General features: G+C 44.1%; 4 protein-coding genes and 2 long non-coding RNA genes across 9 annotated transcripts; 2 read left to right on the forward strand and 4 right to left on the reverse strand.

Moving 5' to 3' along the window:
* Positions 1-32,903: 32,903 nt before the first annotated feature.
* LOC136478021 (putative F-box/LRR-repeat protein At3g49150) lies at positions 32,904-35,414 on the forward strand. Its single transcript, XM_066476345.1, has 3 exons — positions 32,904-33,976; positions 34,082-34,201; positions 34,667-35,414. The coding sequence occupies exons 1-3, from the start codon at positions 33,164-33,166 to the stop codon at positions 35,009-35,011; spliced, it is 1,278 nt and encodes a 425-aa protein (XP_066332442.1). The 5' UTR covers positions 32,904-33,163; the 3' UTR covers positions 35,012-35,414.
* Positions 35,415-59,671: 24,257 nt separating this feature from the next.
* Positions 59,672-60,599, reverse strand: LOC136478031 (uncharacterized). Its single transcript, XM_066476353.1, has one exon. It carries the CDS (start codon positions 60,513-60,515, stop codon positions 59,883-59,885), a length of 633 nt encoding a protein of 210 aa, XP_066332450.1. The 5' UTR covers positions 60,516-60,599; the 3' UTR covers positions 59,672-59,882.
* Positions 60,600-60,993: 394 nt separating this feature from the next.
* LOC136454279 (uncharacterized) lies at positions 60,994-61,488 on the forward strand. Its single transcript, XM_066454754.1, has one exon. It carries the CDS (start codon positions 60,994-60,996, stop codon positions 61,486-61,488), a length of 495 nt encoding a protein of 164 aa, XP_066310851.1.
* A 10,485-nt stretch (positions 61,489-71,973) lies between these two features.
* On the reverse strand, positions 71,974-72,865 carry LOC136478054 (uncharacterized). The gene is made up of 3 exons (XR_010764170.1): positions 72,744-72,865; positions 72,484-72,631; positions 71,974-72,401 (listed from the first exon to the last, which is right to left on the reverse strand). It is a non-coding gene; the product is annotated as an uncharacterized lncRNA (long non-coding RNA).
* Positions 72,866-79,613: 6,748 nt separating this feature from the next.
* On the reverse strand, positions 79,614-82,164 carry LOC136478040 (uncharacterized). Of its 4 annotated transcripts, XR_010764165.1 has the most exons (5): positions 81,910-82,164; positions 81,544-81,638; positions 81,357-81,458; positions 81,161-81,220; positions 79,823-79,885 (listed from the first exon to the last, which is right to left on the reverse strand). It is a non-coding gene; the product is annotated as an uncharacterized lncRNA (long non-coding RNA). The 4 variants fall into 4 exon arrangements; XR_010764167.1 differs by lacking the exons at positions 79,823-79,885; positions 81,161-81,220 and adding an exon at positions 79,614-79,650; XR_010764169.1 differs by lacking the exon at positions 81,161-81,220 and having other exon boundaries at positions 79,834-79,885.
* Positions 82,165-104,740: 22,576 nt separating this feature from the next.
* LOC136454289 (uncharacterized) lies at positions 104,741-109,583 on the reverse strand. The gene is made up of 6 exons (XM_066454760.1): positions 107,265-109,583; positions 106,866-107,003; positions 106,703-106,757; positions 105,401-105,694; positions 104,864-105,301; positions 104,741-104,760 (listed from the first exon to the last, which is right to left on the reverse strand). The coding sequence occupies exons 1-6, from the start codon at positions 109,581-109,583 to the stop codon at positions 104,741-104,743; spliced, it is 3,264 nt and encodes a 1,087-aa protein (XP_066310857.1).
* Positions 109,584-144,179: the final 34,596 nt, after the last annotated feature.

Raw genomic sequence — 144,179 nt, forward strand, 5'->3', positions numbered from 1 at the left:
TGTAAAGCCGGCAAATAAGTTGGAAACACCCATTCTAAGAAAAGCATGATGTGCACTAGTAAAGTATTTGAGTTATTGCATATGGATTTGTTTGGGCCAACACAATACACTAGTATTGGTGGAAACAAATATGGATTTGTGATAGTGGGTGACTACACTAGATACACATGGGTATTCTTTCTAGTGGACAAAAGTGATGTGTTTGCAACATTCAAATCATTTGTCAAGGGCATTCACAATGAGTTTGAAACAACCATCAAGAGAGTTAAAAGTGACAATGGTAGTGAGTTCAAGAATACTAGAATTGATGAGTTATGCAATGAATTTAGAATTAGACATCAATTCTTGGCCAAATACACTCCACAATCAAATGGCCTTGTTGAGAGGAAGAATAGAACACTTATTGATATGACAAGGTCTATGCTTAGTGAGTACAATGTGAGTCAATCTTTTTGGGCCAAAGCTATCAACACGGCTTGCTATTGTAGCAACCGTCTCTATTGTCACCGATTAAAAGAGAAGACACCATATGAGCTCTTGAATGGTAGAAAGTCTAATATTGCATATTTTTGGGTCTTTGGTTGCAAATGCTATATCTTGAAGAAAGGCACTAGATTGGGCAAGTTTGACAAGAAATATGATGAAGGATTTCTACTTGGCTATTCCACTATAAGCAAAGCATATAGAGTTTGGAATTTGGATAGTGGTACTCTTAAGGAAGTTTATGATTTTGAATTTGATGAAACCAAGGGTTCACAAGTAGAGAATGAGAACTTGGAAGATGTTAGAGGCATTCAACTTTCAAATACCATGAAGAACATGGATATTGGTGAATTGAGGCCTAGGCAAGTGAATGATGATGAAAATGATCAAGTACAAGTGCTCTCCAACTCAAATGTGCAAGATGATACAAATCAAGCTAGTACAAGTGGATCTCATGACAATGAACAAGATCAAGTGGCTAGTACATCATCTCAACCCAATGATCAAGCAAGTGCAAGCAATCAAGTTCCAATCCTCCAACCAACCAATGTTGCAAGAGATCATCCATTGGACTCTATCATTGGTGATATTTCAAGAGGTGTGCAAACTAGATCAAGATTGGCTTCATTTTGTGAGCATTTCTTATTTGTATCATCCATTGAACCAAAGAAGATAGATGAAGCATTGAAGGATGTTGATTGGGTAAATGCTATGCATGAAAAATTAAATAACTTCACAAGAAATCAAGTATGGGAGTTGGTAGAAAGACCAAAGGGACACAATGTGATTGGAACCAAATGGGTCTTCAGAAACAAGTAAGATCAAGATGGGATAGTAGTAAGGAACAAAGCAAGATTAGTAGCACAAGGCTATATACAAGTTGAAGGTCTTGACTTTGGAGAAACATATGCCCTGGTTGCTATATTGGAAGCAATTAGAATCTTGCTAGCCTATGCTTGTGCCCACAACATTAAGCTCTATTAAATGGATGTTAAGAGTGCATTTCTCAATGGTTACATCAATGGAAAAGTATATGTTAAGCAACCTCTTGGTTTTGAAGATGATAAGAAGCCCAACCATGTGTACAAGTTGAAGAAGGCATTGTATGGATTGAAATAAGCACCTAGAGCATGGTATGAAAGATTGAGGGACTTCCTCCTCTCTAAAGGATTCACAATGGGCAAGGTTGACACCACTCTTTTCATCAAGAAGATTGGAAAAGATCTATTTGTATTGCAAATCTATGTTGATGATATCATATTTGGATCAACCAATCAAGACTTTTGTGATGAGTTTGGAAAGATAATGGCTAATGAGTTTGAGATGTCCATGATTGGAGAATTGAGTTACTTCCTTGGTCTTCAAATCAAGCAATTGAAGAATGGTACATTTGTAAGTCAAGACAAGTACATCAAGAACATGATCAAGAAGTTTGGCATGAGTGATAGCAAAGTCATTAGCACACCAATGGGAACCAATGGCAACTTGGATAGTGATGCAAGTGGAAATATGGTGGATCAAAAGTTGTATCGGTCTATGATTGGAAGCCTACTCTATGTGACCGCATCAAGGCCAGATGTCATGTTTAGTGTATGCATGTGTGCAAGATTTCAAGCCTCACCAAGAGAAAGTCATTTGAAAGCTACAAAGAGGATATTGAGGTACTTGAAGCATACGCCGAATGTTGGTTTGTGGTATCCCAAAGGAGCAAAGTTTGAGCTAGTTGGTTACTCTGACTCGGATTATGTGGATGCAAAGTTGAAAGGAAGAGCACCTCGGGCACATGTCAATTGTTGGGAAGATCACTTGTTTCATGGTCATCAAAGAAGCAAAATAGTGTTGTATTATCAACCGCCGAAGCCGAATACATATCCGCCGATAGTTGTTGTGCACAAATACTTTGGATGAAGGTCACTTTGAGTGACTTTGGAATCAAGTTCAAGAAAGTGCCATTGCTATGTGACAATGAGAGTGTAATCAAGCTAACCAACAATCTGGTTCAACATACAAGAACTAAGCACATAGATGTCCGCCACCATTTCATAAGAGATCACCAACAAAAAGGGGACATTTACATTGAGAGTGTAGGCACCGAAGATCAACTTGCCGACATATTCACCAAGCCATTGGATGAGAAAAGGTTTTGCAAGCTAAGGAATGAGTTGAACATATTGTATTTCTCAAATATGTGTTGATGCACCCCCACTTATATAACATGCCTCTCCTTCGAGCAATCCAAGGTAAAAGTTGATTGGCATGACATACATCTTTGCTAAGGACATGGTTAGTGCATCTAGTCACATTCTCAATCTTATTAGGACCTTTCAAGTGGTTCTATGTTATTAGGCTCATTCATGAAAATCAAATGATTTTGATGTCTATATGGTATCACTATTGCTTCTATGCTTGACTTGATCTAGTGATAGCATATGACATGTTTATGGGCTTGTAAACCTAGTGTTTAATCTAGAAAATGAGCTATAAGTGTTTAACTCAACATGGTACAAGATAACCCTTATTTGGAGGTGTGAAGAAGCTTGTCCTTGGATCAAACCGAGTTAAAAATCTTTGGTAAATAATCTAGATTGGACCAAATTTGGGAAAATCCTCCTCACCCCATTGATTGACATTGATAATCTCGACCCTACAAGTAATACTATCTATATTTTGAACCTTTGTGGTCATTGATGACAAAAGGGGAGAGAAACAAAGATAGTAGTAACAATAGTGAAAAAGGGGAAGAAATATCATAAAGGGAGAGAAACATAAAGATATACTTGATATATGACATAGGGAGAGAAAAGTGAAAAGGGAAAGGGATCAATTAAAATTTTGAGCACACAAGTAGGAGGAGCAAGCTTATGAACTTGTATGGTGCATTTGAATATGCATTTCATATGTTTGCTTGCATGGTATACATTCTAAATTTAAAATATCCATGCTTGTGTGATGTATGCTAGTTGTTAGATTGAATGATGAAATGAAATCACTAGATAACTTTCACTTCCAAATATTTCTAAGTGGTATTGAGCTATCCATGATGCTAAGGATGGTATATTGGTGCATTCCGATTGGTATCACACTTCAAAGGTCTATCTTTTATACCTTAGGATCATATGGTAGACATTGACTCCTATATTTCCTATCTAAGCATATGTGCAAGCTTCAATCCAAACTCTTAGCACATAGGTAGGGGGAGCAATTGCTACCATTTGGGGTTCATGAAACTTGTCCATATCCTTTTACACATGGTAAATATGCTTGGAAAGCAACATGGATTCAATTGAATTTTAATTCATATCTTTGTATAAGGGTTGTCATCAATTACCAAAAAGGAGGAGATTGAAAGCTCTAGTTTGGTTTTGGTGAATTGATGAAACCCTAAGTGCTAACCTAGTTTATCAAGTGATCATGAGATAGGTAGCATACTTCAAGTGGAGAAGCCAATAAAGATCATAGCATGACAATGGTGATGGCATGGTGATGATCAAGGGCTTAAACTTGAAAAGAAGAAAGAGAAAAATAAAAAGCTCAAGGCAAAGGTATAATTTGTTGGAGCTATTTTGTTTTGGTGATCAAGACACTTAGAGAGTGTGATCACATTTAGGATTGATAGCCGTACTATTAAGAGGAGTGAAACTCGTATCAGAATGCGATTATCAAAGTGCCACTAGATGCTCTAACTCATTGCATATGCATTTAGGATCTAATGGAATGCTAACACCCTTGAAAATGTTTGTGAAAATATGCTAACACATGTGCACAAGGTGATACACTTAGTGGTTGGCACATTTGAGCAAGGGTGGAGAAGTTAGAAGTGAAATGGAGTTGGTCGCAATGATGCTGGCATCAGTCAACTGACCGGATGCTGGGTCGCTCTGCGATCGGACGCTAAAGGGTTGCATCCGATTGTGTTGTCGGTCGGCACAGTAATTAGGGCTAAGCACCAGACGCTGGGCTGTGTCCGGTCAGGCTTGACCGGACACGTCCGGTCAGCAAAAACTTGTTTTGGACCCTTACTATAAACGATCGGACGCTGAGGGTTTAGCGTTCGGTCAACTCTGTTGGAGCGTCTGGTCAATATGTCGACCGTTGAGATCAAACGTTCACCATTGAACGCATTAGACACGTGGCCGCCATCGGGCGACCGGACACTGAGGAGCAGCGTCCGATCAGTTGGACTGGAGCGTCTGGTCACCCCGCACTGTACCCAGTAAAGGGGTACAACGGCTCTATTTCGTGGGGGCTTCTATTTAAGCCCCATGGTCGGTTCAAGCTCACTCTCTTAGCCATTTGCATTGACATAGCAACCTTGTGAGCTTAGCCAAAGCCCTCCCACTCATCTCCATAATTGATTCATCATCATAGTGAGATTGGGAGTGATCCAAGTGCATTGCTTGAGTGATTGTGTTGGGTACCATAAAATAGGGTACCCCAAACGTTTACCGAAAGAATCACTTAAACCCAATGAAAGACAAAGCCAAAAGGTAAACCATCGGTTGGCCTATGGCCTTGTCTGAGCCCACCGGCTCTCTGCCTCGCATGAGGCCTCGCGCGGGAAGCCTCGATGGCCTACCAAATCTCCACCTCGTGCGAGGCCTCGCACAGGGGGCCTCAACGGGGAACCGATTCTCCGTCTCGCCCGAGGCCCCGCGCGTAAAGCCTCGGACAAGATGTTGATTCTGTCTCGCTCGAGGTCGGCTCAGCAACAACCCATCGCCTCTACCTCGACCAGTCTCCCCGACCAGGCATCATGTTCCATTAATGCGCCAACTACTCCCACGATATCAGCCGAACGGTGGCTCGACACTGTGGAACAGCCAACGAGACGGGAGGTCGCATCAGCGCCATACCGTCTAAGACAGGACAGGGTTGGGGTTACCGGCCATTGTGCTCTAGTGTTGTGCCCACGATCAGTGCTCGCCCTACACTGTGCCACCTAACCCCCGCCCCAGGAACAACGCGGTGTGGGGAGTCAAGTCCAGGTCACCATAGCCTCGGAATCAGTGTATGAGACCTACTGCTCCCCCGAGCCTCAGCAATATACTTCAGGGTCTCGGCAACCTAGGGATTCACGCCCACCGAGCCTCCCCCGATGGCTCGGCCTCGTCACCCACTGAGCCTCGGCTCCTCACGCAGCCAACACATAGTAACCGGCACGTCGACCACCATGCCCTGCTTCAAGAAAATACTAGAGCTCCCATGACGCACAAGACTAGATGTGACCAGCGCGTCACCCCAGTACTTCAAGGATAGGGCCACTCCGTCGACCACGCCGCCATAGTAACAGGCTATAGGGCTCGGACATGCCACCTCCGTTCGCACGATGCCATGTAGCTAGCACATGTATCACCCTTGTCCCCCTTCAACTATAAAAGGGAGGGACCAGGGCCATTCCGGGGGGATCGAAGGTTGACAATTTAGGCCTATGCCCATCCAACGAATTCATGCATAAACACGCGGACGAACGCACGAGCTCCCCCGTAGCTTGAGATCAACATCTCAAGCAAACCACGCCGCTCCACGGAGAGACCTAGGACTAGCTCCCTCTCTCGCCCTGCTTGTAACCCCCTACTATGAGTATTTCGGTGCAAGGAATACAAGACCAAACTCTCAGACTAGACGTAGGGCACCCACTGCCTGAACTAGTATAAACCTTGTGTCTCTTTGCATCACCATCCAGGATCGGGAACATGTAGTACAAAATTACTAGTTGGTTGAGGGCTCGCCGGTCTGAAACACTGACAGTTGGCATGCCAGGTAGGGGCCTCTATGTGTTAGCTTCGTCATCCCAACAAGTTCTGGATGGCAGACCCTGTACGACCACTATGTCTCGGCATGGTGATTTGGTTTGGGAGCCTAGAGTTCATGTCTCTAGGGCATGAGTACAACATGGTACTCCTCACACCCTGAGCTCCACCGACCGATGATGACGTCACGCACCCGTAGCCCAGGTGCAGGCGGCGCCCGGGCGGCCGCTCTCGTCGCGCTCGCCAGGCATGACGCGAGTAGGGCCACCCCGACACCACATGAACTTAGGGCGACACGCCGCTCTCCACCGGTATCCCATGCCCAGCTATTGGCACAAGGTCCCTGATTGGGAACCTGTCTAGCCTGAGCCTAGACCGGGGAAAGATGCTGGTGGTGCATGACGATGCCTCAGCATCAAGCTCTACCCCACCACGTCCTGAGGAGCTAGCTCCAGCAGAGCAGAACCCAACGATGGCACCATCCCCGTACCCGTTCAGGTTGAGAAATGCCATCGCCTCCTACACTTTTGCTCACATGGATCCCTCAGGACACAGCCAGCACTTCACCCTCGACTTCGACATCATGGCTCAGACCCACACCCACGCTGACTCCTCGGAGGAGGACGAGGCATGGGCCAGAGCGGATTTCTCTAGGCTTCATGACCCTGAAGCCATGCGCCGCTTCCTGGCCATGAGTGACTATTGCTTCGGCTACTCTGACTCTGATAGTGAAGGCACTTACGATCCCACTCGTGAGTGCTTCCACATCGGACTCGGGATGCCAAGCATGGGTGATGAGGACAAGGGGGAAGGCAACCATACCCCGCTTTGCCAGGGAATGGGCGATGCCACGCCCTCACGCATTGTCCCACCAGTAGCGCGGAATGAGAACCTTGCCCTCGGACAACTTCGACGCTTGGACCTAGAGCAGCTCCATGAGCTTCAGGCCAAGGTTGAGCAAGATCGACTCCTTCTGCAACAGCTTTGAGACACTCTCGAGTAGGAGCAGTAGGGTCGCGGTGACAGTGGAGGAGCTCGATGACGGGCCCACGACATCCACCACCACATCAATGATGACGAAGGGGGTGAGCATCCCCCAATCTTTAATCACGCTAGCCAGAATGTCACGGCTGCGGCGATGCTAGTCCACACGATGCTCGAGCCCTCTACCATGAAGGGGTGACGGGTCTGCGGCAAGCTCCGGTCCCCTTGAACGTCTTTGCCAGAGACCTCCACAAGCCTTCCATCGACTACGCCGCGACAACAAAAGAGGGCCCACTGGCTGAACCCACCGTAGGGCTTGATGCCCCCTCAGCCGCCGAGACTCCTTCGACCGAGCCCGAGGTCATGGAAGTCGACACGGAGCCTCCCTAGACTGACCAGGACATGGACTGGCGAGTCCCGTTCCTTGATTGGCTTGCTCGGGGAGAGCTTCCTAGTGACAGGACCAAGGCCCGGTGGCTTGCGTGATAAGCCAAAACTTACATCCTCTACAACGGTGAGTTGTATAGGCGAAGTCCATCTGGTGTCCTCCAACGATGCATCACCACCGAGGTAGGCTAGGCCCTACTTTGGGACTTGCACACGGGCGCCTGCGGGCACCATGCGGCGCCTTGGACACTTGTTGAAAATGCCTTACTGGCCGACGGCGGTTGCTGACACCACCAAGTTAGTACGCTCCTACGAGGGATGCCAGTACTATGCGTGGTAGATGCACCTCCCAGCCTAGGCCCTCCAAACCATCCCCATTACATGGTCGTTTGCCATGTGGGGGCTCAACATGGTCGGGCCTCTACAAAAGGCCCCTAGGGGCTACACCCATCTGCTGGTAGCAATCGATAAGTTCTCCAAATGGATCGAGGCTCGCCCAATCAATCAAATCAAATCCGAGCAAGCGGTGCTGTTCTTCATGGATATCATCCATAGGTTTGGGGTTCCAAACACCATCATCACCAACAATAGGACATAGTTCATCGGTCAAAAATTCCTGACATTCTACGATGACCACCACATCCGTGTGGCCTGGTCGGCCATAGGACACCCAAGGACAAACGGCCAAGTAGAGCATGCTAACGGCATGATCCTACAAGGCCTCAAGCCAAGAATTTACAACCGGTTGAAGAAGTTTGGCAAGAAATGGCTCGCTGAACTCCCGTCGGTCATCTAGAGCCTGAGAAACACTCCAAGTCGAGCCATGGGGTTCACACCTTTCTTCCTGGTCTATGGAGCCAAGGCTATCCTCCCCACTGACTTGGAATATGGTTCCCCAAGGCTACATGCCTACAATGAGCAAAGCAACCGCACCACCCGCGAAGATGCCCTTGACCAACTGGAGGAAGCCTAAGATGTGGCGCTGCTACATTCGGCCAAGTACCAGCAAGCCCTACGACGCTATCAGGCCTGGCGCATTCAAAGCCGAGACCTAAAGGTAGGTGACCTGGTGTTGAGGTTGAGGTAGAGCAACAAGGGCCGCCACAAGCTAACCCCACCGTGGGAAGGACCATACATCGTCGCCCAAGTGCTAAAGCCCGGGACCTACAAGCTTGCCAACGAGAAGGGCAAAATCCTCACCAATGCTTGGAACATAGAACAGCTATGTCGCTTTTACCCTTAAATTTCCAAGCATTGTATACATTGTTTCTTGAAATACAATTAAAAATCGTTCTTCAGTTGTTCTAATTCTTCGAGAAACCCCCCGAGCCCATCGAGGGCCTCGGCATTACGATAACATCACAAGGGAGACATGGCTCTACTTCTGTAGAATCGAGCCTCCCTCGGGGGCTAGATGAGGGACTCCCCCCTAAGTCCCACGCACCATTTTTTAGTCGTTTTTCGAAAAAATTCCTACGTCAAACTCTCTAGCACGCTCTGATGAATCGGTTGTGAAAAACCCAAGGACCAAAAGTCTGTCTCAGGGCCAGAAGGCCGATAGAGTCGCGAGATGGCCTACGCCTCTAGGCTATGGCACTCCCTCACCACCTTTCGCCCAAGGGGTGGCTTAGGTTCCAAGGATGTTTTTTGTAAAAGAAATCTGATCAGAGACAACAGAGGGCAGAGGCTCAAAAATATAAGAAAAATGATTAAGAAGCACGAGTACTTTAAAAAAGGCCTCGACGGCCATAAGCGTTATGATACAAAGTTAATCCCTATTCTATTTACATGGCCTCTTGGGCCCAAGTCAAGGCTCAGGGCCTCCAGCATCGGCAGACAGTGGGGGAGGGACCACCTCCTCTTTGAATAGCTTGGCCAGTGCTGTGCCGGGGCCCTCTGCCACCTCCATCAACTTCGTGACCGCCTCATCGGCCTCCTCATCATCATCGAGTAGGACATAGCCATCACTGATGGCTTGAAGGTCAACGGCGATGTAGTGTGAGGCGATGACGACTAGGGCGCGCTTGACGCCCATGTGCAGTGCCCCTCGGAGCTACTCACGCACTTGGCCGCTCAACGCAATCAGATGGCTCCCAAGGGAGCTGCCCGACTGGACCCCCTCGACTTCTAGGGCCTCATAGGTGGTATGGGCAGCACTCTTCAGTGCATTGTGCTCCCTGATCTCGGTCTCTAGCACTGCTTGCACCGCGACCGAGGCCTCGATTGCCCAGGCAACCTCCTTCTCTAGCTCTGCGCCAAAAGAAACGGAATGGGGTTGAGCGCAAAGGAAAACAAGCCAAATAGGGGTGGAAGCCTACGGGACTCACCCTTGGCCTTCTCCTTCTAGCGCTAGGCCTTGACCCAGGAAGCCTCGGCCTTCTCCTTCAGGCACTAGGCCTCGACCCAAGAAGCCTCGGCCACCCTAGAAGCATCTCTCCCTAGCTCTGCATCACACCAGGGAGTTAGGGGGCGAACACAAGGAAAGCGAATAAAACGAGAGGAATAGGACTCACCCTCGGCCTTTCCCCTCTAGACCACAGCCTCAGTCCGAGAGGCCTCAGCCACCATAAGGGCCTCATCCAAGGCGCCTTTCGTCAGCTGGTACTGCCCAGCAAGGACCTTGCCTGAGGCCGTCGCTTCTCTAGCCTGGGACCTAAAGGCATCGCGATCGCCAGCTACCCGAGCTAGCTCCTCCTCCAATTCCTTGACCTACGCCGCCAAGGGGTGGCCTGCTCTTGAGCCATGGCCGCCTTGGCCTTCGCATCGGCACAATGAAGATGGAGGTCCTCCACCTCCACGCTCCACGCCACCAGAAGCTCGTTGGCGTCGGCAAGCAGGCCCTTCTACCGCTAGAGCTAGTCCTAGATGTCCCTCTCCTGCCAGAGAAAGACTAACTTCCCAAGGGACCAGGTCTCGAGCTCCTAGGTAAGCAAAACAGGGGGCATTCGCTACAAGAAAACTCAGAAAAAGATGACACCGCATGAGAAAAGAAAGCACGAACCTGGGCGACTCTGGGTAGATCGTCGGCCACCACGGACAGCATCGTCTGCAATGACCACTCCGCTAGCTGGCGGTATTACTCGAAGGTGTCCTAGCGCCCACCCTCGGCCATGTCCTCGAGGGCGAACAGGGGCTCCCCCTTAGGGTCGTCCTGGCTCTGCCACAGGACACACAGGTGATCCCACCCGTAGGGCTCGGGTCGTACCCGCACGAGGGCCGAGCTTCCCTCGCCCGGGGTCGAAACTGGCTGTTCCATGGCACCGGCCACCTCGGCATCGACCACCTCCTACGCTTGGGAAGTATCATCGGAGGAGATCGGATGGACCTCCGCCTCCTGGGTGCTCTCTTGCAATGACGACGGGCCTTGAACCAAGGGTGCCACCGAGGCCTCTGCTGCCTTCATCTCCACTTCCTGGGCCGACGGCCTCACCATGATCATGTTGGCATCGATGGTCCCGAGGGCTTCGGCCTCCGCCATCGTGGCCTCGGTGTTCGCAGGGGCTCTGGCCCCATCGCTGTGGCCTCGGCGGTCCTAGGCGGTCCGACCTCCGTCACCTCGGCCTTGGAGACCCTAGGGGCCTCGACCTCAGTGGCCTCAGCAACGGAGGGCACCTCAGCCCCATCTGACTCACGAGCCTTGCCCTCATGGGGCAGAGGTGCTCCCTCCCCCGTCTGTGTCGAGGTCACCTTGGTAGCCCCTCCTTGGGTGGCCGGCTCCTTCAGGTCAGCCCTCGCCGACGCCACGCCACGTTATATGGCGGCTTGCGCCTCCGCCACCCAGTGGGCGGTGGAGCCAGGGCTCACCTTGAGCACCTTAAGGGGCACCAAGGTAGGCACCTCCGTAGGTCGCTTCTGGCTAAAGACAAAATACTTATGGGGTTAGCATGAGACCGAAGGATGAACGGAAAATGTTGCGACTCTACCAAAAAGATGCTTACCTCGAGCGGGGCTGCAACCGCTTCGACACGGTGACCCTCCTCTGCGCAGGCGATGGTGGCGGCAGAGGCATGGCCTCTGTATCTATTGGCGCCAGCCAGTCCTCGATGGACCCTAGCACCCCCTCGGTCCCCTGCGGGGGGTAGTTGTGCCGCCCTCACCGCTACCTACTCCACCGCTACCCACGAGCCCATCAGGCTAACGGCACGCTTTCCCAACACCCGTGCCTCTGGCGTGTCGGCCTCGGCCCCAGGGCGGGCGATTGCTAGCCCCAAGGCAGCTCCTCCTCCTCCCCCTGGGAGCGCTGGGCTGCTTGTCGACGCCCTAGGCACCATCTCCCCAATGTCAGGGAGATGGTCTAGGGGACCCCACCCCATCTCGCCCTCGTCATCTCTGTCCGAAGCGTCTATCAATAGCGACGGTGATGGGGACACCTCCAATGGGAGACCGTCCTTCCTTTGCTACCAGCAGCGCTTCTCTAGTTCCTCGCGCACAAGGATCTTCTTTGTGCGCTTCGCCACCTTGGTGTCCTTCCGCCTCTTCTGTGCCTTGGCATGCGCCCGGTTGACCGCCCGCCGCATTGCGTTCTTGGGAACAGGCGGCAGGGAGGCTTGCACGTCCCTCATCCCCTGTAGGAACAACGAACATGGATAAGGGAACAAGAAACAATGAGAAACGGGGAGGCCTCGGGGGCTACAGTGGCGCGTGACTTACCAGCGAGAGGAACCCCCACGACGGACGCATCGCGAAGGGGGTCAGGCCACTGCTCCTCAGCTTCGCCTCCACTGTCTCCCTCACCTGGTGAAGAATTTCCTCATCGGAAAGGGCGGAGGCAGACATCCGGATGCCCTCGATCGGCTCATCCGGCCTCATCTCGAATAGGCACCACCGTCGAGCCATCAGCAGCAGCACCCTCCGGTGGTGGAAGGTGGCCATGACCACAGCCGTAGTAAGGCCATGGTCCCGCAGCCTCTCTAGCCCCTCTAAGAGCGGCTGCAGCTCAGGCTGATCCTCCCTCGGGACGCCATACTTCCACCTCTTTGGGCAGCTCCCCATGATCTGCCCGGTGTAGGGAGGAAGTCCACCGTCGTCGTTGCGAATATAGAACTAGCTCGTGTACCAGCAGCGATTGGTCGACACGAGCTGGGCCGGGATGTAGAGGTGTTGATGGTCCTGGCGCACTTGGAGAGTGCAGCCGCTGCCCTCACCGCCTTCCTTATGCCCAATGTACCCGTCGGCTTGGTGGTATGCCTCGCTCGGAAGAGGTGGAGCCCTAGCTCCCAATGGGGAGCAATCCCCAGATACCCCTCATAGACGATGATGAAGATGGCCGCCTGTGCGATGGAATTGGGGTTGAAGTTGTGGAGCTCCACGTCATAGTAGTGTGGGAGCGCCCGCATGAACTGGTCCGCCAAAAGGCCGAGGTCGTGCTCATGAAAAGACACGAAGCTCATGACATAACCGTCGCGGGGCCTCGGCTCCGGCTCGCTCGATGGAGCGATCCACTCTGACCTATTGGGGTCAGTAATTGGACAAAGAAGTCCACCGTCGATGAGCGACTGAAGCATCTCCACGGTGATGTCGGACGGACCCCAAGGGTCTACCTCGATGACAACGACATTGCCGGCCATGAGCACGGTGGAGAATTTGACTACGGCGGTGAGTCTCTCCCCCTCTCTCCTTCTATGCCTCGCCCTTCTCCCTTCCTCTTCCCAGTGCTCTCTGCTCTAGCGACGGCTCAAGGGCGGCAAAGGCTAATGTAGGCAAAGTAAGGGAGGGGAGGGGCGAGGCTCATCGCGTATTTATGCAGGAAGAGGGCGAAATGGACGGGCGACGAAATTGGGGAAGTTTCCCTCAGATTCGGCGTAGTTAATCTAGATCCGATTTTACCACCCACATGCCCACCTTTTCCTCATTAATCACGCGAATAGTTATGTTCCATCTGTTGACATGACATTGCATCCAACCACTACAGCGACAAGCGTCGTTCCGCCTCCCCGGGAAAATCGCCTCAAAAGGTGCGCCTATCGTTGTTGAGCCAATGGGGGAGATATCCCCCACCCTATACCTTTCAGACAAAGGAACTAGGCGCCGAGCCCATTATGGTCTAGGGGTTCGAAGGCTAGGCCCCTAAGGGTTTTGATAGCCGCCCCAGGGCAACAGCAGGGACGATCGTGGGCAAGCCCATACGGGGCCGAGACCCAAGCAAGCGAAACGCTTGGGACGCCCAAAGTCGTGTCTAGGACCGGCAGGGAGGTCTCCGAATGGGATCCCACCGTAGAGAGGCACTGAGCCACCGAGGCCCAGCGAACGGCCCTGACACCCACTAGAGAAACCCTCTGGTACTCTTGGAGTGCGTCTCTGGACCACCAGCCAACCCCTAGTGAACGAGGCTCGGGCCTCCACTCAAACTTACCCGATAACAGCTCATCGGAAGTGCCACCGCTTATGCCCATCGAGGGTAGCCTAGCATATTCCACCCCTCCTTCCAAACGAAAAGGAAGTGTGAGGGTCGTACAAAAAGCCAGGGGAACCCCTGATGGCCCTCTTGCTCCATGCAGAGGCTAAGGGGCTCTTCCCGCAACCTTGTCGAGACCCAGCGACCTAGGCTCGCATTCGAGGGGGCTTGGCAAAACAACCCCTCCTTTTGAGTGAAAAGGACGCGCGAGGGTCGTACAAAAAGCCAGGGGAACTCCTGATGGCCCTCTCGCTCCGTGCAGATGCTAGGGGGCTCTTCCTACAGATATGCCGAGACCCCGCGACCCAGGCTCGCACCCGAGGAGGGCTCGGCAAACAAACCCTCATGTGCGAGGGGCGTCCAAAAAGCCAGTGGAACTCCTGATTGCCCTCTCGCTCTGTGTAGAGGCTCGGAGGCTCTTCCTGCAACTTTGCCGAGACCCAGTGACTCAGGCTCGCACACGAGTGGGCTCGGCAAACAACCCCTCCGTCCAAACGAAAAGGATGTGTGAGGGTTGAATAAAAAAGTTAGGGGGCCCCTGACCGCCCTCTCGCTCCGTGCGGAGGCTTGGGGGCTCCTCCTACACCCAAGACAAAGACAAGCGACCCAAGCCAGCACTTGAAGACTCGAAAAAACACAATAAAGGGCATCGAGCCCGTTACGGTCCAGGGGTTCGAAGGCTGGGCCCCTAAGGGTTTTGACAGCCACCCTAGGGCAACAGAGTCAGGGATGACTATGGGTGAGCCCGTACGGGGCTGAGGCCCAAGTAAGCGAAACACTTGGGACGACCTAAGTCATGTCCGAGATCGGTAGGGAGGTCTCCGAATGGGATCCCACCATAGGGAGGCACTGAGCCATCGAGGCCTAGCGAACGACCTCGGCACCCACTAGAGAAACCCTCTGGTACTCTTGGAGTATGTCTCTAGACCACCAGCTGACCCCTAGCGAATGGCGCTCAGGCCTCCAATCAGACTTACCCGATAACAGCTCACCGGAAGTGTCACCGCTCGCGCCCACCGAGGGTAGCCTGGCATATTTCACCCCTCCTTCCGAGCGAAAAGGAAGCGTGAGGGTCGCACAAAAAGTCAGGGGAACTCCTGATCGCCCTCTCGCTCCATGCAGAGGCTCGGGGGTTCTTCCTACGATCTTGTCGAGACCCCATGACCTGAACTCGCACTTGTGGGCTCGGCAAATACGATAACATCCCTCGGTCAACATGAGAAAAAGACCTTGGAGGAATGAATCCACTCCCCTAGGGCCTCGGGGGCTACACCCAGCGGGTGCGCTCGCGCGGACCCACCGAGGCCTCGAAGTACGAAACACTATTCTACCAGGAGCTACCGCCAGTCAAGCCTCATTAAAACCTCAAGAAGAGCGCTCATGCTCTCCCTGAGGCTCGAGGGCTACTGTCGGGTACCATAAAATGGGATACCCTAAACGTTTATCGAAAAAATCACTTAAACCCAATCAAAGACAAAGCCAAAAGGTAAACCATCGGTTGGCCTCCGGCCTTGTCTGAGCCCACTAGCTCTCTGCCTCGCACGAGGCCTCGCGTGGGAAGCCTCGACGGCCTACCAAATCTCCGCCTCGCGTGAGGCCTCGCATAGGGGGCCTCAATGGGGAACTGATTCTCCATCTCGCCCGAGGCCCCGCGCGTAAAGCCTCGGACAAGATGTTGATTCTTTGTCTCGCTCGAGGTCAGCTTGGCAACAACCCATCGCCTCTACCTCGACTAGTGTGATAGAACCGACCAATTATACGAAATTAAGTAAGAAAATCATCCACCAGAGCAGACGATTGAACAAACTTAAGCCCGTATAACCTGGTAGTCCATGAAATCACGAAGGATTTCAAACCAACTCGTGTCCCAGCCATGATCGTAATAAGTTTAGCGGTCACCATCACAAATTACATAAAAGTTCGCATCATAGATACATTAGGGTTTAAACATAGTTATTACAACCAGTTCGAATAAAAGTAGTGGAAGTCATTTGTTCAAACCACACACACTCACGCGGAGTTTAAATATAGTGCCAGCGAATGATCATCTCCAACAAAAGCATCAGGTGAGACGTAAGGAATGACCATGCCCATGGTCCTAAGCATCACCCATCGCAGGATAAAGGCAGTTGATACAGTAGCCATAATACATCTGCCCATCTGCAACAAGTGGGAATAAAACCCTGAGTACGAGAAGGTACTCAGCTAGACTTACCCGACATAACCAAAAATAAATGACACCAAGGATTATGAAGGGCTTTATAGTAGGGTAGCTGACTCATTTGCAAAAAGAAGCATTTTTAGCATTTCAAGAACCTTTCTAAAAGCATTATTGCCAAGTTAATTATTATTAACCTATCGACTAGATTTGCACCTATACTAGAGTAAACATGTGATTAAGCAGATAATGATAACCAATGATCATTAAACAACTTCCATACTGTCATATTCATTATAACTGTCCAAGTGTTCCATAAACATTTACTATGATGAAGTAACTCAAGTCAAGTGCTCACTATCTAGGAGCGATGGCGATTCGAATCGATTCCTAACCAGCTGGTGATTTATTCCTTACACAAACCTCACTCACCCGCTAAAGTGAGATATTGATCACCGAGTCAACTTTCCAGGAATCTTGAGTTTGCCAGGAACCACATGTACCCGGGGGCCGACCGACTGCACTTTGGTCTTATCATCCCGCCCCCGTATCCTACCACACCTGCTCCGGCACAGTGCGTTGCGGGCAATCTACTCGGCCCGAAAAATCTCCCAGCTTCGTGGTCGGAAGGTACTTTATCCGGCCAGCTAAATGTAAGGCATGTGTTCAACATGACTTGAGGCCCAACAACGGTCGGTCCTTAATCGACACAGACGGAAAACACTACAGTCCAAAACTCTACAAGTCTCCGTCCGGTCTCAACTTCATTTAACACTTAGTTATACCATGACTTCATAGTCATCCAAGCAGATCCAGGTAACCACCTATAGCTTGCAGGTGACAGGAAATCACCTGACTTCTACCGGTCTAAGCCAGCTAAGCATTGACTTGACTGCGGATACCAGGGTAACAAGGATATAGTATAACAAAGGTAGACAAGGTATAATGCAGCAACGGTTGCAAACAACTCCTGAATGTAATGCATCAATTAAAGTAAAGCATTTAATTAAATAATCGCAAACTGGGAGAAAAATGCTTCGGGGCTTGCCTCTCTCGAAAGAGCTCGGACGGTGATCGGGGCACTCCGGAAGTTCTTCAACGTCCTCCTCGTCGGCTTCTGGCACTTCCTGCTGCTGCACCTCGAGCTGCTCCTCGGGCTCCTCAGGTATGATGACTGGGTTCTCGGTTTGCGATCCTGTATGATGCAATACGCGTAAGTGATTATGCAAACGGTGCATCTAAGGAGATGAATGCAATGGATATGTTTAAATGCAAGGTAGTCAACATCATCCAAGAAACTATACTACAAGCACATGTCATCTACTACATTCTCTTCTACTACTAATATGTTAAGTCAACATATCTTATGAAATGCTTCAAAGATACACCAAAGCTTTACTAATTTCTTCATCACACTTAAAGCAACACTTGCTTAAACCCTAATTAATAATAGGTTTGAATAGCAACATATATTTCTGATGCTCCTAAAAATCTAAGAAAATTACAGTAGCATAATACTATCCTAAACAAACTACCATAAAATTTCATGGCATTTGGATAAGTAAACTATCCTACACAAAAATGACAAGCAATAGTATAAAAATGAGCATGAAATTGCTTTGTACTATGAAAAGTGTCAAACAACAGAATTAATATTTTTCCTAGGTTCTTCATAGGATATAATGACTATCCAAAAATTATCACATACATGTTTTATACAAAGTTTGCTCTCTAGCAAAAATAACAAAAATCAGCCATTAAAGGTACTTGAACTACACCTAAAACTTTTCCCACAGTACATGCATGAAACATATTTTTCCTAGGAAGTACATGACATAAAAAGATTAACAAACTTGGAATCATATTTTTCTTAAGCCTATAGATTTTTCTACACATTTTTCAAGTTATCAGCAATATACATGATTAAATAAAATCCTACGGAAAAGTATCCCAAAAATGACATGCAATAATTTTCCCAAGTAGATTTGATGATAAGGAACCTAGCAAAAATTTGTTTCAACAAATTTGGATCAAATTTGGGCACCCAAATATTTTTCAAACCATTTCAGATTTTAAATAATAAAGAATAAATGAAAACAAATCCCTTAAACAATGCTGGGCCAGCCCGCTGGAATCAGCTGGCCCACGGCCGTTTTCAGCCTGCGTGGCCCGAGCGAAAGGGGGAGCGCGGCGGCCTGGCAGGGCTTCGGCCCACGGCCGCTTTGCCTGGCCGGCCCGGCTGGCTAGCAGAGGCAGAGGCCTCGCCGGTGTGCGCGCTGGCGCGGCGGCGCGGCTCGGCCAGCGGCCGGCGGCCATTATCGGCCGGGCCAGGGCAAGCAAGTGAGCGCAGGAGGTTCGTGAGGCATTGGCGAATGCGAGCAGGCAGCTAAGCAGGGCGGAGAAGGGGAGGAAGGGGACGTTCCACGGCGGCCGAGCATGGTGGCACCATGGCCGATGGCGGCGAAGCTTGGAACAAGCGCTACCTTGGCTCAAATGACGGCACAACCACGAGCACCAGGTGTCAGAGAGCGAGGCGGAGTTGCTGGCGCGAGGAATCGGAGAATGAGGCGCGGGAGGAGGAGCAAATCGCCGGCGGAGCGACTGCGGCGCTCGGTGGCGAAGCTCACTGCACGCGGAAGGAGCTGCTGTGGCTGGCTGAGTGCGGAATGCTGCGCTTGGACAGCCTGAATGCGGAGCTGCGGTGGCGTGATATCGGCGCGACGCGTGTGCCTGACGCGGTCGGGCGCGGCGTGCGGGAGGAGAAGACAGCGCGCGGGTGGGCTAGGCCACGGCGAGCAAGCTGGGCCGAGGCGAAGGCGGGTGAGCGGGCGGCGGGCGCGGAGGCAGGCCGGGCCGGCTTCGGCTGGCGGGCCAGAAACGAGGCGGCGGCCCGCGACTGAAAAAGCCCTTTTTCATTTTTATTTTTCAAGAATTTTTCAATTACCAGTTTTCAAATATCACTTTGAGCAAGAAAATGACATCTTTTGAAAATGTCCCAAAAATGAAAGTTGCTTAGAATTTAATTCTCTACAACTTTGCTTTTATGACTAAAGCTAAATTCTTTCTAGATTTTGAATTATCAAATCAAAGTCCAAATCTAACTCAAAACCCTAATTTTTGGGAATTTATTTTTAAAGCAAAATTTGGCAATAATTCAAATACAACCTTGCTCCAAAAATTGAACTAAACATTGCTAGATGATTTACAATAGTAGCCAACCATGTTTTACTAATCTAGCAAGAAATTTGGGCAAACACAATTCTAAACAAGTATATGCAACATTCATGTTTCACGAGCATGTTTCATATGTTTCGAAACAGTGTTTCAGTTGTTATTTACATGATTAGGCATGTACGATTAATATGCTTTATGATGCATGATATGCGTGATTTGCAGTGCCTAAATGTAGGCATAACACCAGGGTGTTACAGCCCTCCCCCCTTATAAAAATCTCGTCCCGAGATTTGGGTTACGAACCATTTGTTATAAAATTCTTCATAAGCTTTTTGTAGATACTCTCCTATTTCCCAAGTTGCATCTCCCTCATCATGATGATCCCACTGTATCTTGTATGTTTTCACCACACTATTCCGAGTAGCACGTTCCTTCGTGTCTAACACTCGGACGGGTTGTTCACGATACACCAAATCTGATTTGAGTCGAATGCCTCGAGGTTCTATTCTTTCCTCTGGAACACGCAAACATTTCTTGAGATGTGATACATGGAAAACTGGGAAAACGATACTCATTGTTTCAGGTAACTCTAACTTATAGGCTACCGGACCTCTTCGTTCCAAGATCTTGTATGGTCCTATGAATCTCGCGGCAAGCTTTCTTCGGATTCCAAACCTTTTCTTCTTCATTGGCGTGACTTTCAGATAAACATAGTCACCCACTTCAAACATAAGGGGTCTCCTTCTTCTGTCTGTATAGCTTTTCTAACGTGATTGGGCCGCTTTCATATTCTGCTGAATAATATGAACTTTCTTCTCGGCTTCTTCTACAAAGTTAATGCCATAATACCTTCTATCACCAGGCTCGATCCAATTCAATGGTGTTCTATATTTTCTGCCATATAAAGCTTCGAATGGGGCCATCTTGATGCTTTCTTGATAACTATTATTATAAGAGAACTCAGCTAACGGTAACCATGACTCCCATGATCCCTTGGAAGACAATACACAGGCTCTTAACATATCCTCCAAAACAGCATTTACTCGTTCAGTCTGACCATCTGTCTGAGGATGATAAGCGGTACTGCGAATCAAACTAGTTCCCGAGCCTTTGTGTAAATGTTCCCAAAAGTGGGCCGTGAACTATGAGCCTCTATCAGATACTATGGTCTTTGGTATACCATGCAACCTCACAATTTCTGCGATATACTTCTCGGCATATTGAGGTTGTCGATAATCTGTTTTGATAGGCAAGAAATAAGCGGTCTTGGTAAGACGGTCCACAATTACCCAAATTGAATCATGGCCTTTTGGGTTAGTGGGCAAACCCATGATAAAATCCATACTGATATCGTCCCACTTCCAACTAGGAACGGACAAGGGTTGCAACATACCGGCAGGTTTCATGTGAATTGCTTTCACTCGACAACATGTGTCACATCTGACAACATATGCTGTAATTTCTTTCTTCATTTTGGTCCACCAATAGCGAGATCTTAGTTCTTGATACATCTTACTACTTCCGGGATGGATAGATAGCTTAGAAAAGTGAGCTTCATCCATGAGTTTATTCCTAAGCTCTCGATCCTTGGGAACCACAAGACGGTTGTCAAACCACAACACGCCCTATTCATCCACTTTAAAGTGTTGAGACGGCTTTTCTTTTATTTTCTCTTTGATATGGAATATTCCCTTGTCGGTTTTCTAACCTTCTATTATCTTACTTTCCAAAGAGCAACTAATCTAAATACTATGTAACATAGCAGGATGCATTAGATTGAACCCATCTTCAAGTAATGGCTGCACATTTAAATAATGTGACTTTCTACTCAAAGCATCTGCCACTACATTGGCTTTACCAGGATGATATTGCACATTCAAGTTGTAATCCTTTATCAATTCCAACCATCTACGCTGTCTCATGTTTAGCTCTGGTTGGGTAAAGATATACTTAAGACTCTTGTGATCCGTGAAAATACTGCACACATTACCAAGTAGATAATGTCTCCAAATTTTTAGGGCATGCACAACTGCAGCAAGTTCAAGATCATGTGTTGGATAGTTGACCTCGTGCTTTCTCAATTGACGTGATGCATAAGCTATGACTCTCCTTTCTTGCATAAGAACACAACCCAATCCAGTCTTCGATGCGTCGCAAAACACATCAAATGGTTTCTCGATATCTGGTTGTGCTAGAACAGGAGTAGTGGTCAACAGTTTCCGCAAAGTGTGGAAAGCTGCTTCACACTCCTCTGTCCACACAAACTTGTGATCCTTCTGTAGGAGGCTTGTCATCGGTTTGGCGATTTTCGAGAAATCTGGTATAAAGCGACGGTAATAACCCACTAGTCCTAAGAAACTTCTAATCTCAGGAACTGTGGTCGGTGCTTTCCAATTCATAACTTCTTGCACCTTACTTGGATCGACTGAAACTCCATTCTCTGACAGAATGTGACCAAGGAAAGGAACTTCCTTCAACCAGAATTCGCATTTGCTAAACTTAGCATACAATTGATGATCTCTAAGTCTGGTCAAGACAGTTCTCAGATGCTCTTCATGATCTTTCTTGTTCTCGGAGTACACCAGAATGTCATCGATGAACACCACCACAAACTTATCCAATTCTGGCATAAAAACTATATTCATCAAAAACATAAAGTATGCAGGAGCATTTGTCAAGCCAAAGGACATGATAAGATACTCATATAACCCGTATCTGGTGGAAAAAGCAGTTTTTGGTATATCCTGTGGCCTAATCTTAATCTGATGATAACCGAATCTCAAATCTATTTTTGAGAACACCTTGGCCTTGGATAATTGGTCAAACAGAACATCAATATGTGGCAAGGGATATTTATTCTTGATGGTCACAGCATTGAGTGGCCTATAATCTACGCACATTCTCAACGTGCCCTCTTTCTTCTTTTTCACAAACAAAGCGGGACATCCCCATTCAGACTTACTTGGCCAAATAAATCCCTTTTTTGATAAATTTTCTAATTGCTTCTTCAGCTCAGCTAACTCATCTGGAGGCATCCGATAGGGCCTCCTTGAAATCGGAGTTGTTCCGGGGACTAGCTCAATTCCAAACTCAATCTCCCTATCTAGCGGAAGACTAGGTAGCTCATCCGGGAATACGTCCGGGAATTCACACACTACCGGAATCTGATGAATAGGAATGACTGCCGTAGCATAGGTAACACTTATCAGGTCTATTCTCTGAGGCAATGGTACTTGGAAAGTACCCTCACCCAGGGGATCCTTAAGGGTAAGTACTCGACTTCCAGTATCTACGACTGCTCCCCAATCCTTCATCCAATTCATCCCTATAATGACATCCAAGACTAACCTAGGCATAACTATCAAGTTCACTCGGAACTTCCTGCTACCTAATTCAAGGGTTGCCCCTCGAACCATCTGGTTGGTCAAAACATCATCCCCTGCTGAGCTTATACGGTACCCATAACCCAATTCTGTGCATCGTTGTCCATGTTTCTGTGCAAATGCTTGACTCATAAAAGAATGCGATGATCCAGAATCAAATAGAACAACTGCAGGGTTTTCGTTGATAGGAAACTTACCAGCAGTGACGGGCTCTCCCTCTGGAATTTCATCCACTGTCGTACTATGCACTCTAGCATTATAAGTCTGCTGCTTCTTTTTGGGCGGGTATGGACAAAACCTTGAGAAATGACCGGGCTGATCACAGTTATAACAGGGTCCTCTCACTGTCCCGGCAGATCCCACAGCTCCCTTGGAACTGCCTTGTACCGTAGTTGTGGCTGCCTTGTTGGGCTGTACTGCTATCTTGTATGACTTTTGAGGTCCACGGAAATTCTGACTTCTTAGCTGAGGTGGCCGAAACCTAGCGCCAAGTGCCGATGGGCGATATGGGGGACGACCTCCCATAGGAGCTCTAGCTTGAGACGGCCCACCTTCAAAGGCTCTCTTGCGTGTCTTGGCTGCGGTGCTGGCATTATTATTCTTCTCCTGCTTCAGACAGTCGCTGATGAAGTCATTGAATCTGACGCGGTTGTTGGTACCAACATGCTTCATCATTTTTGGATTGAGACCCCTCTTAAAACTGGCTATTCTTTTAGCATCTGTGTCAACCCTGTCGGGAGCATAGCAACACAAGTTGTTGAAGGCATGTATGTATTGCGTCACGGTCTTGGTGCCCTGGTTCAATGCCAAAAACTCTCCCAACTTCATCTCGGTCAGCCCTGGTGGAATATAGGCTCCATGGAAGGCCTCAGCAAACTCTCTCCAAGAAATCTGAGCATTTGGAGGGAAGGTAGTGCGATGGTGCTTCCACCACATTCCCGCCGGTCCTTGCAATTGAAGTGCAGCATACTCCATTTTTAGAACCTCCATCATCCTCAACACACGGAATTTATCTTCCATCGTGTTGATCCATTCCTCAGCATCGAGTGGCTCTGTTGCTTCCTTGAATACTAGTGGCCTGGTGTCCATGAAATCTTTGAAGCTGCTATATTGGTTCACTCCCATGCCACCACCTTGATTGTTACCACATTGAACGTTGTTGGCGATGGTTCGAAGAAGATCCTCCATGTTCTTCTGGGATTGTTCCGCATTGCGCTGACTCCTGAGCAGCTGTGGCGAGGAACATCTCGGGGGTAAACGGGGGAGGAGGTGGCAAATGCGGTTCATGGGGAGGTTCATTGTTGTTGCCATGGTTTCCACCACCACCACCACTGGTCCCCACACCGTTGGCACCGAGCTCAGCAGCCTCATATGTGGTTCGGTGAGTGTTTGTCATCTGCATATTTCAGCAACAAGTAACAATTGAGTGAAGCTGTAATAATTGCGAGTGAAGGAAAAATTTATGCTGTACTAAATTTACTGGAGAGAATAAACTCATACAATAAAACAGAGGCACAACAATCGCATCCCAATTAAAACAACAACACTTAATCGAATTACTTCAACGGCAAACATCGCGTCCATACAACCAAATTTGCCAGTATACATACACTGGACTTTTTATGTGTTCAGATATCGCATTCGAAAATCAAGTTCCAACCACATGCCAAGTCTCATACGTTCAAAGCAACATACGATAGATTACATGCCAACAAAAGAAATGCCATCACGACGAGACCTAGATACTAGCACAAGGCAACTAGCCTACTCCTCGGGGCCATCGTCGGGATCGGAGACGTCACCATCGCCTCCAGGTGAAACTGCAGGCTCATCCTGGTTGTCGTCGTCGATGTCCATGCCAGCGGCGTTCGGTGGAGCATATGGGCCAACCCCACTGTAGAGCGCGTGAAACTCCTTGTGCAAGTAGCCATTGTATTCCTCTAGCTCATCAACCCTCTGCAGCAGAAGGTTTCTTGCATTCCAGGCTTCATTCCTTTCCTGAACCAACTGTCCAATCATGCGGTCTGCATTGTTGTTGGCTTGAGTCAACGTATGCACTCGCTGCATAGCTCTATCACCTCTCTCAACCGCCTGATCTCTCTGTAAGTTCATATCAGCCAACTGCTCCTGCAAGCTAGCTATAGCACATGCCTGTCTCTTCTTCTGCTTCTTCCCTTTGAGCTTATCCTCACTACGCAAGCCAGTCAAAGTCCAGTAGGTACTCTCAAGACCCTCATATGCTCTGATGGCGGCGAACATAGCACTCATTGCCTGGTTGTCGCTAGCCTGTCCTTCAGCTGGACCTCTGACCAATGCACTTCCCTGAGGCTGAACCCAAATGGCATCACGAGGATCATCCCTAGGAAAAGTACCGGCCAGAGCTGCTACAAGCTCACTGGGAAATCTACTCATGATGTCCCTGATGACACGGAAGGCTGCTCCCTCTGCACCCTCAGCTGGAGTGCGACCCTCAAACTCCAAATGCCAACCATCCCAATCCGGAGCATCACCGAGAGCAGGAACTGTGATCTCCACCACTGCAAGTCCATCCTCTGCTAACTGGCTCTCATTCCATGAGTACACCGGCTCTTGACCCTCTAGGTACCCCACATCATGGAGCACTCTCCAAAGCAAAGTTGGCATGCCAAACTCGCTCAAGAAGGTGTCCGTGGTGCGGTGCTCCCTCAGGGCCAACGGACGTCGGGGTGCTCTTCCTCTAGTGGACTTACGGGCGGTCTGCTTCGTGCGGGCCATCTGTAGCAAAAGTTTTTTTATTACCTCGGGGAAACATATTTTTGGTGATACATCTTTTATCAAAATGAGATAATCAATTTATAAGGGGAGGAATGCATGAGATGAATGAGATGCACAAGTAACATGATGTATGCACGTGTCGTACGTTCTCACAAACTTAGGAAATAAATAATTTCTAATGATGAATTCGGTGGCATACAACGATCTCTCAATACGTAGCTAATACGTTCTACACGATAGCGTTGTTATGTACCTGCAGAAGATTCATTTCAGCCCAATTCCCAATGAATGCATAAAAGCAGTAAAGTTTTATCTACACGCTCTACACGAATCCCCAGATACGTGTACAACGGTAGTAACTACCCAAACCATCGTCCTACTAACGGCATCGCCTCCACAGACGGAAGACCCATTCATGAGATACATTTGTAAAACATGCGTAGAATATGTAATTACTCCAACATCATATAAGCATTCACCCTAGATCGGCGGTGTATCCGATCATGCTCTCACAACTCACACTTACCGAGGCGTAGAGGCAAATGATCCATACATTACCACTCAAACAAGTGGCACTCATACAATAGCACGCCGTATGAGCGACGAAAGAGAAATATGATGCAAGAACCCCAGTCAGTACTTAATTAAGCCACCTAAAGTCCTTAACTGGGCATAACGGATATGATCACTGGCACACTTTATAGTTTTAAAATCATGTTTTTCAAATGCCTTTTTGTTTTAAATACACTTGTGAACAGTAACACGCTAAACCATGCTCTGATACCAGCTGTGATAGAACCGACCAATTATACAAAATTAAGTAAGAAAATCATCCACCAAAGCAGACGATTGAACAAACTTAAGCCCGTATAACCCGGTAGTCCGTGAAATCATGAAGGATTTCAAACCAACTCGTGTCCCAGCCATGATCGTAATAAGTTTAGCGGTCACCATCACAAATTACATAAAAGTTCGCATCACAGATACATCAGGGTTTAAACATAGTTATTACAACCAGTTCGAATAAAAGTAGCGGAAGTCATTTGTTCAAACCACACACACTCACGCGGAGTTTAAATATAGTGCCAGCGAATGATCATCTCCAACAAAAGCATCAGGTGAGACATAAGGAATGACCATGCCCATGGTCCTAAGCATCACCCATCACAGGATAAAGGCAGTTGATACAGTAACCATAATACATCTGCCCATCTGCAACAAGTGGGAATAAAACCCTGAGTACGAGAAGGTACTCAGCTAGACTTACCCGACATAACCAAAAATAAATGACACCAAGGATTATGAAGGGCTTTATAGTAGGGTAGCTGACTCATTTGCAAAAAGAAGTATTTTTAGCATTTCAAGAACCTTTCTAAAAGCATTATTGCCAAGTTAATTATTATTAACCTGTCGACTAGATTTGCACCTATACTAGAGTAAACATGTGATTAAGCAGATAATGATAACCAATGATCATTAAACAACTTCCATACTGTCATATTCATTATAACTGTCCAAGTGTTCCATAAACATTTACTACGATGAAGTAACTCAAGTCAAGTGCTCACTATCCAGGAGCGATGGCGATTCGAATCGATTCCTAACCAGCTGGTGATTTATTCCTTACACAAACCTCACTCACCCGCTAAAGTGAGATATTGATCACCGAGTCAACTTTCCAGGAATCTTGAGTTTGCCAGGAACCACATGTACCTGGGGGCCGACCGACTGCACTTTGGTCTTATCATCCCGCCCCCGTGTCCTACCACACCTGCTCCGGCACAGTGCGTTGCGGGCAATCTACTCGGCCCGAAAAATCTACCAGCTTCGCGGTCGAAAGGTATTTTATCCGGCCAGCTAAATGTAAGGCATGCGTTCAACATGACTTGAGGCCCAACAACGGTCGGTCCTTAATCGACACAGATGGAAAACACTACAGTCCAAAACTCTGCAAGTCTCCGTCCGGTCTCAACTTCATTTAACACTTAGTTATACCATGACTTCATAGTCATCCAAGCAGATCCAGGTAACCACCTATAGCTCGCAGGTGATAGGAAATCACCTGACTTCTACCGGTCTAAGCCAGCTAAGCATTGACTTGACTGCGGATACCAAGGTAACAAGGATATAGTATAACAAAGGTAGACAAGGTATAATGCGGCAACGGTTGCAAACAACTCCTGAACATAATGCATCAATTAAAGTAAAGCATTTAATTAAATAATCGCAAACCGGGAGAAAAATGCTCCGGGGCTTGCCTCTCTTGAAAGAGCTCGGACGGTGATCGGGGCACTCCGGAAGTTCTTCAACATCCTCCTCGTCGGCTTCTGGCACTTCCTGCTGCTGCACCTCGAGCTGCTCCTCAGGCTCCTCAGGTATGATGACTGGGTTCTCGGTTTGCGATCCTGTATGATGCAATGCGCGTAAGTGATTATGCAAACGGTGCATCTAAGGAGATGAATGCAATGGATATGTTTAAATGCAAGGTAGTCAACATCATCCAAGAAACTATACTACAAGCACATGTCGTCTACTGCATTCTCTTCTACTACTAATATGTTAAGTCAACATATCTTATGAAATGCTTCAAAGATACACCAAAGCTTTACTAATTTCTTCATCACACTTAAAGCAACACTTGCTTAAACCCTAATTAATAATAGGTTTGAATAGCAACATATATTTTTGATGCTCCTAAAAATCTAAGAAAATTACAGTAGCATAATACTATCCTAAACAAACTACCATAAAAATTTCATGGCATTTGGATAAGTAAACTATCCTACACAAAAATGACAAGCTATAGCATAAAAATGAGCATGAAATTGCTTTGTACTATGAAAAGTGTCAAATAACAGAATTAATATTTTTCCTAGTTTCTTCATAGGATATAATGACTGTCCAAAAATTATCACATGCATGTTTTATACAAAGTTTGCTCTCTAGCAAAAATAACAAAAATCAGCCATTAAAGGTACTTGAACTACACCTAAAACTTTTCCCACAGTACATGCATGAAACATATTTTTCCTAGGAAGTACATGACATAAAAAGATTAACAAACTTGGAATCATATTTTTCTGAAGCCTATAGATTTTTCTACACATTTTTCAAGTTATCAGCAATATACATGATTAAATAAAATCCTACGGAAAAGTATCCCAAAAATGACATGCAATAATTTTCTCAAGTAGATTTGATGATAAGGAACCTAGCAAAATTTGTTTCAACAAATTTGGATCAAATTTGGGCACCCAAACATTTTTCAAACCATTTCAGATTTTAAATAATAAAGAATAAATGAAAACAAATCCCTTAAACAATGCTGGGCCAGCCCGCTGGAATCAGCTGGCCCATGGTCGTTTTCGGCCTGCGCGGCCCGAGCAAAAGGGGGAGCGCGGCGGCCTGGCAGGGCTTCGGCCCATGGCCGCTTTGCCTGGCCGGCCCGGCTGGCTGGCGGAGGCAGAGGCCTCGCCGGTGTGCGCGCTGGCGCGGCGGCGCGGCTCGGCCAGCGGCCGACGGCCATTATCGGCCGGGCCAGGGCAAGCAAGTGAGCGCAGGAGGTTTCGCGAGGCATTGGTGAATGCGAGCAGGCAGCTAAGCAGGGCGGAGAAGGGGAGGAAGAGGACGTTCCACGGCGGCCGAGCATGGTGGCGCCATGGCCGACGGCGGCGAAGCTTGGAACAAGCGCTACCTTGGCTCAAATGACGGCACAACCGTGAGCACCAGGTGTCGGAGAGCGAGGTGGAGTTGCTGGCGCGAGGAATCGGAGAATGAGGCGCGGGAGGAGGAGCAAATCGCCGGCGGAGCGACTGCGGCGCTCGGTGGTGAAGCTCACTGCGTGCAGAAGGAGCTGCTGTGGCTGGCTGAGTGCGGAATGCTGCGCTTGGATAGCCTGAATGTGGAGCTGCGGTGGCGTGATATCGGCGCAGCGCGTGTGCCTGACGCGGTCGGGCGCGGCGCGCGGGAGGAGAAGACAGCGCGCGGGTGGGCTGGGCCACGGCGAGCAAGCTGGGCCGAGGCGAAGGCGGGTGAGCGGGCGGCAGGCGCGGAGGCAAGCCGGGCCGGCTTCGGCTGGCGGGCCAGAAACGAGGCGGCGGCCCGCGACTGAAAAAGCCCTTTTTCATTTTTATTTTTCAAGAATTTTTCAATTACCAGTTTTCAAATATCACTTTGAGCAAGAAAATGACATCTTTTGAAAATGTCCCAAAAATGAAAGTTGCTTAGAATTTAATTCTCTACAACTTTGCTTTTATGACCAAAGCTAAATTCTTTCTAGATTTTGAATTATCAAATTAAAGTCCAAATCTAACTCAAAACCCTAATTTTTGGAAATTTATTTTTAAAGCAAAATTTGGCAATAATTCAAATACAACCTTGCTCCAAAAATTGAACTAAACATTGCTAGATGATTTACAATAGTAGCCAACCATGTTTTACTAATCTAGCAAGAAATTCGGGCAAACACAATTCTAAACAAGTATATGCAACATTCATGTTTCACGAGCATGTTTCATATGTTTCGAAACAGTGTTTCAGTTGTTATTTACATGATTAGGCATGTACGATTAATATGCTTTATGATGCATGATATGCGTGATTTGCAGTGCCTAAATGTAGGCATAACACCGGGGTGTTACAGCTAGTCTCCCCGACCAGGCGTCATGTCCCATTAATGCGCCAACTACTCCCGCGATATCAGTCGGACGGTGGCTCAACACTGCGGAACAACCGACGAGACGGGAGGTCGCATCAGCGCCATACCGTCCAAGACTGGACGGGGTAGAGGTTACCGGCCACTGTGCTTTGGTGCTGTGCCCATGATCAGCGCTTGCCCTACACTGTGCCACCTAACCCCCGCCCTAGGAACAACGCGGTGTGGGGAGTCAAGTCCAGGTCACCATTGCCTCGAAATCAGCGTATGAGACCTACTGCTCCCCTCGAGCCTTGGCAATATACTTCAAGGTCTTGGCAACCTAGGGATTCACACCCGCCGAGCCTCCCCCGATGGCTCGGCCTCGTCACCCACTGAGCCTCGGCTCCTCACGCAGCCAACACATAGTAACCGACATGTCGACCGCCATGCCCCGCTTCAAGATAACACTAGAGCTCCCATGATGCACAAGACCGGATGTGACCGACGCGTCGCCCCAGTACTTCAAGGACAGGACCACTCCGTCGACCATGCCGCCATAGTAACAGGCTAGGGCTCGGACATGCCACCTCCATTCACACGATGCCGTGTAGCTAGCGCATGTATCACCCTTGTCCCCCTTCAACTATAAAAGGGAGGGACCAGGGCCGTTCTGGGGGGATCGAAGGTTGACGATTTAGGCCTACGCCCATCCAATGAATTCACGCATAAACATGCGGACGAACACACGAGCTCTCCCACTGCTTGAGATCAACATCTCAAGCAAACCACGCTGCTCCATGTAGAGACCTAGGACTAGCTCCCTCTCTCGCCCTGCTTGTAACCCTCTACTATGAGTATTTTGGTGGAATACAAGACCAAACTCTCAGACTGGACGTAGGGCACCCACTGCCTGAACCAGTATAAACCTTGTGTCTCTTTGCATCATCATCCGGGATCGGGAACACACAGTACAAAATTACTAGTTGGTTGAGGGCTCGCCGGTCCGAAACACCGATAGATTGCATCTAGAGGCACTTGGTGTTCGTGTTTCGCTGTAGATTTTGCTTGTTACTCTTGGTGGTTACCGCCACCTAGATAGCTTGAAGCAGTGAGGATTGTCGAGCGGAGGGTGGTGATTGTCTCTGGCTCCGATCGTGGTGGTTGTGAGGGGTTCTTGACCTTTTCCCGGTGGAGCGCTAAAAGGTACTCTAGTGGATGGCTCGTGGCTTGTGTGATCCTCATCTTGTGTTGGTTGTGTGGCACACTATTAAGGGTTTAGCGTGTGAAGCTAATTAGCGCGTGAACCTCCAAGTGAGTGAATCGCCACAACGAGGAGTAGCTTGCCGGTAAGCAAGTGAACCTCGATAAAAAATCATTGTGCTCATCATTTGATTCCGAGGTGATTGGTCTACATTGTAATTCTCTCTTGTGATTGATTGGCTCCTTCCTCTACACGACGGTACAACCTTCTTGATCACTCTCTTTATATTACCGTAAACTAGTTGTCAAGCTCTTTAGTGTAACTAGTTGTGAGAGCTTGTTTGCTTGATTGGTGTAGCTCTTTAGTTAGACTTTAAGAGCACAGTAACATAGGGTAGTTTCTTTGCTATTGTGTGGATAGATACTATCTAAACTAGAATTGTAGTAGGTGGCTTGTATTTTAAGTAGGCTAGCGCAACACTTGCTTCGCCTCATAATTGTCTAACCATTTTGTTAAGTGTTGTTGTAGAATTTTTTATTAGGCTATTCACCCCCCTCTAGCCATTAGGACCTTTCAGTACCGCGGCGGGATTTCGTATTTTCCTTTGACGATTAGGTCCTCCTTGGTGGTTTTTTGATTAAATCCTGCTAGAAATATAGATTCACTAAAACTTGTGGAATATGTTAGTTTAAACCCCTAAGTCTACTTTAATGATTCATTTATACTCTTATACACATTTATTTGACGGATAAAATATGTATGATAACTACCGTCAACAGCATCACACGCCTAACCCGCAATCGGGTGCCGTACAATCAACATAAGATGGGGATCCACAAGCTACGAGCAATCCACTAGAGTACATTTTGGCTCTCCACTAGAGAAAAGATCAAGAAATCCTCATAAATATAATCCTTGATTGGGGGCGGTCACAATCACTAAATCCCCTCATCAATCTCTAAATCACCAACCGTCTAGGTGACGGCAATCACCAAGGGTAACAAGATCCATAATTGCAATCACCACCTTTTTTTCCTAGAACGTGCTTAGCACGTGTTTCATTAAGAAGAAGTTTAGAAGCATACACGTCCTACATCACATTACAACGAGATATCATTAATGATGGGGTTGAACACAAACAAAAAGCACCGCAGGACGATGAAACGCACACAGGTTTGATTAAATAAAAACTTATTGTGTAACCAAAGTGTCGGGTCAGCGCTGCCCACTAGGCATGCTCAGTATCGGGCAGCACAATGCCCATGCGCGCTCCAGCCATCGGGAACAGCTCACGCATGGCGGCCTGCTTTTACTCACTCACTCTTCTCCTTCGTTCATCCTTGCAAGAACCCTAAGAGAAGAACAAACTCTCCCCTTCTCTTCTCTCACTCCCAAGCATTTATGCTCTGTGTCAAGTGAGAGATCGAGTTCTGGTGTTCATCTCGAGAGCTTCGAGAGCATTTTCAGCCAGGTAATGTCGACTTCTCCTCACAATCGGCAAGGCAAGTTGAGCCGGACGGAAGAAATAGAAATAGGCCCAGTATAAAAGGTCAGCAGAGGCCCCTACCTTTTGAGCCAGGAAAACTGGGTCGTATTGACCAGCCCAGCTTGTTCTGTTGAAGTCTACACAGCCAACCTAACGCGACGCAAGACGCTGATCCCCTTCTCTTCCCGGCCGCCACTACAGATCCCCTCCCTTGCGTCGGTTCCCGCCGCCGCCGCCCTCTCCGAGAGTCTCCTGTTCGGCGCCCTAGATCAGGTCCGAGTCTCTCCTCTCCGTGTCACGTCATCGGCGCTGCCGTCGGTAAGTCCGAATCTCTCCTCGACGCGTCACGTCATCGGCGCTGCCGTCGGTAAAGATGGAAGAGCAAGAGGATCGCATCAGCCTCCTCCCTGACTGCTTGGTTGGGCACATCCTCTACCTTCTCCCACCTAAGGCTGCCGCCCGCACCATGGTGCTTTCCCGCCGCTGGTCAAACGTATGGCCCTCGCTGCCGCTAGATCTCAATCTCGACTCCCCCAATTCCGATGTCGACTTTCTGAGCGCCGAGTCTATTACATCTATCCTTTCTTCCCACCGTGGGCCTATCCGCTGCTTCTGTGTGACTACAGATGCCGGCTTTGGCACCCGTGCCTGGCTTAGAAACCTAGCGCAGAAGCGCCTCGATGACACCCTAATCTTGCGGTGGGCATCCGATCTAGAGCAACCCACTCTGCCCGCCAACTTGCTGGGCAGCGCTGGGGTTAATCTACGCCATCTAGTTCTGCACTGCTGCCGGCTTGGTGGCCCTGGGAATACCCGTTCCCCTGTGCCAATCTTACCCCGCCTTGATTTTCTATACTTGTCCAATGTTCTTATCTCTGAGGCTGCTCTTCACAGCATGATTCAAGTCTGTCCTGTGATCCGCGAGCTACATCTATTTATGATCGATGGACTCCGCCTAATTTCCTTTCACTCGCACACCCTGAAAATCTTGTACGTCAGTGTGCCCCGTGTTCCTCTCGATGAATTCTCCGATCAGCACATGCCAAATCTTGAAAGGGTGACTTTTGAATTTGTCAATCTGTGGCGGATACCAGCCTTCACTATTGACTCTGGTAAAAAGGTCCGAGAGCTTGCCCTCAAGCTTCCTACGATGGACTCACCGCACCTTAGTATTATTTCTAATCAGGTATTTGCACCAGCACCACTGGGATTCGATACATAATTGGTGATTTTCTATTCCATGAATCTCAATTTGCAAGCATACTAATGCTTCTATTGTTGCTTGATGCAGAGACGTCTATTCTTTATAACGTCACTTGTTTTTGGTATGAAATTTGCTGATGGTGAAGAATTGAGGAGAGGAGTGCACATCTTAAGCTTATTTCCGCGTTTACAACGACTTGAGATTAGGGTATTTATTTCCTTTAGATATTTATTTATGATGTGTTATTTGTTTGTTACACTCACGCTATGATGAAATAGAGGGGATATGAGTCTGTCCTAGGTCTAGTTATGCTAAGTTGGATTAAGTTTATAGATAAGAGTATTATTAACATCCACCACATTAAAGTTGGATCTGAGTTTGTACACCAGCGTTGTTTATAGTATATGGTACTTTATATTCCCTCTACTCCAAATTGTGTTCCAACTTAAATTTCACTCACTAGTTTATATAAAATAAAATATACACTAATATTGCAACATTGAATTAGTTTTATTTTATTAAGTTATCCATGAAATGTGTTTTTTTGTGCATTTATATGGTAATCTTTATATTCTGAAAAGATATATGCTTTTCTTAAAGCACTAATAGATTTTTCTTTGCTATTACTAATTTTATAATTATTTAAGAAAATTTTCTCAATGTATATCGCAGTGTTTTAACTTTGGCACACCGAATGCTCAAGATTTTGGAGATTGGGATTCACTTTTAGAGACAACCATTCTTCCGATGAAACATCTAAGACACATAATATTTAATGGTTATTGTGGCACCATAGGAGAGAATGAATTTGCAAGATATCTGATGTGTAAAGCAGAGTCGTTGACTTCTATGGAAATTAATCATGCTGTTGATTGGAGTTTACAAGATATCAATTATCAAAAAGAGTCAATATGCAGCAGGGACAAGGCGTGTCATCTTTGTTTTATGAGAAGTAAGGATTCAGATACTATGCGAAGAAACATAGCTCAATTTATGCATGGCGTGGCTTTCAATTGATTAACTTGCACGTGTTGTCCAACTGTCGATGGTTTATTATGTATTGCAATGGTGTCATTACAATGGTGTTTGTTGAACATCATGTCTTTGTGAGGACCTATTGACATCCAAATAATTACCAATATGGTGGCTAATGTATCTACCCAATTGTTTGGTGGCTAATATTTCTGTCTACTCAATTGTTTATGCTTCACCTGTGGTTGTCATTCTACCTATATATATATACCCAGCTCTTTAATTAAAGTTTCTAGAAATTTCTAGTCATATTTGTCGAATGATGAAGAATAGACCTGAATATGTATATATGCACTTTTTGTTTGTGTGCTTACTTTATTAGATATAGACGAGCTTTTGCAATATCTATATACACTAGATATAAAGGTGGAAGTTTCTAAACATATTTTCACAAAAAAAAATTGAGTACACCTCACCGTTTGTCGTACATGCTTAGGGTCACTCACAGAGTCACAGCCCAACCACCGCCCCGCTGTCGTGCTAAGAAGTTGAAAGGCCTGCTGGTGTAGCATCCGCGGTAAATCCTCCTTGTCCCATACACAAGCTTACCGGCGCGTAATGAATGAAACTTACTCTTGACGACCCCACAAAATACATAGACAATTTGCGTATGTCCCGTGATGACTTCATGCATTTGCATAACATGTTGCTTCCGTTCGGGCTGCCATCTACAGACAAGTGTAGTTCCGTTGAAGCTTTAGGAATGTATGTCTGGACTTGTGTCCACCAGTCTGCTAGTAGAGAATGTAAAGATAGATTTAAAAGGTCGTTAGATACGTGAAAGCATCTAGGCCCTTAGTTGGATTTCGGTGATTAATATCAATACAAGATTATTATGACTAACGTGTGTTTTGCAGAGGCAATTAAGTTAGGTCATGGTAATGGAGATCGATTGGGCAATCGAGGTTGTCATGCCCCTACGATGGAAATCGTTTCGGTTTTCAAAGGATGAACGACAAGGTTAAGGATAACTAGTTCTAAGTGTCAATTGAAGTTGGAGAGACACTTAGAGTAGTTTAGGATTTTGTTTTTCCTTTGGCCGTACTATTAAGGGGGGTATGGACGGGTAGCTTGACCTAGTTGAGTCTAGTGAGTTAGGTGTGGTGCACACTTGTTAAAACTAGCTCTAGGTAGCTTCTATGAATGCCTAAGATCCTTTGGAGCAAACTTCATTCACATATGATCGAGAGTTGGAAGTGAATGGAGGGTCAAATACTGACCGGACGCTGGCTCCGGTGCGATCGGATGCTGGCCGCAGGGTCCGGTCAGTTCATTTGACCGAGTCTGGTGTGACTGGACGCTGGAAGGTCAATGTGACCGGACGCTGAGGGCCAGCGTCCGGTCGACTCCAGTAAGGGTCCAGACTTGAGAAAGAGTGACCGGACGCGTCCGGTCAGTGGTGACCGGACCCTGAGTATCCAGCGTCCGGTCATTTATAGTAAGCATCCAAGAGCGACCGGACGCGTCCGGTCAGTACTAACCGGACTCTGACAGCGTCCGGTCATCACGTGAAAACTGTTGCGCGGGTTGAACTGACCAGAGCGTCCGGTCAAAATGATCGGAGCGTCCGGTCACCCCGCAGAAGCTCATAACAGTTCGTTTTTCAGGCTGCCTTATAAATAGAAGCTCCACTCGTGAGTGGAGTGACTTTTGCTCATTCCAACAGCTGAGAAACACGTTTGTGAGTGCCAAGAAGAGCAAGGTCCTAGTGAGGTGTTTGTGATTTGAGAATCCAAGAGTGAAACCTCATTAGTGAATCAAGAGTAGACAAGTGTGCATCCATCTTCTCATTAGGCTTCACGTGGTCAAGTGAGAGTTCGTGCTTGTTACTCTTGGTGATCGCCATCACCTAGACGGCTTGGTGGTGATTGGAAGCTTGGTGATCACCCGGCGGAGCTTGTGGGTGACCCAACTCAAGTTGTAAGCGGTTTTGGGTGATTCGCCGCGACGGAGTGTCGAAGAATCAACCCGTAGAGAGCACTTGATCCTTGCGCGGATCAAGGGGGAGCTACACCCTTGCGCGGGTGCTCCAACGAGGACTAGTGGAGAGTGGCGACTCTCCGATACCTCGGCAAAACATCGCCGCGTTCCTCTCTTCATTTACTTTGAGCATTTACTTTAAGTATTTACTTTGAGCAATTCAATACTTGTCTTTACATTCATAAAATTGCTACGCAAGAGTAAGTTTGGAACATAGGTTACAAGTCTTTTGTGCATTGATTTGATAGAAACACTTTTCTAGGCACAAGGGGTTAATTGGGCTATCCGTAGGATTTGATTATTGCAAGAAAATTTAGAATTAGCCCAATTCACCCTCCCTCTTGGGCATCTTGATCCTTTCAATTGGTATCAGAGTCTCGTGCTCACGTTTTTAAGCCTAACCGCTTAGAGCAAAATGTCTCACGGGGATAGACCTCCTCCTATCTTCGAGGGGGATGATTTTCCATATTGGAAAATTCGCATGGAGGCTTACCTAGAAGCTCTAGATGTTGGAATTCTTAGAGCCGCGTCTCAAGGGTTCCCAACACCTAAGAATGCCGCACAACTTCAAGGCGATGAAGTAAACTATGAAAATGGAATGCAAAGGCTCGCAACACCATCTTTAGAGGTCTTTGCAAAGATGTGTTCAATCGTGTAACGAACCACAAAGACGCCCATGCACTATGGTCAGACGTTTGTGCGCTCCATGAGGGAACCAAGAGTGAGCGTGAGGAACGCTATCATCTTATGATTAAAAAGCTAAATTCTTTTGAGATGCTTCCCAAAGAAAGTGCTAATGAAATGTATTCTTGTTTAAATGTTCTTGTAGAGGAAGTCAATGGGCTTGGACTTACTCAAATGTCACCATCCGACGTTGTGAGAAAGATCTTGAGTGTCCTCCCCATTGACAAATATGGGCACATTGTGACAGTGCTACATCAAGGTGATCTTTCCGCCGCTACACCGACACAAATCTTGGGAAAGATCAATGCTCATGAGATGTACATGCATATCACGCCACAAGATGGCTCATCCTCTACAAAGAAGAAAGAGAAGGACTTAGCATTCAAAGCTAGCCAAGATAAGGGCAAGGTAAGACTTGAGTATGAGAGCTCAAGTGATGAAGATGATGAAGAAAGTCTTGCTCTCATGGTGAAGAAGACCGCCAAGATGCTAAAGAAGCTAAACAAGAGTGGCATCAAGTTTGACGGTAAGAAGAAGAAGTTCTTCACTAGCTCAAGAAGAAAGCCAATCTTCGAGATAGATTGCTACAATTGTGGCAAACTTGGCCACCTAGCTCATCAATGCACAAAGCCCAAGAAAGACAAGTTCAAGAACAAGGACAAGAAAGATGATTCAAGTGATGAAGATAAAAAGAAAAAGAACAAGCCATATAAGAAGAGAGATGGCAAAAAGAGAGACTTCTACAAGAAGAAGAAGAGTGGCAAGGCCTATATTGTCGATGATTGGCTCACGGACATTGATTCATCAAGTGGATCATCCAATGATGAGAGTGACAATGAGAAGGTGGCTGCCATTGCTATTGATCTTGCATCCTCACCGCCACCATCGCCATCATCCTCTACACACCTATACCTTATGGCCAAGGGTGAATGCAAGGTAACTAAGAGTGATGATAGTAGTGATGATGAGTAAGCTAGTGATGATGATAGTGATAACGATGATGATTCACCCACATATGATGATCTTATCAAAATATTAAGAAAATACACTAAGATCATTAGAAAGAGTAGAGCTACAAATGAAAAACTTGATGCTAAAAATGATTCACTCTTAGCTAAGTGTGATACATTGGAAAAGGCTAATGATGAGCTTAAAGAAACAAATGACTCTATATCATCCAAACTCAAGGAGCTCAAATCTTCTAAGAAAGAGCTTAAAGATAAACATGATAAACTTGAGTGGGTGCACAATGAGCTTATCATTAGTCACAACAAGCTAAAAGATGAATATACAACTCTAAAGATCAATTATGATACCATTGTTATTGCATAAGAATTCTTACCAAATGAGCCACATGTTGCTACTAACCATATTGTTAAGATTGATATAGCTACCTCATGTGATGATTTAATTGATGAGAGCATTGAGCATGGATCTAGTAGCAAAGGCAAGCAAGTGGTTGAATGCAATGACTATGATGAGTATGTCAAGCTCAAAAGTGACCATGAGAAGCTCATGAAAAATCTTAAAGAGATGAAAAGTCACAACACCATTGTGCTAGAAACTCTTGATCATGACAAAGAGTTGATCTTTGAGAATGAGAAGCTCAAAGAAGAAAACAAGAAACTCAAGGAAGAGAAGAACAATGATATTCTCAAGGAAGAGAACAAGAAGCTCAAGATGGAGAAAGAGCATCTCAAGGTGGGATTGAGCAAGTTTGCTAGAGGCAAGCATCTCCAAAGTGAGCTACTCATGAATACCATCATGAAGATGGATAGAAGTGGCATTGGATATATGGCAAGTGTAGAGAAGAAGAAGGCTCAAGCTCAACACCAACAATCAAAGCCAAAGCTAAAGCCAAAGAGATGTTTTGAGTGTGGACAAGAAGGCCACTTTGCTCATGAGTGTCAAACTCCACCACCACAACCCTTGCCCAAGCATGCTAGACCCTTTGCTTTCAATGCTCACTATATGCTTAGAAACGATTCTAGTGGAAAGATGAAAGTCATGTTCTTAGGACCCCCTAACAAGAGTAGGCCTAAGAAGATTTGGGTGGCTAAGTCACTTGTTGAGAAAGTGAAGGGCCCTCAACAAGTTTGGATCCCTAAAGCTTGAATCTCTTGTGTGTAGGTGAACTACAAGACCGGTGAAAGTCATTGAGTTATTGATAGTGGTTGCACTCAACATATGACCGGTGATCCTCGTATGTTCACCTCACTAGATGAAGAGGTAGATGGATAAGAGAAAATAACATTTGGAGATAATTCAAAGGGCAAGGTTAAAGGATTGGGCAAAGTGGTAATATCAAATGATTATTCCATCTCCAATGTGCTCTATGTTGCCTCATTGAGTTTCAACTTGCTATCCGTTGGGCAATTGTGTGATCTTGGCTTCCAATGCTTATTCACCGAGAAGGAGGTTGTTGTATCCAAAGTAGATGACAATCAAGTGATATTCAATGGATTTAGATATAATAATTTATATCTAGTTGACTTCACCTCCGAAGATGCAAACTTGAAGACTTGCCTATTCACCAAAACAACACTTGGGTGGCTATGGCATAGAAGACTTGCTCATGTTGGGATGAGCTCACTTAAGAAGCTTATGAAGAATGATTTGGTGAGAGGGTTGAAGGATGTGAAGTTTGAGAAGGACAAGCTTTATAGTGCATGTCAAGCCGGCAAGCAAGTTGTAAACACTCATCCAACCAAAGCTTTCATGTCAACCACAAGAGTGCTAGAACTCCTACACATGGATTTATTTAGACCAACAACATATAAGAGTTTGGGAGGAAATTTCTATTGTCTTGTGATTGTGGATGACTATTCAAGGTATACATGGGTGTTCTTCCTTCATGACAAATCTAAAGTTGCATCTTGTTTCAAGAAGTTTGCTAAGAGAGCTCAAAATGAATTTGAAGTGAAGCTCAAGAAGATAAGAAGTGACAATGGTAAAGAGTTTGACAACACAAACATAGAAGCTTATTGTGATGAAGTTGGAATCAAACATGAGGTCTCCGCAACCTATACTCCTCAACAAAATAGTGTAGTTGAGAGGAAGAACCGGACTTTGATCACTCTTGTAAGGACAATGCTAGATGAGTACAACACCCCCGAAGCTCTATGGGCGGAAGCAATCAACACCGCATGTTATGCATCCAACCGCCTATTTCTTCAAAAGTTCCTTGTCAAAACACCATATGAGTTGCTCAATGGGAAGAAGCCGGACGTCTCCTTCTTTAGGGTGTTTGGTTGCAAGTGCTACATCTACAAGAAGCGGCAACACCTAGGGAAGTTTCAAAGACGTTGTGATATAGGTTTTCTTGTTGGTTACTTATTGAAGTCCAAAACATATAGAGTATTTAATCATGCCACCGGCTTGGTTGAAGAAACATATGATATAGAATTTGATGAATCTAACGGCACCCAAGGAGCACATAAGAATCTTGATGATGTAGGTGATGAACCATTAAGGGAGGCTATGAAGAACATTTCGGTGGGAGACATCAAGCCAAAAGATGATGAAGATGATGTACAAGTCATTAACCAACCTTCTTCATCAAATGTACCATAAGATGGTGAAAAAGATGGGAGAGTGGAAAATGAAGATACTCATATCTCTCATGAGCAAATGGTGGTACAAGCACAAGATGTTGATGCTCCACAACCTCCTCCTCAAGTGGTCAATAAAAGAAACACACCTCTCCTACAAGATCATCCACAAGATCTCATCATAGGGAGTCCATCAAAGGGTGTGATGACTCGATCTCAAAAACTTACTTCATTTATTGCTCATCACTCTTTTGTCTCTTGCTATGAGCCTACCAAGGTAGAAGAATCTCTTAAAGATCCGGATTGGATCAATGCCATGCACGAAGAGTTGAACAACTTCACTCGCAATGAAGTTTGGACTCTTGAAGAGCGACCAAAAGGTGCAAGAGTCATTGGAACGAAGTGGGTGTTCCGCAACAAGCAAGATGATCAAGGTGTTGTTGTGAGGAACAAGACAAGAATAGTTGCAAAGGGGTTCTCTCAAGTTGAAGGTTTGGATTTTGGAGAGACCTTTGCACCGGTTGCAAGATTAGAAGCCATCCGTATCCTTCTTGTATATGCATCACATCATGAAATGAAACTATATCAAATGGATGTGAAAAGTGCTTTTTTAAATGGCTTTATAAATGAACTAGTCTATGTTGATCAACCTCTCGGATTTGAAGACCCTAGATAAACTAATCATGTTTATAGGTTGTCCAAGACACTATATGGGCTTAAGCAAGCCCTAAGAGCTTGGTATGAGCGTCTTCGGGACTTCCTCATTGAGAAGGGCTTCACCATTGGGAAGGTCGACACCACACTATTCACCAAGAAGCTTGATGGGCATATCTTCATTTGTCAAGTATATGTTGATGATATCATCTTTGGATCATCAAATGAAGACTCATGCAAAGAATTTGGTGAATTGATGTCGAAGGAGTTCGAGATGTCAATGATTGTTGAGCTTACATTCTTTCTTGGTTTTCAAGTCAAGCAAATGAAAGAAGGCATCTTTATCTCTCAAGAGAAATACACAAAAGATCTTCTCAAGAGATTCAAGATGGATGAATGTAAGTCAATCAAGACACCAATGCCTACAAATGGACATCTCGACCTAGATAAGGGAGGTAACCCAGTTGATCAAATTCTCTACCGTTCTATGATTGGTAGCTTGTTATATTTAACCGCATCTAGGCCCGACATCATGTTTAGTGTGTGTATGTATGCTAGATTTCAAGCTAGTCCTAAGGAAACATATTTAATTGCCGTAAAAAGAATCCTTAGGTATCTTAAGCACACACCAAGCATTGGTCTTTGGTATCCCAAAGGAGTTTTATTTGAATTAATTAGCTATTCCGATTTGGATTACGCCGGATGCAAAGTTGATAGAAAGAGCACATCCGGAGGGTGCCATTTGCTTGGTAGATCACTTGTGTCTTGGTCCTCCAAGAAACAAAATAGTGTGGCTTTGTCCACCGCTGAAGCAAAATACATTGCCGCGGGTGCTTGTTGTGCACAAATATTATACATGAAACAAACTTTGCCAGACTATGGAGTAGTTCTAGATAAAGTACCTCTTTTGTGCGATAATGAAAGTGCGGTAAAACTTGTAAATAATCCGGTTCAACACTCTCGCACCAAGCATATATATATCCGCCATCACTTTCTAAGAGATCATGTGGCTAAAAATGATATATCAGTAGAAGGTGTAAGATCCAAAGATCAATTAGTGGATATCTTCACTAAACCGCTAGATGAGGCTACATTTTGTAGATTGCGGAATGAGCTCAATGTACTTGATTTTAGTAACTTCACTAAAATTGAGCTTGTGTTGTCCCTTGCATTCATTGTAATATATAACATGTTTAATTTGTGACAATGCATATAGGGCCTGTCTAACATGGTTAAGATAACCGTCCAGAAACGTGTGAAGAAGCTTAACCTTGGATCAAACCTGACAAGCAACTAGATTTACTTACAAGTAGTGTATATGCATGAATGTTGTTTTGTCGTTTTGTTCCATTTGCCCTCTTGTTGCCTATTTTCTTAAAAAGAATTATAGCCTAAGGCAAAATATTTTGAAAAATATAAGGGTTTGAGAGAGGTCACTCACATCAGTCCCAATTGGTGTTTATTTGGATCTTATTCAAGTTGGGACTTGATTAGGAATAGGCAGCGTGAAGGAAGTTTGAAGTCTTGCTGGAAAAGGTGCACCAGACGCTGCACCGGACGCTGCTGTCCAGCGTCCAATCAGTTCATAGGAGGTGAACTGCTAGTGAAGGAGTGACCGGACGCTGCGTCTGTGCGTCCGGTCAGGAAGGGTTCAGCGTCCGGTCGATCGAAGGAAGGACAAGTTGTACTGACCGAACCCTGCCTGCGTCCGGTCATGGTCCACCGGACGTGTCCGGTCCCGATTCCAGAGGATTTGGACCTCTCTAGAATCGACCGGACGCTGGGTGGTAGCGTCCGGTCGTTACCACCGGAGCGTCCGGTCAGTGGATCTCGCGCGGCTTTAGGACTCCTTTCTCCGTTTCCTTTTCTGTCGCGTTTGGGGGGATATTTAACCGTACCACCGCATCCTCTTTCGGTATCCCGCCATGACCTATCCTCCAAGCCCTAGCCTGCGCCGCCGCCAACTCGCCGCTGCAGGCTAGCCTGCAGCACTGTGCCCTCCGCACCGCGACCCTACACCGGCCACCTCGCGCCCATGCTGCCGTGCTCCAGCCTCGCCGCGCCACTGCGCCCGAGCCTTCCCACGCGCCACCACGCCTACACAGCCTGCACCGCCGTCCAGCTAGCTCCACCGTAGCTCGCCGGAGTTGCCCTATCCGCGCCCCTGCTCTGCCTCTTGACCGGAGTCGTCTAGCCCTAACCCTTGGTAAGCCTTTCTTTTCCGATTCATCAGTCTACTCATCTTTTGCGCTGCAACCCAAACTTCGTCATTGTCACTGATCCATAGCCAATTCCTTGCAGTGCTTCGATTACCCTAACCCTAGCTCGGTTCCGAGGATCCCCCGCGTGACATCTTATCTTTTCTCAGATCGCTGATCGTCAGGTAGAAAGCCATTCGATTCAAATTTGCATCTACATTGCTTTCTCTATTAGGGTTTCACATCTATTAGACATATGGTATTTATTTGTATATCCATCTATTCTATCATGCAGCAAGTCGGTTCTGTTGTGGTTCTTATGGCAGTTGGCAGTCAACTCGGAGCCAAGCTCGTGAGTAAGGATCGAGGCCAAGCCTCGAAAGTGGCAGTTTGACAGTTGATCTTCATCAACAGCAGTGTACCATCTTGTCAGTTCAGATGGCTCGCACCAAGAATGTTGGTGGTGGCCCAGGTGATGATGATCGGAGGCCCCCGCCTCGCCAGCCAGCCGGATCGAAGGGCAAGTCAACCAAGCAGGTGACATCCAAGAAGCGGAAGTACCTAGACATAGAGACAGCGAGAGCAGCAGCTGTTGCAGAGGCCATAGAGCGTGCCGAGAGAGGTGGTGCCCACAGCGGAGTTGTCATTGCAGATTAGCTAGTTTCACCAGCAGTTAGAGCTGCGATTGAGGAGGTTGAGCGTCGTCACGGTAGTCCAGCTGGGACTGCCACGTTTGTAGGACGATGGGTTGCCATTGAGGAGGGTCCATCAGCACAGCAGCAGCCCCCACCAGCAGAGCCTTAGCCAGCCTAGGAGACTCAGGAGGGCGAGCAGGCACAGTAGACCTAGGAGGCCAAGGAGATAGAGCTGGCACCCCAGCTTCACCGCTCTGGACGGACCCATGTACTAGTCTCACCGAGGCCGCTGACACAGCGGAGGGGATCACATCCTCCACCTAGACCATAAGGTCCACCTCTAGTGGTACACCTCAACTTGAGGGCCGCCACCGCCAGGCAGGTTCAGCAGCTGCGATTTGTTGAGTTTGAGGTTTGGTTTCCTCCGAGGAGGGATGAGAGAGCAGCTGAGGGTTTCTACACGCCACTGCAGGAGGATTTCTACAATGCTTATCTCAACAGTGGGGCAGTGTTTAGATCTCAGAGAGTCTATCAGATAGAGTCTATTGTGGCAACAGCCGGAGAGAGCATTCGGCCATACTTGTCATATTTGCCAGGACTGACAGATTTGATTGGACGGACGGGGATATATGTACCATCTTGGGTTCGTCAGTTTTATGCTTCACTCTTCATCGATCCACATCACAGGTTTATTCACTTTGCTTTCAGAGGCAAAGACTACAGAGTGATGAGTGGTAGGGCTAGAGAGATACTGAGGCTACAGGAGCAGCCTATCAAGATGCATGAGGTTTGTTATGGACAGCAGGGACCTCCCAGGCGTCCTCATGGAGGGCTGGTGCCCCCTACAGATTTAGTGCGACATTGCTTCAAGGAGCCCTTTGGTGAGGGGTCGAGTAGGAACCCCAGTGACTTGACTCCTACAGCGAGAGTGCTAGAGGCCATCATCAGGAGGACACTGCTTCCCAGGTTGGGATACAGAGAGGGTCTGACTCGCTTATAGCTCTGGCTTCTCAATGCCATCATGCAGCAGACAGTATTTGATATCTAGGATCTCCTGCTTTCAGAGATGGAGGACACAATAGCTGAGGGATTCAAGGGTCGCAGGTAGCTTCCCTATGCTCACTGGATCACGTTCCTCATCCGTAGAGTTATGCTTGATAAACCCCCTGGTATGATGGATGAGTATACAGGTGCCACCACAGAGTTCCCAGCTTACAACCTGTCATAGAGGATCAGACACACCACTCCTCAGGCACCTAGATAGCCTAGCTGTCGTCCTGACGTGCTAGAGTTCATAGCTCAATAGGATGAGATCATTAGAGGGATTGCAGCCACTGAGGAGGAGGAGCTAGAGGCACAGCAGGAGGTGAGTGAGTACAGTGATAGCTCTGACGATGACTACCAGCCTATACCTCAGATGCCTCCATGCAGACACGATGCAGAGGCCGGTAGCTCCAGTTCTGCTCCACCTGCTCCGTAGACAGACCCTGCTCTCATTGCTATTCTTGAGCGGATGCAGCAGGATTAGACACGACAGGCACAGGAGACAGCTGCCAACTTTGCATAGTTTTAGGCTTATCAGGATGAGTTCCAGCGGCAGCAGCAGCTCCTTCAGCACCAGCAGTTACTTATGCAGCAGCAGCTGATGGGATTCATGCAGCATGTAGTGACAGCCATTGGGGTCCCACTACCACAGCCTTCGCCCTAGCTTGCATAGCCTCCTACCACTTCGACGACTCCAGCAGTATAGCCCAGTGGGCTCCAGAGTCAGGGACAGCCTCCAGCTCAGTTTGCTTCACCTCTTGTACAGGTGTCCCAGTGGTTAGCCTCACCCGTGGTAGCCCCGCAGTTCACTCCATTTCAGACAGGCTTCACACTAGAGCAGTCTTCCTTGCTATTCGTGCCTGAGACATTAGTCTCCAGGAGTCTTGGAGCATCCTTCAGCGAGTTGACCGGCATGCCTACTTCGCCTCATATGCATACCGCCGGTCCGTCTACAGCAGCTCCAGTCATAGTGACTACTCAGAGGCTCCCCTCATCTGTTGCCTCGTCCGATCCTATGACAAACATACTTGCAGCTTCACAGGCAGCACCAGCCCTAGCTCAGACCCAGACCGCTTTAGCGACACTTCCTGCCACAGAGGGTCAGTTAGTTCAGAGCTCAGGGTCAGATGATGATGGTGCCCAGTTCCAGCTTGCCCCACGTTCTTTAGCGCCCGGCTCGTCCGCTACAGCTCCGCCGACCGATCCTTAGGTTTTGGTGTTTGACGCCAAAGGGGGAGAGGGAGTTCGAGTATATAGTCTCAGGGGGAGCTACATTTAGGGGGAGCTAGTTATATAGTATTAGCTTATTATATACATTTGGAGTTTTATTTGTGTGATACACTATTACTTATGCATTCGTGTGTTTACTTTCATGCATACTATTATATATATGTGGTAGTGCTATCTACGTGAGCATGATATATGACATGTGTGATTTCTACTTTGCATTATCTATATGTCATATCACTTGTGTTATGCTCATTTGCTTTTGCTTCCACGTTTATACTTCGAAGCAAATGAGCTTTGTTACTTGTACTCATGCTTAATTCATATCCTTTGAGTACATTGTGTTGGCTTAGGTCATATAAGTATGCCTAACTCTTTTGTTCTTATCTTCAAAAGCTTATATGAACCAAGCCCGTCAAAAACCTCACTCTTTAACATACTCGAGGTGGTATTGTCATCAATCACCAAAAAGGGGGAGATTGAAAGCATCTAGGCCCCTAGTTGGATTTCGGTGATTAATGTCAATACAAGATTACTATGACTAACATGTGTTTTGCAGAGGCAATTAAGTTAGGTCATGGTAATGGAGATCAATTGGGCAATCAAGGTTGTCATGCCCCTACGATGGAAATCGTTTCGGTTTTCAAAGGATGGACGACAAGGTTAAGGATAACTAGTTCTAAGTGTCAATTGAAGTTGGAGAGACACTTAGAGTAGTTTAGGACTTTGTTTTTCCTTTGGTCGTACTATTAAGGGGGGTATGGACGGGTAGCTTGACCTAGTTGAGTCTAGTGAGTTAGGTGTGGTGCACACTTATTAAAACTAGCTCTAGGTAGCTCCTATGAATGCCTAAGATCCTTTGGAGCAAACTTCATTCACATATGATCGAGAGTTGGAAGTGAATGGAGGGTCAAATACTAACCGGACGCTGGCTCCGGTGTGACCGGACACTGGCCGCAGGGTCCGATCAGTTCATTTGACCGAGGAGAACAAGTCTGGTGTGACCGAACGCTGGAAGGTCAATGTGACCGGACGCTGAGGGCCAGCGTCCGGTCGACTCCAGTAAGGGTCCAGACTTGAGAAAGAGTGATCGGACGCGTCCGGTCAGTGGTGACCGGACCCTGAGTATCCAGCATCTGGTCGTTTACAGTAAGCATCCAAGAGCGACCGGACGCGTCCGGTCAGTACTAACTGGACCCTGACAGCGTTTGGTCATCACATGAAAACTGTTGCACGGGTTGAACTGACCGAAGCGTCCGGTCAAAACGATCAGAGCGTCCGGTCACCCCGTAGAAGCTCATAACGGTTCGTTTTTTAGGCTGCCTTATAAATAGAAGCTCCACTCGTGAGTGGAGTGACTTTTGCTCATTCCAACAGCTGAGAAACACGTTTGTGAGTGCCAAGAAGAGCAAGGTCCTAGTGAGGTGTTTGTGATTTGAGAATCCAAGAGTGAAACCTCATTAGTGAATCAAGAGTAGACAAGTGTGCATCCATCTTCTTATTAGGCTTCGCGTGGTCAAATGAGTGTTCGTGCTTGTTACTCTTGGTGATCGCCATCACCTAGATGGCTTGGTGGTGATTGGGAGCTTGGTGATCACCCGACGGAGCTTGTGGGTGACCCAACTCAAGTTGTGAGCGGTTTTGGGTGATTCGCCGCGACGGAGTGTCGAAGAATCAACCTGTAGAGAGCACTTGATCCTTGCGCGGATCAAGGGGGAGCTACACCCTTGCGTGGGTGCTCCAACGAGGACTAGTGGAGAGTGGCGACTCTCCGATACCTCGGCAAAACATCGCCGCGTTCCTCTCTCCATTTACTTTGAGCATTTACTTTAAGTATTTACTTTGAGCAATTCAATACTTGTCTTTACATTCATAGAATTGCTATGCTAGAGTAAGTTTGGAACATAGGTTGCAAGTCTTTTGTGTGTTGATTTGATAGAAATACTTTTCTAGGCACAAGGGGTTAATTGGGCTATCCGTAGAATTTGATTATTGCAAAAAAATTTAGAATTAGCCCAATTCACCCCCCTCTTGGGCATCTTGATCCTTTCAATATGGTTAGTAGGAAGGTAACTGCACTAGCAGAGGTTATGTATAGGTGGGCACAGACTATACTAGTTCCAGCAGATAGGAACTACCCACGAGTCAGCAAGAAACTTGCTGAATATGCACCATGATTTGATGGGTGCATAGGTGCTATAGATGGTACCTACATAAAGGTTGAGGTTAATCAGGAAGCCAAAGCTGACTTCTTCAGTAGAAAAGGAGAAACTTCAATTAATGTTTGCGCCATTGTAGATATGGATGGCCGCTTCACCTATGTGGGTGCCGGGAAGGTGGGAGTATGTCATGACATGGCGGTCCTAAAAGACTGTCAGGCCGATGAATGGTTCCCGCATCCACCCGCAGGTTCGTGATGACTTGCAAATATCTTTGATGCAACATGTGTGTAGGTAGTTGGCAGGACATTGTTGGCACTAATTGTGGAATTGTTTCAATTTTTGTAGGACGCTACTACCTGGCTGACGTGGAATACACGGAGAGTCAAGGATACATGACTCCTTTCCAGAATACAAGGTACCATATAAATGACTTTAGGGGCGCAGAGTTGGAGACGTTAGAACACGATGAGAAATTTAACTACATTCACTCGAGGCTACAAAATGTAATTGAAAGGAGATTTGGGGGCTCAAAGAACGGTGGCATATTCTGGAACGGGTTCCTTACTTCACGAGGAAAAAGCAAGCGATGATTATCATATCATACTTTCCAATGAATAATTATTTGTGGCTACATAAGTATGGACATAATGCACCGTCGTATGAGCTGTCGGAGTGGGTGGTTCTAAATAGTGGAACCCAAACAACTGCAGTAAGGGAGTGGATATCAGCTGTAGTGTGGAGTGGAATATGATTGAGGGAAGGTGATGTAATGAACCTACTTTAGTACTTGAATTTAAGTTAGGTATTTACTAAATACATTATGTGTGGGCCAAGATTTGTTAACCCTAGTGTATGTTGTAATCTTTTGTTGTATGGATTTCTATGCGAGATGTTTATTTTGTGAAGTTATGTGTGAGAGTGGGAGGAAAATGACCCAGCACCCAGATCATTCATTCATGTAGCCTGTAGTTGTACATACATGTTTGCAATTTCTATGCGGGATGTAGTAGCCCTCTTGAATGCTGCTTGTTTTGCTTTAACTATGGCAAAGTTGCGACATGCTTTTTGCACAAAGCGAGGCATATTGTATCTGTTTAGATGCATCGTACTGGGACAAGCATATCATGCCGTGCTTCCATTTTGGCAACTGGTGTTTGTAGATTGTCCTTCCTTTAATTTGAGCACCTTCATTTGTACATCCATCTCCTTATGTTTTTTTTGAGCTATGAAATTCTATTTCTGGTGGCAGCAGTCCATTATTCTTGTTTGAGGCATGCACATTATACTTTTACTTCTTTGTTATATTTGAGCTGTGAAGAACACTTAGACAGACATAATTATTAGCCTACTATTACTTCCTTTGTACAGGTTGTTGTCATGCCTGCTTAGAAGATGTATAGTAAGGGTCGAGAACTGGATGACACAACTTGGATGCCTTCTTTTGATTTTTGATTGTTTTGTATGTATCTATTGCTCTGAATCGAAGAAAATTCTTCGCTCCCTGTTCGTTGTAGTGTTATTGACTTTTGTCTTTGATTGGACCATTGCTCAAGATTATTTGTTCGTTTGTTAGTTCTTAGAAGGCAGGAAGATGTTCTCAGTTGAGGCTAAAGAACAAGCTGGACTTCAATGCAAGGAGGACTGAAATACCGTGAGAAATGATTAATACAAGTGTAGTTCATCAATTGATTCGATCGTTTTTATAAGTATCTTACTAGTGTTAGTGCACGTTGGAACCTAAGTTATAGTTTAAAATTTATGGCTATGGCTACATTTTTTTTATCAGTGTTTGGTAGTTTTGTTGGACTTAGAGAACTGAAATTGATTGATGAGAAGAGTTTAAATTTGAAATGACTATTCAACTAATTTAAATTAGCTGGAGGCTGGCTGATTTAGCCTCAGCTCCAGCGAGCCCATTCAAGCCTGCCGAACAGGCTGAGAGCTGCCTCGCCATTTTGGTGGACGGACAGCTACCCCCCCCCCCCCACCCCCCCCCACACACATATATATATATATATATACACACACACACACACACCCCAGGAGCTTCATGACTGCCAGCTAAAAAGCTGCCCATCATACCAGTGGATGCCCCCAGCGACGGAGCTTTCACAATGTGTCCAGAATTTGAAATTCCACCATCAGCAATAACTGGTACAATGTGATCCTTGGCATAAGATGAAACCGTATACACCGCTGTTGTTTGCTCCACCAACACAAAAAGAACATCAAACACAAACAGCAGTATTGAAATTATTGTCTCTACCAACACAAAAAAAAATATACCATAGGCAGAAAAACCCTGGGAATCATTTGTCTCCACTACCCACCACAAGATAACAAAAATTTAAAGGATCCATGAGGAATTAACAACATTTCCATATATATCAGACGGTACTTCAGGCGGAAATGCACTGTAGCACATGGGGAAAGCACTGTGCCAGCCTACCAGGTCTAGACAAATCTAAGACCATGACATCCTAAAGAAACATGGTACTCAACCTGCAAGAATATGAATGGAAGGAGACAGCACCTAATAAAAATTCCCAATGATTTTCAATGTCCTAATTACTTCATAAAAGCTCAAAATTAGACCAATCACCCATCAGTGTCTTCCAAGCATATGAAACAAGGACTACATACCCCCTACCTAGCTGAGAAAGGGAAAGTTAGTAGATGCTCTCATGTCAACAAATCAGAATTGGATACTTCATAATATGAATACTGTATGAGTGATATAATTTGAGGGAATCATAATAATTTGAGGGAATCATATGCTTCCATTGTCTCCGGCCACCATATCGGTCAGATGTCAAAAGTAGGAACAATCCTGTTTCTCTTTGTATTTGTGCATACTCTACACTACTACATAAAACTTAACGGAGGCGGTCGTTTTCGATTTTCGGAGGCGGGCATTGGAGCAAACTCCAATCAAAGGTCACGGTAAATGCGGATTAACGGAGGCAGTCGCTTTGCCAGCCTCCGTAAATCGATTAAAATAAACAAAAATAAGAAAAAGCATGCATGGGCCTAGATCTGGGCCTCGCGCTGCCACCGTCGATCCACGGCCCCAGCGTCACGAGTGTCGCCAAGAGGAGGGAGCCGGGCCCCGCTGCCCTAGCGGCACCGGGAGGAGGGAGCCGGACCCCGTGAGGGCACGGGGAGGACGAGGGGGGCGGGGAAACACGCCGCGCTGGAAGAGAGGGAGGAGGAGGCCGGGGGCCGCGCAGCCGCCCAGATCCGGGCCCCGCGCCGCCGGGAGGACGAGGGGGCCACGGGCCACGTGCCGCGCTGGAGGAGGAGGAGGGGGCCGTGCGTCGGAGGGAGGGAGGGAGGGGAGGCGAGCTGCTGCCGCCGCCCCGCGCCCAGCACGCCGCCAAGAAAGGGAGAGAGATGTCGGCATCGGAGGGAGAGAGGAGGGCCAGTGAGGGAGATAAAGAGACGTGTGCGCCGTCAGAGGGAGAGGGAAGAGTTGAGAGTGATATTGGAGAATGAAACCCTAAGTCTAAGTATATATAGTCCAAGTGGGATATCGGGCTGGGCTGGGCCTGTATTTTTGGAAGCGGGCCTTATAGTCTGTCCGCCTCCGTAAATCGATTTTATGAGGCGAGCAAAAGTGTCTGCCTCCGTAAATAAAAACGTCCGCATCCGTTAATCGCCTAGCATTTTCCGAACCGGTTAGATTTTGTGACCGTCTCCGTTAATTAAAGTGCAACGCCACGTGAAATCAATCCTGTAGTAGTGCTAGGTTATGTCGAGAGGTATGTTTGGCCTAAACTTGAGCAGCCAGTTTGGGACCTCCATTTTGGCCCAGTTGTTCACAAAAGTTGAGCACGTTTTTATGCACTTTAGTTGGATGTAGAAATCCGAGTGGAATGTTTGCTTGTGGTTATAAGTAAATGATGTTATGGAGCATCTCGGGCACCTAGGCTTTCAACCTGGTGCTCGCTTCCTTTTTGTTTCAGCAAATGCCACCGTGCTAGAATTTTTTTAAATGTACTCCATATCTTTGAAATTATTATAGATCACATTACATTTATTATTAATTTAAATATCTTTATTCTGATGAAGTTTGTAGAATAATACTCCATTGTTTTAAATTATTATAAAAGAGTTTTGGCCTTTCTAGATACATTGTTTTTACTAGATCAATTTATAAAGAGCAGCCGTTGCCGGAACCCCATGCCGCACCGGCATTTTAAATTATATAGGATATTTTTGCTTTTCTAGATGCATAGTTTTTGCTATGTAATTAGATATATACTATGTCTAGATACACAGTAAAAACAACGCAACTAGAAAAAACAAAACGTCTTATAAATTGAAATGGAGGGTGTACTAGAGTATGGTTGATGACATTAGACTCATCATGTAAAATACTCTCGAACGTGTAATTTTTTATCAAGATATACAGTGCATTTTTATAAAAATTAATAGCCACGGTGTCACATTTTTTTTTTGGAAAAAGTATCACCTTTTTAGACCATGCCAATGTTACGAACAACGTATACTCGTTTTACAATACTTGGCAACTTCGATTTTACTGTTTAATATCTGACCTCTCGTCTGCTATTTAAATATTTGAACAAATAGCCAGAAATACATGCCATGTTTATAGTACTTTTGACAACAAATGCAATGATACATCTCTCGTTAATTAACTATAATAAAGATTTAAACAATATTGTTAGTCAAAGTATAAATACCAAAGCTATCAATTATTTGGAAACAGAGGCTAGTATTTTGGAATCAGATGGTGGACAGGTGGAGTACACCACACAATACAATACTACAAAAAAGTTGCACATTGATAAAGTAGCGATGGAACTACAGCCTGTTCGTTTGACTGTGACTTGTCGTAAACGATCGTAAATTTTCAGCCGGAACAGTATTTTTCTCTCACACAAACCAGCTAGCAGTACTTCTTCACGAACCAGCAACGAAATGAACCAGTCAACCAAACACGCTACTAGTTTGGCAAACCTCCGCTGTGCTGGCAGTAGAATCGTATAGGAGTGTTTGTATGAGCTGTGCCTAAGCACAAAAACTGCTGTGGCAAACGGACACCGTCACTTTTGGACGCAGGAAATAATGAGGCGATTTTATAAGCCAAAAACGAAGTGTGTGGAAGCCCAATTCTATTCCCGCGTTCGTCCACGGCTTTCTAATCTAGCAAATGATCCGAGCCCACACGTCTCCATCATGGGTCATGCTACTGCTGCTGCATTGCATGGTGTAGATTTGCTGCGGTATTTATTGGCCGTAAATAAAAGAAATTATGGAGTAACCACCTTGCATGCACATGCATGTCTTTTTAGACCACTACTAACAGCAGGTGCGTTCAGCTTTCTCTTTTTTTTTATATTCTTTATTTTTTCTTTTTTCTTTTTATTTTTTATACAAGTTATTTGGTATACAGTTTCATATTTCTGCTAATATGTTATGATATTAATTTATACATCTAAATTCTTGAATATAAGTTATATGTCTAACTTTATGTTTAAGTCATTCCTCAAATATTATCTAAGTTATACAAGCAAGTTATACACATAACTTTTCTTTTTTTAGAAAGTTAATAAGTTATACACATAACTTTATGCTTAATTTATTACCCACAACTTATAATCACAGTTTTACAATATAATATTTTGCAGAGTAGAACTTATTAACACAAGTTTTTATCAGAACTTATGTTAGGCAGTATAGGTAAGTTGTATAGAATAACTTACGTACATAAATTGTAGAATAACTTATGAACATAAATTGTATTTCATAACTTTTCTACGTAAGTTGTGTTTTCATAACTTTTGTGTTTTCAAGTTTTGGCATAAGTTATAAGTTAATTCATTCATTTGTGTTTAATAACTTTTGTGTTTTAAGTTTTTGGCATAAGTTGTAGATTAATTCGTTCTTTTGTATTTAATAACTTTTGTACATAAGTTATGTTTCGTAACTTTTATGTATAAGTTATAAGTTAATACATATAATTTTTTATTAAATTATTTTTCGAAACATATACAAGTGAGGTCTAGTTTTGTTCGGCTCGTCACGTAGAATACACCGGTGCAGACGGAATTGAAAACAGATAAACCGTTCAGAAGTTATATCATTTTGAAATAAATTGTTTGCTTTTTTTTATAGGATGATGTCACAGCCAGACATACAGCCGCATGCACTCGACGGGAGCATGCAACAACCTTTCCGAAAAAAGAAAAATATACTATGTTAGAATATCGATCGCTCATTTTCAGTCCACTGATCGTTCGCGGATTAGCCTCACCGGTGTAGAAGTCTAAGATGAATCATCATGAAGGAATCAGGGCTACGCTTATTACGCGTCCACATCGTGCAGTCCCTTTCGAAAAGAGATTCCTAATTTCTTGATTGGACTGAACGAAGGAGGGCAAACGTGTGAGTTCTTTGCTGTCACCTTGGATGGAAGGAGGAGAGACGACAGACCTACGATCTTGTTCCTCGACCAGTGAATCAAATTAATCGGATATATAAAAAAAACTAATAATATCTAATGTATAACAAAAACTATTAATTAATTATAATATATTTTTGTAATAAATTTATTTAAAAGATATAATTTTTTTTCAAGACAGGGAATACTTCTCTTTTAGTACTCTGTTTTTTTTACTCGAAAAATGACGTCTCTTCTAGTACCCCACTTTATGGGACTTAGAGCACATGTGTAAGAAACTTAGAACGCAAAACCAGATATCTCGTTGAGGGTGTTCTCAACGTAAGGGCTTGTTTGGATGTAAACAAATTTGCTTGACTTCTGCTCTAGACGTCCGATTTTGGATGTCTGAGATTAGGATTATCGGCCTGTTCGTTTGTTGGTTTCAGCCAGCCCAAACCAGCCAGCCAACAACGTTTTTCTCCCACAATAAACCAGCACCAACCAGTCCAAACCAGCCCAGAAACCAACGAGCGAACAGGCCGTATGTCTTGTGTGAGGAGCAACCAAACATCTTCTTAAGACCCCGTTCGGTTATCTCTGTTACATGTCGTTCCTGGCCGGAACCGGTCGGACGCTATTTAAATTATTGAAGAAAACTCAGCCGCGAATCATTCCCAGCCTAAAGCATGAGCGATACAAAGAAAACTCTGAACTGTACTTCAGCCACACAGCTCATGTCCGCATAGAGTATTTGTGGACAGCGTCATGCCCCCAATCGCCGGCCCCTAGTGCGCCGCGCGCCACGTTCATCGGCTCGCCACGCCTCCATCCCTCGGTGCTCGTACCGTGCCACCATCACCCCCCCCCTGCCCCTGACTCTCCGAACAACATGAAACACGTGCAACATGAAACACTTGAATGCAACGTACGTCTAAAACGGATAAAACATCTTGAAAATAAACTTCCAACATATGTGTGAAAACATATGCAACATCTAGATAGAACACTTGCAACTTGCAACATAAAAACACTTGCTGCAACGGAAGACTGGAACATATGAAATATTTGTATCATATTGTTGCAACATATGTGTGAAACATATACAACATCCAGATCAAAACGCTTACAACATATGTTTGGAACAGATGAAACAATTTAAACAAACTCTTGCAACGTATCTCTAAAACACTTGCAATATATGCTACATGTGCAACATCCCCCGATTTACTTTGCAATATTCATATGAAATAACTATAGCATATCTCTGAAATATCTGAAACACTTGAAACATATATTTTCAACATAGGGTAGGGGAAGCTCCTGTGCCGGTTAATTCCGGCCGTCGGGGTGGGAGCTAGCGGCGAGTGGTGGTGTGCGAGCACCACAACCACCACCGCCGGGCTTGGGCTAGCTGGGCGGGCGGCGCGCGCGACGGACAGAGTGAGCAATACCAGCACCGCGCGCGTGACGGGAGGGGGCGAGAGGCGCGCGCGAGGGGGCACGAGCGAGCGGCGGTGGATGGGGCGTGCGGCAGCAGCCAGGGCTGTGTGTGTCCGTGTCCAGAACAGCGTAGCCGCAAGGCGCTGCGATAGGGAGGAGGAAATGAAAGAGATAAGAATAGATGATTTTTTTTAATAAACTCGCAGACTGCGAACAGTGGGGTAAAAACACATGCAACGAAAGAGTGAGCCTGCGCGAGCCGACGTCGTGTTGGACGTAAGTCGCGTATCGTTAGGGAAAATCAAATGCTCACATGGAACATGCTACCACCGCGGACCCGGATGAAGAGGAAGTCAGGGTTTGTTTAGTTGGCGAATTTTTTGGCGAAATGGTATTGTAGCACTTTTGTTGTTATTTGACAATTAGTGTCCAATCATAGTTTAATTAGGCTTAAAAGATTCGTCTCATGAATTTCGTCTAAACTGTGTAATTAGTTTTATTTTTTATTTATATTTAATATTTCATACATTCGTCCAAAAATTCGATGTGACGAAAAATTTTGAAAAATTTTGGGACCTAACACCCATCAGAGGTACAGCACGGGGCATTCGTCACTCGACCGTTGCCTCCGCTCCGCTCCAGGCCACCAACGCGGGGCACACTCCACAAGCTTCGGCGCTGTTTGGTTTTATATTAGCTTTAATTAGTCTTAAAAATCGGTCGTAAATTGATTTTATAATTAATTTATATTGAATGTTCTTTATTAGTACATTAATTCTCTTCCAGCTGCAGCCCGGCCACCTCCTTCCGTAGGATTCTCCTGCAGCTTCCATGTCTCCGCCGCCTATTTAACTCACCACCCCCACCTCATCTCCCCTCCCAAAGCAAAGCAAAGCAAGCATCTCTCCTTTTTGCTCGTCTCGCTCCACATCCTCCCCTGCGACTTTGGGCATTAGCCAGACGAGAAGAGCGGACATGGGGTTCGTGCTGGTGATCTCCCTGCCCTTCATCTTCCTCTCCATCCTGCTCGGCTTCGGCTGCTACTTCCTCGGCAAGCACAGGGGCCGGGAGGAGATGCGGACCGGCGTCGGCGCGCAGATCTACGGCACTCCGCTGCCGCCGCCCGGCGTCGTCGGAGTCTCCTCGCCACAGCCTGAGCCGTTCCACACCAAGAAACAAGGTCCCGAGGCCGTCTGACTGAGATTCAGACTCGACATTCATTCTACCTACTACATACATGTCTTGGTGGTGATGTTGGATAATATTCTTTCTTCTTTAATTTCGTCCAGGTTGTGTTGAGAGTGAATCTGTGCTTGTGTCTGTCTAAAGCTTGTTTTTTGTTATGAGGGAGGGGTGATGGTTTGAATGTTGTGATATGATTGCAATCACAGTTTATATCTCTGTAAGCAAGCAAAAACAAAATGCAATGCGCTGGAAGGTCTTGTGTTCCTCACTGTCCTGACTCCTGCAGGCTGTATGTGTGTTTCAAGATTGCAGTTACTTAATGCTGAGCATCTCCACAAGATCTCATATATCACATCTCCTATAAATTATCTTTGAGAGTCAATGTTATTTCTTATAATAAATTGTTTAAGAGAGTCAATGCAGCAGTTAGTTAATGCTTAGCATCTTCAATAAATTGTTTTAGAGAATACATTAAAATCGATTTTGGGTATTCTAAGAGAGCAATACCATAGCAGATTATCTAAAACTTGTCTTCTGTATTTCTTTAGGGATAGGAGAGAGGGTTGTCTCTTTATTCGGAGAAAGTGACTGTTTTTAGGTCTCTTAAAAAGTCATAAGTGCAGGGGATGAGCTGCTGCTACAGCACCTCTATCTCTTAAAATGTGCTGTTGGCGTCCATCTGAAGTTGGCTGGGTGGATGTAATGGGAACATAATGGCCCCGTTCGCGTGTCCTTAAACCCGGCTTATCCGCATCTTTTTTCATCCGGAACAGTGTTTTCCTCACACAAATTTCTTCAGATTCCTCCAAACGAACGGGGCCAATGTGCGCAATATAGGCTGAAAAACGTTTTCTAACCTTGTTCACAAGATACCAGTTTCATAATAACACGAAAATTGCCAGATGCCTTGGAAACTGCTACCTTTTGGACACCATCATGTTTCCGGTTTCAATCAGAAGCACTTTACTTTGGGACAAAAACATATGATTTTCTGACTAACCATCACAAATTATGAGTTCCTCAGTATACAAATTGCTAAGTTTTAGACCAAGAAAGAGAGTAACATCATATTCGTATCATCATAATACTGTTATAATCAGAGGAAACGCAAAGAGAGAAATAAAACGTAACACATCAAATCCTTTCCTTCTGCAAAGCTTGCTTAATTGCTGGTAGCTTCCGTCTGAACTCTGAAGTTGGGTGGGGATGGCAGCATTCGGGATAGTGGTTCACAAGATAGTGAGAAAACCAAAATGCCCTGCACGCCCCCAATCACAAGTTCAGCTTGTATTTTCCACTGAAAGTATGAAACCAAGTTACAGAACCAGGTACCAGTTCCATCTCCCAAAATAAACTGGGAAACTCACGAGGTTCGTGTGCAGAAACAAGTACGAATTCCTCAAGTAAACAAAATCCTAAGTTCTAGACCGAGAAAGACATTAACATCATATTTGTATCATCATAAAATTCATAATACCGAGAGCATTTACTCTCTGTTACAATCAGAAGAAACGCAAAGAAACTAAACCTGGCACATCAAATCCTTTCCTTATTATTACAAACAGACAAAACCCAACACCAAAATTCGCAGAACAAACAGTTCTGCCCAGAACGAACAGTGCCAAGAAGGCAAGGCAAATGAGCACGTGATGATCCGATCCGTCCCACACCTGCAATGCAACCTTGGCTAATTGCAGAGCAGGAACCTGGTGAGCACGAGCACCCCGCAGGCGGCGGCGAAGAGCGGGATGACGGCGAGGTCCCTGGCCTGCCACCTCCTGGGCCTGTCGGCGCCGCCCTTGGCCTCGACGCGGAGGCTCTTGGCCCTGCGCAGCGCGTCCACCTCCTTGAGCAGGTCGAAGTGGAGGCCCTTGCGCTTGAGCTCGGAGACGCACCTGGCGAGGAGCAGCGCGTCCTCGCGCTCCCGCGCCAGCAGGCGCTCCAGGACGGCCTCCGTGTCGGACTTGTACCGCAGCGCCCAGAGCATGGCGAGCGAGGAGAGCAGCGAGACGAGGCAGGGGATCCAGGACCGCCTGCACGCCGCGGCGGCCGAGGCGGCGGAGCTGGAGGAAGCGGAGGAGGGGAGGAAGAGGAGCAGGACGGAGGCGGCGTGGAAGGCGAAGAAGGCGCAGTAGAGGAAGGCGATCTCCTTGCGGGCGCCGTCGAGGCGGGCCTCCCGCAGCGCGACGCGGCGCGCCAGCAGGTCCTCCTCCTTGACCCACTGCTTGAGCAGCAGTCGGTGCGTCCCGCTCTCCGCGATCTGGCTCAGCGGGTGCTGCTGCCGCGATTCCGTGACGACGAGGGTGCCGGAGTCGGCCATGGGCGCGGTGCTGGCGGTGGTGGCGGTTTCGTCTCGTGCGCGGCGGCTGTTGGGAACGGGATCTGGACTGTGGAGGAGGGGAATTACTTCGGGGCGCAGTGCAAGTGCAACGGTCGGGGGAGGGCGCGTGGCCGCGTGGGCTTAAAAAGGTTGGGGAAAAGCCGAAAGCCTGAGCGGCGCAACGGTCGGAATTTTCTCCACGGGCCGAATCGTTCGGCTTTCGCGGTGGCCGGTAGCCCTGCCTAGTACGCATGGGACTGGGCCACTGTGGACAGAGATTCTGGTCCTTTAGTTGGCGTCAGTCCGGCAAGGCACCTGCCCACTAGCCCATATGCGGATGAATTCTCTGCTCTGAAACGGATGAATTCTCTGCTCTGAAACGACGGCAGTTCTCTAACTCGAACATTTTTCAGCAGAAACATGCCAGCTAATCAAATCATATGCGGATGAATTCTCTGCTCTGAAACGGCCATCCCAAATGGCGGATTCAGTCCTGCCCAAAGCAGCCTGGAAAAGACCTCCTACTGATCATGTGAAACTGAATTGTGACGGCGCTTTCAGACAGCAGAATCGCAGTGGAGGGTGGGGATTTGTGCTGCGCGATCATGATGGCTGCATTCTCAGCTCGGGGTATGGTAGATTGGAGAAGGTTTTGGAGCCGGCCCATGCTGAAGTCATTGCGTGCCTGCAGGCCACGCAAAGGGCTGTGGAACTGGGCATTCAGAATATAATTTTGGAGACGGATGCTGCTGCGGTTGTACAAGCGCTGATGGCTACCGAGACGGACAGAAGTTCAGCGAGTAACTTTGTCTCTAGTAATGTTGCTCACAATCCTGGCTCATGTAATTTGGTAGCACATAGCTTAGCTGCCCTAGGGGATAGTTTAAGTTCAGACGTGATGTCGGTCAGGGATCACATCCCTCCTTGTATTCAGACCCTAGTAGCCAATGATTTGGCTTCAGTTATTCTGTAATGGAGAATACTTCCAGTTAAAAAAAAAATGCAACTACTTGGTCATGTGCAACATTTCCTGCTCTGCAGTCTGACATAAAAGAAGCCTTGCTCCAACTGGGTATTAGGGGGTGTTTGGTTTGTACAGGAAAATTTTAGTCCCTGTCCCATTGGATGTTTGGACACATGCATGAAGTATTAAATATAGACGAAAAAATAACTAATTGCACAGATTGTGGCTAATTTACGAGACGAATTTTTTAAGCCTAATTAGTCCATGATTTGACAATGTTGTGCTACAGTAAATGTGTACTAATAGCGGATTAATTAGGCTTAATAAATTCGTCTCGTAAATTAGTCTGCATCTGTGTAATTAGTTTTATAATTAACTCATATTTAGTTCTTCTAAATAGCATCCGAATGTTCGATGTGACATGGACTAAAATTTAGTCCAGGAAACCAAACACCCCCTAGTTGCAGAGCTTGACTTAGGGCCTGTTTAGTTACCTCCTAAAATGCCAAATTTTTCAAGATTTCCCGTCACATCGAATCTTTGGACGTATGCATGAAGTATTAAATATAAATAAAAAAATAAAACTAATTACACAGTTTAGACGAAATCCACAAGACGAATTTTTTAAGCCTAATTAAACTATAATTAGACACTAATTGCCAAATAACAACGAAAATACTACTGTACTCATTTTGCTAAATTTTTCGAATCTAAAGTGGGCCTTATGTCACCTAAATGAATACGGTAATGCTAGGAAGCGCGAGGACAGACCGCTAGACGTGCCCCGTGTTTTTTAAACCGAAGTTATCGTTTTAATTTATTTTAAGCGTCAGGACAGACCACTAGGCGTGCCCTGCGCCCCGTCCGAGCCGTTTGCTCTATGCCGCACCGGCTGCTCTGTGGCCCCTGTTATATTTTAATCATGGACGCAACATAACGTAAATATGTGTATGTACACGTATGTACGGTGGCCTCATTAGAACGTGAATACGTGAAATGCATGTATACCAGAAGAGGACATAATCGACATGCATGGAGAGCTGTGCTGAATGACCAACTAGAGCAACGTATGGCGACCGTCTATATACTTGCATGCATGTGCACAAAATTGCCTTTGGTCCAAAAAATAATTATAGAACACAAATACACGTGAGCCATATTACGAGTGAACTTAGCATGGTCGACATAAATAGCAACCATTCCCGTCTGCGCAGATTTGACCCGGCCGTCGTGCGCCCCGCCTGCTGTGGCTGTCTCGTAGGGCCGCCACCACGCTAGTTCGCCGCGCCGCCCACCCATGTTGCACTGAAAGTGGATGTTTCATATGGATGCTGCAAAAGTAGATATAAATGTTGCATATGTTGTAATGGCTATACTCGTATGTTGCAAGTGTCTATTTAAAATATTTCTTCTACTTTTGACGTATGTTGCAAGTGTTAGATCTGGATGCTGCATATGTTGTAGTGGCTATACACATATGTTGCAAGAGTATGCTCCAAATGTTTCATCGATCTGCTTCGGACGTATGTTGCAGGAAGTGCTTCTATGTTGCAAGTGTTTCATAAGCAGGCGAAGGTAGTCCCCGCGGGCGAAGGCGGTCTCCGTGTGCGCGATACGGACATTGCAAAAGTAGATCTGCATGTCACATATGTTACAATGGCTATAAACGTACGTTTCAAGTATCTATTCAAAATGTTTTATCTACTTCAGAGGTATGTTGCAAGTGCTTTTTATGTGGATGTTGCATATGTTGTAGTGGCTATTACACATGTGTTGCAAGCGTATGTTTCAAATGTTTCATCTGCTTTAGACGTATGTTACAGAAAGTGCTTTCACGTTGGAAGTTGTCGGTGTTTCGAGTAACCAACTAGTAAATTTCTAGATTGCGCATCTGGCTCGGATGGTGTGCTCAAAAGACACAAGGATTTGTACTGGTCCGTGCTGAATGTCCCTACGTCCAGTTCGGTGTTGCTCGTGTTACCGGCACTGAGAGTTTGTAGTAGGGGTTACAAACGGATGAGAGAGGGAGAAGTTTCCAAGTCTCTAGTGTGTGTGTGTGTGTTTTCTTCTTTTTTTCCTCCCCCCACGTCGGAAGTCTGGCTCCCCCCTTTATAGGTGAAGGGGAAGGGGCGGGTTATAGAGAGAGAAAGAGAAAAACGAGGGAGCAGAAGGCCCCTCGGACCACCGGGTCCTTCTTCTCCTTTATGCGAGTCCTGCCGACGCTGTAGACGGTGATAGGGATGGCTACACGCACGGGCTCCTGTTCACCACTGGTGCCATGCCCCGGCGTCATCAACTGATCGTGGTGTCCCATCCTATCCTGGCGGACGACGCGGCGAACCGACGTGCTGGTCAGCGGCCATACGGGGAGTAGGCAGCGCAGTGACCTCGCACCCGTCGCTATTGGCGATGTGATCTTCCGGGAGTGACCTATCGTGGCCATGGATCACGTCGAGGCGTGCCTGCTTCCTGCCCGGTGTCAAAAGTTTGACCTTGGTGTCGTACCTTCTGACCCATAGTGGTTTGAGGCGGTGTGGGCCCTCATCAAGCGAGACGGATCCCACGCCCCAGGGATCGGGTGAGACGGAGCCCATACCCTCTGGGGTCGGGCGAGGAAGGAATCCCTTTTAAGGGGTCAGGCGAGGCGGAGTCCATGCCCCAGTGGCCGGGCGAGGTGAAGTCCGCACCCCAGGGGTCGATCGAGGCGAGACCCACGCCTTAGTGGTCGGCGAGGCAGAGCCTGCGCACCTGGGGGCCGGTTGAAGCCGTAGTCGCGCACTTGATTGCTCGAGTGAATCGGTACTGATGATCATTAGTTCCTCCTCTTTAGGTACTCTAGTATTGATACCAGACACAAGTGTTTCATGAGCAGGCGTAGGAACCCGGCAGCGCCGGTCCTATGATTTTGAGGGCCCTCTGGCGAACTCATCGTGACGGCCCCTCTAGACCATAAAATTTTAGAATATATAGGATAATTTTATTTGTATAGGAAAAGCAAATCCAATAATATATTTTAATTTAATATGTCTGATAATTATCGAGAGCGAGAAACAACGTAGACTAAAAGAGCAATATATTTATACTTCTAGAACTAATATGATTACCTTAAAGAAGAATAGAACTCCATCATATCCACTGCTTCTTATAAAAAGATACTTCTTCGGGCATTTCTTGATGCAAAATCATCAAGGACGGTATCGAGATCAATAGTGTCTAAGATATCCTTCTCGATGGTGCACATAGCCAAGTCATTTAACCTTTCTTGTGACATAGTTGATCTCAAATAGTTCAACAACTTCAATTTTGAGAAACTTCTTTCGGCCGAAGCTACAGTCACAGGTACAGTTAAAAGAATTCGATAGGTAACTAAAATATTTGGATAGCAATCTGCATCTATAACAAACTTCAGAATCTCTAGCGCCGACATCAAAGAATCTGGCAAAGTCACTTGCAACACCTTTAATTCTGAAAAAAATCATTGATCTCAACATCGAATGAGTTATCATGAGAAAAATTTTCCACAAAAATCTTGCAGCGCAACCAAAGATCAGCTTCATCCAAGGATTTCAAATTTTCTGAGTTGAACAAGAACCTAAAAACATTATCAAATGCTGTCATCTGCTCAAATCTACCCGTCAATGAAGCAATTGCAGAATCAATCATAACTAGGAAGTACTCTCTTCTAAAGGAGTCCACAACAGACTGTTGTATTTCCTCGTCTTGGTCATCTTGTTCATCAAAATGTTTCTTTCTCTTTCGTTGACGTTTTGTAAGAAATATTGGCTCTATATCCAATTCAGATGCAATGTTTTTTTGCTGTATCCATACTAGAAGTGAAACCTTCATCTCTATACTTCTTAAAATATGATATGACACTTTCAATGTGTTTGAGAGTAGCATCTATACTCACAATTTTAGATTGCAACTTCTTGCTAACCTTATTTATAGAGAATAAAATATCGTGCCAGATAACCAAACCAACTATAAATTCAAAATTCTTAAGTGTACTCACCAAAGATTGACATTCACTAACTGCCATTGGATCATCAGTTGAAGCCTTCTCTAGCGCTATTAAAGCTGATCTTATTTGAGGAGTTGAAGCCTTCTCTAGCGCTATTAAATCTGATAGCTATAGGTAGTATACTAGTATTGGACTGGAATTCTGGAACTGGAAACCCCGGCCCACAAGGCTTAAGTAGCTGTCCAGCGCCGCAAGCAACAGCAGACTTATATATTTGGCCACTTGGGATACGGGGTCTTATATATTTGGGCTTGGCCCTCTGGCCATCGCACTTCCTGCCCCCCCCCCCCCTTAGGGCCGGCACTGGCACCCGGGTATGAGACCTATGTGGCAAGTGTACAGTACAAGCGGTAGTGCGCCGACGGAGAAATTAAAGCACTGCTGCGTGGAGTTATGGGCGTGTTTAGTTAGCCGGAATTTGGATGTGCAAAGTTTGCATACTGCCAGATTCACTACTGTAGAATTTCGTTTGTATTTGGTAATAATTGTCCAACCGTTAATTAATTAGGCTCAAAATGTTCGTCTCGCAAAGTACAACCAAACTATGCAATTAGTTTTTAATTTCGTCTACTTTTAGTATTCCATACATGTACCGCAAGTTTGATATAATGGAGAATTTTTTTTTGCATAGTACCAAAGTTGGGAACTAAACCAGGGCTATGTATATGTTTTCATCTTCTGCTGTACGACAAAAGCAGCAGGCTGGCATAAGTTTACACATGCATGCATACCCGGTGACTGCAGGGCATGGTCGGCACGCAAGCTAGAGGAAATGGTTTTGATCGAGCTGTCACCTGGATTTTGGTGTTTGTTGCGAGGAGAGACGGGACCGATGCCGCAGCCGTATTTAAAGGCATCCGTCATATATTATCTATCGTGGCAAAAAAAAAAAAAAAAAAAACACTACCACTCATACATGCAGCAGGCGCGGGCTGGCGGTCTGGTCTAGCAGGCGTAGCAGCATGCACGGGCGTCCAGGCACTAGCCTGGCCCAAATGAATATTACTAAATGACTAAACTTTGCAAAACATTATTATCTAAGTGTCTGTTTAGTTTCTAAAATTTTATAAAAATTTTCAAGATTCTCCGTCACATCGAATCTTTGGACGCATGCATGAAGCATTAAATATAAATAAAAAATAAAACTAGTTACACAGTTTAGACGAAATTCACGAGATGAATCTTTTAGCTTAATTAGACTATGATTGGACACTAATTGTCAAATAACAACGGTAGTGCTACCGTACCATTTCTCAAAAAAAAAATTGCCAACTAAACAAGGCCTAACAAATAAATAAATGGTAAGTGCAAGTGCATCTTTCACTCTTTAATCATATATGGCTTGATTGGCTATCTATATTACTCTATATTTAGACTTATGCATTGCAGTTTGCTAATGTTTTGTTGTTTGTATTGGCTCTTTTACGAGCTTGCACGATGCTCAAAGCAGGTCCGATGCTGCATAAGGTAGTACACCAAATTTGCTCGTATTAGACAATGCAAATTTGCACAAGTTGATGCGCAAAAATGGAGTTGACTAAATGCAATAAAATGTAAGCAACAAACACAATTTTATCAAATACGACTTTGCCTATGAAAGATTACCAAACGCCAACACAATGCTTATGTTTACGCTGGTTTAGGTTGTGTTGCATAAGATCTGATATATACAGCTAATAAGGCTAATACAAACAAACCAATCAAACCCATATGGATTAAAGAAGTGGGCAGTATACTGGCTGCAATTATTTTTTAGAAACCTCATATGTTTAAAATGTTAAAAACAAGCTACACAGATTACGGAACGGCCACCTTGCAGCTGGCCATAAAATCTTCTGCTACTAAGGAAAGCATCTAAAAAAGCCTCAAAAAGTCTCTTCACCATATCCCATTGAAGCGAGACACACATTATCATCCAACAATAGTGACAAAGACCACGAAAGGCCTCCCTTATACACTGCAGTGTTAGAGGTTGAAAGTTGAGTTGAGAATATGTTGGCCTCGTTCGTTTACCCCATATTCGGTTTGTTCAGCTTATTTTTTTTTTCCAGTTGGAACATTGTTTTTCTCTCACAACAATTCAGCCAGAACAGTGTTTTTCAGCCAGTTTCAGCCAAGATTCAGCAAGCCGACCGAGGCCGTTGTACTCCTTCCATCCCAAATTATAAGTCGCTTTGATTTTTTTGTACATCCATTTTGCTATGTATCTAGACATAATAATGTGCCTAGATGCATAGTAAAATAAATGTACCAAAAAAAAGTCAAAGCGACTTATAATTTTGAACGAGGAAGCAAGTTTCATGAGATCCAAATAATGACCTTTGCAAATAGGTTAGACCTAAAGTTTCCATTATTAATAACTAAAATATGTACTCTTCCTAACCACGGACGACAAGCCTTAAAAGAACAACAAATGCAATCCATGTACTTGGTGGGGCCTCTCGTAACTTAGGGCATCAGGAGTGTGTGAATTCAGGGGGTCCTTAGTTTCTTAGGGTCAGTTGTTTATAAACTAGGTGATCAACTCTACGCTCGACCCTAACCCAAAAAGGTTGAGATCTGGCCTTACCTCAAAGACTTGACCACAAGAAATAAAATACATTTTTTCTTCCACTGTCTCACGTCTAGGTCCAGAAAGGTGAGATGGCCTTCAAAGCCTTATTGACGCCCAAAGGACACGCAAAAGAGAAAACACGCATCCACGCGCATGCATGACAGTGCCGGTGCAGTCCACTGCTGGCCAGAGACACCACCAGCCACAGGCTCGACGACGCTAGCACAGGGAGGAAAGGGGCAAAGGGCCAAAGGGAAGGACCTCTTGCGCACGTCAATCCAGTGCCCACGCTGGTCGACTCCATCTCCACCACTGGCTATAGACCGACCAGATCAGAGGCCAAGGAGACCAAATTTGTGGTGGATCAAGCAAGTTCTGCAGTGGAATCGGCTACAACAATAGCCACCGAATATGTTTTGCTGATGCCACACAATCCCAAGGCAATGATGCATGCATGTTGCATTGACCTCGCTCTCTCTGTTGAGTGTTGGAGGATAAAATGAGCGAGCGCGCACGCACACATGCAAGAGCCAAGTGTGATCGAGCAGCCGACACTCATGTCCACAGTATTTATTTATACTCCTGAGGAACCCTAGGGACGCAATTGTGGCCCACTCCAATTAACTAGTGTTGTAATAGTGCCACAATACTTGTAAAATAAATCTATAATGGCACATGTTCACTATGTGCTATAAATAAATACTATGGACATGAACTCGCTGCTCAATCATACTCCGCTCTTGCATGTGTGCATGCAATGCTCATTTTATCATCCAACACTCAATGGACAGAGGTCAATGTGGCATGCATCTATATCAGCATCATTGCCTTGGGATTGAGCGACAACAACAAAACATATTCGGTCGCTATTGTAGACTTGTAGCTCCAACAATTTCAAACCATGATCTATGTGCTCTCTCTCACCATCGAGCCATGTCCATGAAGAACAAATCACTGCAGCCAAACTTTACTTTTGCGTACAAACATGACGCCATGACGGGAAACATGGCAGAAACCTGAGCGGACATTTTGTGATCCATAGAGTTACTCCGTGGACCGGCATACCGGATTTACAGTGCATGTTACAACCGGGGTGAGAGCAATAAGCAACCGCTCTCAGGCTGTGCTGTCTCTGGAAATTTGAGTAATTACGTCCAAACAACACTACTACGTACGAAAACTATGTTTAGAGCTGCCACATTTCATTTTTACAGAAAGTACCTATAGAAATATGGTTATTTTCAAAGACAATCAAATAATATTTAGATATTCTGTCACCCCGATCAATGTAGCATGCCTGGTGATGTTGCGTCGGGATTTCACAATCAACTGAGTGGTTCGTTGGATATTTCACTATGACAGGCATGCTAGGCTTTCCGGTCAAGCACGCCCATGATGAGGCCATGTTGCGTCTCTTGGGTGCATCGGAGCTAGAATTTCGCGAAACAGCACACAAGATCTCCAACGATAGTCGTGGTTCAATTGCAGGATCGGGGTTCATGCAGCATGCCAACAAAAATGGTTGTATTGCCATAGGAATCAAACACAACAGTAATCTACACACTCACTACCGTACTGTACTGAGTAAAATTCTGCTGTCGTGATGAATGTTCAACTTCCCAATGGTGTGCTTATTAAGATAGCTTGTCCAAGTACTGAACTCATTTCCTGTAATTTTAGTAGGCTTGATTTTATTTGGTGGAGTCTCTGTAATTTTTATTCCCCCCCCCCCCCCCCCCCCCCCCCTGCTGGTGTGGCTCCCAGTCTGAGTAAACCACTTAACAAGAGGTGTGGAGTTAGCTGCGATAGGGTCCTACTACTGGTCCACACCATAAATCCTCATGATTACCCTTATATGATACACATAGTGAAGGTATCCATGAGACTGTTCATAATTTGAATATGTTCTGAGACTCGTGGTACGTAATGGTAGGCACGTATCTGCTACAAATTACTCAGCCACATGCAGTGAGTTATGCATGAGGTTTAAAACAATTCTAATTCTGGCAAGTATAAATGTAGCAATGCTGCATTGTCATCTATCCTAAAAAAAAGAATTCACAAACTAAAACGATGTGTTCCAGGCTTCCAGCTATAAATACTACCGACCTGAACCTTGCTGCATACAGTCCCACTCTTTGCTCCTGCGTAAAGATGGCAACGGGGCCCCGATACCCGATATCCGACGGGTATTTGATCCATTAGGGGATGGGGATGGGATCATATCTTTACCCGCGGGCATCTAAATGGGAAAGAATCCATACCCGATGGGTATAGCGGGTACGGGAACGTTCCCTGTTTACCCGTCCCCGTTACCCGTTGGGGAACCCGACTATTTGAGCCGTCATGCGAGTATTAGGCCCAAAGAAACTCAACATAGGTATTTTGGTCCAAATTTGAATAGTCATATATATAGTTTATGTGTTCTAGGAACCCTCGTTCAATTTTTCCTCACCATCTCCGCCAGCAGCACAAGCACGCATGTCTCACGAGTGCTCGTGCCCCTCGCTTCCTCAGTTCGGTCTCTCTGCCACCTTTACTCGTCCTCCTCGCAACCTCGCTCCTTCTCCTCGGCATCTCCGAGACTCCGATACTTATACCCGGGTGAAGAAGAAACGTCTTCGATTGTAAAGCTGCGACCCCAAGTGTCCTTGTTTATCGGGTATGTAGTACCCGTCGGGTATCTGTTACCCGACTGATACCCGACGGGTATGGGGATGGGCAAGAATCTATACCCGAGACAGTTAATGGGGATGGGGACGGAATGAATTCTCCGTAGCGGGGAAGAGAACGTTCCGACGATACCCGACGGGTATATCCCCGTTGCCATCCTTACTCCTGCGCCTGCATACTCATTTTATCCTCCCCAAACGCTCATCGAAGGAGGTCAATACGACATGCATGTGCTTCAGCATATCACCAGCTTGTTGAGATTGAGCGGCACCAGCGAAAGCATATCCCGCGGCTGCCTGTTGCGGTAGATCTGATACTTTGCCACCATGGCCTCTGCTCGGTATCGTCTCCAAATCACATACACCAAGAACAACTTAATCTCCTCAAGCACGAATTTGCATAGAATCACGACAGAAATGGTTGCTCAATTGAGAAACACGGCAGCAACCAGGGAAGTGACTGTCGTGATGAAATGGGCCGATTTCAGTAGTGCTATCTGGTGGCCAGATATACCTGACTTGCTATGCCTATGAGAGCAGCAGCAGCAACTGTGGAGCAAGATTTGCACTCTCTTTCTATCCTCACACTCTGGGTGATCTCGAGACATTGTAAGGAAGGCAAGTCCATGGTCATTGACGGAAAACAAGCACCTATTGATGTCTGCAGTACCATCTGACTGCCATTGTGGTAGAGGGAGAAAAACCTCGTTTAGGGTACTTTTGCCGCGTCTAGTAAGCATGCTGAAACATTTGCATCTACTCAAATTACAAAAGCTTTAGTGTATTCACTGATATGTAGGCGTAATTTGTCTCCATCTTATTAATTACCAGTGGATAACGTGTACCATACAATTTTATTCATAGTAGAAGAATTAAATTATTTATTTATAGCTATTCCTAGAATCGTATCTTTGAATCTCTTGCTGTAACACCTTTTTTATATATGTAGAGCTTTATTGCAAGCTCCCTGTGTAGAATGGAAGACGAGATACTATAGATATTAGATACAATTACTCCCTCCATACCGATAATTCAAGTCGTTTTGGACAAGGTTTTGGTCAAACATTACGAATATAAATCATGAATAAGTTGTTGAGTTTGGAAATACGAAAACCATATGAATAGATTTGTCTTGAAAAGTACTTTTATAAAAATATGCATACATCACTTTTCAATAAATATTTTTATAAAAATAAGAAGTCAAAGTTATGCTTTGGAGACCGTCTCGATGTCAAAACGACTTGAATTACCAGTATGGAGGGAGTATTTAGGAAATCAGCTTGACCTTTGTTCATGTATGGATCAAAAAACTATCACGTTAAGCTGAAGAAACCTTTGTGGCAAGCTGATACGAATCTCCTCCTTTGCTGACTGTTAAATAGCTATGTTTTCAGGCTTCCTAGCTTCCATCATCTCCAGATACAATGGTGTTGTTTCTGTTCATTCTCAGTCCATCACAAATATCTTAGCATGCTCCCTCTGTCGATCGTCAAACCAAGTAGATCCTAGAATTTTAAATGGCAGTTTTGTTCTCAGGCTCAATCCCAGCAGCCTCCAGATCCCTAAAGAAAGCAAGTGCCGCCTTCGGCCGCCCAGTCTGTGCATTACCATTAATCATCGCCGTCCAAGCCATGAGATTCTTTGCCATCATTTTATCAAACAACTCGCGCGCATTCTACACCAGTTCACACTTACAATAGCCAGCAATGAGTCAAGCAGTCAAGGCATAAAGAGTCAGACGTACTGTAACCCCTCACCATGGATCACATCTCCAATGCCATAAGTAGGCTTTGCTCCATGGGTGTCTTCAATAATTCTGTCCGCAGACTCTCTGCTTACCACAAGAACCATTCCGATGCCCATGTTGAATGTTCGCCGCATCGCTGCATCATCAATGTTTCCAACCTACAGAATATATAATGTTAATATGTTAAAAGGTATCTAGATCTAGGCAGAGATCCAGAGCCATGCAGATGCTAGAAAACATAGTTGAATCTCGTGGGCCATTTGTGCTTGCCTGTTGAAGCTAGTTGAAGATAGGAGGCACTTTCCATGACCCAGTAAAACTTTTTTGCCATGAGTCCAGATGGAAATACTCTTGGAATATTGTCAGTAAATCCACCACCAGTAATGTGGGCTATGTTAAGAACATTTAGGATCTCTAGCAGTAGATCTAGGAGGCATACACATGGATTCGGAATAACACATGCACATGTAAACCTAGAACACTACACCGAGAGGGAGACAGAGAGACAGAGGGGTGTGAGGAGAGTGAAGGGTTCACAGACCATTGGATCCCGTGGAGTTGGAGCTCGATCCGGCCATCGCTGGTTCGTTGATGGAGGCAGCACACGGGCAGCGATGGTCGGTGAGGAGAGGCGACGCAGTGGAGACGGTGATGTAGTGCAGTGGCGACAGGGATGACGGTGGTGGCGGAGGTGCTTTCTGTCACTGGCTGCGCCCCTCACTAGATCGGGTTTAGGGTTTGTCGGTGGGAGTACGACTCACGGTGAACCTCGTCCCTTGAGCCGCCGGCCCCCACCACTTTATATAGCGCAGTGCGATGGGGGCCCACAACCATGTAGGGTTGGACGTCCCCTATCAGGACGCGTGACCAAGGCCCAATAGGCCGTTGGGCTTTTTGGCTGGAAGATCAATATAACATTCTCCCCCTTGATCTCACTATTACTTTTATCTTTAAACTTTAAACTTCAATCCTTTTATCCTTACTTATTTCTTCACAGATGATGCATAGAGCATGTTTCATCGTTACGGTCAATCGCCGATAGATTTAACAGCTACAATGCACGTCTCTGATCTGAAATAGTTACTTTAACTTTTGGGCCCTTTATAGTCCAGGAATCATAGGCTTTCCCTTAAACCCATGCCGGCTACATGTTCTCTGAACACGTTGGGTGGTAAGCTTTTTGTAAGTGGATCCACGAGCATCTTTTCGGTACTTATATGCTCAAAACTTATTATTTGATCCCGGACTTTATCCTTCACAACATAATACTTTATGTCAATGTGTTTGGCAGCACCACTTGACCTATTGTTGTGAGCATACTGTACTACTGGATTATTATCATAGTATAACTTCAGTGGTCTATTGATGTCGTCAACCACCTTCAAACCGGGTATGAATTTCTTTAGCCAGTTCACCTGCCCATTGCCTCATAACACGCTACAAACTCGGCATACATTGTGAACGATGTAGTGACGGTTTGCTTTGAGCTTTTCCATGAAATAACTCCCCCTGCGAGAGTGAACACATATCCAGATGTGGATTTTCTATTATCTCCCGCATAATCAGAATCTGAATATCCCACTATATAGAGTGAATCAGATCTTCTATACGTCATCATGAGGCCTTTCGTTCCTTGCAAATAACGCAAGACTTTCTTTACTAATTTCCAGTGTTCTATTCCAGGATTGCTCTGGAATCTGCCAAGTAACCCGGTAACAAATGCCAAGTCAGGGCGCGTGCATACTTGAGCATATTGTAAGCTTCCGACAGCTGAAGCATATGGAACCACTTTTATTTGATCGATCTCATATTGGTTCCTGGGGCATTGAAAATCCCCATATCTGTCGCCCTTGACTATAGGAGCAGGTGAGGGACTATATTTGTGCATACTGAATTTCTTTAAAACTTTTTCTATGTATGCTTTTTGTGGTAGTCCTAATACCCCTTTACTTCTATCTCGGTGAATCTCGATCCCTAGAACGAACGAAGCTTCACCAAGATCTTTTATATCAAATTTTGAGGACAAAAACTTCTTTGTTTCTAGTAGTAGACTGACATCACTACTAGCAAGTAAGATATCATCCACATACAGGATAAGGAAGATAAACTTCCCATTCTTAAACTTTGCGTAGACACAATTGTCCTCAACATTATCTTTAAACCCAAAATTCTTTATTGTCTGATCAAACTTCAAGTACCACTATCTTGAAGCTTATTTTAATCCATAAATGGATTTCTTTAGGCGGCATCCGAAACGTTCTTTTCCTTCCATGATAAAACTTTTCGGTTGTGCCATGTAAACATTTTTCTCTAAGTCTCCATTGAGAAATGTTGTCTTTACATCCATTTGATGTAATTCTAAATCATAATGTGCCACTAATGCCATTATGATTCTAAAGGAATCCTTACATGAGACTGGAGAAAAGGTCTCATTGTAATCAATTCCTTCTCTTTATGTAAAGCCTTTTGCCATAAGTCGGGCTTTATATCTCTCTATATTCCCTTGAGAGTCAAGTTTTGTTTTGTAGACCCATTTACAGCCTACTGTTTTGGCTCCTTTAGGAATTATCTTCAAATCCCAAACTTTATTTGCATTCATTGATCTCATTTCATCTTCCATGGCCTTAAGCCACTTTGATGAATGATCATTTTTCATGGCTTCTTCAAATGAGGTGGGATCATCCTCCATTTGAAATTCTTCAATGTTGTACACTTCATAATCAGCAGGAATATCTGATTTTCTAACTCTTTAAGACCTTATAGGGGCCTCCTCATTTGGCACATTTTCTGTTTGAGGCTATTGTTGCTCCCCCTCATGTGTGGCAATAGGTTCTATAGGTTCCTGAGGCATAGGTTCCTCATCATCATTCATTGTTGCCACAGGCAGGATAACAACAGGTGCTGGCACCACAGTGTCTTGTACTGTCGGTGCAACAATAGCAGGTAGTGAGAAAAATGGCTCATGAATGATCAGAGTGGGTGCATACACCCGCTTCTCTTCAAGGTCAATTTCTTGAGCTACCATACTCCCCTCATCATTTCATCCTCTAGGAAGACAGCGTGTCTCGTTTCCACAAACTTTGTATATCTATCTAGATAGTAGAAACGAAAACCTTTTGACTTTTCTGGGTAGCCAATGAAATGGCAACTCACTGTTTTGGGATCTAGCTTTCCAATGTTTGGGTTAAAAACTTTAGCCTCAGCAGGACTCCCCCACACACGCAAGTGGTTAAGTGAGGGTACTCTTCCTGTCCACAACTCATACGGTGTTTTGAGCACCGACTTACTTGGTACTCTATTAAGAATATGAATGGCGGTTTTTAACGCCTCCATCCACAGACTCATCGGTAAAGTGGAGTAACTTATCATACTACGCACCATATCCATCAGGGTATGGTTACGCCTTTCAGCTACTCCATTCTGCTGAGGTTCGCCCAGTGTTAAATACTGGGCGACTATACCATTCTCTTGTAAGAACCTTGCAAAAGGTCCAGGAACTTATCCATACGGGGTATGCCGACCGTAGTACTCCCCTCCACGGTCAGACCTGACTATCTTAATCTCTAAATCATGCTGATTTCAAGTTCTGCTTTAAATATTTTGAATTTATCCAATGCTTCTGTTCTTTCTTTAACTGGATAAATATAGCCATAACGGGAGTAATCATCTGTGAATGTTATGAATGAATCAAAACCATCCACACTCTTTACAGAAAAAGGACCATAGATATCTGTGTGAATAATCTATAGAATTCCTGCACTTCGTTTAGCATCTTTCTTAATTTTCTTTACATACTTTCCTTTTATGCAATCTCTACATTGTTCTAAATCTGAGAGCTCTAATGGAGGAAGAATATCATTCTTAACTAGTCTTTCTATTCCCTCCCTCGAAATATGGCCTAAACGACAGTGCTATAATTTCGACAACGCATCGTGAACTCTCTTTCGTTTTCTGTTTGCATTGTTCGATGAGGATACATTCTCATTCACATCACATACGGAATTTACATTTTCACGAAGTGATAACAAATAAAGCTCATCTTGCCATAAAGCAAGACCAATATATCTATTATTAAACAATATCTGACATTTGTCATTTCCAAAATGGCAATCATAACCATCATGGTCCAACTTTGATACACTAATCAAGTTTCTTTGCAAAGAAGGTACATAAAGAACATCTCTAAGAAAAAGTATGAAGCCATCAGCAAGCTCTAGTGGAAGATCGTCAACGACCTCAACATCTGCTTGTACTCCATTTACGACTTTAATGAAACTTTCGCTTCTTTGCAAAGTTCTCATCGAACGGAATCCCTGTAATGAATTAGCAACATGAATAGTTGCACCTGAATCAATCCACCAAGTAGATTTTGAAAACTTGACATACAAGGATTCATTTACAAACGTAATAATATTCTCACCTTTATTTTTCATAATCATCTTTAAGAAATCGGGATAATTCTTCTTATAATGTCCCGTCTTCTTATAGTAGAGACACTGGTCTTTATCCACTGGGAATTGCTTGTTCTGAGACTGTTGCATGGGACCCTTTCCAGATGACTTGGAGGAAGAGCTGTTATTATAGTTCTTTTTTCTTATCTTTTAGGTAGTTGATAGTATCACCCTGTAAAACTTTTATTCTTTTCTCCTCCTGCACACACATGGCTATGAGCTTTTCTAAATCCCATTTTTCAGGCTATATGTTGTAATTAACAACAAAGGTGTCAAATTCTTTGGGCAAAGAAGCAAAAATCAAATGAATAAGAAACTCATCCTTGAGTGCCAAATCCATTGGTTTGAGCTTAGATGCCAAATTGCTCATTCTCAGTATGTGCTCTCTAATGCCACTGCCACCACCAGATTACCTTTCTGTGACCAGCTGCTTGATCAGCTAGGTTGCATATATCTTTGAAGAGCCAGTAAACTGACTCTTTATTCTTTCTAGGTACTCTGTGACCATGTCACAGTCTGGAATTGAGCCCACTATTGCAGGCTCAATTGTATTCTTTATCACAGCCAAACATTTCTTATTAGCTGTGACCCACTTTCTATTTTCAAGGTCAAAAGACATCTTTACGGGAGCAAAGTCCCGCTCTCTGTTCTGCCATGCAGCATCAGTCTCATCAGTCTCCCTCACCGGTGTCACAGGTTCTTTGGGACATGGTGTGGTGACAACCCAGTCCACCTCAGCCAATATGAAGGTTAAGTCGATCTTTTTCTTCCATTCAATGTAGTTATCTCCTTTTAGAGTAGGGTTCTCTTTGATACAACTCATCAAGTTGTATCCGCCTGAAAACACAATTCAAATAGTATGAGAACACAAATAATAACAACAACAATTGCATGCCTTAGTTCAACGTTGGTCAAAATTAAAACATACAATTGTTTTATACATTAAATCTATATCACCGTTGGGTAGAAATAGAAATAATGCATAACAAAAAAACCATAATAACATCAACATTATAATATTGCTATTAATCAACGTTGGTCAGAATAATAACAACATTATAATCAATTTAAAACATATCCATTTTCAAAATTAAATTCTCCCGTTGGTTCGAATTTAATAATGAAATTAACATCTTTAAGTACGCAGCGGAAACTTTGAATGATAATATTTTCCAGAAGCAACTTTACTATTTACTGAACAAAAATATCGTTGGATAAATTTTGTACAGAAATTATCATCAAAAATCAATTCAAATCATTCGAATATGCATCAAAATTTGCTTCTGGAAAAAAAATTTGCATCTCTGTACAGGGGCGGCCCACGGCCCGCTTCACGCGCGCGCGCCAGCGCTCCCGCGCCCAGGCCGCAACATGGACCTAGGCCGGGAAAACGGCTGCCCGCCTGGGCCACTTTTGGCCTGGCCACTGCCAGCCGTTGATCTTCATCGGACGGCTGGCCGACGATGTCGCGCGCATCAAAACCGCGACGCGTTCATCCTCCCAAAACCCTAGCCTCATTTGACTCCCTCCCTTTCTCTCTCCACGCCGCATCCGAGTGACTGAGCACCAGCGTCAGCCGTCCATGGCGGCCGGAGAAATGAGAGTACGGCGCTGCCGCGGGCCCCCTCGCCGGTGCACGCGCTCCACTTTGGGTGAGCGCACCGCTGTCGAGCGGCCTCGCGTTGGTGCCCTGAGCGCGTTCGTCGGCGACCGTGCGCTGAGCAGCGGCTCGTCTTCTTCCCGTGTGCCAGCGTAGAGGCGGTGCGGTCCCCTTCCTGCACCATGGCGGTGACGACGGCGGGGAGAGGACCCGGGTAGGATCCCTTCCCCTCCATCCTTTCTCTGTTCATGCTAGGGTTAGGGTTTCGATTTTGGATTCTTTTTCGATTTGAAATCGGTTCTCTTTCTTTCCTTTCCCCAAGGTCTAGATCTACACCATGTGTAGGTCTCTGATACCAATGTTAAGAACATTTAGGATCTCTAGCAGTAGATCTAGGAGGCATACACATGGATTCGGAATAACACATGCACATGTAAACCTAGAACACTACACCGAGAGGGAGACAGAGAGACAGAGGGGTGTGAGGAGAGTGAAGGGTTCACAGACCATTGGATCCCGTGGAGTTGGAGCTCGATCCGGCCATCGCTGGTTCGTTGATGGAGGCAGCACACGGGCAGCGACGGTCGGTGAGGAGAGGCGACGCAGTGGAGACGGTGATGCAGTGCAGTGGCGACAGGGATGACGGTGGCGGCGGAGGCGCTTCCCGTCACTGGTTGCGCCCCTCACTAGATCGGGTTTAGGGTTTGTCGGTGGGAGTACGGTTCACGGTGAACCTCGTCCCTTGAGCCGCCGGCCCCCACCATTTTATATAGCGCAGTGCGACGGAGGCCCACCAACCATGTAGGGTTGGGCGTCCCCGATCAGGGCGCGTGACCAAGGCCCAATAGACCGTTGGGCTTATTGGTTGGGAGATCAATCTAACAGGCTAGTCCTTTCACACCACCCTTGCTAAGAATCTCGAGCACCTTTTTTTCATTTCAAACAATTTCGCTTAAAAGTTCCATAAAATTCTGAAGAAAATACGAAATATAGATACACATCAGCAAAACCAACATATTTAACATAGATAACAGTTGGTGCCATTAGAGCTTCACCAATAGTAGTTGTTATGCCATCATTTCTTGGGAGCTGGTCACTCAAGGAAAGTCCGCTTTTCTCCAGTACTCTTGAAAATTAAGGATTTTCAGCCATCACTAACAAGATACATATAATGCCCAACAATACAAAGAGATAAAAATATAGATAATTCATAAATCTGGAAGGCAGACCTATCAGGACATCTCCATGAACAATGTTTTTTTTCCATCAATGACTTTATCTTTTTCACAATACCCATTACCCACAGCAAAACCACTAAGATCATATTCACCGTCTGTGTAGAAACCAGACATTTCTGCTGTCTGCAATGATCAATTATCAGTTCATATGTCTTTGGATTTTTCATAAAAACACGTACATATGTAATGCTTTAGGTGAATTAATTTGAGTTTGTAAGAAATTAAAGGTATACAAAGCAAAAAAAAAAATCAGAATATTTTGTTACACTGGTATTATTATTAATCAGGTTACCAATCACAAACATTTAAATTTTGCTTTAGTAAAATTCAGATAATAATCAAGTAAACAATTATAACAATAAATATGCAGCAATCAAAGACTGGCAGTGCAAGATGATTGATCAGTTCATATACAACTACTGTGACTTATTATAAGGATAATGGAAAAAGTCTACTTAACCCCCCACCTATCAACCATGGTCTACTTCACCCCTAAACTATAAAACCGTCTATTTTACCTCCTGAACTTTTCAAAACCGTCTATTTTACCCCTCCGGGTGGTTTTCGACGGTGGTTTTGCTACAGTAACTATGGTTTGCTACGCTACCTGTGGTTTCACCTTTTTCTTTTTTTTATTTATTTTCGCTGAATCTTTGAAAAATCATAGAAAATCATAGAAAAATCATAAAATGGAAAATCCAATTTTGTTGGACTCCACATGAGTAGATCTACATAGTTAACATATAATGTGGTATGCTTTAGTACAAAGGTTTTGCTGTACCTTTAGATTAATTGGAAAATCTAATTTTATCTGTAATTAATTAGAATTTATCTATAACTAAGTTATACATGGTCCAATGAGTACAAAATTTTTACTATAGTTCGAGCATATAATAATTAGCCTACCATAAAAATTTCATCATAATTGGACCACAGAAGCTGCAGCTATGAATTGTTCCAATTAATTACAGACAAAATTGGATTTTCTAATTAATCTAAAACTACAGCAAAAATTTTGTACTAAAGCATATCATATTATATGTTCATTGTGTAGATCTACTCATGTGGAGTCTAACAAAATTAGATTTTCTATTTTATAATTTTTCTGTGATTTACTATGATTTTTTAAAAATTCACCAGAAATAAATAAAAAAGAAAAAGACAAAACCACATCACTATAGCAAAACCACCGTTACTGTAGCAAAACCATCGTCGAAAACCGCCAGGGGGTAAAATAGACGGTTTTAAAAAGTTCAGGGGGTAAAATAGACGGTTTCATAGTTTGGGGTGTGAAGTAGACCATAGTTAATAGGTGGGGGGTTAAGTAGATTTTTTCCTAAGGATAATACTGCGGCGTTGAATTGCTAAGTCATGGTAATTTAATTCAGAATATTTTACCTCCCCTCCTAGGACAGCAAAATCTGATTGCTTTTTTTTGTTGTTTGTAGTCAGCGCAGCCTGATTGTTCGCACCCATCCACAATCCCATTGATACATTATAGGTAATATTGAAATGTCCCATGAGCAGAAACCAAGAAAAGAAGTACGAGAAGGGAAAATTTTATTTTGTTTGTGAGAAAATAAAGTGGCTGCACCTTCTCTGCAAGATCAACATCAAGCTTGCTTGTTGCATAGTAATCTAGGAAGAACAACGGTTTTTCAGCTCAAGTTATGATGTTATTGACGCACATTGCCACCTGCCAAAATGGCCTAAATTCATTCAGTTCAGTCAACTTGTGATAGAGATAAGGAAAACAACCTACATTGCAGCTAACCACTTACAAGGTCAATGCCGACTATATCATAAATACCAATTTCGAAAGCAAGCTTCAGCTTTGTCCCCAGTCCGTCAGTGCTAGCAACAAGAAAATCGTCCCCTGTTCAGATAAAGCAACAGGAAAGCAATGTTTCAGAAAGTGCAGGCCAAGGACCACGGAATTGATATTATCGGTGCATCGAGTGAGAAGCAGAAAATAAACCAACCAACTACATGGTGCATACTTCTACAATTGTTGCATAGACATGTTTCCAGCAAACAAGAACATTAAATTTGCATGTTTCACAAGCTAAAATCAATATTTAATTTATACTTAAATCACACAACAAGGGCTTAAGTCTTCACCACGACCATTCTTTAATTTTTTTTACCAAAAATAGAGGATAAAGCAATGAAGTGATGCCCGTGATTATCCAAGGCGAGGAGGCCGCTGAAGCCGCCAATCCCAGGTGTCCTCCTGGCGATGGGGCGCACAAGCTCGGTGCAGGCGTCGATGTCCACGCCAGCGCACAAGCCGGTGCTCGATCTAAAAGACACGGACGCCCGCCGTATCCCCGCAAGAATCTGCCGGAATCCACAAGAAAATCGCCCCCTGTTCAGAACTTCAGATAAAGGACACCATCAGATGTTTTGTATGTATACTAATACTAATAAAAAACATGTGGCAGTATGGTAACAGTGAAACACATAAGCTTATAGATTAGCGTAATTTGTCTCCATCTTATTAATTATTAGTAGAAGTCAGTTACTGATTCATAAAAGAAGTGAGAGCGAGGGCTAAATTTGTTCACCTCTAATAGTTATACCATCTTGCTATCTCTAATGGACATGTGCTAGGTCCACTTCAACAAGGGTTAGCATACATCAAAGATCACTTCTCTCATGGTCTATCTTTTACACGGTGACAAAAGGCTAATGTAAGCCTTGAAGGAGAGCGATATAATTGGAGGGAATTAGGTGTTAAATCATCAAACATCAAGACTTGAGAGACGTGCTAGACTAGCTCTTCATGAAGAAATAGTTATTCTATCTTAATTATCACACATGCGCTGTTTAGGCCCAATAGTTCAATAATGACATACATATGCTTACTGTGTCCCATTACTGGTTGTCTGGTCCGCACCATAAATCATCATGATTACCCTTATATGATACACACAGTGAAGGTATCCATGAGACCGTTCATAAATTGAATCTGTTTTGAGACTTGTAGTACGCAACTAGTAGAAAGCGCGCGCCCCTGCGCGCGTTGGCAGATATAGGGTAGATTTATGTACATAGATATATGAGTATCTACGTACAAATTAGTGAGGCTGTGATCTCCAGCACCACCATCCTGAAAGAGCAGGCTAATGTCGAGATAACAAGCTAGTTCATGTCCTCATGCGCGCACCTTTTGCAAACTAATAAAGACCAGGCTAATGTCGAGATAATAAAGGATATGCCATACATTGGAAAGTAGCTGAGAGCACCATATGAATGTATACATAGGTTTAATCTTGCAGGAGGTAAGCAGTAGCATATAGGGGATTTGTCATATACGCTGGAAAGTAGCTGAGAGGAACATATGAATTTGCACATAGGCTTAATTTTGCAGGAGGTAAAGAGTAGCATATAGGGATATATTACATGCGGTGCTATTTTACAAAGCGGATATGATGACATTGATCCTGAGTCTGTGGGGTTCTCACTGCATCTGTTGCTTTGTTTTCTAGCCTTTCTTCTGATCAGAAGGGCTACTATTCATGGAGGATGTGCTCCATCTATTTGTTCCTGCAAACAGAGCTGTGCCTAGTTTTAGCAAGAATAGGATTCTAAAAAGATACATATATGTGTGGTGGAGAAAGAATGATTTGTGGTGTACAACTGTACATGAATAAGCAGTGAAATGCAGTTTCATGTAGCCCTAAAAATGAAGTCTATACTGGTTTAGCTATAAACAATGTGCTGTGTAGCTCAAGTCTGAAACATGGTTAGATGGCAGTGTATGGTCTGTGGAGGGAACAGTCTAAGTAATTTCAAATTCGAAATACATATAAGAGAAGTGTGAAGTGTTAGATTGATCTCCTGACCAATAGGCCCAACGGCCTATTGGGCCTTGGTCTCGCGCCCTGATCGGGGGCGCCCAACCCTACATGGTTGGTGGGCCCCCGTCGCACTGCGCTATATAGAGAGGTGGGGGCCGGCGGCTCAAAGCACGAGGTTCGCCGTAAGCCGCAAACCCCACCGACAAACCCTAGACCGATCTCGAGAGGGCGCGCAGCCAGCGACGGGAAGCTCCGCTGATTCTCGCCGTCGCCACTGCTACGCCCGACCGCACTGCATCGACGTCCGTGCAACCTCTACTCCACCCGTCGCTGCCCGTGTGCTGCCTCCATCACCGAACCCGCAATGGCTAGCACAACCGCGACATCATCTGGAGGCTCAGGTTCATCACCAGCCCTCTCTCCCCTATCTCTCTCTCGGTGTAGTGTTCTAGGTCTAAATGTGCATGTGTTTCATGGTTCTATGAGTTCACCGGCCTAGATCTACTCTAGTCGATCTAAATAAAGACTACAATGGCATCAGAGCCATACTAGCATGTAGATCTAGAACGGGTACCGATTAGAAAAAGAAAAGTTGATTAGATCCAGTGTGGATCTAAGCAGAAAAGGGGTCACCCGACTTTCGGTTGAACCCTAACTCGATCCGTCGGATCTGAGAAAAGAAGAAGGGCTCAGTTTTCATGCAAAGAACGAACCCTAAAACCCAAAGGTGATTCGGGGAAAAGAAAACAGTGCCGTCTCCACCCTAACCCTAACCCTAATCGTCAAATCGGGCTAAAATCCGAACAAATGAATCAAACAAAGGGGAAGAGGGTGGCTCGGTCACCTCGCCGTCGAGCACGCCGGCGCGCGGGGGGAAAAGAAAAGGAACCGATTTCAAATCGGAAAACCAAACCCTAACCCTAAAAAGGAAGCCTACCTGGGCTTCTACCCACCGCCGGCAGCATCGCCACCGCGCGGATAGGAAACCGCGGCGTCGCTCCCGAACGGCGCGCGGGACAGGGCCGAGATCCGCACGGCACCTCGCCAAGCGGTCACGGCAACAGGGCACCACCCTGCGGCCCCTCGACGGCGACGTGCTCAGCCTCGGGCGAGCACGCACGCCGGCGAGAGGGCGCTGGACGGTGCCGCCCTTCTTCTCCCTCGGCCACTGAGGACGGCCGCCGCTGCGGGTTTCTCCGAGCTGCGCTGCGGGGTGAGAGAGAAGGAGAGGAAGAGAATGAACCTAGGGTTCAGGGAGAAGCGCCGGCCGGGGGGTTTTGTTCGGGCGAAACGGCCGGGCAGCCGTCGGATGGAGATGGACGGCCACGGGCGACTGGGCCAGCGCCGCAGCCCAGGCGGGATAGGGCACCAGGCCGAAATCCCGGCCCAGGCCCAGGTTGCGGCCTGGGCGCGGGGGAGAGAGCGCGCGCGGCTGGGCGCGGGGGCGCGCTGAGCGCGCGGATGGGCCGCGGCTGCTGGGCCGTTTTTGCTGGCTGCGCGCGTGCGCGTGGGCAGGCCGTGGGCCGCGCATGTGCTGGCTGGGCCGAAATGGCCAAAGAAATAGAAAAATCACAGTTTTGTTTTTTTCTTATTTTCCAGAAAACAGTTTGATCAATTTGAATTGATTTTATGATAATTTTCTATACAAAATTTATCCAATGATATTTTTTTGTTCAGTAAATAGTAAATTTGCTTCTGGAAAATAGGAAAAAGATTATTAAATGTTAAAGTTTTCGCTGCGTATTTAAAGTTGCAATTTTCATTATTAAATTCGAACCAACGGGAGAATTTAATTTTGAAAAAGGATGTGTTTTAAATTGATTATAATGTTGTTGTTATTCTGACCAACGTTGATTAATGACAATATTATAATGTTTTTTTTGTTATACATTAATTCTATTTCTGCCCAACGGTGATGTAGAATTAGTGTAGAAAATAATTGTATGTTTTAATTTTGACCAACGTTAAACTAAGGCATACAATTATTGTTGTTATTTCTGTTCTCACCCTATTTGAATTATGTTTTCAGGAGGGTACAACTTGATGAGTTGTATCAAAGAAATCCCCACTCTAAAAGGTGATAACTATATTGAGTGGAAGAAAAAGATAGACCTGGCCTTTATCCTCGCTGAGGTGGACTGGGTTGTCACCACACCGTGCCCTAAAGAACCTGAGGCACCGGTGAGGGAAACAGATGAGACTGATACTGCATGGCAGAACAGAGAGCGGGATTTTGCTCCCGTAAAGATGTCCTATGACCTTGAGCATAGGAAATGGGTCACTGCCAACAAAAAGTGTCTGGCAGTGATAAAGAACACGATTGAGCCTGCTATAGTGGGCTCAATTCCAGACTGTGACACGGTCACAGAGTACCTAGACAGAATAAAGAGTCAGTTCACTGGCTCTTCAAAGACATATGCAACCCAGCTGATCAAGCAGCTGGTCACAGAAAGGTACTCTGGTGGCGGCAGTGGCATTAGAGAGCACATACTGAGAATGAGCAATCTGGCATCTAAGCTCAAACCAATGGATTTGGCACTCAAGGATGAGTTTCTTATTCATTTGATTTTTGCTTCTTTGCCCAAAGAATTTGACACATTTGTTGTTAATTACAACATACAGCCTGAAAAATGGGATTTGGAAAAGCTCATAGCCATGTGTGTGCAGGAGGAGGAAAGAATAAAAGTTTCACAAGGTGGTTCTGTCAACTACCTAAAAGATAAGAAAAAGAACTATAATAACAGTTCTTCCTCCAAATCATCTGGAAAAGGTCCCATGCAACAGTCTCAGAACCAGCAATTCCCAGTGGCTAAAGACCAGTGTCTCCACTGCAAGAAGACAGGACATTATAAAAAGAATTGTCCTGATTTCTTAAAGATGATTATGAAGAATAAAGGTGAGAACATTATTACGTTCGTAAATGAATCCTTGTATGTAAAGTTTTCAAAATCTACTTGGTGGATTGATTCAGGTGCAACTATTCATGTTGCTAATTCATTACAGGGATTCCGTTCGATGAGAACTTTGCAAAGAAGCGAAAGTTTCATTAAAGTAGCAAATGGAGAACAAGCAGATGTCGAAGCCGTTGGTGATCTTCCGCTAGAGCTTGCTGATGGCTTCATAATTATTCTTAGAGATGTTCTTTATGTACCTTCTTTGCAAAGAAATTTGATTAGTGTTTCAAAGTTGGACCATGATGGTTATGATTGCCATTTTGGAAATGGCAAATGTCAGATATTGTTTAATAATAAATGTATTGGTCTTGCCTTCCGACAAGACGAGCTTTATTTGTTATCACTTCGTGAAAATGTTAATTCCGTATGTGATGTGAATGAAAATGTATCCTCATCGAACAATGGAAACAGAAAACGAAGGAGAGCTCAAGATGCGTTGTCGAAATTATGGCACTGTCGTTTAGGCCATATTTCGAGGGGGAGAATAGAAAGACTAGTTAAGAATGATATTCTTCCTCCATTAGAGCTCTCAGAGTTAGAACAATGTAGAGATTGCATAAAAGGAAAGTATGTAAAGAAAATTAAGAAAGATGCCAAATGAAGCACAGGAATCCTACAGATTATTCACACAGACATATGTGGTCCTTTTCCTGTGAAAAGTGTGGATGGTTATGATTCATTCATAACATTCACAGACGATTACTCTCGGTTTGGCTACATTTATCCAATTAAAGAGAGAACAGAAGCGTTGGATAAATTTAAAATATTTAAAGTAGAAGTTGAAAATCAGCATGATTTAAAGATTAAGATATTTAGGTCTGACCGTGGAGGAGAGTACTACGGTCGGCATACCCCATATGGACAAGTTCCTGGACCTTTTGCAAGGTTCTTACAGGAGAATGGTATAGTCGCCCAGTATTCAACACCGGGCGAACCTCAGCAGAATGGAGTAGCTGAAAGGCGTAACCGTACCCTGATGGATATGGTGCATAGTATGATAAGTTACTCCACTTTACCTACGAGTCTGTGGATGGAGGCGTTAAAAACCGCCATTCATATTCTCAATAGAGTACCAAGTAAGTCGGTGCCCAAAACACCGTATGAGTTGTGGACAGGAAGAGTATCCTCACTTAACCACTTACGTGTGTGGGGGAGCCCTGCTGAGGCTAAAGTTTTTAACCCAAACATTGGGAAGCTAGATCCCAAAACAGTGAGTTGCCATTTCATTGGCTATCCAGAAAAGTCAAAAGGTTTTCGTTTCTACTGTCCTAACAGACATACGAAGTTTGTGGAAACGAGACACGCTGTCTTCCTAGAGGATGAAATGATTAAGGGGAGCATGGTAGCTCGAGAAATTGACCTTGAAGAGAAGCGGGTGTATGCACCCACTCCGATCATTCATGAGCCATTTTTCTCACTACCTACTGTTGCTGCACCAACAGGACAAGACACTGTGGTGCCAGCACCTGTTGTTATCCCGCCTGTGGCAACAATGAATGAAGATGAGGAACCTGTGCCTCAGGATCCTATAGAACCTATTGCCACACATGAGGGGGAGCAACAACAGCCTCAAACAGAAAATGTGCCAGTTGAGGAGGCCCCTAGAAGGTCTCAAAGAGTTAGAAAATCAGCTATTCCTGCTGATTATGAAGTGTACAACACTGAAGAATTTCAAATGGAGGATGATCCCACCTCATTTGAAGAAGCCATGAAAAGTGACCATTCATCAAAGTGGCTTGAGGCCATGGAAGATGAGATGAGATCAATGAATGCAAATAAAGTTTGGGATTTGGAAATAATTCCTAAAGGAGCCAAAACAGTAGGCTGTAAATGGGTCTACAAAACAAAACTTGACTCTCAAGGGAATATAGAGAGATATAAAGCCCGACTTGTGGCAAAAGGCTTTACACAAAGAGAAGGGATTGATTACAATGAGACCTTTTCTCCAGTCTCATGTAAGGATTCCTTCAGAATCATAATGGCATTAGTGGCACATTACGATTTGGAATTACATCAGATGGATGTAAAGACGGCATTTCTCAACGGAGACTTAGAGGAAAATGTTTACATGGCACAACCGAAAGGTTTTGTCATGGAAGGAAAAGAACGTTTGGGATGCCGCCTAAAGAAATCTATTTATGGATTAAAACAAGCGTCAAGACAATGGTACTTGAAGTTTGATCAGACAATAAAGAATTTTGGGTTTAAAGATAATGTTGAGGACAATTGTGTCTACGCAAAGTTTAAGAATAGGAAGTTTATCTTCCTTGTCCTGTATATGGATGATATCTTACTTGCTAGTAGTGATGTCAGTCTACTACTGGAAACAAAGAAGTTTTTGTCCTCAAAATTTGATATGAAAGATCTTGGTGAAGCTTCGTTCGTTCTAGGGATCGAGATTCACCGAGATAGAAGTAAAGGGGTATTAGGACTGTCACAAAAGGCATACATAGAAAAAGTCTTAAAGAAATTTAGTATGCACAAATGTAGTCCCTCACCTGCTCCTATAGTCAAGGGCGACAGATATGGGGATTTTCAATGCCCCAGGAACCAATATGAGATCGATCAAATGAAAGTGGTTCCATATGCTTCAGCTGTCGGAAGCTTGCAATATGCTCAAGTATGTACGCGCCCTGACTTGGCATTTGTTACCGGGTTACTTGGCAGATTCCAGAGCAATCCTAGAATAGAACACTGGAAATTGGTAAAGAAAGTCTTGCGTTATTTGCAAGGAACGATAGGCCTCATGATGACGTATAGAAGATCTGATTCACTCCATATAGTGGGATATTCAGATTCTGATTATGCGGGAGATAATAGAAAATCCACGTCTGGATATGTGTTTACTCTCGCAGGGGGAGCTATTTCATGGAAAAGCTCAAAGCAAACCATCACTACATCGTCCACAATGTATGCCGAGTTTGTAGCATGTTATGAGGCAACGGGGCAGGTGAATTGGCTAAAGAAGTTCATACCCGGTTTGAAGGTGGTTGACGACATCAATAGACCACTGAGGTTATACTGCGATAATAATCCAGCAGTACAGTATGCTCACAACAATAGGTCAAGTGGTGCTGCCAAACACATTGACATAAAGTATTATGTTGTGAAGGATAAAGTCCGGGATCAAATGATAAGTCTTGAGCATATAAGTACCGAAAAGATGCTCGCGGATCCGCTTACAAAAGGCTTACCACCCAACATGTTCAGAGAACATGTAGCCGGCATGGGTTTAAGGGAAAGCCTATGATTCCTGGACTATAAAGGGCCCAAAAGTTAAAGTAACTGTTTCAGATCAGAGACGTGCATTGTAGCTGTCAAATCTATCGACGATTGACCGAGACGATGAAACATGCTCTATGCATCATCTGTGAAGAAATGAGTAAGGTTTAAAGGATTGAAGTTTAAAGTTTAAAGATAAAAGTAATAGTGAGATCAAGGGGGAGAATGTTAGATTGATCGGCCTATTGGGCCTTGGTCTCGCGCCCTGATCGGGGGCGCCCAACCCTACATGGTTGGTGGGCCCCCGTCGCACTGCGCTATATAGAGAGGTGGGGGCCGGCGGCTCAAAGCACGAGGTTCGCCGTAAGCCGCAAACCCCACCGACAAACCCTAGACCGATCTCGAGAGGGCGCGCAGCCAGCGACGGGAAGCTCCGCTGATTCTCGCCGTCGCCACTGCTATGCCCGACCGCACTGCATCGACGTCCGTGCAACCTCTACTCCACCCGTCGCTGCCCGTGTGCTGCCTCCATCACCGAACCCGCAATGGCTAGCACAACCGCGACATCATCTGGAGGCTCAGGTTCATCACCAGCCCTCTCTCCCCTATCTCTCTCTCGGTGTAGTGTTCTAGGTCTAAATATGCATGTGTTTCATGGTTCTATGAGTTCACCGGCCTAGATCTACTCTAGTCGATCTAAATAAAGACAACATGAAGGCCTAAAGCACAAAATAGCATCCTGTTTGTTTTGGGTGTCCATAATTCAATGATTTTGCCTATAGGAATGCAACCGATGAGGCATGAGAGTTACAGTTTGGAAAGGAATGGGAAGTCAATAGCTGTAAAGTTCAACTGTTTATATATATGTGCAGTGGCGGATTTAGGATTCCAAAGTTGGGCATTCCCAAACCGAAGAAAGTACTTAGTTGAAAGATACAAAGAGTTCACAATAGCACAAATAAAAGGTACATATAGTCCAAACAAGAGATGTTTCATAACAAAGGGAAATTACAAAGGGGAAATGGGAAATTTGAACTGCTGAGATGAAGATTAAAGCTTAACCATAATATACATATGTATATACCTAATATCTACTAACTGTTTTAGCAAAATTGTTGGGTATGTCCGGGAATACCCAGGCACCCACTATAGATCCGCCCCTGCACATGGATGACCTTTTATTTTTCGTATCGAATATTAATGTTAAATATATTGTGTGGAGTTAGCGAAACTTTGTAATAATTTTGGACTGACGATGTCTCTTCTTTAAAAAGGTCTGAAGCCGGTTTTATCCATTACCTAAAAAATGTTCATATATATAGGAGCTATGCAACGAGGCAGCTCATGTATTAGCTGGTGAATATGCTGGATCAGTGTGCCGATATGGCTCTGGAGTCGGTTTGCACACCATCCGAAATGAGCTCCAACAGATATGTACTCAGAAGATGGACCTGATATATATGTCACCAAAAGAAATTCTCCTAAATATATAGATAAATTTACAAAACATTATCGACAGTCAATAATAAATAGGAGCAGATGACAAAAGAGAACGGCATGTTTAATATAATTTGACGCTTTCACCTTACTGTGGGCTATATATAAGCCTATAACGAACTACCATCGACCAGTGGCTAGCTCACTTTACACACTACAGCTCTTGCGATTGGGTGCATATGCTCCTTTTACCTCGTGATTTCTTTATAAGCTATTGTTATTTCTTCAGAACTGCCCACTGAGCATTTTATTTGCTGCATTTGGAATGAGCTGCATCAGGCAAGTCTGGTGGACGACGGTGCTTTACCTGTCTCCGCCGTTTCCTTGATCTAGCAAGTCTGCTGGACGGTGTTCTCACACCGACACATTGCTGCTGCTCGGTTGCCGAGGAGGCGGAATTCGCTCTATCTGATCTGTTCGTCACAGCTATGTGGGACTTGTATAAGAGATGCGGGGTCGCCGTCAATCGGTACCTCAGGATAAGAACAGGTGCGACCATGGCTCTGCGCCACCACCGTCACCACTGCCGCCGCCGGCCAAAGCCCGAGGCACCTTCAGCTCCTGCGTGGCGAATTAGGATGTAGGTTGCTGTCGGGCTGTTGTCCGCTGCAGCCGTAGCTCGTATCATCTTTGCCGCCGTCAAAATAGTACGATGGCTTTCGTGACCAGTAGAAGGTAAGTATAAGCTTAATTATTAACTGAACTAGTACTGCACTAGAATGTTAACAGAAATGTTTGATTCGGACTTCGCAATTATATAAATGGAATTGATGAATATACCCGTGTGTTCAACCAATAATCGGTTTAGGAAATTAAATACTGTATATAGCTACAAATAATTTTCTAATTAGAAGAAATCAAATCACAATGCACTACGGCTGAATTTGGAAAACGTTCTAATTAATAAGTTGTGAAATGACATTGAGATGCGTTAACGTTGAAAACTTCTTGATTGATTACAATATAGTTGTCATAAACACAATGCAACAGATGTAAAATGGTCATTCGGGTTTGGCCTGGAGTGAACACGAACCCCGGCCTTAGTGTGTACGGACATGAGTTAACGACAGCATGTGCTCGGGCAAACATATATATACATCGACAAAATAGTTTTGGGTTGGCCCACAGAGGCACTTAATAACCACCAGCCCAAACAGAAGATCCCCCGAAATCAATGGTGCACAAGATGAATGTGCACATCATTGTTCCTAATAATTCAGTGAGCTCTTTTCTGACAGATTTGCAAAATTTTATTCTGGCAAATAAATAGGTAAAAAAATTTGCAAATCATTATCTGACAACAAATAATTTTAAATGTAAAAGCACAACAGCATGTTTCTGAATTTCACCTCTGTGCTCTGCTATATATAGCAACTCTTGGCTCGTGCCTCACTTCACACTCCCTATTGCATCTGGTGCATGCTCCATTTACCACTTCTTTTACCGATTTTCTTCTACCACCCGAGCTGAGCACTCGATAGATACCACGCATCTGCAATTATATTTGATATACCTTGGATTGGAATGAGTGGCGTCAGAAATGTTTTGTGGATATGGTTCATTCCGTGTATCTGCCTTCTTCCTTTACCTGCAAGTCTTGTTGGACGTTGTTCTCACACCATCGGGTCTGATGTGACAAGCAGAAACCTGGATAATGATCCAACCACCAGGAGGCTTCGTTGTGCAATAGCAAACTGATCTCTTCAATTCTAGATGTAAGCAAACATCTTGCATTATATTCCCCCAAAAAATTCCCAACCAGATGGATCATGTGAGGATGCCATGGTGTCGTCTCATGCCATGCCCTCAATAGAGTGCAATTGTACAAGCATCTATGAATCTTGTTAATGTGAACTTGGACACATGTACTGATCAGGTGTGATAGATTGCGTACTGTGCTTGTGTGGGTCCGTTGAAGCCTTCAACAAGGGTTTTGGATGTGTTGTGCTTCAACAAAGTGTGGCACTAAATTTACCTTATTACATTTTTACCATTTGAAAAAAAAATTATCCCATACATTACAAACACATATGCTCACATATTCCTCACATCTATGAACATATATGCACATAGCCTATCCCTATATATCAGTGTCTCCAAAAAATTAGACTGGCGCATATTAAGATGGAGGAGGACATCATATACGGCTCAGTACCCATTGACGGATATGTCACTTGAACTTGAAGGACAGTCTTAAATAATGGGGACATGTAGCAACTCGTCCTAGCTGTTTGACATTATGATTTTTTTTGTGCTGTTTCTTTTTGTGTCATTGTAACCACGTGGCCATGTGCGGTGGTGGTTCACACAATTAACATATGTATATGGATTCCTGATTCATGATGATATTTTCTAAAAAAAGAAGACTAACAATAATGGAATGACAATAAGATTGTGAAATTACAACAAATGGAAAGAATAGCAGGAAACGGTGTTACTTTGTTAGTGTGATGTTAATATTAAATAATTAAAATATGATTTTTGTACTCTGTTTCTAGCATTGGTGTTAGCACAATCCCCCATGAAACCACATTCTAGTTCTCAGATTCCAAATCAGATAGACACTCCTGCAAGGAAACTGTACCACACCGTGCATAGTCTCTCTAGGTGTGATCCAAATAAATTTCGATCATCCTTTGTTCTCTATCCTTCATTTTTTTCTGTCCGTGTTCATTTATCCCAATCTGCCCCATCATCCTGTCCCTGACTCTCCTCCCCAACTTGGTACCTTTCACACGTACGAGCCTAGACAGGGGCAGCATAGGAAGATGGGAGAAATACCGCCTTCTAGAACCAATTCTTGTCCATACTTGTCTCATATCCAACACTAATTGGTTTTTGAATTAAAGCCACACACTACAGATCTTTGCATTGACACATAGTGAATATGTGTATCATTGTTGCTCCTAATTGAATTAATGACCTCTCTTCAAATAAAGACATGTTATCATTAAAGGCGCTGCAATAAAACTAGAAGAAAGGCCAGCTCATTTGAGGGAGGACAGTGGATGGTTTGGAATGGAAATCGGGTGTCGTACGATTATGGTTTATGTGGCAAATGAAATAGTAGTATCGATAGTTTTATTGAACAAACAGATTATCAAAATAATGTTAGTGGATGATGTGCCTCGCTGATGTAGACAACTAATAAATATATGTTAATGCGCGATGTGATGCGCTGACATATAGATAGCTTGTATGAGGAAATAGCTATCATAATTACATGATAATAAACACCAATGTGGATAGTTTAAGCATGCGTGTTCGCTTTTATAAGTATTCATGTAGTAGAAATTACTGAAGTCACACATCTCCCCTTTCATCTAAACAAATAGTAATAAATTACATGGTACAGTACATTGAATACTTGTGTACTATAAGTACTATCGACATGCACCTTGGCTACCCGCACAATAGCTCTTGCACGGTTGCATCACTTGCATGAGTCTTATACATGCTATTTTTCTCACCACCAATACTTAGCGTCTTAGCGGGGGTCTGTTCGGTGTGCATATATGCATATGATTATTACCACACATCGTTAGCATGGGATTGAGAGTCATGGGGAATGCTTATTCCACATGAGAGGTTTATATTATAGGTTATCCCATGTTCAGTGGCGGGTGTCACAGTTAAGTGCGTCCAGGACGAGGGAAAGACGCTACTTTTGAACTTCATCATGCTAAGAACAGGTGGAGACTTAGTCACCTTCTTCAAAATCATAGTAGCAGTAAACCAATTGTTATTGCAAACTCAAAGCCAGATGCAAAGGGACTGTGTGAGGCAGATGTGCAGTCCTTGTGTACGTGACGACACAGCTGGTGGTGGTCTTTCGTCCCGGTTGGTAGCCAGACTTCGTTTTTTTCTGATGAGTAGCAGTTTGTTTCAGACTTGGGGTGTGTTCACTGGAGCATGTAGGCCTTCAGGTTTGGTGATGACGCGCTGCCAGCTACTATGTGCTGGCTGCTGATTATGGAACCACCAGCCCTCACCGTAAATCCTCACGATTATATGGTACACAGTTAACTTGTCCATTAGACTACCAGAGCGTTCATAATTAGTTGAATCTCTTAACTCAGGGTACATGACACTAGACTGCTAGGAATTACTTGGCTACCTACAACAAGTTCTGCCCTATGGTTTTAAGACAATTCTAACTCTGACAAGTGGAACTGTAGTAGTGCTGGCCTCTGGTCTCAAAATAAATAACCATTAAACTAAAATTATCTGTTGTATATGTATCGACATGAATATCGTCGCACAGTCCCATATTATATATATATAATTCACTCTAGCATGCATATCCATGCTCGTTTATCCTCCTTTGTTTAGTTACCTATTCCATTTATCACCACTTATTACTGATTGGAGGAGAGTTACAAGTGCTTTTGGCATGCCACTAGTATGTTGGGATTGAGCGGCATCAGCAAAAAGTCGTGGCTGTGGTAGCTCCGACAGTCCCGTGGCTCGAGAGGTATCACCACGATGGCAACCACTCCTGACTTTGGCGCGCGCCGCCGCAACATCGCCATGCCACCACGGATCAGGTACGATCGGCACTTTGGCTCGTGCTGTGGGCTCGGTGTCTCACCCTTGACACGCAGCTGTGGCTCACTATCGCCGTACCGCCGGCCACCTCATGAGGATATAACTAATGACGCTGCCCATTAAAAAACATGTTCTGCTCCGCAGTCTAATATAAAAAGAAGTCCTGATCCAACCGATACACACGCGTAGCAAAATGAAAGCTGAACTTATGTCACCAAAAGTAATACTCCTAAATAAAGAAATGTACAAAATATTATGTACAATAAATAGGAGCAGATGACAAAGCAGAGCAGCATTTTTCACACCTTCAGATTGGGTGCATGCTCCCTTTACAACGCTCAGTTTATATTTCTTTATGTGCTCCAACTTTCTTTCACCACTTTCCACTGGGCATGCATCCGTGTTTTGCTGCGCTGGGAATGAGCGGCATCAGGTAAGTCTGGTGGGCGGTGCTGTCCGTGCCTCCGCAGTTTCAATCACCTGGCAAGTCAGCTGGAGTCCAGCTGGATGGTGTTTTGTCACCACGTCGAATGAAGCTGGCTGACAGCCAGCATGGATTTGCTGACTGGACGGGTGGTGTAACAAATGGAGATTAGTGCGAGGGTGCGAGTGCCGACAATTTCCCCCTTGATAGACGACAATTGCAGCTGGAATTGTGTGGAAGAGCCAGCTCCAGCGCGCGAAGTGGGCAAGAATTGCGGAATTGGGCCGCGCAAACCAACGGAAGGGACTTATTCTGTTGGTTTTTTTTTTCAGGAGTGCGGAGGATTTTGTACGAGGGGAGTAACCCAGCTAACAGCAGGGAAAAAATTGGTTTGGATAGTGCGGGTGAAAAGTAGAAATGTTTAATTTTTTTGGATAAGTTAGAAATGTTTAATTAGTTTCGACTTGGCAGTTATAAGTAGATGGGATGGAATACTGCAGGGTTTTCAACTAATAATCGGTTTTATTAGAAAATAGAGTTACAAATTCGCTATTCAAAATAAAGAAGTCAACAATGCACAGCTGAATTTGGAAAGCACATTCCAATAATCGCCCTGTTTTTCAGCGAAGGAAAGTGTTTTTCTCTCACAACAAATCAGCATTAGCATCAACAGTAGCCAAATTTCAGCAAAACGAACAGGGCCAATAAGTTGTAAAATGACATTTAGATGCGTTTAAATTAATTCTTGATTACAATTGTCACATACGAACGCAGCCTTTGATACACGAGTTAACGACAACACATTCTCTGGAAAACATATTTATTGACATACATACTAGTTTTTTGTTAGCCACATAGGCAACTTAACCATTTTTTTTTTGAAAGATCTGGTTGCCGGGTATATATTAATAAGATAGAAGAGAGTTTACAAGTAGCGCAGCCTCCTGCAGTAGACAGCTACAGGGGCGGTATTAGGCAATTTAACCATTGAGCCCAAACAGAAGATCCTCCAAATGATGCACGAGGTGAATGTGCGCATCATTATTGTTCCTAATAAAAATTCATTGAGCTATTTTCTGACAAATTTGCAAATTATTATCTGACAAATAAATAGATAAACAAACAAATTATTTGCAAAACATTATCTCACAAATAAATGTAAAAGCACAATGGCATGACTCACACTTTTCAGCTCCGTGTGCTCGCTGTATATAACAACCCTTCACCAGTGCTTGATCACTTCACACTCCCTCTCGCATCCCGTGCATGCTCCATGGATTTACCTCTTCTTTAATTAACATATTTTCTTCTAGCACTCCGAGCAGTCGACAGAGACATTGCATTCGCAATTATATTTGCGCGCTATACCTTCGATCGGAATGAGTGGCGTCAGGCATCTTTGATGGATCGTGCATCCCATGCATCCACCTTCTCATTCACCTGCAAGTCTAGGTGGACGGCACACCAGCAATTCAGGTGTGATAAGCGGAAACCAGAATCTAACCACCAGAGACCTTTGCGCAAGATGGCAAAAATGATCTCCTCAATTCTAGACATAAGCAAACGTCATGCACTATTCCTCCAAGGAATTCTTCACAAACGGATGGATCATGTGAGGATGCCATGGTGTTGCCTCATGCTGTGCCCTCGATAAAGTGCATGAAAGCATTTGTGAATCTTGTTAGTGTGAACTTGGACACATGGACAGGTTTGGTAGGTTTCCGTACAATGCTTGGGTGAGTCCAACCAATCCTTCAACAGGAGATTTGTCTTTTTTTTTCTGTTTCAAAAATTCAAGCGAGGCATTAAATTGACCTTATTACAAACATTTTAATCGTCTGCATGTGAGTTGAGCATAAGTTAATGTGGCCATAAGAGAGACGCTAAATTGACCTTATATATTACAAACATTTTAATTGCGTGCTGTCTAGAAATCCTCATAATTATATGTATGGTAGACAATAAATATGGCCATCACACCATTCACATTCACAATTCAACCTCTTCTGAAACTTGTGGTATGTGTGTGTGACAGTAGACTTTGTGACTGTTATGAATTACTTGGCCGCCCGCGACAAGTTCTGACCTGAGCTTTAAGAGAATTCAAACTCTGACAAATGTAAATGTACTAGTGCTAGATTTTAATCTCAAAATAAATAACCATTAAACTAAAGTGGTGTGTTCTATATAAGTATCTACACAAGCTTCACTCACTGGACATATAGTCCCATACTTCACTCTTGCATGCCTCCATGCTAATTTTATCCTCCCAATGCAAGTTCTGTAACCTATTATATTTATCACCACTAATAACTCATTGGAGGAGAGTTCAGTGCAACATGGGCTTCAGTATGTCGCTAGCTCTTGTTGGTATTGAGTGGCATCAGGAAAACGTTGTTTGCTATCAGGATCTGTTTCTCGGCATTCACCTGCATCCATGCATGAAGCCCGGAACCGACACGTGGCATCGTTCTCGTCCGAGCAAAGGTCTCCCACGCCATGCCTTATTCTCTTCTCCTGTCGGGCCCAGCTAAGTTCAGGGCGTCCAGCCACACAACCCAAAGATGCAGAGTACTCTTCCTCACTGGCTGAATCAATTGGTGCTGCTTTGTCGGGCATGGTTCGTTATGATCTGTAGTTAGGTACTGGGACAGAGCAGCAGGCTTACGATGGGGAAAGTTACAAAAGTAATATATATATATATATATATTGACATGCAACCTTAAACATCAGAGTAGCACAATCTCAATCAATATAATCCAATTCTCTCATTCATGGGCATATTTTGCGGCGGAACCACATATTGTGCACTTATAGCCGATGAATACATGCACACATATTGTATGTTTACATGGTTTGGAGGATCTTTTTCTCTTTCCTTATAACATATTTAATTAGTTAAATATTATATAAAAAATGAATGGCTTAGAATTATTTGAGCTATATATTACCTCATAGTAGGTAACCGGAGTAATGTAACATTGCTCAAAAAAATAATCATTTAAACTATAAAACATTACTTCCTCTGTTTCAAATTATAAGTCTATTCGACTTTTTTTTATACATAGAATTTACTATGTATCTAGACATGTATATCGTATCTAGATGCATAGTAAAATAGATGTAAAAAAACGACTTATAATTTGGAACGGATGAAGTATCTAAAATGCTAGTGTCCCAACAAGCTATACGTGTCTCGGAGACATGCTGACCGAAGTACATGTCCCAGTGACCTCTCCTCCAATGAGTGTTAGTGGTGATAACTAAAAGCACCATGGAGGCATGCAAGAGTGAAGTACGGGACCATGGGCATCGAGGTTGATGTCCATACTTATTATTGAACAGGTCGTTTCAGTTTAATGATTATTTACATTTACACTTGTCGAAGTTAGAATTCTCTCTTAAACCTTACGGAAGATCTTGTTACAGGTGGCCAAGTAATCTATAGAAGCTACACTCTACAATAATTCTACTATTGTGCACTGCAAGTTTCTGGAGAGTTTAAGTTAAGAAGGGGGTGATGGATACGTTTACTATGTGTTGGGGAAATTACCTTGCGATCGAAGGGCTTACCGACAAAACTAACTCCTGAAAAAGCCTCTATTGTGATGAATGCAGACGAAGTCAAGTCCGGTCGCTCGGCGAAACAACCAACGGGAGCCTCAGCGTGAAGACGGCCTCCGCGGCTGAGGCATGGACGCTCGGCGAAACAGCAGACAGGAGCCTCCGCGCCAAGAACGACGGCAGGCAGCCTTGGCACCGCGAATGGCGCCAGCGTCAGCGAAATAGCCGACGGAAGTCTTTGCGCCAAGACCATAAAGATGGTGCAAAGGCCACGGAACTACGAAGGCCGACACTCTATGAAGACGGTGCGAAGGCCATGGAACTACGAAGGCCAACGCTCTATAAAGACGGTGCAAACCGCTCTATGAAGACGGTGCGAAGGCCATGGAACTACGAAGGCCGACGCTCTATGAAGACGGTGCGAAGGCCAGCGCTCAATGAAGATCGTGCTAAGGCCAACGCTCAATGAAGACAGTGCCAAGGCCGCGGTGCTGTGAAGCCCGATCGAAGGCTAGTAGCTGGGCCGAGACGTCAAGATCGTCAAGGGCCCATCAGCGAGAGGGGCTATAGAAGTAAAAGACTTAGGTGCCCTGGAGAGGATGCATAAGAGAGCAGAATATTCTGGTATATCCCATAGTTGTCAGAGGGGCATTTTTTACTATAAAAGGGGAGCTCAGCCCTGAGGAAGGAGACACTGCACTGGAGTCTAGTAATAGGACTAATTTGTATCATTTATCAAGAGTCTGTCTACTAAACAATTATGTGTTTTATTCAATTTTAACATATGAAATTTTTTTGCACCATAGGATTAAGATCCAATCACTTTCACCCTTCTTATACCTCTAGCCTCTAGCCTTCTTCTACCTCTAGACAATCACAAATCATAAAATTACAGATCCATGTATCACAATAAACAATTTTTTTTTATGAAAAGACAAATCACAACCCGAAGAGAGCCCATGACCATCCATCCGATCAGAGGAGACTCTTCAGGGCTACTGTGCGCCTGTGCCGTGGTAGCATATGGTCCAATCCAACTGCGTCAGCCGTAGACTCGACTGGTTGATTAGACGGTTCGACATGCGCTTTCCAACTGAGGGTGCAGACACCGATGCCCGGCGCCGCTGCATTTACACGTGGGCCCTACAAGTGATAGATAAAAAAAATGCATGTGTTTTTTTTATGCTAAAATACACGTATGTTGTATAGCATTTCTGTTTGTCAATTAGGTTTGTTTCCAAAACACATCCCCACCCCACCCTTAAGGGGAAAAAACACATATACAATTTTTTGCTATAAAAACTACTCCCCTGAAAGCAAAGAAATAAAACTTGCTCCCCATGCATCCCATCTCTCGGAGACTGCCTCCTGTGTGCTCTTTGTCTCAGTTTTTTTTAACTATTTTTCGATACCAGGCATTTATCTAGGCATGTTTAATATGAATGTGATTTGTGCATCTATAATCTATCTGCAGGTAGGACTGAGCGGCATCTGTAAAATATATTAGATCCTTTTTTCTGCCTGTGGGAGAAGAGAACTGAAGTATGGAGACTGTACTCTGTATGACCTAGAATCTTGTGATTCGCATGATGATACAGGATCGTCATAGCACTTGTACAAGAGGTTTCGTTGTCTCTAAGAGCAACTCCAAGAACTCCCTAAAAACTTAACCCTCAAAACTATTTATTAGGGGTCTCTCTGAAGGATCGAAACGGGCGACCAGAGGGGGGGTGAATGGTCGCGGAAGCCAAAAATAATTTCTAACCCTTCCCCTAAACACAAAACCTGATTAAATCACGTTTTTCAAATCTGGCCAGAACTCTATGTACCTAGTAAACCTGATGTGGACGAAAATTTGTCAGATTAAACTAGATGAAATTACGAAACTAACCCAACTGGAATCACGTCAATCGGACTTACGGATCTTGAGATAAAAATAAAACAAGCAGACTATGTCAGATGCTGACGAGAATTGTAAAGAACCAATCGAGATGCACAAGATCAATCATTATAGATGAAAGATTAAATTGAGTAATTGAACTTACAAAAGTGCATCTAGCCTCCGCGCGAACATCCTCCCTCTCTTAATCGGAGAGATCAACAAAAACCTCTCACTAGAATTCAAACCCTAGGCTAGACCGGAGAGAGGAAAACTGAACATGGAACCCTGGGGCACGAGTACTGTTCACGGGTACTGTTCACGTGTGAATAGTAACTCGCCGAGAGTCCAAAACGTTCCTCTCTTCTCAACCCTAGGTGCCACATATTTATATCTCCAAAGGGTGGCACGACCTATTTTCACATAACCTCCTACGCTAAATAAATTCAACGTAGGGGCGTAAATTCCAATTACGTCCTCCATGGCAAATTCCGCGATGTCCGCGATCCCTCCATCTCCGCGATGTGATCCTCGCGATGTCGCCGCATGACCATCCGAAATCGTATCGCGATCGCCAGAATTTTCCATCTTCGGCCAACGCCTGCCGCACGGGCGTCCCGGTACGATGCATGGCTTTGTGGCTCAACCAGCGAACCCCGGATTTTGTGGCATAATCCAGAAACCTCCCTCGACGTCCTCCCGCCATGTAGCCAGGTACAGTAGACGTACACCGCACGATCACCTGTCCCTCGAACGCAAGCCTCGATCCGCCCTTCTCCGCCCCCGCGGTTTTTCGACGCGGCATCCTATCTTCGTTCTTCACTCGTCGCCGCATGTACCTTGTCTCCACCTGTCACCTGCAACCACAACCTGCCAAGAGACACGTCACACGCACACCGTGTTGTCAATCGCTCATCACCAAGGTGCTAGCCCACTGGCATCTCAATCTCCCCCTTGATGAGTGCATTGACAACACCACACCGCACAAATTTATTCGTACTGAAAAAGAAAAATAAAAAGAAAGAAAAAGAACCGATCTTAATCCCCAAAGACATGGGCTAGCGAAAAAGCTAGGCTCGACACAATCAAGACAGAAATTCACTCTCCCCAAAGTGAATCAAAAGCCATATCAATCTCCCAAAAGCAATCTCAGCAGCAAAGCTCACAAATTTCAGCAAAACTCCCCCTCAACCCCTCAAAACAAGCATGCCAAGTCTCAGCAAAAACGAATTCAAACTCCCCCTGCAAGAATGAACGAACTCCCCCTGCAAAAATGAATTTGTGCGCTACTCACTCTCCCCCTTGTTGACAAAGCACTCCATCAAGATAAAATGCAATGAACCAATTTAGAGAAAAGCATGTGAGAAAGCACAAGTTGAAGCTTCTAAGACATATGCCAAATACTTATAAAAGCTAACCAACAACACTAGCTATCCAGAGAAGGAACAATACAATGCCATGACCAATAAAAATTTAGAACTGAAATCTGTTTGAAAACTAATGTGCCAGGCAAAAACATGCACATTCCAAACTCAGTGCAAAGCTGAAGACAAAACATATAGCGAGCTCACACGACAGATACACAGCTTCAGTCAAAGTTCACTGCAACGCCCACAAATGCATTCACTTGTCATATTTAATTCTGACTTTTGTGAGCATGATAAGCAGGGATATGGGAAGCAAGAGTTGTGCCCAGCCAGTTTGTTTAATTTTGTTTATGAGCGAGAACCAGCAGGGACATGGGAAAAACAGAGTTGCGCCCATATTTAAATTTTCAGTAAGGCAAGCAGATCATGAGCTAAATAGCAGAGATATGGGAATTCAGAGTTTTTGCTCACAACCATACTATGCACTCCCGAGTTAAAACTTGTATTGTGAGTTACATTTGCAGTGAAAACCCATTAAAAGAAGCTGACTACCGAACCATGAGCAAGATATATGTCAAGTATTCAACAAGTCACTAGATCCAGAAAAGCAAGCATAGCCCAACATAATTTTTTAAGTATATATCTGTGCTGTTTTCAAAATAAAAATTGGTCAAGTAAAGCATTCAAACCTCTCCAAAAGCATCGATCGCAAACTAGCCAAAACAAGTATAAGGCATATGTAACTGAAGCAACTTACAATGATACTAGAATGGGTAACACACCCCGAACTCACCACGCAAACGTGCAAACGTGGTTTGATCGAGTGGTTTAGTCAGAATATCAGCAAGTTGCTGACTAGTATCAATGTATTTAAGCTTAATATCACCCTTCTCAGCATGATCCCTCAGAAAATGATGACGAACCTCAATGTGTTTCGTCTTAGAGTGAAGCACAGGATTCTTTGCAACACTTATAGCGCTAGTGCTGTCACACAAGAGAGGAACGCGAGAAAACGACAAACCAAAATCGCGAAGGGTAGCTATCATCCATAAAAGCTGAGAACAACAACTAGCAGCAGCAACATACTCAGCCTCTGTAGTAGATTGAGCAACATTAGATTGTTTTCTAGAGGACCAAGAAACAAGCGAAGAACCCAAAAATTGGCAAGTACCCGATGTAGACTTTCTATCCAAACGACACCCAGCAAAATCAGCATCTGAATAACCACATAAACTGAGAGTTGAAGCAGCAGAGTACCAAAGGCCAAATGCAGGAGTAAATCAAAGATACCTCATTATGCGCTTCACCGCCTGACGGTGAGAAGTCCTGGGGGACGCCTGAAAACGAGCACACATACACACAGCAAAGTGTATATCTGGCCTCGTAGCAGTCAAGTACAGCAGCGACCCAATCATGCTTCGATATTCCTTCTGATCCACGGGCTCTCCGTCCTCATCAGCATCCAAAGCAGCGCTAGTCGACATGGGCGTAGAAATTGGCTTCGCATCATCCATCGCAAACTTCTTCAGGACATCCTTCGTGTACTTTCCCTGATGCACAAATGTACCTTCCGAAGTTTGTTTTATTTGTAAGCCAAGAAAGAAATTCAGCTCGCCCATCATAGACATCTCAAATTCTTTACTCATCACATCTGCAAACTTTTTCACAAGAGCATGAGAGGAACCACCGAAAATGATATCATCCACATAAATCTGAACTATTAAAGTGTCATTTCCTTGCCTGAGGAGAAAAAGAGTTTTATCAACTGAACCCATTTTGAACCCGTTTTTAAGCAGAAAAGTTTTCAATCTAGCATACCAAGCACGAGGTGCTTGCTTCAAACCATATAAAGCCTTTTGCAACTTAAAAACACGATCAGGAAAATTGGGATGTTCAAAACCAGGCGGTTGTTTAACATAAACTTCTTCTTCTATAAAACCATTCAGAAAAGCACTTTTCACATCCATTTGATAAAGCTTATATCCACGTGAAGCAGCAAATGCAAGCAAAATACGAATGGCTTCTAAACGAGCAACAGGAGCAAAAGTTTCACCATAATCAATACCCTCTTTTTGAGAAAAGCCCTGAGCAACCAGCCTAGCTTTATTTCTAACAACATGACCATCTTCCCCTTGTTTGTTCTTAAAGACCCATTTAGTTCCAATTGGTTTACAAGAAGGAGGAGGATCAACCAAAACCCAAACCTGATTCCGTGCAAAATTTTCTAACTCCTCATGCATGGCATTGACCCAGTTAGAATCAGATAAAGCATGTCCAACATCTTGGGGTTCAAAAGAGGCAACAAAGGCAGTATGCGCAAAGACACAATAATTTTTATTTTTCATACCTCTGTTCCTTGTCGTGCGTTCATCCAAATTACCTATTATGTTCTTGGCAGGATGACGATTCTGAATGTGTCGTGGTGCTGTACGTTCTGAAATCGCCTCCCCCTCAACTGCAGCCGGTACATGATCAACAGTCGATGAAGCTGCAGGCTTTGCTGTAGATGTACGTGTCGGCGATGGTCCATCCTCCAAAGTGGTGGAGGGCGCCTGCTCAGGCTGGGCGCCAGGCTCCCCCTGCATCGCAGGCTGGGAATCATCGTCATCGTCGTCGTCACATCCATCTTCCTCTTTCTCATCCTCAAAAATATCCTGCCCGATCTCGTCATCACCTGCACACTCAAAAGCAGAAGAAAAATAAGGCATTGTCTCGTCGAAGGTGACCTCACATGTCTCATCGATGCGGTTAGTATCAAGATTAAGCACACGGTACGCTCGCCCTTGCAAGGCATACCCCAAAAATAACCCATCGGAAGAACGCGATTCAAATTTATCCAAATTTCCCTTTTTCAATATAAAACACTTGCAGCCAAAAACTCGAAAGTGGAAAACTTTGGGAGGTCGACCAAATCTCAACTCATAAGATGTTTTTCCCAGAAAAGCTCTCAGAAAAATGCGATTAGCAACATAGCAAGCGGTGTTGATAGCCTCAGCCCAAAAACGTCTAGGAGTTTTATGTTCATCAAGCATTGTCCTAGCCATCTCAACAAGCGTACGATTTTTACGCTCAACAACACCATTCTGGGGAGGAACGTAAGGTGAGGAAAACTGATGATCTAAACCTTGTTCTGAACAAAAAACCTTCATGCGAGAATTCTTAAATTCCGTACCGTTGTCACTGCGAATTGCTCTAACGGCATTATTTGACAACTCATTTTTTAGCTTCAAAACAAGATCATGAACATATGAGAAAGCCTCATCCTTAGATTCCAAAAAGAACACTCATGAATATCGAGAAAAATCGTCCACAACGACGAGCACATACCACTTCCCACCAGCAGACCGAACACAGGCTGGACCAACAGTGTCCATATGTAACAGTTCACCCGGTCGTCTCGTCATCACCTGAGTCACAGGTGCATGAGAAGCAGCAACCATTTTTCCATGTTTGCAGGGAGCACAAATCAAATCCTTTTCAAACTTGAGTTTCGGTAAACCATCAATTAAATCCAATGAACTCAAACGACAAAGCAAATCAAAGCTCAAGTGGCCCAACCGACGATGCCACTTCCAAATCAGGGGGGAACCATGAGCAACTAAACAGCGAGTTTCACCAAAAGATTTAGAAAAATTAGCTTTAAAAATCCGTCTAAAAGGAGAAATCTTGCAAACAAGGTTACCAGCAGAATCAAGAACACGCGAATTTCCTTTCTTAAAACGAACCTCAAAATCATCCTCAAGAAGTTGCAAAACAGACAGCAAATTATAATGCAAATTCTTTACCAATGCGACGTCCTTTAACATGTATTTATCTGTTACCTTGATGCAGCCATGCGCCATTACCTTACCTTGACTTTTATCCCCAAAAGTGATGTTTTCCTTTACGCTCGTGGGGGTGAGGCTGGAGAACCATTTATCATCTCCGGTCATGTGGCGTGAACAGCCGGAGTCCATTATCCATATGTCCTCCTCGCCTCCAACCTACAATCAACAACGAGAACGAGGGTGAGCTAATGACTCAACACTGGGGTTAGGATAATGTAATGAAAACCAGTGCTGAGCCACTTGCTCAAAAGAAGCGTTAGCAAAATCAAAGTTCTCAAAAAAATGATGAGAACCACGAGGGGGAAAACGTGGTCTGTCATCCCGATGTTGTGCAAGAGCATGAGTACGTGAGCGAAAACCAGAAGAGCGAACAAATGGCTCACGTCTCAAAATAGGACGATCATGAGTACCACGTACAGGGTACTGCTCACATCTAAAAACACGACGATCATGAGTACCACGTGTGGGGTACTGCTCACGTCGTTCAGCACGCATCCTCCGATAACAGAACTCATAAAGATGACCATCATGACTGCAAAAATCACAATGATAAAGCTTGCGTGCAGGAGCGAAAGAAGCCTCAGCATTAGAACTAGAAGCAACAAAAACAGGCTTAGCAAAATGATCACAAGAAGAACCATTTGGCTTAGTATTTTGTACACCCTTGAAGTGTTTTGGCTTAGGCACCCAAACCTGCTTTTTAGGAGCAGATCTAGATGTCTCAACCAGCAACCCATCAGAGGTGACACCTGAACCCTTCCTAGGAGGTGGTCCAGTATATTTAGCCAAAGGTGGATTCTTCTCATCAACAGGCGGTCCACTTTTTTCACCAAAAACATGTTTCAAGTCATAACCGGGACCAAAACGCTCACCCCGTTTAATTTGAGCAATAGCCATACCAATTTGAGGCTCACGAATAGAACACCAACCAAGAATAGTTCTCAAATGCTTATTTTCTTCTTCCAAATCAGCAAGTTTGGCCCTTAAATCATTATTTTCAACAACAAAATTAGGACAAGTTAGGCATGAAGGAAGAACCGGACAAGTGTGTTTTTCCAACTCAACAATATGTGATTTAGCAACATTTAATTCAGATCGTAAAGTTGGACAAATTAAACAAACCGACAAATCAGGACAAGTGTGTTCTTCAAAATTTTTTGCCCGACATAAAGCATTATCCAAGTCAACTTTCAGAAGCGGGCAAGAAACACAAGTACCAAGCAAATTCGACCGAGAACGAAGTTCATTTAGTTCAGCATAAAGTTTATCTCGATCATCAACAATGGAAGAATACTTGGTTTGCAATTTAGAAAGCGAAATCATATGAATTGAGCATTCTTCACATTCATCAGGTTCAGCAGGATTAGATGCAGCATTTTTGAGAGTAGCTAGTTCAGCACAAGTTTTATCATAATCAGTTTTAAGTTTAGCCAACACTTTATTTTGCTTATGAACAATTTTAGTTAAATTAGCTATTCTTTGTTCTGCAGAAGTATCTACCTCATCATCAGAAGTTTCATCGTTGCTGTCGGTTGATGCATCACCCTCCAAGGCCATAGTACATATCCCACCATTGATGCCGGCGTCAGTGATGAAGCAAAGTCCGTCTGTCTTCTTCTTGGGTGTCTCATCCTCGGAATCTGAATCGCTGGAGTCTGACGAGCCACCTGAAACATACTGTCCAAGAGAAGATAACAAAACATTTGCAGCCTTAGCGACTTGCTTGTCAGAGTATTTTTGTCCGCCTTTCTTCCATTGCTTATCCTTCTTCTTCTTCCTCTCCCTGAACTTCTCCTGGCGCCTGGAGGAGTTATTGCCCTGCTCAAAAGATCTCTGCTTGTTTGGGCAATCAGCAGCAAAGTGTCCTCGCTCACCACAGTTGAAGCAGCCATCTGAACGTCTTCTATTACGCCTGTTGTCATACACACGCTTAAACTTGTTGGAGAGCAGTACAAGCTGATCATCATCTAGCACCTCCAACTCCTCATCTGCAACATGACACAAAGAAGACAAAGCAAAACTGGAAACATTTGGATTAGCATTAGTGTTAGTCTTATTTCCAGAAACCAAAGCCATTGGAACGTCAGAAGAAGAAGCAGCTGTGGGATTTTTCAATTTACGCTTAGAAACAATTTCGATCTCTTTTGATTTGAGCTTACTGTAAAGCTCATCAGTGGTGAGAGTCTCATAACCTACAGATTCAACGATCGCCTCAACTTTCATATCCCATTCATCATTAAGTGAATGTAATAATCTAAGAGCCCTAGCATGATCATCATAAGGCATATTGCTATTCATGGCCTTCATCTTATTAACAATCACTTGAAAACGTGCAAACATGTCATCAATAGACTCACTAGGCAATTGGCAAAAAGCATCAAACTCTTTTCGCTGAATCTCAAATTTTCGGTTTTTCACAGTGTTTGAGCCTTCATGATATTTTCTAAGTTTCTCCCAGATCTGATAAGCGAGATCTTCACTAGAAACCCGATCATATTCAGTTTTACAAATAGAAGCCTGTAAAATAGCAACAGCGCGATGATTTGTTTCAAGAAGCCCGATCTCAGCGGCGTCAGTCGGTTCCTCAGCTGGAATCACATATGTGGCATTTTGTGCGATTTTCCATAGCTTCAGCGACTTGCCTTTAAGATAGTTGGTCATACGTGCCTTCCAGTAATCATAATCAGTCCCATCAAAAAACGGAGCGCGAACATCAAACTTTTCATTGGTCGCCATAGCTTTCAGCACCGATTAAGGTATAGAAAACCTAAACCGGCTCTGATACCAATTGAAGGATCGAAACGGGCGACCAGAGGGGGGGTGAATGGTCGCGGAAGCCAAAAATAATTTCTAACCCTTCCCCTAAACACAAAACCTGATTAAATCACGTTTTTCAAATCTGGCCAGAACTCTATGTACCTAGTAAACCTGATGTGGACGAAAATTTGTCAGATTAAACTAGATGAAATTACGAAACTAACCCAACTGAAATCACGTCAATCGGACTTACGGATCTTGAGATAAAAATAAAACAAGCAGACTATGTCAGATGCTGACGAGAATTGTAAAGAACCAATCGAGATGCACAAGATCAATCATTATAGATGAAAGATTAAATTGAGTAATTGAACTTACAAAAGTGCATCTAGCCTCCGCGCGAACATCCTCCCTCTCTTAATCGGAGAGATCAACAAAAACCTCTCACTAGAATTCAAACCCTAGGCTAGACCGGAGAGAGGAAAACTGAACATGGAACCCTGGGGCACGAGTACTGTTCACGGGTACTGTTCACGTGTGAATAGTAACTCGCCGAGAGTCCAAAACGTTCCTCTCTTCTCAACCCTAGGTGCCACATATTTATATCTCCAAAGGGTGGCACGACCTATTTTCACATAACCTCCTACGCTAAATAAATTCAACGTAGGGGCGTAAATTCCAATTACGTCCTCCATGGCAAATTCCGCGATGTCCGCGATCCCTCCATCTCCGCGATGTGATCCTCGCGATGTCGCCGCATGACCATCCGAAATCGTATCGCGATCGCCAGAATTTTCCATCTTCGGCCAACGCCTGCCGCACGAGCGTCCCGGTACGATGCATGGCTTTGTGGCTCAACCAGCGAACCCCAGATTTTGTGGCATAATCCGGAAACCTCCCTCGACGTCCTCCCGCCATGTAGCCAGGTACAGTAGACGTACACCGCACGATCACCTGTCCCTCGAACGCAAGCCTCGATCCGCCCTTCTCCGCCCCCGCGGTTTTTCGACGCGGCATCCTATCTTCGTTCTTCACTCGTCGCCGCATGTACCTTGTCTCCACCTGTCACCTGCAACCACAACCTGCCAAGAGACACGTCACACGCACACCGTGTTGTCAATCGCTCATCACCAAGGTGCTAGCCCACTGGCATCTCACTCTCTTCAATAATAGTTCCTCATTAAGTTTGGGCTGTGGTATAGTGCCTCTAAAATTAGTTTCCTCCACAGCAGCTCCCTAATCTTTGCACCATCCGAAATGAGCTCCAACTGATATGTACTCAGAAGCTGGACTTTATATATACATATATGTCACCAAAAGAAATTGTCCTAAATATATAGATATATTTACAAAACATTATTGACAATCAATAATAAATAGGAGCAGATGACAGAGCAGAACGGCATATTTTATATAATTTCACACTTTCACCTTAGTGTGGGCTATATATAAGCCTATAACGAACTACCATTGGCCAGTGGCTAGCTCACTTTACTCACTCCAGCTCTTGCCATTGGGTGCATGCTCCTTTTACCTCGTCATTTCATTATAAGCTACTGTATTTTCTTCACAACTGCCCACTGAACATTTTGCTGCATTCAGAATGAGCGGCATCAGGCAAGTCTGGTGAATGGTGCTTTTCCTGCCTCCGCCATTTCCTTCACCTGGCAAGTCTGCTGGACGCTGTTCTCACATGGACATGACTGAAGCTAGCTGATAACAGAGAGCCAGCTTGGGATTAGCCGGACAGGTGGATGAGCGGTGTTGTGATGGATGCAGAAACCGTGCAAGGGCGAGCGCTGCCCATTGAATGAAAAGTAGAAAGGTTTGATTCTCGCAATTATATAGATGGAATCATGGAATTTAAGAATATACCCGTGTATTGAACCAATAATCGGTTTAAGAAATTAAATACTGTATAGTGAGCCACAAATAATTTGCTATTCAGAAGAAATCAAATCACATTGCACTACAACTGAATTTGAAAAGTGTTATAATAACTTGTGAAATGACACTGAAATGAGTCAACGTTGAAACTTCTTGATTACAATATAGTTGTCATAAACACAACGCAACAGATGTAAAATGGTCATTCGGGTTCGGCTTGGAGTGAGCACAAACCTGGCCTTTTTTCGATTACTCGAACCCTGGCCTTAGTGTTTACAGACATGAGTTAACGACAGCATGTGCTCCGGCAAACATATATATTGACATAGTACTAGTTTTGGGTTGGCCCACAGAGGCACTTAATAACTACCCGCCCAAGCAGAAGATCGCCTCAAAATTAATGGTGCACAAGGTGAACCTGCGCATCATTGCTGCGGAATCTTATAGCGTTATATAGAGATATAGCTTATGGAGGGAGCATATGTAGAGAAAAAATACCCCATAGTTTAATAATTTTGGCTTCATCATAATTAAATTGAAATTTTAAACTTGGTAGATAATCACCCATCTTCAATGACAGAGAAGCTTGTCAAAACACCTATATCAATCAAACGGTATCTCTTTGATCAAGAAATGTACATAGAGAGAAGAGGGAACCATCCAAATACTCACGTGGAAGCTGTAGATAGCAATCCATTATATGAATAAATAGTGATGCAAATATAAACCATTCTTTCCTTTTAAAAAAAGGACTTGAGGGAAAAAAAAGTTGTCACTACATGACTACATGGAGAACACACGATGGAGAATTAGGTAATAATATAATACAATGTCTGTTGGATTAGGAAAATCATCCACCTAATGATAGGAAAGGATAGAATAAGAGGAAGATGGTACTGAAATTTAAAGGCAAGATGTAGAAATAAAATAAATTACTACTAATTTGTTTTTAATGTAATTGGGCCCGTGCCGGGCATGCTGAAGTAGCAGATTGTATCTTCACATGCCTGGAGATGGATTCACGGAGATAGATGAGATCGGAACGGAAGTTTGGTGCATCCTTCAGGCTTCAACTGTTGTGACAGCTAGTTCATATTTACAGTCCTCGTCCCGTCCTCTCTTGTCGGTGCTAGTTCGCCTGCACAAAGCTGCGCACGTTGGCCTTGGCGACCCGGTGGACAAACTGCAGTGTGCAATTCCAGACTTCCAGCGGCAGAGGCCTGTTCTGGTCCTTGAGTGCCTCCACCGCCCTGATGCTCATCGCTACCTGCCTTCGCTTGGCTGATTCGTAAGAGAAAAATATTAGTCATTGATCGAAAAAGTACGATTTATAAATCAAGCGAATATGATGACCATCGACGACGCCATGTCCTCCCACTCCTCGAGTCTCTTGGGCTTTTGGCTAGAGAGCCTGTGAAGTTGCGTGATGCTGTGTTGTCATGAGCTGAAGGGCGGGCAGATTATTTAAAGGCATAGCAGCACATGTGGAGAGAAGATGAGCAGGTGGGAAGATCAGCGGACTGCAGCAGTTATTTTGCACACCAGCATTGAAAACGGAGGTGTCTCCTGAGCTCCTGTGTTTGTGCCGTGCGGGTGAGAGTTGCTCCCAGGAATGACCGATGGTGTTCCGGTGGTGTAGACCCATGCTGACGTGGCTTTCCGAGAAGCCAGGAAAATATGGGGTTCTCCTATTTAGGTATAGGAGATTCTGTGAGCCTTTTTCTGACAGATTTGCAAATCATTACTCTAGCAAATAAATAGATCAACAAATTTGCAAAACATTATCTGATAACAAATAAATTTAAATGTAAAAGAACAACGGCACATTTATGAATTTCACCTCTGTGCTCCACTATATATAACAACTCTTCATCCATGCCTCACTTCACACTCCCTCTCGCATCTGGTGCATGCTCCCACTTCTCTAACCTATTTTCCTCTACCACCGAGCAGAGCACTCGACGGAGACCAGGCATCCACAGTTATCAGCCTGTTCGTTTGGGCTTGTTTAGCTTATAAGCCATGGCTGAAAGTACTGTTGACTGGTTTGGTGTGAGAGAAAAACACTGTTCATTGGCTTATAAGCTAAATACGATCCAGCGAACAGGTTGTACCCTTGGATCGGAAATCGGAATGAGTGGCGTCAGGCATGTTTGGTTGTATTCCTTTCACCTGTCTTCTCATTCACCTGCAAGTCTGGGTGGATGTTGTTCTCAGTTTCTCACACTGTCGGGTCTGGTGTGACAAGTGAAAACCAGAATAATCCTACCACCAGGAGGCTTCCGCGCGTGATTGCAGAATGATCTTCTCAATCTTGGACATAAGCAAACGTCGTGCATTATATTCCTCAAAAGAATTCCATATCAGATTGATTATGTGAGGATGCCATTGATGTCGTCTCATGCCAATTCAATAGAGTGCAACTGTGCAATCATATGTGAATCTTGTTAATGTGAACTTGAACACATGAACCGATCAGGTTTGGTAGGATTGCACGAAAGGGCTTATAGCCTAGTGGTTACAAGAGTTTTAGTAGTGTTAACAACTCCTCAATTAGAGGATTGATAGACTCATACCATATATGCCTTGTAGCCTACCATACGTGTCCCGAAGGCTATATTGCTATATTTATGTAAAGGGACAATGAAGAGAAAGGGGAACAAAATTAATTATCCTTGGGTCTAACGTTTACTTGATCAATCTAATTCTAAGGCTAGAAAAAAGAATCATCGTAATAACATGAACAAAGAAGATAAGGAAGATAACATGGAGATTAATTCCAAATAATACAAATGCTATTGGGGTTCAGAGAGAGCAAACAAGAAAACACTAATTACATTTAGGTATCACCGTACCGCCGCCCACCTCACGAGGATATAACTAATGATGCTGCCCATTAAAAAACATGTTCTGCTCTGCGGCCTAATATAAAAGATGCCCTGCTCCATCTTATACACACACGTAGCAAAATTAAAGCTGACCTTATGTCACCAAGAGCGTGTTTAGTTTCCATCCAAAATCTAAAAAAGTGCTACAGTACCCATCACATCGAATCTTGCGATACGTGCATAGAGCATTAAATGTAAACGAAAAAAAACTAATTGCACAGTTTGGTTGGAAATTGCGAGACGAACGTTTTGAGCCTAATTAGTCAACGATTGAACACTATTTATCAAATAAAAACGAAAGTGCTACAGTAGTCTAAATTCTCAAATTTGGGCAACTAAACACGCTCCAAAAGCAATACTCCTAAATAAATAAATAAATTTATACAAAACATTATGTACAATAAATAGGAGCACATATGACATAGCAGAGCGGCATTTTTTCACACCTTCACCGTAGTGCTATATATATAAGCCTATATATAAACTACCATCGACCAGTGGCTCAGCTTCAGCTCTTCAGATTGGGTGCATGCTCCCTTTACAACGCTCAGTTTATATTTCTTTATGAGCTCCAACTTTAAGGGTGTTTGATCCAACTACTCAAATTTAGGAGGTGTATCGAAAGGATATTGCATGGGGTGTTCGGATACTAATAAAAAAACAAATTACATAATCCGTCAGTACTCCACGAGATGATTTTTTAAGCCTAAGTAATCCATCATTAGCACACGTTACTGTAGCAAAACATTGTCAAATCATGGACTAATTAGGCTTAAAAGATTTATCTCGCAAATTAGTCGTAAACTATGTAATTAATTTTATAATTAATTTATATTTAATACTTCATGCATATATCCAAATATCCAATGAGATAACGACTAACCAAACTCCCTCTGCCAAGTCTTGTGGGCGGTGCTATGCGTGCATCCGCAGTTTCCTTCGGCTGGCAAGCCTGCTGAACGATCGCCGATACTGGAGGGCAGGGTCCTTGAGTCAGCCTTTTCAGACGACACCTGCTCCCGAGCGTGCGACAGCTGGAGCATCAGAATCGGTAGTGCACCTGTAGCTGGACCCGGTTGATGGACCGAAGTTCTTTTCGCACCCGGTAGTGCACCTGTAGCAGGGTCCTTAGGTTCCAAATAAATCACCTACTTATAAGTTAAAAAGTAAAATAAGTGACTTATTTTGTTAAACATCATCAACTTATAAGTCACCTCTGCTTATAAGTTTTAAGTTGGTTCACCCCTGCTTAAAACTTACGTGGGGCCCATAGCTTATAAGTCATCTACAACCTAACAGACATATCTTATAAATCACTAGTTTTTAATCACCTGACTTAATAAGACTTATGGAAACCAAACAGGACCTTAGTCAGCCTTTTCAATTAATGCCGCAGAATCGGTTGTGCACTTTCAGGAACGCCTGAATCTTGAGCAGGAATTGTTTGCCGCTGGTGGCCGTCTCGTGCCGGTGCAACTGACACCCAACCAACTGTCTTCAAGTAAGGATGGAAACGAAACCGGATGGGATTGGTATGGAATCGGATCCGGATGTCACCTTTTACCGTATTTTAATTCGAATATGAATACACAACAACAACAACAACAAAACATTTAAGTCGTAAACAAGTGGGGATAGGCTAGAGTTGAAACCCAACAGAAGCAATCAAGGTTCAGGCACGTGAATAGTTGTTTTCGAATATGAATATTGATACAAATATTTTATAATACAAATACAAAATGGATGTCTCGGATTCGGATTTCTATTTGGATATTTACTCGATGCTACTCAAAGTGTATATTGTTAAATTCAACATGTATGAATAAAATTTTACTACTAGTTCATCATTAACTGAAGTTAACTAAATGAAAGTACACTTCTAATAATCTCCAATATCGAAGTAAACTAAAGTATAATGGATAATATTTAATAAAACAATAGGTCAAGTGAAGAAATTTAAATAAAATGTAGAAAAATAGTCATTTTGCTTTATCAGTATATTTGGAATTACAAAATAACTACACAAGTAGAGGTTAAATTATTTGTGTATACAATATAGACAAGGATAGCTCATAAAAATAATATAGTTATTAATAATATTTAATAACTAAAAATATCAATTAATCAATCAATATTATATTTATATAAATATATAAATAATAAAATATATAAATTTTATAAAATAATTTACATCAACAAATAAATAAACTAAAGTATTAAAATAATCTAAAACAACAAATATATTAGGTTTAAACTAAATTAGAAAAATACCAATTAATTTAATCTTTATGTATCCTTAATAATTTTAAATTAATACTAAAAGTTATTTATAGATATAATATTAAATGGTTTCAATGCATCCTTAGTAACAATAAAATTAAAGAACTGGTTACTCATTAGGAAGAGAAGCTCAGTGCAACAGGCATGGACTTCAGGATGTCACTAGCTTGTAGGGATTGAGGGGCATCAGAAAAGTAGTTGTTTTTCAGGCTTTGTTTTTCAGATGAGTGGCAGTTTATTTCAGACTTGAGGGCGTGTTCACTGCAGCTACGGTTTGCTGCCTTCAAAGTACTGTAGATAGAGCTAAAAAAAGTCACAGCAGATGTGGCTTTAATCTCAAGCGAACACTCGTTTTTAGCGCCGTTGATAACATGCTTTTGTATTGTGGTTCATACTTCTATCGATTTGGTTCAAAGGTTTATCGGTTTTAGTGAATGCTTGCCGGCGGACCTTACTGGAGCAGGTAGGCCTTCAGGTTTGGTGGTGACGCGCTGCCGGCTACTCATATTGGTTAATAAAAAGAAGCGTATGTGCTGGCTGCTGATTATGGAACCACCAGCCCTCACTGTAAATCCTCACGATTATATGGTACACAGTTAAGTTGCCCATCAGAGCATTATTGATAATTGAATTGAATCTCTTTAACTCGTGGTAGGTGACAGTAGGCTTGTGGCTGCTAGGATTTACTTGGTCATCTGCGACAAGTTCTGCCCTGAGAGGTTTAAGGGCGTCCCCAACGGCGGATTCCTAGCTAGCTATTTGACGACGTGGCAAAGAGAACATAAAAATCAGCATGCTAGCGATGAGTTAGTCGTCTAGCTCGCACGGTTACCCATAATTTGAGTGTCTCTAGGCCTCTAGCTATATGGCCCACTCCAGTATGATGTGCGGCTAAGAACTTTTTTTTTCATTTGTTTATGTCCTCTCGCCTAACGATTTTGTTCTCCTCGTTGAGGACGCCCTAAGAGAACTCTAACTCCTACAAGTGTAATTGTAGCGGTGCTGGCCTTTCGTCTCAAAATAAATAACCATTAAACTAAAATGATCTGTTCTATAAATATTGACATATGAACATCCCAGCACATAGTCCCATGCATATATACTTCACTCTAGCATGCCTCCATGCTCGTTTTATCCTCCTTATTTTAGTGGACAATTCCATTTATCAGTACTGACCACTGATTGGATGAGAGTTCAGCGGCATGTCACTAGTATGTTGGGATTGAGTGGCATCAGCAAAACATTGCGGCTGCGGTGGTTCCGACAGTCCCATGGCTCCAGCGATGTTGCCCTGCTGGATCTCCACACCCGCCATGGTCGCGCCACCACTCCGCCCTCCCCACGTATCCGTGGCTCAAGTATTCTCCTTGCAACTACGCGTCCAAGCTCGTGTACCACATGGACGCACTTCCAGAGAGGTTTCTCCACGATTGTTCTGCCACTCTCGACATGGGCGTGCGCCGCCGCAACACCGCCATACCACCATGCATGGCTCGTACTGGGCTCGGTTGCTAATCCTTAACACGGAGCTGCGGCTCCTCTGATGAACGCTACCGCATATCTGTGCTGGTTCCCATTCATGGTTGCCAGAGGCACGGCACGCACAGCCTCAGCGATGTTAGTTTAACTAGCAACCATCCTACTGTGTAGATACTTCTTCAGCAGTCTGATTGGTACGACGTACCATCAATGAATACAACCACGATATACAATATAGTCATACACTGTGACTTTTCTGCACTACATCGATCTCTTGCCTCTCCTCCTTTACCTATTCTCCTAGGGGGAGATTTCAATCTAATTAGGAGCAATAAGGACAGAAATCAGGGTCAAGGGGACCCTAGACTGATGGAGCTCTTCAATGATTTCATAGGCCATTTTCAGCTGAGAGAGATTTTCATTAGTGGGGTCAAATTCACCTGGTCTACTAAACAGAAGATCCCTATGTTAACTTTTTGGGTCGACTAGGAGTAGATCAGTGGGTATTTTGACTTCCATTCGGTATGAAACCTTTCTAGTACACATGGATCCAGAGAGAGTGAGAGAGGAGAAAGGGAGAGGTACAGACCGTCGGGCTTGGTGGACGAGCTCGTGGAGTCCATGGCATCGGTGTCAGTGGCGGTGTAGAGGTGGCGGAGTCCCGGCGGCGTGGAGCTTCGGCGGTCCGGTGGTGCTTCCCGCCGCTGGCAGTGCCACCCTCTGGATCGGGTTAGGGTTAGGACAGTGGGGCTGTGACAGCGGTGAACCTCATACCCTGAGCCGTTTGCCCCACCTCCTCTTTATAGGCACTGTGCGACGGGGGCCCACCAGTCAGTAGTTGGCTGGATGTCCCCGATCAGGACGCGGTCAAGGGGTCCGTCTTGACCGTTGGGTCAAGACGGATGAGATCAATTCTAACATTCTCCCCCTTGATCTCAACTCATACTTTAACTTTAAACTTTGACTTTAATCCCTTTCACTTTTATTTGTTCCATCACGGATTAGTGCATAGAGCATGCTTCATCGTCACGGTCAATCACCAATAGACTTAACAGCTACAATACACGTCTCTGTTCTGAAACAGATTCTTCATCTTTTGGGCCCTTTATTGTCCGAAAATCATAGGCTATACCATAAACCCATGTCGACTGTGTGTTCTCTAAACACACTGGGTGGTAAGCCTTTTGTACGCGGATCCGCAAGCACTTGCTTGTTACTTTTATGTTCAATACTTTTAGTATGATTCCGGACTTTCTCCTTCACAACGTATAACTTTAACGTCAATGCGTTTGGCAGCACACTTGACCGTTGTTATAGGAGCGAACTACTTAAATGGTTATTGCTGTTGAATACCATTATCAATTCCAGGTGTAAGTTCTTTTAACCACTTCGCATGTCCTTAAGCCTCATAACAAGCTATACCATGGGTATGCATCTTTGATGACATCAGAACTGTTTCTTTGGAGCTTTTCCACAATAAAACTCCAACTGCGAGTGTTAGCTACTATGTGGGTTTCACTAAACATCTCGCCAAAATTTAACATTTGTACCCACAACTATTTGAGAGTACTTATTCTTTCTTACTCACCATGAGGCCTATAAATCTTTGCACAATTGCAAAACATTCTCAACTCCATTCCAGTGATCTATATCTGGACTGGACTTCTGCCAAAAACATCCCGGATGCATAAACTGTGTCAGGGTAAGTTCTTGCTTATAAGCATTCAGTAAGCTTCCAACAGCTGAAGCATATAGGACGTCTTTTTGATCGATCTCACATTTATTCTTGGAACACTGAAAGTTCCGAAAACTATTACCCTTGACTATAGGAACAGGCGTAGGTTTATTCACATATATACTTTATTTCTTTAGAATCTTCTCTAAGTATACACTTGAAATAGTTCTAATACCCCTTTTCCTTTTATCTTGGTAAGTTCCAATTCCTGTAACGAATGATGCTTTACCAAGACCATTCTCATTGAAGCTTGAGGACAAGAACTGCTTCTTCTCCAACAGTAGATTAACACCACTACTAGCGAGTAAGGTGCTACCCACATGCAGGATTAGGAAAATAAATTTTCCATGTTTAAACTTTGCATAAATACAATTGACCTCTACATTCTCTTTAAAACCCAAACTTTCTTATTGTACTGTCAAACTTCAAGAACCACTGTCTTGAAACTTACTTTAATCCATAAATGGATTTCTTTAGACAACGTCCCTTTATGTTCTTTTCCTTCCATGACAAAACCTTTGAGTTATGTCATGTAAACTTTTCCATACAAATCCCCGTTGAGGAATGTGTCTTTATATCCTTCTGATGTAACTGTAAATCGTAGTGTGCCACTAATACCATTATGATTCTTAAAGAATCCTTGCATGTTCATTATAATCTATTCCTTCTCTTTATGTAAATCATTTCATGACAAGTGGCGCTTTATAGCTTTCCATATTCCCTTTCGATATCTTTCTATATTTCCTTTGGAGTCACCTTTGTCTTGTAGACCCATTATAGCCTACTGTTTTGGCTCCATTAGGAATTTCTTCTAAGTCCCAAACATCGTTGGTATTTATCGATTTCATTTTATGTTCCTTTGCTTCTTGCCATTTAGACGAGTGAACGCCTATCATGGCTTCTTCAAATGAGGTGGAATCACTCTCTATTTGAATCTCTTTCTTAACTTTTACTTCTTAATCACCATAAATATTTGATTTTCTTATTCTTTGAGACCTTCTAGGGCCTCGTGGCACTTCTTTTATATGGGGCTATTGTTACTCTTCATTGCCAAAAGGCAATTGTTCTATAGCCTCCTGTATCACAAGATCCTTGTTTACTTATTCATCCTCTTTAAGAGCTACATCTGGTGTTGTATATGTCATACAACATCAGCATGTATAAAGCAATTTGTTGCTCTAAAAACACTGTAGTGGATATGTAATCCCACTTCTATTCAAGCTTTAGGTATCTACATACCATGCTCCCCCAGATTACTCCATCTTCAGTAAAGATGGTGTATCTTCAAATTTCTTATTTTGGGTTTAATCTGCTAAAAAACTCATATGGCGTCATCCAGTATAAATACTAGCTGACTATGTTATCTTTCTATCGGAACTGTAAAAGGTCCAGGAATTTAGCTATTTCTTTACTTTAGGGGTATCATTATTATGACTGTCTTACTCCCTCAATGATCACATTCATCTTTTATAGATCACTTTTACCTTCAATGCATATTCAATGCATAGTGTGCATTGCTTATCTGAAGTATGGGGAAGTATCTTTCTTAATCTTACATTTCTCTCCCTCGAAATGTGGTATGAACTTTTCTACCACAATTTCGAAACATTCATAACTCTTGTGAATGAGGAAACTTTAATTACTTACTTCATCCACATGATTACAGCATGCAAACAAAATTCGTATGGGAGTACATTTTTCTCATTACACTTCAAAACTCAACATAGTCTATTATTATCAATACTTCTGCAAGTCACACTTGCATATCATTCTTATCTTTTGGTTCACATGCAACTTTCTTTTGTTCTCAAACTCATTGAGTACTTATGACCATGACACAATCAAAGTGTACGGTAAATACTACAATAGCATAAGAGCTATCCCAAACTTCTCTCCATGTGCGGGATATTTCTTTAGAGCATATGAATCATCACATCCTCCTCCCGCCATGCAGGGTAAGTACAATGCCAAACTCTCCCGCCATGCAGGATTGGTTAACATATATACTATGCCAACTTTACCCCGTTATGCGGGTATTTTCTCAAACTTTTTTCATCATGCGGGTACTATCACAAACTTTTTTCCGCCATGCGAGATATTCCTTTGAACGGATATAATTGCCTGGATTGGCTCGTGTTCAATCATCAAATTCAGAAATAAATCTGAATATTCTTTTAACACACATGTTTAGTACAATGTTAGTCAAATTAAACATGTATATGACTTTTACAACTCTCATAAGTGAAACTGAAAATAAATTCTTCTCCATAGAGAGTACATAAAAGACATTTCTCAATGAAGACTCTCATTGATCTATCTTTTTTCTTGGATCAATATCCTAGAATTCTTTTCTTTTGAAGCCATTCTTTAAAGAGAACACAGTCCCTTAACCAATGGCATTCCATCATCTGAGTCACAAGTATCCAACTCATTTATCTTTCTGCCTTCAAGAATGAAAGCATGGAGGTCTTTTGTCTAAAAAAATATTCAACAATAATGCTCATTAAACTTTGAAAACTTTATGTTCTATTCTATATCACTGTTGGGCAGAAATAGAATAAAACATCATTCTTCTACATTAATTCCACATCACCGTTGGGCAGAAATGGAATTAACGTATAGAAATTCAATAATCTTGAAAACATAGAACTGCTCCTCAAAATTAAATTCTCCCGTTGGTTCGAATTTAATTAGAAGACAATCAACTTCATTGCAGCGGAAACATGAAAATACATTTCTCTAGTTTAAGAGCATTCCTTGATCTTTATATATTCTCTGAAAATTGGTCACTTTGATGCAAAATTCATCAGAGATTTAAACTTTAATCATAAAACTCATTATAATATTGTTATCATCAACGTTGGTCAGAAAATAACAATACCATAATTTAACTTTAAACTTAAACTCATAAATAAACTTATAATATTGTTATCATCAACGTTGGTCAGAAAATAACAATATTATAATTTATCTTAACTATCAACCGACTATTCCTCCAATTAAAATTTTCCAGCTGATTCTAATTTTAACTGGAGGATAAACTTTTCATTATTTACTGAATAACTATAACCGCTCTTTAAATTAAATTCTCCCATTGGTTCAAATTTAATAAGAAGATAACATCTTTAATTTTGCAGCGGAAACTTGACAAAATTTCTTTATATACGTTTCAGAAGCATTTTGCTGTACTTTTCTACTTTCTGGAAAATCTAACACGTTGATGCAATTTTACCAGAAATTTACATCTTCAAATTGATCAAAATTCATTCAAATATGCTTCTGAAAATAAATATACTTCAAAACATCATTTACTATTCATTCTGGCCCGGCCTGCATCAGCAGTAATCCGGCCTGCCTGAAGCCTGCTCGGCCCGAAGGCCTGCCCGAGGGTGCACTTGCCTAAAGCCTGCTCGGCCCGAAGGCCTGCCCACGCGTGCGGCCCAGCAGCAGCAGCAGCGCGTGGCGCTCGCGGCGCCTCTCCCCCGCGCCCAGGCCGCAACCTGGGCCTGAGCCGGGATTCCTCTTGTCCGCCTGGGCTTTATTCGGCCCGAAACAATACTGGCCGTCAATCAGGATCCGACGGCCGAGCTGCATTTTCGGGAGGCTAAAAACCCGACGCCGCGCGCCCCTGGAGAAACCCTAAGCTCATTCTCTTCGGCCCTCTCTCTCTCTTCGCCTCACTCCACTCTCTTTTCGCAGCGCAACGGAGCCAGCCACCGAGTGAGGAAAACCCCGAAACTTTGGAGCAACGGCGCCGTCGCCGGCCCCCTCGCCGGTGTGCGCGCTCCCCAGCGGGTGAGCGCGCCGCCGTCGAGTGGCCTGGCCACGGCGCCCCTTTGGCCGGAGCCCGGCGAGGAGAGCCCCCGGCCCGGCCCTCTTTTCCCCGCGCGCCGTTCTACACAACGGCGAGGTAGTCCTTCTGGGTTTCCTTCTTCCCCTTTTCCCCTTCTGTATTTCTTCTTTTCTACTCGGATCTGATCTGATTTGGGGACGGGGATTGGAATTAGGGTTAGGGTTTCGGCAAGTTAGGGTTAGGGCCGATTCGATTCACTGTTCTTCTTCCCCATGAGTTTTCACGGATTTAGGGTTCTTTAGGGTAATCTGAATCGAATTCGAATCCCCTTCTTTCTTTTTCTTTTTATCACCCGATTAGGGTTTAGGGTTCTATGAACCCTCTGTATTTCTTTTCTTTCGATCCGAACCGAATCTAGCTCCGTTCTTTTCTTTTCTTTGCCCAGTGCAGTGACCTACACCTTGCAAACCGTCTCTGATACCATTGTTAACTTTTTGGGTCGACTAGGAGTAGATCAGTGGGTATTTTGACTTCCATTCGGTATGAAACCTTTCTAGTACACATGGATCCAGAGAGAGTGCGAGGGGAGAAAGGGAAAGGTACAGACCGTCGGGCTTGGTGGACGAGCTCGTGGAGTCCATGGCGTCGGTGTCAGTGGCGGTGTAGAAGTGGCGGAGTCCCGGCGGCGTGGAGCTTTGGCGGTCCGGTGGTGCTTCCTGCCGCTGGCAGTGCCACCCTCTGGATCGGGTTAGGGTTAGGACAGTGGGGCTGTGGCAGCGGTGAACCTCATACCCTGAGCCGTTTGCCCCACCTCCTCTTTATAGGCACTGTGCAACGGGGGCCCACCAGTCAGTAGTTGGCTGGACGTCCCCGATCAGGACGCGGTCAAGGGGTCCGTCTTGACCGTTGGGTCAAGACGGATGAGATCAATTCTAACACCCTACTCTAGTCAAATTGGACAGGATTTTAGCCTCTATTAATTGGGAGCTGCAATATTCTAATTGTTTCGCTTGGACTAAGGCTAGAGTAGGGTCTGATCACACACCTTTAATCCTGGATACTGGCGACAAGGGAGTCCCGAGGACCAAATATTTTTTCTTTGAGGAGAAATGGCTTCACCATGAGGAGTTTCACAAACTAATGCATGATAAATGGGGTGAAATCAAGAATAGATACTCTAAAGGGGCTTATTCTCTAGACCTTTGGCATGGATGCCTACAGGGCCTAAGACAGTACCTTAGAGGGTGGAATTTAAAAAGAATTGGAGATCAGAAGAGAATCATGAATGATTTAACCAAGAAGATTCAAGATCTTGATCTGGTGGCTGAACAGAGACTTTTATCCATGGAAGAATGGGCTGAGAGATTAGAGGTGGAGAAAAACCTAGAGAGGCTTTTTATTTTGGAGGATCTGCAGTGGAAACAAAAGGCTGGAAAAAATTGGATTCTGCAATGGGATGCAAATTCACATTTTTTTCCACCAGTTTGTCAGTGGTAGAAGAAGGAAGAATACTATTGCTTGTCTTGATTGTGAAAATGGGGAAGTAAGTGGGCAAAGAGAATTACTCAACATATTGTGGACTATTATAAAGGTTTATTTGGTCATAATGATCCTTGTGCTCTGGAACTTGGCTCCAATTTCTGGCCTGCAAAGTTGACCTTATCTGAAGAAGACAATTCTCATTTGATTAAAAGTTTTAGTCCAGAAGAGATAAGGGAAATGGTGATGAATATGAAGGAGAACTCTGCTCCCGGGCCTAACGGATATGGTGTTGTTTTTTTTCAAGAACTGCTGGGAGATCCTAAAGGGGGATATTATTAACATGTTCAAGGACTTCCATGAGGGGTTGTTGGATATCAAATGGCTGAACTATGGGGTTATTACCTTAGTACCTAAGCTGAAGGAGGCCAATCTGCTTGTTGAATGTGGACTACAAGTGTTTTACTAAGGTCTTGACAAATAGGCTACTGCCAATTGCTACAAAAATTATAGGGGAAAATCAGACTGGCTTTGTCAAAGGGAGGAATATTTTGGATGGTGTTGTGGTTCTACATGAAGTGCTCCATGAATTAAGTAGATCCAAAAAGAAAGGGCTCGTCCTTAAGATTGACTTTGAAAAAGCATACGACAGAGTCCGCTGGTCCTTTTTGGAACAAGTGATGGTGGGGAGAGGTTTCCCTGCTAGATGGATTAACTGGGTTATGAGCACAATGAAGGATGGGAAAGTGTGCATTAATGTCAACGGAGAGAGAAGCCCATACTTCAAAACTTTCAGAGGTTTAAGACAGGGTGATCCCCTCTCTCCCCTTTTATTTAACCTAGTGGCTGATGCTTTAGGGGTTCTCTTAGACAAAGCTGTTGGTAAGGGTAACTTGACAGGGGTGTTAGGTGACTTGATACCTGGAGGCATTTCTCACATTTAGTATGCTGATGACACAGTCATCATGATTGATGGTTCTGAGAAATCCATTAGAAACCTCAAACTAATCTTGTATTGCTTTGAATGGTTATCTGGCCTCAAGATCAACTATCACAAAAGTGAAGTCTTTGTGTTTGGGGTCCAACAAGAGGAAAAGGAGCTGATGGCTAATATGCTTAATTGTGTTATGGGTGTCTTGCCTATGAAGTACTTAGGAATTCCTATTAGCGACACTTATCTGACCATGGGTGCTTTTGATCCTATTGTTCACAAGATGATTAAGAGACTTGACCCATGGAGGGGAAAGTTCTTAACATCTAGGGTAGGCAAATTATAACTAACTCTTGCTTATCTAGCATTCATCTTTATTGTATGGGTTTCTATTGGCTGCAAGACGGTGTTCACAAGAAGATGGATGGTGTGAGGGCCAAATTTCTTTGGCAGGGTACAGAAGAGAAATTTCGATATCACATGTCAAAATGGGATATGATTGCTAGACCCAAAGACCAAGGGGGTGTGGGGGTCATTAACACTAGGATTATGAATGACTGTCTCTTAGTGAAATGGATCTGGAAAATTTTCCAGGAACCTGATACTATGTGGTTTAGAATCATTAAGGTTAAGTATATGAGGGAAGGGTGTTTCTTTGAATCGAGTGCCAAGGGAGGCTCTCATTTTTGGAAGGGGCTCCATAAGGTTAAACACCTGTTCAAATGGGGGGCCTTGTTTCAGGTTAGGAATGGTTCTAACTGTAAATTCTGGCATGATTGTTGGCTGATGCGTGTACCTTTGAGTATTGCCTATGAGGACATTTATAGGATGGTTAGAAACAGCAACTGTTATGTCCATGAATGTTGGGATGAAGGGGAGTGGTTTATGGAGTTCAAACGCACTCTGTCTGTGCAGGAGTTCAACAGATGGTCTGAACTGGAAAACATACTCCATGGTGTCAGTTTAGTCCTAGATCAGAGTGACTCTGTGAAATGTGCTTTAGAAAGTAAAGGAAATTTCACTACGAAATCCTTATATCGTTTTATTACTAATAGGGGAGTCATTAGCAGAGTGGCCGGATACATTTGGAAATGCAAAATTCCTCTTAAGATCAATTTTTTTCTTTGGCAAGTGTTCAATAATAAACTTCAAGTTGCTAAAAGTGTATCCCAAAATGGGTGCAAAGGGGATATCCACTGCTGTCTGTGTGGGTTGGTCAAATCTGTGGATCACTTGTTTTTTAAATGCCATTTGGCTAAACTAATATGGAGTATTATCAAGGATATCTTTAATCTGGACTACTGTCCATCATCTCTGGAAGACTTTAGCTGCATCTGGCTGCAGTGCAAGGGGCCTTTACCTAGCAATCTGTTAATGTTCATTTTTGTAGGTTTTACATGGGCTCTACGGATTACAAGGAACAAGATGGCTATTGAGAAAGTTTTCCCTAAAGCTCCCTCTGATGTTACGTACGTTGCTATATCCCTTATGCAGAAATGGAACCACTTGCTCAGGAGAAGGACAAAGAACAGGTTGATCAGATTCTGGAGAATATTCTAGCATGGATGAAGAACTTCCGACCCAACGCTATTCTCCTATCAGACGTTTCAGAAGTTTGACTGTGCTTTTTTAGCTCTGTATCGCTGTCCTTCTGGACTAGTTTGGTTGCTCTTCTCTTGTTGCTGGTAACCCCAGCGTACCTTGTATGGCTACCGTTTGCTTTATAAAAGCAGAGTTAATTCTAAAAGAAAAAGAAGTTGATCCATGTAGCCCAAGTGGCACATGTGGAGTTGTTGTTGGTGGGTTTAGTACCACCTTGGAAGTTTAGGAGGATGAGGACCAGCTTATAAGCCTTGTCGTTCCAAACGTAGCATCTCTGATATTCTGTCTCCGGCTCTCCGCCATGTAATCATTCTAGGTCAAGCGCAATGTAGAAAGCATGCCTTGGCTACCACCTAGCGACGAGACGACGACCGAGGACAGTCGCCTTCGTTGTCCACCGTTGTACTTCCACAGTTCCACGGCGCCGCCTTGGCTACGCCATGGCTGGCAGGGACCCCTCGTTCTAGCGCGGCTTCAGGCCCCAACGCGGTGGTCAGGGCGACTCCCACTGACAAAGAAAGGCTGCCAGAGGTTGATAGCTCGTTCGGTCACAAAGCATCCCCAGACCCCAGCTTGTTCAATGACATAGCATCCCCAGCTTGTTCAGACATAGTATAGGTTAACGACTGAAAACAACCTAGTACAGAGGTGCTTGATAAGTCTCTGCTTGACATCACTGCAGAATGCCAACATGAGATTCAGTTCAACAATTTTGGGTTTTTTACTTCGAGACTAGTTCAGTGCATAGTTCACACCCCCTGTACAGAGGTGCAGTCTGCCGTTCTGTTTGTTCTCTTTAATTTAATCTCCAAACAACTGCCTGAGAAAATATGAGTTGCTACAATGTGTTGCATGATTGATCATCTAGTCCTTCCTACACGCAAAAATTTAAACTCATGATACTCATTTTCTTAAGGAGAGGTACGTGGTTGACATGTGCTGAAAATTCTCGTAGATTGCCACATCAATTGTCTAATCATGAAAACCTTGTACAGAACTCACATACCAAGTCCTGCATCAAATGGTTTTTCATATGCATCTCAAGTGGGATATTTGGCACAAGTCACTGTCAGTCTCAGGAGGTTGATCAGTTACGCTATGACAATTAAGTCAGGCCTCTAATGTGCAAAGTTAGCACCATAGCAATGTTCAGCAGTGTCCTTTCCAAATCAAGAGAGGTAGACACATACTTTGCAAGCATAGAATGCTGCTAAGCCTGAGGCATACACCACGCCAATGATTCGATTATGGAGGGTGCTGCCGCCGTCCCTCGCCCTTCACTGCCGCACGTGCCCGCATCCCGCGCTCGAGCCTAGGGCCGCGCCCGCGCGACACCGAGGTCTGGCAGCCTTCGTGTGGCGGCGGCGCCGCCTCTCCGCGCGCTGCGGCCATCGGCGGTTAAGACGCGCGACTATTACGGATCTAAGAAATTCGGGAATTCTCTGGAGTCTGGACTGGACTGGGTGGGCAGCGGCTGGACCTGGGTTGGACATGGGTAGGGTCGGGTCCAAACTAAACCGGCAAAATTAATTTCCTGGCTGCTTTAATATTCGTGCAGGTCTTTTTGAAAGGACCACCGGAGCGAAACTCAATAAAGCCATTGCTGTTTGAAGATGGTAATGCCTGTTCGTTTCGCTGAAAAAAATAAGTTGAAACACTATTCTGACTGATTTGTTGTGAGAGAAAAATACTGTTTCAACTAAAAGATAAGCCGAAAAGTACGAATTATAAGAAAAGCAAACAGAGCCTAAGATTATTTCATCACGTCCAATACACTTATTCAATGTTGGGCAGAACCCCCCTCGCATTTATTGGTCTTGTTCGCTTATCTTATAATCCGTATTTTTTAGCTTGTTTTTTTAGTTAGAATAATGTTTTTCTCTTACAATAAATCAGTCGAAACAGTATTTCGTTTTGTTTTTTCAGCGAAGTCAACAGGGCCAATGGCTTGCTATTGGTATCGATCACTGCACATTGGGGTATATATAAGGACTGGAAGTTTGGAACCGACCTGCTGTGGCATCATTTTGGTCCGAGAAATCGTAAAGGTCTCCGACTCCATGGCTTTCTCTCGATCTCTTTTCCCCTTGCGTCCAGCAGGTTCGGACCAGCCGCGCAACAGTAAAGATGCAGAGTGCTCTTCGTGACTGACTGGATCAAGAGGCAGTTAGGTCTTGGGGACAGAGCGCGGAGCTGTTGAAATCGTCCGGCAGATGTAGAGTATGTCAAAGTGATAATTGAACAATTGCTTACTGCCTAGCAGAAACCCGGTTTGCAATTAGGAAACAGATATGGTGAATAGAAGATCCGATATGGTCCGAGCCAGAGAGGACCTGGCTACGATAGGGAAAGTTACAGAAGTAATAAATTCGTTTAATTTCTGCGTGACTGAGCCCTTGTTTAATCGTAGGAATTTGGATTTTGGGCTACTGTAGCACGTTCGTTTTTATTTAGTAAATAGTGTTCAAACATGGACTAACTAGGCTCAAAACGTTCGTCTCGCAATTTCCCACCAAACTGTGCAATTAGTTTTTCTTTTCGTCTACATTTAATGCTCCATGCACGGGCCGCAAACATTCGATGTGACAGGTACTGTAGCAACTTTTTAAAAGTTCTGAACATAAAAGGTGTCCATGCTCAACGTACCATCATTGACCCCGACTTGGTAACATTTCGTCTGCTCTGCAGTCTAACATAAAAGAAGTCCCTGCTATAACTAATTGGACATTACTAACGCACGGCCGGCGGTGCGGTCGGCGAGCCACACGGCCGTCTCCTACCTCGCGCCAGCGGTTCCCTCTCCGGTGCCCGTCCTCCTTTCGGCGACGGCCGCCTCCTTCCTCGCGCCAGTGGCTCAATGTCCGGCGCCCACATTTCCCTGCCTTTGGAATGAGTGGCACCAGACAGATGTATTCCTCCACATTAGGAGCTGGCACGGTTCGACATATACAGTGCATGTTCAGGGTGGTTGCGTGCTCATGATATCAATCATGCAGATTTTACCGACTTTTGTATAAAATTGGTTAAACATAATATAGTTTTATTTGCAACAAAACTAGAATGCATTCGTTTTTTGACAGTACAACAATTAATGATGAATATCAATACTGTCATTTCGCTGAAACGGTTACAACTGTATTATATTCGTCATAAAAGGCCACATTTCTTATAGTACAATGTGGCTATATCTATGCCCATCACTTTTGGCCTCATAAAACTGGCAAACTTTATTTGCCCTATTACTTTTTAGTGTAAAAAAATGATGGTCATCACATCTGACCAGTCATTGCTCGTTGTGACGCCTCCTACTCAAAGAATGTGATAGCACGGACGCCGGTGGAGGGGTTGGGGTTGGGTTGTTATTGGTGGGTGGGTGCTAAAAGTATCCCCTTATTTGTTTAGGTAAGTAATTAATGTCAGAGTAGATGGTTACATCCAGACGCAAACGGATCCACTAATTGAAAAAATATGCAAGCGAGAACAACACCAAAGCACAATATTTTTTGAACGAGATTCAACGATATGCCTCCATCCTTGGGCCATGACTACGAACGCTCCTCCCCATAAAAACAGTGGCTACACAAGCATCTGAACGTTTCCACGGTCTTGTCGCTGATCAAACCAGCCTCCAAGTTGTCCCATGGTTACAACATGGGTTGCCTCGTATTTCTAGCACCCTATGATACAGAGTTCGACTCATACTTTATGTTAATCCCTAATACAACTCTAGTTCTAGTATAACCAAATTGTACACATATATATATCTAACAAACTCCACTTTGGTAAATATGCATGCCACCTTGAAGCCATCCCTGCACGAATACCCAAACATGAGTCATTGGCCCCGTTCGCTTCGCTGAAAAAACAAGCCGAAACACTGTTCCAGCTGAAAAAAACGAATTATAAGAGAAGCGAACAGAGCCGATGCCTTTATAACTCTGCTAGCAAAAGTTTGGAAGAGCATCAGACCGCATTAGCGAAATTCGACATTGACATGCATTTAAACTTCTCGATTTCAAAATGTCTTCAAAGCATATCAATTCAAGATAAGTGATGCTAGTTATGAGTGGTGCAGCAACAGTGTATCCTGTGACTTGCAATAACTCGATGTTCATGGTTCAACTCTGCACTCTCTCTCTCTCTCTCTCTACGTGATCCAACAGGCCCCGTAATAATGTTAATAATGTTGTCCATGTGCAATCTACACTCACTACTATACTTGTAGTGGTGTGATTTATGTCATCTACGGTATCAAAAATAATGCAGCCATGCTATATATATATATATATATATATATATATACCTCTATATTAATCGTCGGCTCCTCGTCCAGAAGCCATGGCCACGTCGCACAAATCCTCCTAACTGTTCTCCTCCACCGGAGAGCTTCTGCTCCTCTGCCCGATGAAACCCTAGGTGATCGTGCGGCGGCGGCTGCCCTCTTCGTCCCCGGCGGCTGCAGCGGCGAAGCTCGGCGGCTGGATCTGACGGCGCTGGAGCTGTTTCCCTATGCAACTCAGTAAGTTTTTCTCAACTGTGCAGCCTCCTGTTCTAAAGTTGCTGACTCTATTGCGTGATGTGTTTTCACCAAGGGAATGGAATTTAGAATTTGGTAATTGGATCTCATGCACAGTTTACCTTATCTGAAATAAAGTGGTGGTTATCTCACATGAAAATAAATCCTAACTTAAGGATGTTAAGGTGTCAGTTCTTATATGAAATAATGTAGTGGTTAGATCCATTTTGCAAGCAGCTGTAAATGTGCTATCCAAACATGGCAGCCATGATTTTTTAACAGCTAATTTTGCCTGTCAACCAATGAAAATTTATGTATGCTGCTTTTGTTGTAAGTACTGATGATAGTTAATACTCCATGATATCTAGCCATATTAAACAAAATCTAAACCTTCTCTCCTATCATGATGATTTGCTACCTATACCTCTTACTGGACTTGACATGTTTTCTTCATGAATAGGCAAGTACTGTTGGTACATATAACAATGATGATTCTACTCTTTAAGATCAGTTTTATTCCTAACCCCTCTCCCCGTTCAAATTCTATTTAATAGCAATGCTATTTCTCCTCATGCTTACTATGATATACTGCTAGACTTTTCAAAACATAACATGGAGATGACGATGAGGTCATTGCAGGTTATCTGCTGCTGTCTACCAACCTAAAAAAAAAGAAGAGTTAGATGAGGTAACATTTGTCGCCACATATTCCCTCTTCACATTTTTGTACTTCTTTATTTTTCCCTGCCATTAGTACGCTACAGTTTTGTCTATGATTTCAGATTATCCTGTATGGTCTTATTTCATACCTTACGCCTTGGTGCCGAATATATGTCGGCCTATGTTCAGTTGCCTGTGTTTGTCACCTCACTGCGCCATAAAAATATGCTGAGTTTTAGATTTGCACTTAACAGGATACCTTGTTATAACGAATTTTTTTATGCTGCTGTGAAAAAAAGGTTCTTTATGAGCCTGTTACCATGTTGTTTCTGTTCGTTACGAGAAAGTTTTCTATCCTTTTGCTGCTGTCCTTTATGGGCACGAACAATAATTACCTCTTCTTCAAATAAAACTTCTTACCTGTCTACAGACTGGATATGGTTACCTCCTAAAACTTTTTCTGTTATAGTGCTATATCTACATAGTGTATTCAAAATTGATGCTATATTTATTTTGTCAATCTTCAAAATTCCCAATGCAAACAGGTTAATGAGTTCCATGCTCTACTCTTGCCATTTCAATAGCTTCTTCTGTAATTTCTTTAGCTAATGTGCAACTTACCCTGCAACTTACATATTTAGCTGGTACTGTAATTTTCATAGCTAATATACATGCCTTCCTTAGAGATTTATTATGGCACTGCCCACCACATATTTTTTTCCATCAATTTATCTATTTCGTTTGCTCATCTAATGCTGACTGCTCTCTTATCTGTGCACTGTATAATCATAATTGACCACTTTTCATTTTTCCCTTTTTTGTATATAAACTGAATCCATGTAACACCCTAAAAAATTGCTCCTTTTTAAATAGAGTTAAAATGGTTTAATTATGAATTTTTGTGCTCATGAAATATAGGAAAAACAATATTTTTCTTTAAATTAAAATTCATCGTAGGATGTAGAAACATGGTTGAGCATACATGCCATTACATTTGATTTATTGAGTTGAGTGGTTGAATCCAAAATTCAAAATGAATTTAAAATGCTTTTGAAAATGAATTTGAAAATGGCTTTTAAGGAAAAGAAAAGAAAATTTAAAAGTCAAAGAATTTTAAAAAAAATGTAAAAATTATTTCTGGAAAACTTACTAAAATTGCTCATTTTTATTTTAGTTGAAAAGTATATTTGAAACTCTATTTGAATTTGATTTGGAACATAATTGAATTTGGTTTTGCAAGCAAAATAGAAAAGGATTTGAAAATGGAAAATCTTTCCCCCTCCTCTTCTGGCTGGACGGCCCAACTTCCTTCCTCCCAATCCCGCGCCCACTTCAACCGTTCCCACACGCAGGCCCAAGCAAGCAGCGCCATCTCCCGCCCTCTTCCGCGTGGGCCTGCAGCGCCTTGGCCCAGCTGGCCGCTTCCGCTTCCCCTCTTCTTCTTCGTGGGCCAACAAGCTGGCCCACCAGGCTGAAGCCGCACCCGTCCCTCTCTCTCCCTCGGTTCACTGACAGCCCGACCCCCCCCTTGCTTCGCTGACATCCCGGGCCCACATGTCAGTGCCTTCTTCTTCCTCTCGTCGCCAGCACGGACTCTGCCGTTGCCGTGTTCGCCGCGCCACCGACTTCGCCGTCTAGCATGCTCCCTACGCCGCAAGGACCCATAAATACCGACCCCTGCCCCTTGCTTCCCTCGCCTAGCCCTAACCGAGCCGCTACGCCGCCTCGCTCTAGCTTTGCCGCGCGCAGCAACCCTAGCTCGCCACCGCCGCATGTGATTCCGTCGCTGCCATGCCCCACCATTGATTAGAGTCGCCTTCTAGTCTTCGTCGTGAGGTAATGAAGCTCCTGGTGCCTTATCTAGTTCTCTCTCGCTTCCTGTCGGCTGCGCGTCACTACCGAATCATCACCGGTCGCCAAATCAAGCACCGCGTCGCCACCGTACCGTCGCAACTGCTCTTAACCTTTCCGTCGAGTTCGGCTCGAACTCCTCTTGCTTCCCGTGCCTTTCCCGTGTCCAACGGTGGTCGGAATCGCCCAAACCGATCACGCTGGCGAGCTCCTCTGCTCTCCAGCCATGGCGTCGTCGCGTACAGCGCTGCTCCGGCGACCCCCGTGCCCAATTTGATCTGCATCGTCCAATATGAGATCAACGGCCTAGATTAGAATATACTGATTTAGCTGGCTTATTTGCTAAAGAGACCCTGTAGATTTCTCAAATCAACCCGCAGTCCATCCTCTGTTGAAAATAATTCAACATATGCCCTTAGATTTTCTGTTTCAGCCCTTCCAGTTTTCCAAAAATGACGCCCGGTCCACAGGACTGTTTTAATTTGGTTTTTAATTATTTTTAATACGAAATTGATTTCAAAATATTTACAGAATTGCCATTGATCTTATTTTATGCGTAGTTTCCTTGTTTTAACTCCGTTTTGATCCGTTCAACTTGCGTTAGGTTCATAATCTCTGTAATCTACATGTTCAACTTGTTTTAACTCTGTTTTGATCCGTTCAACTTGCGTTAGGTTAGATTTAATCTATTATTTTATTAAAGAAAATCTTGTTTAACTCATATGTTCTATGTTTTAGCTCCGATTTGACCTGTTCAAGTTGTGCTAGATTCATTACAACGAGATCTACGTGTTAGTAACAACGTTTATCATGTCACTTTTTCTAGAATTTTATGGTTTACACTCTAATTTGAATAAAAATTATGCAACTGGACTTTATCAATAAAATATGATTTGTTTTACTTTAGTTTTATAATTTAAATATAAATTTGACTTAATTGATTTTATATAAGCTTTTATATGGTTAAAACACATGAACTTAAAGTTTTATATTTTCTCTTATGAGTAGATTTTTTGGTAGTTGTATCTTTTTCACCATAGCTCCAATTAGAGTGCTTTTCATGTCTATATGTTTGTAGCGAGACATAGATTAGTTTTATAAACTTTTTATCTCGGTTTTATGTTTGGTGTACTGTTCTAATTTAGATCTATTGTTTGCTTCATGTATGATTGCATGAATGCTTATGTGATGCTTTATGATCTTGTCTAGTCAGTGAGCTTTACGTGTTGATCAAGGAGTTCCTTTGAAGTTTTAGACTTGAAGAAGGATCAGAGTTTTAAGGCAAGTATAACATGGGATCTTTCTTGTTGTCCTATATACCTTTAATCATTTAATTCATACCGCTTGTGTCTACCTTGGCTACCATTAAGGATTTCCTAGTACTTTGTACCTTGTGCCTTGATACCTATGGGGTATTGCATTGGGTAGTATGATGCTAGTGCTCGACTACAACCATGATCTTATAACTTGACTAATGTAATATGCAATAAACACTAAAAGATGCTTTTTAGCAACATGGAACAAGGGGGCTAGAGCATTGGGCTGTTTTTATGGTGCTCTAGATTCCTCTCTCTAAGGACTTATCTGTAAGTGATTATCTAGAACTTACAGTATAGCTGTGAGGCCTACATGGCTCTAGCTTTAGCTCAGTATGAGGACCTTTTCTAGCTTGTAAGTAGTTACCTTTATTAGCGTAAGAATGGCTTGATGAATCAGGTATAGTGCGGCCTCTGTCCCCTTATGTATAGGCTGCGTGTCATTGTGCCATTGGGAAGGGGAGGCTCTACATTTGTTTGCCTAGTGAATCTAATGGCCCTAACTTGTTAGACGAACCTTTGAAAGGCTTCATAGTGAACCCTATCAACCTTCCTTGATAGTGGGTCAAGAGGCTGATCACCTCGGGCGAAAGGGTAAATTATGACTCATAGTAAAAATGTACAACCTCTGCAGAGTGTAAAATTGTTATAACAGTCGTGCTCATGGTCACGAGCGGCCCTAGAACATTACAGAATAGATGATGAACACTGATGATACTGATGATAAAGATGCTCATTAATAGTTAATTGTTTATGCTATTCATTATTCATGTTTACCTGATCATGTGTTTATATGGGCTTGTGATAAACTTGTTGGTACTCCTATGCTAAAATTATGACAATTAAAAGCTAATTATAGTTAAACCAGTGTCAGCTTTTTGAGCCTCATAAACCCCATGATATATTTGTTGAGTATGACATGTACTTACGCTTGCTTTATTTTTCAATTATTTGGATAAAAATCCCAGATGGGTACCAGATTGCTAGTCTGGAGGAGTTGGACTTATGATCAACCAGTTAGTTGTCCCTATGGAATTGGAGTCTTCGCCTGAAGATCGAAGTTGTCTTTCTGTTGTCTAGACTCTGAGGTTGTATTCTTTATACTAATACGCTATGTAATAAGCATTGTCTTATGATATTACCCTTATTTATAGCTATATGTGAGGTTAGACTTCCTAGGCTCACATATGGTGTGCATCTGGTTTTGTTCTTAAAACCGGGTGCTACAAAGTGGTATCAGAGTAATGCTGATTGTAGGACGCAAGCTTAGTAGAAACTGGTCGTTCTAAGGTTTGGAAGTTGCTGCAAAAATCCTTGCTCTATGAACCTTGATATTTTCTTCTCTACTATATCTCTACCCTTGTTATTCATCTCTACCTTAATGCTTATTTTAAAGTCTTTCTTCTCATCTTCACTCCTTGATTTGATATGGTTTTAGAACTGTTCCTCACCACCTTCTTGTGTAATCTAAAGATGAGTCTTAGGATTATTACCCCTAGTACAAAGAGGACGATAGTATCACCAGTTGAGTCAATGTTTGAAGTGTGCACCTTTATTACGTTGTTGAATTGTTATTATGCTTATGATTGTTTCGCATCTTTGAAATGATTGCAATGATTTTATTGGGTGTTTCCACAATTTCATTTAGTTTATAGGCCTAAGGTATAAGGATTAATGGAATAAGTAGATGGGATTTGGTTATCTCCTGTTTCCTCTATCATGTCTTTTTGGAGCAGCATGCACTCTTCAGTTTATATCTCTAATTTTGGATGATCAGAAATCATGAGAAAATTCTAGACAACAGTAGACTTTGATATCTTTCTGTGACCACAAGAATCACCTTCATAGCTATGTTGGTTATAGAGTTATGACAATCACAAGACGATGCACCTGTGCTATCTAAAACCTAGAGCAGTTTCTGTTGTGCACTGTTTTCGACTACCTGAACTATAGAATTTGGAGAATTTTATAAGATTTCTAATGGATAAGCTATAACTTCATTGGATTAACAGAATGAGAGCTTCGGCTGTTTTACTGCGCTACTATTTTTCATCCCGCGAGGAATTTCATATTTCTTGTCCTTGCCCATACACAAGAGTATCATTGGGATGTCACAACGTCTTGATATTAGTTAGCTCATCTAGAAGAAGGTGCAAGCTACCCTTCTTGTGTCCCCTAGTTGATCTTTTCTTAAAGGGGGTAGCCAAGTTGAAGAATTTGCAAGATGAAGTTTCATACGTTCTAGTTATTCATTTGGAAGCATCAGTTATCTTTGTGATGGTTGCTACCATGAGAAGGTGCTTTTGTGTCCGGCCAACTCTAGGGCGTAGCACAAGATTGGTGGGAGTCTTGCCAGTATGAACATCCCAACAATGCTGGACAGATCACCTAGAAGGAGTTTAGCGAGAGCTTCGGGTCCTACCATATTCCGTTGGGTGTGGTAGAACTTAAGTAAGATGAGTTCCTCAACTTGAAGCAAGGATCTATGACTATGTGTGAGGATCGTGACATGTTCACTCAATTGTCACGCTATGCTCCAAGAGAGGTGTATAGTGATGCTAAGAAGCAAAAATGCTTTTTCAAATGACTGAATGATGGTTTGCAACTACAGCTGATGACCGTGGTGTATGCTAACTATCAGACGTTGGTGGAAAGAGCAAATGTAATTGAGAACAAGCATCGAGAGATGAAAGAGAAGAAGAGAAAGTTTGACGTTCAGCGCCAGTTAAGAAACACTCATGAGCCATGTCTATCACCTCCTACTATCACCTTTATGAAGACAAATACTTCTACTAGTAAGGAAGGTTATGATTGTGGTGAGATTGAACCCTATAAGAATGATTTTCTTGAGAAGTTTGTTGAGAGTAATTGAAGCTAGAACAGAATGCCCATAAGAAGCAAGTGCAAGGAAATAAGTTAAAGTGAAACTATATTCAAGGCAGGTTGAACAATGTGGATATGATTACCACTCATGGAGCTAAGGAAGTTGCCATGGGGTTCATTCCAGTAAACTCAGCCCCTGCCATGGTTTTGTTTGACCCCAGTGCAGCACATTCATTCATATCTAGGGAATGTGTAGAAGATCATAAGATAACTATGCTTCCAATGAGGAAACCCTTGATACTTAACTCTCGAGGAGGAAAAATGAAGGCAAATCGCATATGCCCAAAAGTTAGTCTTAACATAAAAGGAAAGAACTTTGAGGCAAACCTTATAGTTTTGAAGTTAATGGACATTGATGTTATCCTTGAAAAGGGATGGTTCTATGCTTGTAAAGGAGTTATTAAGTATGCCCAACGTTCGGTGCTACTAACAACACCGTCCAGAGAAAGAATTGAGTATGAGGGTATCCAACCTACACCTGAGGAATATGAGAATGACCTATTAGAAGGTGTATACTCAGAGGATGTATACCACTTAAAGGCTTCATCATCTAGAGTATGTATCCTTTGCTCGGTTGATAAGTTATTGGATCATCTACGAGGAATTGTTGCATTCGACAATATGGCTCTACAGTTCGAGCTATCCTTAGTTGGGAGTCCAATCTTCAACATACCTAGGACAAGTAGGCGTTGATGACATAGGAATGAGATATCTGATAACTACAGATGGTTCTATGGAGTCTCAAGAAATCCCAATGATATACTAAGTATGACAAGAAGGTTTGAATTGAAGAAATTTAATGATGTGATAGGAACCCACTCAAAGATATGAGAGAAACTCTATAGCACCTAGTTTTAAGAACAAAACTAGATACACACCATACGTGAGCCCAGGAAGTCAAATCTCACATATAGCTACAAATAAGGGTAATATCAATAGACAATACTCAATATATAGTGTACTTAGTATAAAGAATATAACCTTAGATAGCACACAGCGGAAAGACAACTCTGATCTTCGGATGAAGACTCCAATTCCACAGGGACGACTAACTGGTTGATCATAAGCCTAATTCCTCCAAACTCTAGCAATCTAGTACCCATCCATGATTTTTATCCAAATATTTGAAAAGTAAAGCAAGCGTAAGTACATGTCGTACTCAACAAATATAACACGGGGTTCATGAGGCTCAAAAGGCTGGCACTGGTTAACTACGATTAGCCTTTAATGAGTCATGATTTTTGCAATAGGGTGACAACAAGTTTATCCATAAGCCCACATAAATACATGATCAGGTAAACATGAATAATGAATAGTAAAAACAATAATCATTAGTGAGCATCTTTATCATCAGTATCATCAGTATTCATCATCTATTTCATAAGGGTCCAAGGTCGCTCATGACCGTGAGCATGGCTGATATACCAGTTTTATACTTTGCAGAGGTTGTACACTTTCCCCATGAGTTATGTTGCCCATATGCCCGGGTTAATTACTCCCAAAACACTTCCAAGGTGAGCAGATAGGGTACACTATGAAGCTTTTCCCTAGCCATTCTAATAAGGAGCAGCCGCTAAGGATTCCATCTCCTAAGTGTTATGGAGTCATCTCTAGAAGTGGCACTTATACACGCAGCATAGTACACACCTTGGGGGTGAGGCCCATACCTAGCCTGGTATGCCCCTCTTACCCTTTTGGTAAACGGCTACAAACTAGAAAGAGCAAGGTACTAGACTAAGACCAGAGTCATATAGTCCTTATGGTTGTACTGTAAGTCCCGGATGATCACTTACAGATAAGTTCTTAGAAAGTGAAATCTACAGCACCATAAAAACAGCCCAATGCTCTAGCCCCCTTGTTCCATGTTGCTAAAAACATCTTTTAGTGTTTATTGCATAACCCATTAGTCAAGTTACAAGATTATGGTCTTTAATTGAGCACTAGCATCATACTACCTAATGCAATAACCCATAGGAATCAAGGTACAAGGTAACAAAGTACTAGAAAATCCTTAGTGGTAGTCAAGGTAGACACATACAGTATGAATTAAATGATTAAGGGTGTATAGGACAACAAGGAAGATCCCATGCTATACTTGCCTTAAACTTAGATCCTTCTTCAAGTATAAAACTTCAAAGACCTGCTTCTTGATTCACCACGTATAACTCACCGACTAGACAAGATCATAAAGCACCACATAAGCATCCATGCAATCATACACGAAGCAAACAAATAGATCTAAATTAGAATAGTACACCAATCAAAGAAAAATAAGTAAAAGAGTTTGAAACACGATTCTACGCATCGCTACGAACACACAGACACGAGAGGCACGCTAATCGGAGCTATGGTTTGAAAGAAATGGCTACTAAAACATCTACTCATAAGAGAAAATATAAAACAATAAGCTTCATGTGTTTTAACTATATAAAAGCAAATATAAATTGAATTAAGTCAAATTTAGATTTCAATTATAAAACTAAAGTAAAACAAATCATATTTTATTTATAAAATCTAGTTACATAATTATTATTCAAATTAAAGTTCAAACCATGAAATTCTAGAAATAGTGACTTGATAAACATTGTTACTAATGCGTAGATCTTGTTGCAATGAATCTAACGCAACTTGAACAGGTCAAATCAGAACTCAAACATAGAAGATATGAATTTAACAAGATTTCCTTTAATAAAATAATAGATTAAATCTAACCTTTAATTTTAAAAGTTGAAAACATATCTAACAGTAATATGAACATGTAGGTTATGAAATTACGAACCTAACGTAAATTGAACAGGTCAAATCAGAGTTAAAACAGAGATTTTATGGCCTAAAGAAAATAGTGGCAAAACTGTAAATAAGTAGAACTTGATTTTTGAATTTAAATAAATAAAATCTGATTTTTAAATCAGTTGAGGACTACGGATCCTATTTAGCGAAAACTTAGGGGCTCTTTTGAAAGAAACCAGGGATGGTGGGTTGAGACCCAATTAATTGTAATGGCCTTTTTGTAAAACTACAATAAAAAAGGTATGTTCTAATCCTGGCCCTTGATTTTGGATCGGACGGCTGAGAGCAGAGAGGGGGAAGAGTGACCGACGGCACCATGACAGGAGAGCAGAGGAGCTCATCGGCGTGGTTGGCTTGGGTGATTCCGTCCACCCTATGACACGGGAAGAACACGGGAAGCAAGAGAAGCTCGAGGCGAGCTCGATGGAGGGGGCTAGGGCGGCTGCGATGGCTTGGAGGCGAGCTCGAGCGTGTTTTGGTGGATCGGTTCACCGGTGGAACTATGGCGACGCGGCACCGGCGGTAGGGAGCGAGGGAGTGGGCGAGAACGGTACCTACGGGTTACACACCTTCACGCGAAGCTTGGGGATGTAGTTGCGGAGGCAGAGAAGCGGCGGCGTGATGAGCGCGACGGCGGTGGCGCTATAAGCTTCGAAGCGAGGGCGACGCAAGCTAGGGTACGGGTGGTGACTTGGAGGCGGCTAGGTCAGGGCAGCGCGATGCGGCTTCAGCTTTTATGAGGCAGGGCGGCGTGGGAGGCACGACAAGGCACGAAGACGGAGCGAGCGCGAACTCCCAGGCAGTGGCGGCGATGATTTCCATCGAGGCAGAGCCCGGCTTGGACATGGGAGGAAGAAGGGTGGGCGACTGACGCGTGGGCCTATGGTGGCAGCAATTGTGCGCAAGGGAGAGGAGACACGGTGCGGCGTGGTCTGCGTGGTGACTAGGCTGTGGCCTGGCTAGCTGGGCCGGCCCAAGAGCGGGACGCGGGTGAAAGGTGCTTGTGTGATTTTGATAATTGAGTGACAACCTAGGTGAACTAATTGTGTTTATGTGAGATACACAGGTGATTAGTCCACAGTTACATGTGTGTGAACAACATATGCCATGAAGGTGAAAATGGCGCGGAGATGTTGCAAAGCTCACACATGTGACGATGAAGGAGCTCATTGCAAATGAGATATGACATTGAGTCATGTGATCAAGGTGGAGAAGATCAAGACAAGACTTGGCTTGATGGACTGGTTGCAAGTGTGAAGGGCAAGTCGGAGGCTTTAGAGCGATGGACCATGTAGCTGTGAAGCTTGAGCAAGACTTGGCGCCGATGGACGAAGGTAATGATGAAACGCAAGTGAAGTCAAGATCGATGAACCAATATGATCACGTGATGATATGAAGTGGATCATATCATTGTTGATCATGTTGGTGCATGTGTTGCATCGACATTGGAAGAAATGGAATGGAATGCGCAAGGAAAAGGTATAACTTAGGGCATTTCATTTTATCGATCATAGGTGTGTAGAGAAGTTGATGACCAGGTTTTGGGTAGATGGTCATACTATCAAGAGGGATAGACTTGTTTGCATATCGGTCATCTAGTGCCACTCGAGTGATCTAACTTTGCATCGTCGCTAGGATTGAGTGGCGTGGCAAGTTGAGTGGCTAATCCTTTGGGAAATGATTGTGAAAATGCCAACACACATACACATGGTGGTGTTGACACATTTACAAAGGAGATAAAGTTGGAGTTGATGTGGATCAACTCAGCGATGAAACGGAGGCGAGAAAGGTTAGAAACTCCACCAGCAGAGTGTCCACCCGTAGAGTGCGGACAGTCCGACGGTGCCACCAGTGTCCTATATAGAAAAGATAGAGTCTCATAGAGTGGACCAGATGCTAGTCACATGGTGACCGGACGCTGGGGTCCTATGTCCGATCAGTGGCGGCAGTGAGCGTGCAGGCATCGGTCTTCGACCAGACGTTGGCGCTGAAAGTGATCGGACGTTAGTAGGGTGCGTCCGGTCAGGCTGACGTACGATGACGTAGGTGACGCAAAAAGGTTGGAGAAGGACTGGACGCTGTTGCTGCATCCAATCATGATCGACTGGACGTGTCTGGTCGCGACTGGTACCTTACTCGAAATGATTGAACACTGGGGTTGCTGCGTCCGGTCACTTTGAGCAGCTGCGTCTGGTCATCACTTGACCGTTGAGATCAAGCGATTGAGGTTGAATGGTGGTGACACATGCTGAGCATCCGTTGACCAGATGCTGAGGTCTTGCGTTCGGTCGATCTGACCGGAGCGTTCGGTCACCTCGAGTTTTGCCTAGTGAAGGGGTAACGGCTAGTTTAGCCCATGGGGCTATAAATAGAAGGGTGTCTCAGCCATGGCTAGGGTTGAGCACCTCGAGGGACTTTGTGTCCATGCTTGAGAGTGCTTGGGATCCCTCCATCTCACATATGCTTGATAGTGATCATCCAATTA

This window comes from Miscanthus floridulus, chromosome 1 (genome assembly GCF_019320115.1).
Source record: "Miscanthus floridulus cultivar M001 chromosome 1, ASM1932011v1, whole genome shotgun sequence".
Lineage (NCBI taxonomy): Eukaryota > Viridiplantae > Streptophyta > Magnoliopsida > Poales > Poaceae > Miscanthus > Miscanthus floridulus.

What these genes read in the sequence shown, in the direction of transcription:
- LOC136478021 (XM_066476345.1), top strand. Translation starts at nt 33,164, where the DNA reads ATGGAAGAGCAAGAGGATCGCATCAGCCTCCTCCCTGACTGCTTGGTT. An exon ending in TTAGTATTATTTCTAATCAG is followed by an intron (nt 33,977 to 34,081) that starts GTATTTGCACCA and finishes TGCTTGATGCAG; the next exon opens with AGACGTCTATTCTTTATAAC. An exon ending in TACAACGACTTGAGATTAGG is followed by an intron (nt 34,202 to 34,666) that starts GTATTTATTTCC and finishes TGTATATCGCAG; the next exon opens with TGTTTTAACTTTGGCACACC.
- LOC136454279 (XM_066454754.1), top strand. Translation starts at nt 60,994, where the DNA reads ATGGCGGATTCAGTCCTGCCCAAAGCAGCCTGGAAAAGACCTCCTACT.
- LOC136478031 (XM_066476353.1), bottom strand. Translation starts at nt 60,515, where the DNA reads ATGGCCGACTCCGGCACCCTCGTCGTCACGGAATCGCGGCAGCAGCAC.
- LOC136454289 (XM_066454760.1), bottom strand. Translation starts at nt 109,583, where the DNA reads ATGGCGACCAATGAAAAGTTTGATGTTCGCGCTCCGTTTTTTGATGGG. An exon ending in TTAGATGTGAGCAGTACCCT is followed by an intron (nt 107,004 to 107,264) that starts GTACGTGGTACT and finishes TGTTGATTGTAG; the next exon opens with GTTGGAGGCGAGGAGGACAT. An exon ending in GGGATAAAAGTCAAGGTAAG is followed by an intron (nt 106,758 to 106,865) that starts GTAATGGCGCAT and finishes CAACTTCTTGAG; the next exon opens with GATGATTTTGAGGTTCGTTT.